The sequence below is a fragment of the Saccostrea echinata genome, unplaced genomic scaffold (assembly GCF_033153115.1).
Source record: "Saccostrea echinata isolate AGI-Se365-2 ecotype Australia unplaced genomic scaffold, CSIRO_AGI_Sech_v1 ptg000059l, whole genome shotgun sequence".
Taxonomy (NCBI): Eukaryota; Metazoa; Mollusca; class Bivalvia; order Ostreida; family Ostreidae; genus Saccostrea; species Saccostrea echinata.
In genome coordinates this window covers 975,107-1,112,313 of record NW_026889808.1, presented here as the reverse complement: position 1 = coordinate 1,112,313, position 137,207 = coordinate 975,107, and the positions used below count along the sequence as shown (strand labels likewise).

The 137,207-nt window shown below is 33.7% G+C and overlaps 8 protein-coding genes across 12 annotated transcripts; 2 read left to right on the top strand and 6 right to left on the bottom strand.

The window, feature by feature from the left end:
- Positions 1 to 3,792: 3,792 nt before the first annotated feature.
- On the top strand, positions 3,793 to 6,801 carry LOC133174744 (uncharacterized). Its single transcript, XM_061309832.1, has 2 exons — positions 3,793 to 3,920; positions 4,583 to 6,801. The coding sequence occupies exons 1-2, from the start codon at positions 3,875 to 3,877 to the stop codon at positions 5,434 to 5,436; spliced, it is 900 nt and encodes a 299-aa protein (XP_061165816.1). The 5' UTR covers positions 3,793 to 3,874; the 3' UTR covers positions 5,437 to 6,801.
- Positions 6,802 to 21,065: 14,264 nt separating this feature from the next.
- On the top strand, positions 21,066 to 34,892 carry LOC133174790 (uncharacterized). Its single transcript, XM_061309888.1, has 8 exons — positions 21,066 to 22,425; positions 26,964 to 26,990; positions 28,178 to 28,309; positions 28,957 to 29,039; positions 33,303 to 33,371; positions 33,932 to 34,079; positions 34,403 to 34,473; positions 34,675 to 34,892. The coding sequence occupies exons 1-7, from the start codon at positions 21,066 to 21,068 to the stop codon at positions 34,468 to 34,470; spliced, it is 1,887 nt and encodes a 628-aa protein (XP_061165872.1). The 3' UTR covers positions 34,471 to 34,473; positions 34,675 to 34,892.
- Positions 34,893 to 36,076: 1,184 nt separating this feature from the next.
- LOC133174756 (serine/threonine-protein kinase mig-15-like) lies at positions 36,077 to 83,169 on the bottom strand. 5 transcript variants are annotated; one of them, XM_061309848.1, is made up of 35 exons: positions 82,873 to 83,169; positions 82,444 to 82,509; positions 82,005 to 82,061; positions 81,838 to 81,882; positions 81,407 to 81,487; positions 81,038 to 81,086; positions 80,777 to 80,838; positions 80,315 to 80,405; positions 80,132 to 80,204; positions 79,886 to 79,943; positions 79,603 to 79,657; positions 79,318 to 79,396; positions 78,814 to 78,983; positions 78,044 to 78,122; positions 76,968 to 77,012; positions 75,197 to 75,417; positions 72,687 to 72,767; positions 69,648 to 69,682; positions 68,920 to 69,059; positions 68,180 to 68,194; positions 66,530 to 66,591; positions 66,112 to 66,209; positions 48,371 to 48,464; positions 47,338 to 47,465; positions 42,984 to 43,230; positions 42,657 to 42,722; positions 42,123 to 42,268; positions 41,467 to 41,530; positions 41,144 to 41,244; positions 40,609 to 40,758; positions 39,985 to 40,044; positions 38,912 to 38,990; positions 38,499 to 38,579; positions 38,254 to 38,393; positions 36,077 to 37,792 (listed from the first exon to the last, which is right to left on the bottom strand). In XM_061309848.1, exons 1-35 carry the CDS (start codon positions 82,921 to 82,923, stop codon positions 37,709 to 37,711), a joined length of 3,153 nt encoding a protein of 1,050 aa, XP_061165832.1. In that variant the 5' UTR covers positions 82,924 to 83,169; the 3' UTR covers positions 36,077 to 37,708. The 5 variants fall into 5 exon arrangements, with proteins under 5 accessions (XP_061165832.1, XP_061165835.1, XP_061165833.1 ...); XM_061309851.1 differs by lacking the exon at positions 39,985 to 40,044 and having other exon boundaries at positions 82,873 to 83,168; XM_061309849.1 differs by lacking the exon at positions 68,180 to 68,194 and having other exon boundaries at positions 82,873 to 83,168.
- A 4,075-nt stretch (positions 83,170 to 87,244) lies between these two features.
- Positions 87,245 to 88,183, bottom strand: LOC133174789 (uncharacterized). The gene has a single exon (XM_061309886.1). The coding sequence runs from the start codon at positions 88,181 to 88,183 to the stop codon at positions 87,245 to 87,247; it is 939 nt and encodes a 312-aa protein (XP_061165870.1).
- A 9,699-nt stretch (positions 88,184 to 97,882) lies between these two features.
- On the bottom strand, positions 97,883 to 98,329 carry LOC133174788 (uncharacterized). The gene has a single exon (XM_061309885.1). The coding sequence runs from the start codon at positions 98,327 to 98,329 to the stop codon at positions 97,883 to 97,885; it is 447 nt and encodes a 148-aa protein (XP_061165869.1).
- A 10,482-nt stretch (positions 98,330 to 108,811) lies between these two features.
- LOC133174787 (uncharacterized) lies at positions 108,812 to 109,383 on the bottom strand. The gene is made up of 2 exons (XM_061309884.1): positions 109,280 to 109,383; positions 108,812 to 109,193 (listed from the first exon to the last, which is right to left on the bottom strand). The coding sequence occupies exons 1-2, from the start codon at positions 109,381 to 109,383 to the stop codon at positions 108,812 to 108,814; spliced, it is 486 nt and encodes a 161-aa protein (XP_061165868.1).
- A 2,410-nt stretch (positions 109,384 to 111,793) lies between these two features.
- Positions 111,794 to 113,333, bottom strand: LOC133174807 (uncharacterized). Its single transcript, XM_061309903.1, has one exon. The coding sequence runs from the start codon at positions 113,242 to 113,244 to the stop codon at positions 112,036 to 112,038; it is 1,209 nt and encodes a 402-aa protein (XP_061165887.1). The 5' UTR covers positions 113,245 to 113,333; the 3' UTR covers positions 111,794 to 112,035.
- Positions 113,334 to 122,655: 9,322 nt separating this feature from the next.
- On the bottom strand, positions 122,656 to 124,857 carry LOC133174758 (uncharacterized). Its single transcript, XM_061309854.1, has 2 exons — positions 123,261 to 124,857; positions 122,656 to 122,917 (listed from the first exon to the last, which is right to left on the bottom strand). The coding sequence occupies exons 1-2, from the start codon at positions 124,474 to 124,476 to the stop codon at positions 122,871 to 122,873; spliced, it is 1,263 nt and encodes a 420-aa protein (XP_061165838.1). The 5' UTR covers positions 124,477 to 124,857; the 3' UTR covers positions 122,656 to 122,870.
- Between the last annotated feature and the right edge of the window lie 12,350 nt (positions 124,858 to 137,207).

Here is a 137,207-nt window from a genome sequence, read left to right as displayed (position 1 = left end):
ATTAACATCCCAGAGCTTGGCGCACACCTAAGGGTATGTTTCCTCTATGTCTGTCAAAAGAAGTCAAACTTTGATCTTGTTAATATTTATAGATATTTTTTTTTAAATACTCCTCATAAATTTTAAGTATAATTTTAAACCTGTATTTTAGTCATGCATTAGGACATATTTAATATTTGGAAATATTTCCATATTTGAAAAAAAAAATATATTTAAAAAAATGAAATAATAAAATTTGATACATGCACAGATAACTTATTTCATCCTAGAGAATACTAAATATTTATCTCATGCTATAACTTTATCTAACGATCAAAAGAAAACAAAATACAACTTTCCTTAATGACATTTCATACTATATTCTTATATTATAAATTCAGAAAAAAATGTATATATCTATCTTTGATAATCATATTTATATATAAAAATGGTGTAACTGAAACTGTACATTTGAAAATATAGACTAAAGTTAGTAACAATTTGATACCATTTTAACGATTCATTCATTCTTCTTTTAAATAGTCGACCGCGTGGTTCGACAGCTAATTCTTACGTCCCGGGATCGAATCCACAGAGTGACGTGGAGACCAGTCCTTTGATTAAGACCGTATAAATCGAGGTCCCGTGTCGCAGTAGGTGCAGCTGGCACCAAAAAGATTCCCCATTGCTCAAAAGCCGTAAGTTCCGAGTACAGGTCTAAATTTGCAGCCCTCCACCGGCAAGTAGTGTTGTCTCAATATGAATAAAGAATTCTGAAGGGACGTTAAACAGCAAACAAACAAGCAAACAAAACTTTCTTAAAATATATGTACAATCCTTCCAACTACATGTGGTGTGCTTGTATGCAAGTTAACATGTCTTAGATATGTCAAAATAAAAAAAAAAATCCTTAACTCAAGATATTTATACATATACCTGACATAATTAGCAGGTAAAAATATACTTTATGATGTATCTCCAGAGAAAAATACATCAAGTATGCTACAGGAATTTTAAGAGAAATCTTCACATCCTAAATTTTTATCAAGGTAATTAATTTATGACTGACTACTTTTCTCAAATTAAATATAAAGTACTTTAAAAAAGAGGACATTCTCTATTTATCATAATGGATTTTTTCCGAAGGTAAAACATATTCAACCAATGAGAACAAGCCTTACATCTGAGCCCACTTACGTCACTAAATGTTAACGGCCAGTAATTATCCAGCATTACAAATATCTGTTGTTCACTGGCAAAAGAACCCGTCATTTGGTGATCGATGAAGTGATGAAGATGGATGAGAAGATCGAACCGTCCTGGGGGAGGATGTGATATTTAAAAGTAATAAATAAGACAGTACCACCATTACAGTGACAGTTCTGGACAATGGTTAGATTATCACTCTTCATTCTTCTCTTAAACTTCCTATTACGTAAGTAAGAATCTAGAAAGAAGCATTAATTATTATTAATATTAATAATATTAATTACTATTAGCATTATTAAGAAGCATTCATTAAACATAGAATATTATATAAAGATAAAATCTTCTAAAGGTAAAATTTATATCTTTTATATTTATATACGTTTACTTGTGACATTTTTCAAAGGTAGTGTTTGAAGTAATTGATAAAAATTCAATATTTGCCTTAAAAATAATGTCAGACGCTTGATACAAATGTTTATTTGCATGAGAAATTTATATGCACGTATGATGCGATACATTGCAAATGATGCTATGGTTATGTCCGGATTGTGACGTGTCAAAGGAAAAGTCTGCTACTGTATAATAAAACACCTATGTACTGACTATTAGAACAATAGCTGGTTATAAATTTGCAATTGTCCCCGTAGCAAGTACATAGGTGTATAATATTAAACATTAAAATGCTATCAAATTCGTAAAACTTTGCAAGCACATTTATTCGCATAAAACCTTCAAAAATTTTATTCATTCCATTACTTGATTTAAATTTATAGTTTTCAATAAAACGAAGTTAAGAAATATATTTTGTATACGAAAATCACCTTATAAATTTATTTTTTTTTAATTTCATAGACATGTCTTGCATATTGTTTAAGTTATGTAATGAAATCTTTTTCTGGTCACCAGTTGTCTGCATTTATATTTGATAGAGGTCCAAGGGGTTCCAGTGGCTGGTGTCGGCTATAACCGTTGTTGTCAGCTAGCTGGTACAGAATATAGCCCTTGTTGTCAAAACTTGCAATGGTTTACAGAGGTAGGTCCTGATGGAGTACCACGTGAAGTCCAGCTAACGATGGAGGAAGTCCAAAGACGCCTCCGGGAACAGAAAGCTCAGGGAAACATCCACATAAATTATCACGGGGAATCAGGTCCCGTGGGAATAGAAGAGACGCCGGAAGAAGAGAAACAAAGACTAGAACTTGAGAGACTGGAAAAAGAAAAACTAGAGCAAGAAAAACGAATAAAGGAGCTGGAAAAAAAAATAGCAGAAGAGAAGAAAATAAAAAAGCCAACGGTAAAGACAAAAACAACACAGAGACGGCCAAACAGAATCAGACGGCCAAACAGAATCAGACGTCCAAACAGAAACAGAAATCCAAACAGAAGACTAACCCTGAGAAGAAATACTCGTCCACCTGTCTCGGAATTACAGCGTACACGTGATGCCAGACTTGCCAGAAATAGAGGACCTCCAAACGTTAAACCAGAAAAGAAACCAGAGAAAAAAGAAAAGTCGAAGAGGCCTAGGGGGTTAATTCCGCGATGGATTGAATCAAACCGGAAGTTGATAAATAGAGTAAGGGAGAAGGGCTTTTTTGGATAAACATTGAGGGATGGGAACATGATGTTTTGTTATTCAAGTACACAGTGGAAAAAATTGTTGATAATTATAATAAAACATTTAATATTATTTAATTATACTTTAGATAGAAGCAATTCTGCAGATGTTTATAGTTGTTGTTCTCGGATTTGTACAATACTTTAAACTTAAGTATTATCGATAAACCTAATGGGGCAGAGATTAAACGTTATAAAAACTATGACTGTGTTTCTTTAGTAATGTTTATTATTTAACCGATGATTAGAGAAGGAACAGGTTCGACATGAATTTCACATAATGATAACATTTTATCATTTATCCAGCTCGTTATGTGTTTCTATCCCCCAAAACCAAGAAAAAAACGATCAATAGAATTAGTAGAAATTGAAATACATATGTATTCAACTGTCGCAGTGACTGATGTTTGCACTTTTCTAAGGAAGTTAAATTGAAATATATGAAGATAACGAACAGTCTTCAAGCGACATTTAAGGTTTGGAAAGGATCGGAACAAAACCAGGTAAGAACAACACGAACAGCTACAAAATAAAAAAAAACAAAACAGAAAAAAAAAAAAATAAAAAAAAAAAGCAAACGAAAACAAATCCTAAATATCAAGTCAATGACATGATATGGATAGCATATTAAAAATGTACATGTATTTACTTTACTGTAAATTACAATAATAATAATGCTAAAAATAAAAATAAAATGAAAAAATAATAATGGTAATGATAATAGTAATAATAGTAAAATAAAATTGACAAACATATGTTAAGTTCTAATCAATTACTGTCAAATATGTTTGTAATAGTTTCATAACTGATTTTCTCTACCAATGATAATTGAAAATAGACTGTCAAATGCAATGAACCTTGAAACTTCTCTCAGCTTACGTCACAGGCAGTTGAGAACCTATGTTACTTCAGCATTAAGAATGTGTGTTGTTTATTGGTAACAGTACTTACTGCTGATGGATTGCGTGAAGATAGATGACTGTCTTAGAGGGCGGTACACACCTGTGGGGATTAAAAGTCATAAAGCCAAGACGACAGAAAATCTCAATATTTATAATAATTCAGGACAATGTTCACATCGATGTTTTTCTCATTACTTGTTTATTTCCTTTCAGGTAAGTGTGATGAATTTCTTGAATATTTCACTCTTTTTTGTCTTTCGTTTTCGTCATTAAGGGATTCCGATTAGTTTTTAGGCTTAACAATAACCTTAAATATAGCAAAATGAAATGAGAAGTTTTTCATAAAACCAGGATTTTAGAAAACAGCTGTCCGAAATGAAAGCAAAGAATTCAATTTTTGAACACTAAACGATTGTTTACGAGGATGGGGTACATTCATATTTCTTTGAATCTAAAATATATTCATTTATCAAATAGAGGGGATAAATTGCTTTCTTTTAAAAGAAAACCTTGATTTTGCATACTTTTCATGCATGAACTAGGTATTTAAGACATTATCGTTTGAGAAGGGGGAAAAGAGTTGTTGGCTGATAAGTTGGTAGAAATTCGTGTAAACTACGAAGGATTGATACATCGAATAATATTTTCAAATAACCAAAAATATTTTACACAATGTCAGAGAAACTTGATTCGTAGATGAATCTCAGGAAGAAAGCTGATCCGTTCAGGAGGTTGTATACTTGCAGAATTGATGTAAATATCTGTAAATTTTTGTCCTCCTTCTTAAGTAGAACAAAAACTAATGCAAATCTGGCTTCATATAAACGCTTCCCGATCATTTTCTTTTAAAACACATTTTAATTTTTTTTTAATAGGAACTCTCTGTTCTGCTCTCGTTGTTCATGGTGGACATGACCATAACCACGGTGGTCAAGATGTGCACGGACACGGTGGTCAAGATGTGCACGGACATGGCGCTCATGATACGCATGGACATGGTGGTCGGGAGGTGCATCGCCAAAGTGGATATGGCGGTCAAGAAGTGCAATGGTTCACGGAAGTCGGCCCTGATGGAATACCACGTGAAGTACAGTTAACCATGGACGAAGTCCAGCGACGTCTTCGAGACCAACAAGCTCGTGGAATCACTGACACAAAGTACTATGGAGAAAATGGTTTAGTGACGATAGACAGGGGGCATTTGAGGCCCGGGGAATTGCTTCCCGGTCCTGTCGATCCATGGGTCTCGGCAACCTTTGAGGAAGAGAAAAGAAGGTTGGAACTGGAAAGACTGAGAAAGGAAAGACTAGAACAGGAAAGACGAATAAAGGAGCTGGAAAAACGTCTGGCTAACGAGAGAAGACAGAACTCAAATAGGAGAAGGCCAACTATTAGGAGACCTAATCGAGTAAATAATCGAAATCGATTGAATATTCGCAGAACAACTGGAGGAAATACTCGCAGACGAACTGAGGGAAATACACGCAGACTAACTGGCGGAAATACTCGAGGAAGATCTTCCTCACGTGGACGAGGTACTATACGCGGGAGAGCACCAGGCAGAAGAAGAAATGTACAAGAAAAGAAGCCTGAAAAGAAAAAAGACAAAAAAGAAAGTAAGAGACCCGGGGGTTTAATTTCGCGCTGGATCGAATCCAACCGGAAGCTGATGGATAAAGTAACCGATAGAAAGCCAAGGGGTTTCTTATCGGGTTTATTGTTTGGATAAACAACAACAGAAAGGTCATAAAATGAAAACATTTGAGCAATGATTTTAAAAAAGGACACCAGGAAAGATATTATTTATTGTTATCCAAGTTGAATTTCCTAAATATCTTTCACTTTTTATGAATAAGGGATTGATTAGTAAATATTTTGGTAAATGAACGCATTTTTATTTAAGAACAATTGAATACAAAACAAATAACATGTAATTCAATTATTTATATTTTTTTGTATTTTATGAGCTAACTGTGAAAGACAAAATTGCATGGGAATTGTCGAGTTACAGACAATCAAAAGTGGAGATGTTCATGTTCATTGGTAAAATCTTCTTGTCAAAAGTACCTTTTAGAATGTTAGGAATCGTAGTGATTATTGTTAGTACAATGAACAAAAATTGATTCGGTAGGTCTCTGTTAAAAATATAAGACAAATGTTTATATACTAGAGGATCGAGAAATTCAAATGCCATTCTGCATAAAACATGTGATATAAAATAAAGAAATCATTCTAGATTCGTGTAGGTATGAAAAAAATTAGCAATGAAAATAACTCTTGATTCCTTCTAAAAATAACATTTTCCGTAGGAATTAAGTTACCGACATTGAATTTACGCGCCCTAGTGGAATGAAAGAAAAATCACGTCAGAATAGGCCAAAAAGAAACTGCAGTAAATAAGAGTTTTATTAGGACGCAAAAAGAGATGTAAAGACAATCAGAAATATCTTTGGTCCTGATCTTGTTCCAGATATACCCAAATTTTAAAAAAAAAACTTCCCATATCAACGACAAACTTTTCTATAGATAGAAAATTAACAAGATTGCTTTTTAAAAAAAACTTTGCCGTCTTTAGCAATAATCTTAAACAGTGAATTGACATACACCTCTCAGTCTGTATTATCCTTGAGCAGTTCTTGGCTTTGAATAATTTCTTTATCAGCTCTTTACAGACATAAGAGTAGTCACAAACACAAAGTAACAAGACTTTAAATGTTTGCACGCAATAAAGAACACATATCTGTTAACCTTGAAAATACAGAAACACTTTTTAACAATTGCTAAAAAAAAATTAAAAAGTCATAAATTGCAATTTCTTTTGTTCGTTTTATTTTAAAGGGATTTTAATTACATGGATTATATTTTGATCTGTAAAATGATTCCCTAAAATATTGATTATTCATTTCGAATATAGCAACATTGTGTCATGTGTACTTTTTCGCTTGAATACACATTTCCCTTTCTGTCAGGACTATTTGTCTTGGCGCTTCAAAGGTGAAAGATGAAAGTTTTTTTTTAAAATGTTTTGTTTATTATAATGTTTAAAGTTTGTTTATTCCCTTTTTGAATATTGAATAATAAAAAGTTTACAGATTTTTGTTCTTATTTATCGAAATTAAATTTCACTAATTACAACGAACTATTTTAAAAATCTTACTTGACAACCATCAAGCTATTCCATACATACCACTTATTCCTGAGGTGCGAAAAAACTTTGAATTTCTATATTTTAGGGGGAAAATCACATGTACTGTATACAGGGTAGTTTTCGCCCCGTGATATTTTCGCCCTCTCATACTTGCAAACAATTAATCCCCGTTTTCAATTCTCCCAATCACAGTTCTATTTCTAAATTATACTATGTTCTTTGAATTGGCCTCGTCGTAAATTCGCTCAGTTATCAATAGGGCGAAAGGGGCAGAAATAAAACAGGGGCAAAAATTTCCCTGTATATAGTAATATTGAGAAGAAAACGGTGAAATTATGGATATATGAACAATGGAGATTTAACGGCGCTACATATACACGATAACAATAAAAAAAACCCAAAACTTTAGTGTTTCAATTAATAGAGTGAAAAAGATCTATGACCGTGCAAAAAATTGCATATATTTCATACATAGTTGGTAGATTAACCTTCAAAACAAAAATTAGGACTTAAGACATGATTAATGAACATTCGCATTTCGGCGCCTGATTATTCCAAGTATAGCATTTTAAACACTTAATTTACATAAGCTTAGTGAAGGCAGTATGTGTATATAAGCACATCCAGTAATGTGATACCACAGTTATATTGCATTGACGATCATGGCCTGAGACCTGTAGCTCACTAGTCTTAAAACGACCAATTTTTTTTTAGACCAGCGATCTTCAAATCGTCAGCTATATTCAGTAGAATTTCATTCACTTCGTGTAATAAAATAAAAAATTGTAATAGTTTAAAATCTGAAAAAAAAAAAAATCAGAGTCTAATATTTTGGTAAATGGCGAATGGTGGTTGTGTCGCCCGCGTGGCGCAGTGGTTAGACGTCTGCTCTAGAGTCACGGAGTAAGGAGCTGGTCCTTACGTCGCAGGTTCGAATCCACTGCTGGACATGGAGACTGGTCATTCGGATGAGACAGTATAAACCGAGGTCCCCTGTTGCAGTAGGTGTTGACACAAAAAAAATCCTTCATTGCTCAATGGCCCTGAGTGCCGAGTATTGGAATAAATTTGCAGCCTTCCACCGGCAAGTGGTGGCGTCTCGATATGAGTGAAATATTCTTGAGAGAGACGATCAAACTACTTGAAAGAAAATTAAACATCTTCGCTGTTAATTGAATGTATATAATAACCTTTTCTTAAGTAGTTGAAAATAAAGGCCTAAAAACAATCATCGTAAAATATTAAGGTCCGAACCTTCATACAGGGAATCCAGATCTTTTATCTGAGACTTAACGTCGTTTCTATCGAGAATTCTTTCGAAGATTATGCCAAACGATGGGCTAAATAGAAAAAAATAGACCTGAACACTTTGTCAGGATGGATTAAATGTTTTTAAAAATATTGAAGAACAGTGTAAGAAAATTGAAAGACAAAATGCGAACCATCTTTCCTTAGCTTCCGTTTTCACAAAATCGGAGGTGATAAAAGAATTAGAATGACTACATGAACAGTATGTCATGGTTCCAGCAGACAAGGCAAGTAACAATTTCGTATTTGTTTGTAGAGCTCATCATTGTAATAGAATTTTGGATCAACTTGGTTTTAATTCTACGTCTGTAAATGCTACATATACTCGCAGTTCACTTCCCAAGAATGAATTCTTCAAAATCACATTTCAGTTTTTGTTTATATACTTTTACCACTCCAGTCAACAAACCCTATCCTACTTTTTTTTATTATACCTATATACTCTACCTATAATGGATTCCTAAACTTCATAAAAATCCGTACAAACAAAGATGTATAGACGGGATCCAGCAAATGCTCTAAAAAGCCTCTATCTTTACTCCTTGTCAAAATATTAAATGCCGTTTAGGAGAAACTTCAGACGTACTGTGCTACAGCATATTCTAAAAGTAGTGTAAATCAGATGTGGATCCTCAAAAACTATAACGTACTTTTAAAAAACTTGAAATCACAACTTTTTTCAAAATTCTACATCAAAACTTATGAATTTTCAACACTTTATAGAACCAATCCTCACGATGAATAAAAATTTTTGATTTTATAGACAACTGCTTCTTTCATTAAATAGGATTGTGGAAATTTTCACAGCAATTAATATTTTTGTAAGGTGTACAAATAGGGGCTTGGTAGAGCATTTATTGGACCCGGCAATATATCTTTGTTTGTAATAATCAGAGAAAGTGGAAGAAAGGGAAACGAGAACTAAAAAAATATATTAAGAACAGAGCTAAAAGTAATATGAGTGTAACTATACTGGTTTCAGATTATCAAATCCCCCAGATAAACATTTTCTATTTCATATTTAACTGCAGAACAAAATATCAACGTCAACATTAATGCCGCATGTTCCTTGATGTCACAAATTCTGCAGTAAAAGTAAAGCAAGAGTAACTACATGTCAAAATTAGTCCTGTCTGCAAAAAATACTGTCGATGAACAAGATACATTGCTAGTATTATTTAGATATGATATTAATTGAATGGAATATCAAATGAATAAGCATAACTTTGAAAATTCATCAGATTTTAGAACAAAATGGAGACTTTCCTTGATTATCAAATAAACTGTGTATCTGGTGCTAAAATACGAAATCAATAATTTTGACATGCCAATTTTGCCTATTAAAACATTTTGTTTCAAATTGAAAATAAATGATAGTTTTGAAAAAAAAAAATACACGTTCAAAACATTTTCTAACCTTTATCTGCGTGTGAGGTCACTTAAAATAAAATTTTAAAATCGTAACATTCAAGTGCGCTTGTTTGTAAAATAATATATTATGAGATAGGTAGGTTAGTTTGTAGGTTAGTTATACAACTTAAGTATCCACAGACTCTTCCAAAAAATACAACATTTTAATAATTTCTTTACTTTTTAAATATTTATTTAAGGAATACCTTTTAAGTTTTATGATGTGATTTGGCTTTCTTGATAATTTACATAAACGCCGAAGCGTTTATAAATAAAATTATCACGCAAGGCAAATACTTGATAATCATCATAAACTTCAAAAAATCTGACAGTTATTTCTTATATTTTAATGCTCTTAATTCCATAAATTCACATGTTCCAAGCCCTACATATCTCTCTCTCTCTCTCTCTCTCTCTCTCTCGTGATTTTTGTTAAAAACACCTATCGATGAAGAAGTCGCCTTATGTAGAAATCAAGTATTTTTATTATTTGAAGTTTTATCTCGGACAAAGAAATTTAGAAATGTAAATATATATGTATATTGTCTTATTTTTTTTAAAAAAACAAATGAATGCATATAAAATAAATAACTACAGGCACACGGATTCAGAATTGTAAAACAAAATTGAATGATGTTCAAGATTGTGTCTATATTCCAGTTCCAATTCCTCTAGTACATTAATAATTATACACTTTGGTGCTGTTCTTCAAATCTGCACTTTCCCCAAGCAACAGTTATGATCTGTCTATATTTCTCAATCTAAAATAAAACACAATTATCAAAAGTTGTTTAAAAATTAGTTCTATCTAATTCAAAATTAGATACAAATTTTACATACATTATGCATTTTAACAAAAAGTATCATCCTTATCGACTTAGATTCGATATGCCTTGAATTGAAATGAAAAAAAAAAAATTCTCTGCTTTACATTCCAAAACTGATATGTTACCATAACGTTGAATAGATGTTTCAGAGAATATCCGTCATCGGTTTAACAAAGTTTCTTTAAACGTATGAGCATTATTTTTGTAGTCAGTCATATTAACTTATTTTGATTAAGGTCGTCTCATTGTTGCAACAGTATTTTGTACTTTTAATGCAAATAAAAATCACCTAACTGAATGTATATTTTATTTACGACCTTCACTTATTTTGCACGATGTTCTAGTCATCAATATATTAAGCTTAATAATCAAAATCTTCAATTTCATCGGATGGAAGGAAAGACAATTTGCTACTATGTTATTCTAGTAATCCGTAAAGTAAACTTCAACATGTAACCATCATATGGAAAGAGCTAGGTCCACTAATTCTATAAAATGACCTTGTCCCTATACCAATTAACTGACAAAGTCCCAATGTTTTCCATTTTAAACATTACTATAAAGAAGAGACTTGGTGCTTTCATTTAACTTCCTATAAATGAAATTTCCTTTGAGAGTTCAGTTATTGCAAAATAGGTTTTACGAAATTGTAATATTCTTGAATTTCGAAGAAAATGGATGAATATGAGCATCTTCAGCTAATAATTAAAATATGAGCCCACTCCGCGATCCAAAAATGTTTTCATGGATAAGAATCTTCTGAAACTTCTTTCATTATATAATTAAAATTTTTAGATCAGAGGTTGAAGGCTATGCAAAATATTGAAAAACAGCTTAAATATTTGGCCATTTTTAAAGAAATTTTCAGGAATTAAGGAACATGACGCAATCCAAGACGTCATAAAACATGGACTATAGAGAAAATTACTTCATTTTTAATTGATATGCAGCCATCAACGGCCCAAGTAAAAATCAACATTTTTTCCACTAAAACTTAGCAGTTTTGATTGTTCAGAAATTCATAGGGCCAAAAAGGCCCTAAGTGAAATTTGTTCAAATTTCTTAGGAAAAAAGAAAAGGTCATCAAAATAACACGTTCGTGAATTTGACGCGCAATACAACATTTCGTCATGATTAAACACTATAGCCATTGTTTATCGTGAGATATGAGCTCATTTAGCAGGAAAGTATTTCACAATTACCTGAAACAGAACTCTTTCTGGTAATATATCTGTATATACGTAGACGCGATGTGTTTTTCTTGCGTCCGATTGACCATACCAGAGATGGTGAGTTTTGCGATCATATGCTAAACATGCTGGTCTAAAAAATCCTTGTTCCTCAGAAAATAGGTAAAACAGAAAGTGTCCATCTTTATCAATCAAATGAACAGTCTTGTATAAAACGTCACATACCAGAATGTTAAGCAGCGCATCTGTGCAGATTCCATACGCAGTAAATTTGTTTTCTGATACTGATGGATTTCCGGTGTATGCGTGAAACGGTGTCTTCCACTATAGTCTGTCACCTTTAAGAAACAAAAATCTGCCACTACAATATATTCGTTTCCATTCTCTGTGATGTAGGTGGGATTGTAATACAATTTCTCGCCTGAATCGCTGTATTGGATGGCGTGGACATGTTGTCCTTAGCTGTTATACCGAATTACTTTTGTGCTGATATATTTATAACTAGTACTCTCACAATACCCAGTTCCCATACCAACAAGCAAATCCCCTGTAGAAGGAGAACTGTAAATACACAGTGGTGTCCATATAAATTCTGGTTTTTAACCAATATACTTCTTTTGGTGTGGTCTGAAGATATCACAGAGATGTTATGATTTCTGTCTATATAAATCAGATCACCATTTTTGTTCACGCAGTGCACTCCAAATGCACTAGAAATTGTAACATCATTTAGATGATATAATGTGTCCCCTGCCGTGTTTATCAACAAGACATTGTTGAGGTGACTAACCCAGACTAGATCGGATGTTACATAGGAAATATGATAAGCGCTAGGTATATTTTTTGATGGGACATATTTTTGTAGTACCGGTTTTGACATCAACGTTAACATTTCCTCACTTCCTACCCTTCTCTTTCGTCTCTCCATGATTTCGAATTTTATCAAAAATTCAGTCACATCCCAAGTTTTTATTTCCTCGTTGAAAATAATGGCAAAGGTATCATAGTTATGCAATCTGTTTGAAATAGAGATTTTCTTAATGGATAAGAGAAATTGTATTGGTCTTTTAGGTCTTTTAGCCGAAAGTTCGTATGAGTGTTCATACTTCTGAATGATAGAAATGTCTTTTTATTGCTTGTTTCTTTTGTTCCATCATACATTTTAAATAATTGTTTATTGCAATAATGCTTTTTGAGAGGATTGCATCTATTTGATTTTTAAGTATATGAGCTTTTTCTGTAATACTTTGCTTGATATTTGCGACCTCTATTTGAAGAGTGTTTATATCTGTTTTGACATTTGTTTTGAGTCCGTCCATGATCACTGTATCATATAGAAGTATATCACTTCTGATATGAACAATCTTGTCTACACGTTTAATAGACTACCTGTATATCAATTATATTATGATTTCGATGTCCGCTGCATTTTACACATATTGGTTGTTCACAAGAATAGCACCAAATTTAATACATCTTGTTCGGATGTATCTCACATTTTTCTGGTATTATAAAGTCCCCAGCCTTTGCACGGTAAATTACTACATCATGGTATTTCGTGTCAAGATCTATCACATGTTTTCTTTCACAAGGAGCACAGAGGTTTTGTTTACATGTTTTGCAGTAAAATTCCGCCTTATCCTTACATATAGAACACTTCTGAACGTCACGATGTTTCGAGAGGCCTTTATTCATTATAGTTTTTATTGTTACCCCAAATGTTTACATCAGTCGATATGTTTTCTTCCGTTAAAAAGTTGTTGGGTGGAGCGATTTTGATCTGTAAAAGTAAAATTTTCAAGCATTTAATGTCTTTTCCTTTCTCCTACCAATATAATGGAATAAAATTAATGAACATTAAACAATTAAGTATTGACCAGCCTATGATACATGTTTGCAATTAAACGAATTTTACAAAATGTTGTCCGAAAATTTGCAGTATAAACATGCAGTACGAGGGTCATTCAAAAAATACGTAGACTATATCGTTCATCATTATATTACTTTTACAAGATTTATGATCAACACATTCTCAAGTGCAAAAACATTTATTTTATCGTTGTGTGAAGTTTCATTCGATTTGATTAAAAGGATTAAATTAGTTTCAAATTCAACATGTTTTGTCACACGGACTACTCTTAACTACATTGTACGTCAAAAACAACGTCGTGAAAGTTACAATTACTCTCCCTCGTCATTTCTCACACGGTTTGTAGCGCCTTATTAACCCATTAAAAGGTCTCCATGATACTTGACACATAGTTAGCAAACATTTGTTCGAGTTAGTTTGTCAGTGTTTTCATATTCTTTATTGCGTAGCTCTGCTTTTATAAGTTCCACAACAATGAAGCTGCTTATCACTTCCCATGACTTTACTAAGTCTTTTGACCAGATTTTTAAATTCAAATCTGTTTCCTCGAAGACTGTAAATCCTTCGATTCAAAGTCTCTACTTATATTTTACTATATTACTATGTTTTATTTTGTTTAAGCGCCATATGTTAGAGATATAACTATAAACATAATTAAGTGTATTGTTAGAGATTTACCCAATTTTGACCGTGTTACCCTATTTTCACAGTTTCAAATTTTAAAATAATTTATATATTTATCATGATATAGTTGATTTTTTTTATTCGAGTTACTTGGATTTATTGTTAAAGTATGTCTACCCAATTGGTTATAATATGACGCTAGATAAAAAAGTTATGACAAAAGTTTACGAACTTTTTGAATGACCCTCGTAGTTTACAAAATCATTGTAAATTTTAATTTTGAAATATTACGTTAATCGTTTAATTATTTCATGTTTGTTAAATATATTATTGTAGATATACAGAGATTCCAATATATAACATATGTAGATGATGCATAGTTATGTAATATAACTTTTTTGTATCACTGTTCGTCATCTTCATCTTTTTTCATTTGATGACTTCTGTTCTCAGTGATTCAAGAAAATCAAAGATTAAAAATGTTACATGATCAGTGTTTACTGGTTTCAGCTAATAAAGCAGGAAACAACAATTCTGTGTTTGTAAGGTCCAGTATTACCATTCCATGTCGCATTTTAAAAGAGATTGGCTTTATTCCAACAAATGGTAACCCACTTACAAAAAAAAAAAAAAAAAAAAAAAAAAAAAGACTGGATACGTAATTATCTACCTGCGCTGAAAATACAGGCACCTTTCTATCAATCGGCATATCTTTTTGAGATAGTTTTATTAACTGCCAAAAATCGTATTGATATCTTATGTCTCAAAAAAGTTATGTCAAAATATAATGATAAAAATATCAGAAGTGCAATACCTTTTTGTGACATTTGATCATTTGGTATTTTTTGAAGATATGTGGAATAAATGATAATGATTTATTTGGAAATAAAGACTTTCATTGTAAAAATTCAATGCAATGAGGTTAAATTTAAACAGTTGTATCTTTAGTTTGACCAAGTTATTGTCATGACTGATATTGTAAAAAAAATGTTATGCCATGTAGGAGTGCAACAGAAAAATATGTAATGTTGCCAGAAAAACATTGATTCTTAAAATTTGTATTTCTTTCTATTTGGCCAAAATGAATTTTCAAAGTGTAAACAATAACTGGTATACCATTTAAAAGTTAAAAATGAATTAAAAGCAGAATGAATGAGAGTCAAGTATCTGTGGATATCAATTAATGTCAGGAGTGCAACATTTGATGTTTTGCTCCCCAACATGGAAAATATTTTATCAGTATATAAATGTATGATTCTTTGCTTTCTACTTTAAAAAATAAAGGCACAAAGAATATTTGTACTAAATAGATCTATCAATTACAGGATCTGTCTGTGTTTCAGATATATATTTCTACAGTCAGGAGTGCAATACATTCTTTGAAAGCTCCAAGTTCAATGAAGAAATGACTTCTATTCGTAATAATGAGTTTTCTTTGATCAATAAGGATCTTCTTGAATAATTTAGTACTAAATTATTGCCAGTTTAATCACTGAAATCTGTTTGTTTTTCAATTTTATCAATCCAGATGATTGTTTTTTTTTTTAAATTCACTCTTTCAATGTTTTAATGAAATTAAAGAAATTCACCTTTTCACTTTGAATAAATGATATAAAATTCAAGTAATTCCACCACAACTTTACTGAAACAACAAAACACGTTCTGTTGTAATTGATGCTTCACAATTCTACTTTAAAGTCTTGCATTCTCTTGATAAGGAGTGCAACAAAAAGGTTAGATTTATCGATGATAAAATATGAATAAATATAAAGAAAAACTGAGGAGTGGAATGATTCTGGTTGACTTCCATTACTTACATTGTTTTGTCATATGAAACAAAATGTCCTGTTAAAAACACTTTTATCTTCTAAAATGCAAATGCTTGATCTATTATACTAGTATTCAAATAAATAGCTGGCAACATTTAAATTTATTTATATCTATATTGATGCTGTAGCAGGAGACACATTCCTTCCTTGGAATGGTTTGTACCATTAATAAGGAATACTGAAAAGGGTGAAGATTACAGACAGGGAGTAACTCCAAAAAATAATTTAAAGCCAAGTTTAAAAACCATTTAAATCATTTTAACAATATTGAGACTATAAATATTGCTAAATTTCATTACAACCTCATGTTGTCAAAACTTAATAAACTTTTGTGCTTTACGGTTGTAATTTTAAATCTTACTGCAGTAAGAGGTGCAACAAAACTGTTTTATAATTATCAATGAATTTCATCTGTCTTTACTAAACAATTAATTGCAGATAATGTTTGATACTATCATTATATCTATCAATAAATTACAGAATATTTGGACATTTTACAGTCAATTCACAGAAAAGATTTCATCACTAAATATATAATTTTAATCACATCTTGCATAAACAAATAATCATATTTTAACGCCAAGAAAATATGAAAAACTTGCTATACATGATAAAAAAAATATCAAAGCGATAAATTGCTTTACAAATTTATATGACATATTGTGTGCAAAAATGTTAATAAAAAAATATATCGGATTAAGGAGTGCATCAAAATAAGTTTGAATAGGATTACTTCTAAATCTAGTATTTTTTGTAAGAAAACAAATATAAAATATCCCTTTAGCCTAAATTTGAATAACAGATTACTGAATGATTAACAAAACCTTGTTTTGGGAGAAAGTTATTGTATATTTCATATTTTTTTTTCATGTTAATTTTTTTTCAAACCAGAATTGAGACAATTGATGTAAAAAAGAAAAATTAACAATCAAAGCATATTTTTTTTCACATAAACAAGAGAAGAAATCAATCAAGTTTTAGATCTAATCGTTATATTCCTGACAGAAGACAGAAGGATAAACAACTATAATTTCTTTTGATTATGCATATTAGAGAGTCTTTAAAGATGTAGATTTTTTTTTCAAATTAAGTTCTATTAATTATAATTCTGAAATATTTTATGCACTTGTCTATCCTATTGTCACTTCAGAAATTATAACTGGCCATATATACAATATCATGGTATAATAAAAAAAATGTTATTGTAAAGTGAATTTAAAAGAAAATTGTCGGTCATTATTTTTTAATTCACCCTTATGCTGAATATAAAAACTTCATACAGAAATTAACAACTATTTAATCAATGTAGATCGAAAACTGAGGTATAGTAATCAATGGGGTCTAGCTTCATACCTCTTAATGTGAAATTATTTGCCTATATGGTTGTAAACAAAACTATTGGTTCGGTCTAGACATAAGGATTTCGAAGCAATGGAAGACAACTACCACAAGAATACTATTAATTAGAGTCATAAAGAACTTCGTTTACATGTGTAAACACGACGTATTTGAATATATATTTTTTTTCCAGAAATTATTTTGAAAGCTTGGAACACCCTATGTGCTTAAAGTGTTTACTGTTGCTTTCTCATATTTAAATAAATTGTAAGATACTTACATGTAAATTATAAATGAACTTAAAAGAATTAAGATAACATTTGTCCTTCAAGACGGTGCTCTGTATGTTTGTTCCTCGACTTTTTGGCTCCGGTACATTTATATCAAAGTACCGAAAGTATTGAGAGAGATGATCTATCCTAAACAATTGGTTTTCTGTACCCACTTAAAGAATTTTTACATGAAAAATATTTAAGAAGTACCGAGAAAATTGTAAAATTCTTATATTTCGAAAGCATTTCATATTTAGAATTCTAGAATAGCCTGAAGTATTTCATATTCCAACATTTATGACCTACATTATCATATTTATTTACCTTCATAAACCGGCTTTACAGAATACGAAAAATTGAATTGAAATCATCATCTATGCCAATTTTTTTCACACACATCGGCGCAATGTAACAAAAATTGAAGGATAATATAAGCATTTGTGTCAAATTTTCAGAACTGATACTTTTACATAAATAGGACAGTCATCTCGAGTTCTATTTTCAAACACTAATGAGTGCTTTTGGAAATGTATCAACAGGTTTTTTTGTGTCAATAAAAACTCAAAGTACATCCACTATGCATAAATAAAACATGTATCAAAAGTGAAAATTGTCTGTATACATCAAATTACCTTTGACATCTCAGTATTTTTTGTTGAATTACAAATAATTAGGATTTAGCTATTTATTTACCATTCTAATGACCTAACAGATCTATAGTTAATCAAAGTATTTTTTACAATTAATTAAATTTCAAGATCGTTATATTATATACATTTATTTAATTCCTAGAGGAAATTTTCTCATATCAAAAAGATATATTACTATTTATGAAAATATAAAAATATTTAAAAAAAAAAAAAAAATACAACATTGATAAACATTTTAAGATACTGTGAGGCTCTAAATCTTAAAAAAAAGTTCTAGAGTAAAGTTTCAATGGGGTCTAGCTTCATACCTCTTAAAGTGAAAGTATTTGCCTATATGGTTAACAAAACTTTTGTTTTTAAGAGGTACTTTACAAGATAACTAAGAAACTATGTACTATGTAAAACCTTTTTATTGCTACAAATTTCTAAAAATCACAAAAAATTTTACACTATCTAATATACTGTGTTCTTTTTCTTGCTGAAAAAGTCAAGAAACTAAGAAGACTCTTACTGTGTAAAAAACCCTTTCAGCTTAAATTTTTAGAATTCACAACAATTTCCATGGTAAATATCTAGTACACTATATGCGCTACTAGCTTTTTCAGCAAGGAAAGGCATACAGTATATAAGAAATATACTTTAAAAAATTATGTGATTTCTAGAAATTTTAAGCTAACAAAGGGTTTTACATAGTATGTGTTTTCTAAGTTGTCTTATAAAGTACGAACTACATGTCTAAGAAACAAATATTCTACATAAATATTGTAAGCTATAGTATAAAATTGAACATTTTGTTATTTATTAATATACATGTACTCTGAAACTTTGACGCTATGAATTACTTTATTATGGAACTTTTTAAAGAATAAGAGTAATATTTTGTTTAAAAGTTGATATAAATGGTAAAGCGGTAAAAAAAAATGTATGACTGTAAGTACCTTAACTACAATATAAAATGAAAAACTGAATTTTAATGTTAAACTGAATACATGTAATTATCTAATTAACTAGTACAAAGAATTGGACTTAAATTACTACTACTACATAAATTTAGTTGAAAAATTTTGAAACTTGGATTTACCATGTAGAAAATTTTAAAGCTTTGATTCACTAGTATATAAACAATAAAACGACAATGAATACCTGCCTCTTCCCTGACTGTTATTCCATGTGCAAAAACACCCCAAAAATCAATACAGAATCATAAAGAACTAAGGGACCCAAACATCCTGAAGTGTTTGTCCTGTTCCGTGATCACGGAAACCTTAGAGATAACTGATGTGGAATTCAATAGAGGAGGTTTTGTTCAGATTCACATACTAACTGGTCTAGGGCCTGACATTGTTCTCTGGTGATAATGTTTTATCTGAGACGGAAGGCTTCTTAGTATCTTCATACTCAAGGTAATAAGTTTTTTCTTTGGTTACTTGCATGGATAATGCACATTTATGTATATACCAAAACCAAATAGACGTACTTTATTCAAATACACATGCAATGAAAATATTGAAGATAACGAGCATTGACCTATTTAAAAAATGCATTCAAGAATATGGATTGTGAACAGGCACAGACTCCTGAAAACATCATATAAGAAATATGTTTAAAAAGTTTGGAATCTTGAGTGCAGCGATAAGCTTAAGTGTGAAATGAAATTCAAGATATGTTTTATAACGTATTATTGGAAGCTATTTTTTAGCTTTCCATATCTTATAATAAAGTGCACCTGCTATAGCCTTACTGTTTTAAATGTGTCTAGATTTCTTCTAGGATTCCCTCCTGGAGCGTCTGGTGTGTTTTAAGAAAATAGTACATGTGTACAAGAAAATAAGAAGCTTCAAATTGAAATTTCAAATTTTGTGGAAGAGCATTATTTTGGGGGAAAAAAACAGAAAATGGATTTATGAACACAATTGTGACATGTACCGACTGGCCACAAAAGTGAGACGACAATCTGTAAATGCACATGCGTAACAGTGATAAGACGGTGCTTTCAAGAATGTTCCGTATTTCTGGTAGGTCTTGTTAATTTCACCAGAGGAAAAAGGGCATGCGTCATTTTTGCATCTGTCTTCATTTTTTAAAAAATAATATTTGACATATCTCCTTGGCTGAATTGTAATTTTTAACCCTGTCAGCAAATACAATTTATCATTGAGTCAAATGCTGACTGACGTTTTTCATACTAATTGTTAGGCCATTATTTACTTATTGAATTGTCCACGGATTTTTCCGTTATTTTCCGATCATGACAAGTAGCACACGGCGGGTGTGACCGGTCGGCAGGGGATGCTCACTCCTCCATGGCACCTGATCCCATCTCTGATGTTTTGGAGGTCCGTGTTTGTTGTGCACCTATTTTGTAATGTTTAATGGACTTTTAAGCTTGAATACTGTTCGTTATCTCCGTATATTTCACTTTAAAAAGAATTCATATTATCGTGTCTTGCTAAAGTTCATATTCAAGGTACGTTTACCATAGGGTAAACTCTTTTCTGAAGGGAAAACATCATATAGCAATATATTTATGTTAAACATAAGCTAGTAACATTCTGCTAATAATATCAATACGTTAAATTAACTGTAGATCTTCATACATGAAAGACAGATTAATTTGTCAAAAGTTTTTTTTTTTCATTGTCAGGATTCTTTATAAATACTGTGTAAAAAATGGAAAAGAGAGTGAAAACTACTGAGAAGGTATTTAAATGTACTCATCGGAAAAGGGAATATTACTGTAACACATGTGAACAAGGCCTCTGTTCCCGATGTAAAGAAAAACATGTCGTCGACTTGGATATGAAAATGCATGACGTCGAGATAAAGAGAGAAAGGTTTGGAGAAATTACAACACATGAAATTTGTAAAAGACATCCAGACAGAATTTATGAGATGTGGTGCGCATCCTGTGAGCTTCCTGTCTGTTTTAATTGTTCAGAACACAGAAAACATGAGGTCCTAGATATCAAATCAGCATATAAAAGGAACAGACAACTGTACAAAAGTAGAATTCTTCACTTTAGAAGTGAGATTCTTCCGATGAATAGAGCTTCTTTAGCCTCCATGAAAGCCGATTTCAAAACAGAAATGGAAACTCTTCAATTAGATATCGCCAGGATCGTCCCAAAGATAACAAACAAGGTTCAGAGGCTCAAACATCAAATAGATGTTATATTTCCTGAGCAATTAAGCCAAACCTCATTTAATTTGGTCTTTTGCTTGCAATCTATGAAGAAAAAATTACAAAGGCGTATTTCCATTTTTGAGAAATATGAAAATAGATGCGTTCTGTTATCAAAGAAACCCTTGCAATTCCTTCCATTTTTCAAGAAAACTAAAATAAAAAAAGAAAAGTCCGATATCTTTAAATTGTCAATTCTCCTCTTGAATGAGAAGATCAACAAAGACAAAGTAACCAAACTTTTGGGAGCCTTTCACATCACAGGTGAAGGAAAACGAGAAGTAGGAAATGAGTGGGTACTAAAACCAATGTCTTCACCTGTGTTAAAGAAATCAGTCGCTGTCACAGGTTTGCTTGCCTGTCGTCACATCTCCTATATGTCCTCAGACCAATTTTGGGTCAGTGATACTAATAATCTCATCAAGACAAACTCGGCAGGAGACACTCTCACTCAGCAAATAAACGTAATAAACAGTGATTATGGAGTTCATACAGCGACAAATTCGGGAGAGTTGATATTTATTGATGATAAATTCAACATCAACAAAATTTCCTTCGATTCAAAAACAACAAATCTGATAGGGAAAACAGGACTGGATTCTCCACTTTGTGTCTACTTCTCACCCTTTAACGGAGATCTGCTAGTAGGGATGGGTAGATATAATTCAGAAAAACGCAGATATTCACATAGCAAAGTGATCCGGTACAACAGCAGTTTGAAACTCGTCCAGACTATAAAGAATAAAACTTCAGATAAAACTCTTTATAGCTGTCCTATCTACATCACGGAAAATCATAATAGAGATATTCTTGTATCTGACACTCGGCACTATAACTGTGGTGCTGTAGTGGTTACAGATGGTCGGGGAAACCATCGCTTCTCCTACAAAAGACATCCATCTGGACTACCGTTGGATCCTCGTGGAATCTGTACAGATACTCTGTCACATATCCTCGTATGTGATGTTAACACACATACAATACACGTGCTTGACAAGGACGGCCAATTCCTCTTTATGCTACTGAGGAAACAACAGGAAATGTTTAGATCATACAGTCTGGCTTTTGATGGTAAAAATCACCTTCTCTGGATCGGGTCACGGTTTAGTAATATTTTCTGTATATACAGGTATATCAAGAGACAGGACTTTTTGACAGGTAATGGTAATTAGATTTTTAAAAAAAATTCTTTAAATTAGCTTTTGTTTATTGAATTACCGAAATATGCATAGACTCAAACAAAAAAGAGACAATACATTGCAATTGTCTTCATTTCTAATTGCTATTAATATAAAAAAAATTGCTCTCTTTTATACTTTTTTCCCATAACTAGTAATTTAAAAAAAAATAAGGATGACATAAAAATATAATCTTTATTGATAGTTACATTTATTTATTATGAATCGAGCTCTAAATATTCACTTTTCAATACTTATACAAGAATCTTGTACATCAAGCGTTTACAGAGGTTTTGGGAGCGTAGCGGAAGACAACTCTGGATAGAGAATGGCAAAAAACGACCTCAAGATGCATTTTAGCACGTAGTAAAGCTTATCGATAGTTTGAAACATTTTTGATCGGACTTGGGTTTACAAGAAATTTATTTGGATACATAGAAAAAATAATTCGTTATCCAGGTCCAATCAAAGGTGTATGGGGATTTATCCATTTATGCAAAGAGATCTGTCCTTCGATTAAAAATTGAATGAACAGAAATCTACCGTGAAGTTCGTGGTTTAAAATCAATTCCAAGTAGTTCATTTAAGATATTATATTAGACCATGATAAAGTAATTGAATTTTTAAGTATCATTTATTTTCCCTATTTAGGTGAATATGAGTAACAGTAATTTGTTTGTTCATCAATACTTTGTTGTTTTTGAACATTTTTTGCCTGCTGAAAATGACAGTTGGTATATGTTTAAAATAAAAAAAGTATTAAAAGATAAAAAAAAATATTTTCACCTTTGTTTCTATTTTCAACTACTGTCAGGAAATCGATACAGAGTCATAAACAACTAAAGAACGCAAATATCATGAGTGCTTTTTCCTGTTCCATAATCAAACCTTGAGAAAAATTATGTGGAATTCAACAGATGTTTTATTGATGCCTGTACTACTAATTCCTGAGTTTGGTCCCAGGCCTGACAATTTTTTTTCTGATGACAATGACTTCTCTAAAACGGAAGGTTTTTCATGTAAATCAATACTTAAGGTGGTAATTTTTTCTGATTTCATGCATGGACAAAGGCCAAATAGATTTAAAAAAAAACTGATAACAAATGTGAAATAACTGATCAATCCTATAAATCAATTAAGAAATACAAATCAACGTGAACAGGACAAAAAACACGGACCCCTGGAGACGCCAGATAAAAATAAACAGGAAAAAAGTTCAGACTCTCAAGCACAGCGTTAATATATAATGGAATGAAGATAAATTTTATTTTGTACTTATGACAAAGGTGTGTTTTTCGTATGCTTTTACTTGCTCCATCTTATCATCTAGCATACATCTGCTGCAGCCTAACTGTCTAATATATTTCAAGATTTTTTTTTTGTTTTCCTCCTAAGACATAGGATTCGTTGTAAGAAACAGTACTTGCGGACAAAAAAATAAAAAAGCAAAGAAATAATTGTAGAATATTTGTAAATGTTTGAAGGAAAAGGCATATTTTTTCAAAATCAGAAAGGGATTCTTTCATCAAGAAAAGACTGCCTGCACTACATGTAACTGGCCAGAAAACTGCGTCGACAAGCTTTAAATGAACATGTATAACAGCGTTAAGACAGTGCATTCAAGAATGTTTTCATATTTCTGTAAAGTCTTATTCATATCAAGAGAGAAAAGATATGATTTTTTTTGCTTATATCTTGTCTTTTGGTATGTAATAAATCTACCGGAGCCTTATTGAAATTCTGATTGAAATGAATTCATTTTACCATGTCTTCACTTCCTTAAGCTATATTCGAGCTGAGGTTCTATTGGGATAAACTTTTTTCTGAAGGAAAAACATAATTCCACAGTACCTATCCAACCTACTATACTGAAAAGCATAATAGAGATTCATTGTAACTGGAACTATAGGAAATATAACTGTAGTGCTGTAGTGGAAACAGATGGCCGGGAAAACCTTCGTTTCTCCTACATGAGACATCCATCTGGACTATCGATGCATTATCGTGGAATCTGTACAGATGCTCTGTCATATATCCTGATATGTTATGTTAACACACATACTTGACAAGGACGGTCACTTCCTCTCAATGCTTATGTGGAAAGAAAAGAAAACATTTGGACCATATCTGACTTACGACAGACCAAATCAGGTCAATGGTCGATACAATATATCATTAAGTCGAATGCTCACTCTCGTTTTTCATACCAATTGTTAGTTAGGCCATTATTTACACACTGAATTGTCTACGGATTTTTCCATTTGCCCGATCATGACAAGGAGCAAACGGCGGGGTGACCAGTTGACAGGGGATGCTTACTCCTCCATGGTACCTAATCCCATCTCTGATGCTTTTAGAGGTCGGTGTTTGCTCTGCTCCACACTTGTATTGTTTCAATGGACTTTTGAGCTTGAGTGCTGTACATTATCTTCATATAACAGTACACATCAACTTATCTGGATCAGATCACGGTTCACTATCCTTTTCTGCATATCAACAGAAGTCATGATTATGCTTTTTTGTAGGTTTACGTAAGTTCTTCGTCGATTTATTTGTGTATCTTTAATGATAATAAAATCCCAGTAAAACAAGAATACTTGAAAAATAGCACGTGATATGACACGTGGATTTATAGACAAAATCAACAAGTACCAGAAGAGATAATAGATTTATTCTAATATGTTTTAAGGACCCATTTTGTTGAAAAATCAAAACATGTTACTTATAAAAATTAATGAGAAAAAAAGCAATGTAAGATAAAACTGGTAAAATGAAACAAAGGTAACTTAAAAAAAGATGTGCAGATAGAAAACGTAGAAGGGAGGTTTGATAACTATTTCATTCGCAGCTTTATAGTCACATTTAAAATAAATACAAACAAATTATAGTAAATATTTTAAAATGCAAACGATAAAAATAATGTAGGATTTTTATGAGTATAGTACATAGCTCCATAAAGAGCTTTATATCAATGTATTCACACACACACACACCCTCACACACACACACACATGGAGAGAGAGAGAGAGAGAGAGAGAGAGAGAGAGAGAGAGATACCGTAGAGTTACATGTATACCCTAAAATATTTCTCTTTTTGATAAAGAAAAAGAACACTTTGGCGAAGGAATTATATCAGAGTTCCATATTATCGGTGTTTGACATGACACAACGGAATCTGTCATGAATTTGTCCTCGGAGATAAAACCTCGGGACTATACGTGCAAACCAGTAAGTAATCATCTTTGTAGGTATATGTCTGAAATAAGTTTTCAACTAAAATTATTTTTTCTAGGATATGACATGAATAATATTATTCATGAATATTCTACATATTATTGACAGTTGCTTTATTTGCAGTCTTAAATGATCAATTTTTGAAATTCATTTTTTTTACTTTGACCTTTCATTTGATCTTGACCTCTCTTTTCTTGAATTTGTGTATTCAAAAAAACTTTTCAAGATATCTTTTTTATCAAACTTCATATGCTGATACATATAATTGAGAGCTATTCAATTGCATCAACAATTCTGGCCTTGACCTTTACTTTGACCATAACCTTACTTTTCTCAATTTTATGTTTATCTCAGTTTCAAAGAAACTATTCAATATATTTTTATAAAACCTTATATGCTGATACATATTACCTGCATCAATTTTTTAACCTTGACCTTCCCTTTGACCTCACTTTTCTTTAATGAAATAAGGAGATAACGAACATCAACCAAGCTCAAAAGTCCACTGAAACTATACAAATCGGGACAGAGCAAACACGGACCTTTAAAATACATCAGAGGTGGGACCAGGTGCTATGAAGGAGCAAGCATCCCCCTTCGATCGGTCACACCCGCCGTGTGCTCATTGTCATGATCGGGTAAACGTAAAAAAAAATCCGTAGACAATTCAGTTTTTAAATAACCGCCTAACAATTAGTATGAAAAACGTCAGCTTCGTGTCATATATTATATATAACTTGATGAGAATTTATCAACTTTTTTTAAAACCTTGATCTTCCTACTGACCTTTGACCTAACTATTTGTTGTGTCTAAAACTGTTTTTAAGAGACCAATCAAGATATTTTCATCAAATTTCATACACTAATACAAATTTTTCATCTTCCATTACTAATTAAATGCTTGGGCGTGACATTCATGTCTCTATTGAATTATGTGTTATGTTGCTATACTAGGAATAAGTTCATAAGCTAATGTCACTGTAAAGGCTGCTTAAGGTATAAATAATTAAATGTTTTCCTTTAATTGAAAATATTATAAAAGAGTAAATCTATTATATAGGCATGAAAACATCATTATGTGAGTACAAGCTGATTTATTATTGAATGTATGATATCAATTCTTGTGTAATAATAAGTATAATTGTCATCTTGATTATTATTATTATTATTATTATTATTATTAATGCGCTCTTTCAGTTACAGTTTTCTGCATTTGTTTTTATGGTAAGTGATTTGTTTACCATTCTATGCTTCATAGATAATTTTTACAGAAAAAAAAATGTTTTTTTCTTGTAAATCCGATTTCTTTCTCCAATTTGATTTTTAAGGTATAAATGTACATAATAGAGTTTGATATAGACTGTAAAATCAAAACTTAATTACAATATACATATACAAAAATCATCGAACAGCGAGGCTCAACCAGAGCTTGCCAAAACATCTCTAATTTTTAATGGCATGGTGTTTTTCTGACAAATACTTAAAGATATATAACTTTATTCATATTTCCGAGAAAAATACTTTTAATTTCATATATCGACCTATATCATATTTTTATCTTTAATTTTCTCTTAAAAGAAATAATAGCCGGAATATGGAGAGTTTCACTCGTAAATATATTACCTTTTAGTTTTATCGAATGATGGCTTAGATGCAATATGTGGGAACACGAGGGGCAGAAGGACTTTTTCTTTTATTTCATGTCGGTCGGGAAACACTTTCATTTTGCATTTAAGGTAGTCAAACCTCAGGTTCTGAATATCAGCAGTTAAGTAAAATGAAAATGCTCACAAAAATGGCTCTTAAGCAATATATATATTTTACCCATGGTATTTTCTTCAAAGTTCATCATTATAGTTCATCATACAATGTAGGGAAATGATATATCAAATAGAGATATGAAATGATTTCAATTTCAAGCTTCATTTCTAGACATTTTTAATTAAATAATAATTTAAAGAGTTATCATTCCTTGGCTGAGAAGCTGATATTCTTAAACCATACATCCTCATTTGTAGAAACCGGAATCATTTCGTTTGAACTGTGACATAATGAGATTTCAAGTAAAGTTGAAATCATTGATTGAGGTTGAACATTATTTTCAAAATTCGTTAGTAGAGTGATTTTTCTAATAAAATTTGAACCAATGTTTGATTTTAAAAAAGAAAGAAAGAAACGTGCAAATATGTCCATGTATAGCTAAAATACCAGACAATGTATTTTAAAATTGTAAATTTCATGCTGAAATTTAGAGAAACAGAAATTCCCAACTGTATATGTTACTATTTAGAATTTGTACGCTTTATCATAAAGGCATGATTTAAATCATGGTTTATACTGATTAATACTGAACAGGATTTGAGAGAGATTCAAAAGGATCATTTAGGACTTTTCATGCTTTGTCCTTTTAGATTATGGTTCAACTAAGTCTGCTCCTTGTATCGATACAAGTCCCGAGGATTGTTCAGATCAGTTTGCCCTCCAAAATATCTGTAGCGACCCCAGCACTGCCATCTTTTGTAAGAAGTCTTGTGGGCTCTGCTGTAAGTACTTATATTGGAAAAAAATCCTGAATGTTTAGATGAAATATGAAGATAACGAACAGTAATCAAGCTCAAAAGTCCATTGGAACAATAAAAAAAAATTGGAGCAGAGCAAACACGGACCTCTAAAAACATCAGAGGTGGGATCAGGTGCCATGTAGTAAGCATCCGCTGTCAACTCGTCACACCCACCGTGTGCTCCTTGTCAGGATCGGGAAAACGGAAAAATTCGTAGACAATTCAGTGTGAAAATAATGGCCTAACAATTTGTATGAAAAACGTCAGTCAACATTCGACTTCGGGCCCGTTTTGCAAAAAACTTACGACTAAGATCCAAAAAATCAAAATATTGATGTATTGATACAAGTGACGTAGAGTACAAACATTCTTTTTATAAAGAAATATAAAGAATGCATTTCATTTAAATACGGAAATCATTTTTATCTGAATTGAATTAAAACACAAATACATTGATTTTTACTAAACTAATTAAGATTGTTTTACTAAAACCTTTCAATGTTTTGAAATCGAAAATACAAACTTGTAAATTGATATAAACTTACATAAAATGTTTTTAAGATTGCCAGATTAAATTGTATCTCCAAAAAATATGTAATATCACTTGCTTTTTTCGTTGATTTCCCTAGTTCGGTTGGACACCTGTTTAGCCTGTGATGGCGTTCATAATCCTCTTCAACCCTGTCCTGTCATTCCTTGTCATCCAAATGAGGTAAGGGAAGAGTACCATAGATGGAGTGACATTTAAAGCATCCAGTTATACATGTAAACATTAAAGTATTTGGATATGCCACTTTCTTTATGGAGGGTTTTTAAGTTAGTTATGTTTACTTTAATCTATATTTTCTAAACAGTTAATGCTGACTTGTTTTATACCAACTGTCAGGCCTTTGTTTTTTATACTGAATTTGACTACGGAATGTTCCGTCTACCTGATCAATACATAGGCTCACGGCGAGCGTGACAGGTCAACAGGAGATGCTTATTCCTCCTAGGCACCTGATCCCACCTCTGGAATTTCCAGTGGTCTATGTTTTATGACCTTTTCACATATTTGTATCGTTTATTGATTTTTTTGAGACCGATCACTTTTCGTTATCTTTACCTTTTATCTATACAGCATGTCTCCCAGTTGATTGGACATGCAAGAGCGTGTTCTATGTACGACTAATCGAGGCAAGCTATTGACAAATAAGTCGATGATACAAGGATATCAACAATCCAGTTTGTCAACATTTCGCAAATTCTATGGTCAATACAATGACCTTGTCAGCAAATATATTCTATCGTTAAGTGGAATGTTGACTGAAGTTTTTTCATACATATTGTTAGGCTATGGTGGTATATTTCTGCCCCTACATACAAGATAAATTATGTTAACATGCAACATAATTATTTATGTCAGCATGCAAAATAATTATGTTGGCATGCAAGTTACCAATCTCTTTAGAGAGTCTAATTTTATTGTTGGTAAACTTACTTACTAATGCCATTATATGACATCATACAAGCAAGATGCAACAGAATTATGTTGACATGCCACTTATTCATGTTAATTTGCGACTTATTTATGTCAACATGCAAGATAATCATGTAGACACGCAACTTATTTATGTCAACATGCAAGATATTTGTGTTAACATGCGAGTTAATTATGTCAACATGCGAGATATGTTTGTTGACAAGCAACTTATTATCCTGCATATTATCCTGACATAAATATCATGCATGTTAAAATATACCTCGCATGTTGACCTAAATAAGTCGCATGTTGACATAAATAAATTTCATGTTAACATAAAAAAAGTCGCATGTTGACATAAATAACTTGCATGTTAACATAATCATCTTGCATCTTAAAATATAACTTGCATGATGACATAAAAAGTCAGCGTATAGTTGATCGCACAATATTAATCATAATATAGTGAACCTATGGTGGCATATTTCTGCCCCATGTGTGCAAGTTATTTTTCTGTCAAATATGTCGACATGCAAGATAAATATGTTGACATGCAAGATAGTTATGTCAACATGCAACATAACTATGTTGACATGCAAGAAAATTGCAATCAAATAAGAATTATAAAAAATCTTTAATAAATCTCCAATATTGCCCAAATGTGACTTCCAATATGATAGATGCTACTTATTTATTTTGAAATGCAAGCTATTTGTGTTGACATGCGAAATAAATATGTTGGCATGCAAGTTATTTATGTCAACATCCAACTTAGGTATGTTAACATGCTACTTATTTATGTCAACATGCAACTTAGTTATGTTGACATGCGAGATAAATATGTTGACATGCAACTTAGTTTTGTTGAGTAGCAGATATATCTATACTTATAAATTAATAAATTTTGCATATAAACTCCGAAACGGATGCACCAGAGTTTTTACTTACTCCTCTAAGAATACACTAGATACAATATGATGTCCGTAAACTATATTTAGATTTCACTCGCATTGTAAATATCGTACATTAAATTAAAAGTCTACTTTTATTTTCTATAAACAGCCATGAAACAGCAAAAACCTGAGTACGGTGGCGTTTCCGGTTGGCGGATCTAAGTTACTGGCAATTTTCAATGAAACTGACAACAATCAATCGTTTATTTATTTCATAAAACGTCATCACTGAATTATTCAATCAAAACTTGATTTAAATTACATAACCGATTAAAAAGGGAAATTATGTGCAAATTATTTTTGTCATTCACCGATCTTAATATTGACGGAAGCTTCTAGAATATCAGATAGCATTAAGCCCGATGTTAAAAAGAAAAACGAGACAATTATAGACAATTATAGCTGTATAGGAACATAAGAAAAGCTTATGTGTGAATGGTCATTGAAATAATGGTAAATCATTGATAACACTATAAGTTGGGAATTATATATCGAAAGACTATTACATATATGTAGCAGGTTTTCCTAATAAATTTATCGGTAAAATGTGTATATATTCCTCACTGCTTAACATGAAAAGAGAAAATTAATGAATAAGATATTGTTCAAATACAATTAAAGCTGTAAAATTTTGTGCTTAAATCAATACATTTCAGTTTTATTTTATTTTTTTTTTTTTTTGGTGTTGTTTTGTTTTTGGTTTGGTTTTTTTTTTTGGGGGGGGGATACATTCTTTTGTATCAAATACTCGGCCTATCCATAGGGCGTTAAAAGCTTATTTTTACATAGATACTTGCGTCTTGGTTTATATATATGTATGAACCTTATTGATATGTGAAAAAAAGGTAAAGTACATTTTTTACATATCAATAAGACACATACATATTTATAAACCAAGACACACGTACCTGTGAATTTTAACCCCCCCCCCCCCCCCACAAAAAAAAAATCAATTTATCAGTAAATTGTGCATATTCGATTCGTTGCTTTTAATTTATCCTTGACGGAAATGAAATAAGAACATACAATATATCCATAACATAGTATAACAGGTTTCGCAATAAACATCAATTAATGAAATTGTTATTTTTTCAAGTTTTTACAAAAGGGGGTGGGGGGATGGAGACGCACATGCGGGATTTTGAACAAAGTATTTCTTCCTGCTATAACCCTGTGGGCTGCAATGTATTTTCTATCGGTAGTGGTATAAATTCAAAACCCCGCGCTTGCGCGGGATTTCATCTAGTATATATAATTTTAAAAAAGTAAATATCCAAAAATGAAATCACAAATCGATGTAAATGTCTGAAGACCCAGGAATGGCGAAAAATTTTACAGTGAATATGATCAATTTGTGATTTCATTTTGGATATATACTTTTTTAAATATGATCGATTTTCAAAATGATAAGATTTTGAATTAAATGATTAAATTTAAATGCAAAAGAAATTGTGATACACAATTTGAACATTTGTGCGAGCGTGCAGATTCGTTACTACATGTACCCAAGACACGTGCAATGAGGCACAGTTCTGTTTTTTTTTTTTTTTGTCGGTAAAATCGAAGTTGATTTTAATGATCGAAAATTTATTCAAGCAAATGTTGCAGTTTAAATTATTTTCTATAATATGAGGTGGACAACAAAGTATGAATTGAACTTCCTTGGATAAAATGTCCTGGCGATTCAGAAACGTGACCGTAGATTATTAAATGTTTTTAGGGCCCCTCTCTGCGGGCGACCTATAGTAATTAGTGTGTCCGTCCGTCCACCTGTTCGTCCGAGGTCTCTTTTAAAGGGTGTGTAGTGACCTTGAACTATGTTTCAAGGTCTAAGGTTAAGGTCATAGCAGAACTGTATCTGAAAAATGCATGTAAACATAAATAAGTTGCATGTCGACATAAATATGTTGCATGTCAACATATTTATCTCGCATGTAAACATAACCAAGTTGCATGTTGACATAAATAAGTTGCATGTTGACATAAATAAGTTGCATGTCGACATAAATAAGTTGCATATCAATATATTTATCTTGCATGTCAACATAACCAAATTGCATGTTGGCATAAATAACTTGAATATCAACATATTTATCTCGCATGTTAACATAAACAAAATGCATGTTCACATAAATAAGTAGCATCTAGCATGTTGGATGTCACATGTGGGCAATATTTGAGATTTTTGAAGATTTTTTATAATTTTTATTTGATTGCAATTTTCTTGAATGTCAACATAGTTACGTTGCATGTTGACATAACTATCTTGCATGTCAACATATTTATCTTGCATGTCGACATATTTGATAGAAAAATAACTTGCACACAAGGGGCAGAAATATGCCACCATATGAACCTTATAAAATACTAGTATAAACATAACGTACAGTTGATCCCAAAATAAATCCCAGTATATCAAACAGTGTTTCAAACTTGATAAAAACAACCGTTACATTTCGTACCAGAAATATGAATATTTACGTAGATAGTTAGAGCATATTGTAAATGTCTATTTGCCGACGTACTTTATTAAGAATTTCTGATCTTTATATTTTATCAGGTTTGCTACACTGGGATTCGTGTAGTGGGATCAACAGTACGTTATGTTTATGGTTGTCTGGAAGAAAGTGTAAGTACCTCATATTTTATTTCATTTAAATACTATTACCATATGGATGAAGAATTACGTGCGCTAATTAAAAAAAGGAAAAACAAAAAACAAAAAAAAAAAAACAAAAAAAACAAAACAAAACAAAACAAACAAAAGAAAAGAACAAACAAAAACCAAAAAACAAAACAACAACAAAAAAACAAAAAAAACAACAACAACAACAAAACAAACAAACAAACAAAACAGCAACAGCAAAGTTTATCTTCATCTTCCTCAAGATCATGCAGTACCCTTAAGATTAACTGATCCGTTGCTATAAGGGATAACTGGAATAAACTGACTAATATTTCCTTGAAAATATCAAGTTAAAAGGGATTATTATGAAATTTTGCACCGCAGAGTATCCTGAAATTCTTTGCATAATGATTTTAGTTATACTTTCTATTTATTTTCGGAAAATCATTATTATAAAAGCAAATTTTTATAAGAGAGTACATAGGGATAAAGAACCTTAATTTCACTCTTAATTCCTGGCCTCCTTACATACATATATCTACACTGTTTTACTTTTTTGTTAGATCTGTTATGCTTTCGCAGCTAATGACCATATAAAAGTTAGTGACCGGACTGATAGATATGTCCACGGTGACCAGGGCACTGCTATTTGTGATGCCTGCTGTAAAGGGGACAAATGTAACGCCGCAGACTGCTTCCTACTCAGAAAGAGTAAGTGTTGAATTTACACAGCATACATTTTAGACTAAATTATTATAATTTGGTTTTAATAAATTATTACTGAGACATATTCAAAAAAATCTTTTCAACCCGTTAATATATAAAGATTTCTAAGGCCTAAATTTTTTTTTGATCCATCGTGCCTTTACCAACTTGAAATAAACTTTGACTTCGAGTTTGCTCTGAATTTATGGGTTTAAGGATGATATACTAGTATCAGAAAGACATACGCACGTGTTTCATATACACGTTTGTTTTGTTTCTTGCATATATTTGAGGTTTTTTTTTTTTTTTTTTTTTTTTTTTTTTGACAGATATGACAATTTCTGACTTTATCGGAGGCAAAGCATCACCCACGATCCCAAGATATTCATTTGGTTAATCGGTACAACTGTGACTTTTACATGTATTAATTTATACTATATCATTTTATCTTGCCGCAACACAATGTGCCAATATGGTTCAATGTATCGATATGTTTCTTTCTTAACTTTTTTGTTTTTTAAATAATTAATGAATTTCAATTTGGAATTAAAAAAAAAAAGCATAATATGTTGAATTAAAAAAAGCATCAAATATATTTTAGGTTTACTCTGGATTATAGTTTGTGTCCAGTTGTCATTGGAAGACAGAAGATTGACACTTTCTCTAAAATTGTATTTGGTATTGATTGGCAAAATGCATGGTTACAACGCACTTTGTAAAATAACGCACTTTGAAAAAAAATTTCAAAGTGCGTAATTTTTTCGAAGTGCGTTGCCAAAGCATGCAATTTATGGAATAAAAATGGTGTTGTATTCAAGTTCATTGCAATCATAAATTTGATTATACACGTGCAAATATTTATAATTTTATTATTTTTTTTTAATTCTTGCATTTTATAAAAATAAATTTAAAAAAATGCTAAGTTCCAGTTCTGCATTAACTTACGTATATTCTATTTATATAACAATATTTATGTCGTTCAAGAAACTTAGGAGAAAGAAACATAAAATTATCAACTTACACTGAAATGTAATCAAAGTGATTAACTTTTTAAAGCTAAATTTGAAATTTCAGCAACACTTTGCAAGTACTAGTGGAAAATTCTTAAAAGTGCTTTTTTTAACACCTGAAATATACAAATTTTCAAATATTTTTTTTTTTTTTAAAAAGTGATATGATCTGTAATTTTGTATAATTCTAATGATTTAAATTTAAAATATGGAACTGTATCTTTAAATTACTTCCGCAAGATAATTCTTATTATTTTTGACACTATCAACATTTCGCGCATGACATGAGCATAATGGTTTCAGAAACCAAGAATTTCAGAAATAATCATTATCGAAAAACCTCAACTTAACTCATCGAGCCGCTGACTGCAAGTTACGTGTGAAATAAAATTCAATTTCGAATTCTCTTTATAAATTTTGTACATTTAAAAATGTTTTAATAATTCAAAAATCGGTAAGTTTTGAATTAATTAATGCGACTGAATGGTTTTGCGAACACATAATGTAATTTTGAGTAATTCTAAGTTTTTAATAAAGCCTTTTAGCAACCTCGGTCCCGTCAAGAGACCAGTGACATCTCTGCAATATCAAATACATTAGTCACCAGGAGCTTGCATCATGGTTGGAGCTAGCATGTGCATATCGTGATTTCTTTAGCACAAGTTTCCTTAAGACGTGCAGCTTATTGCAGCACGAGTTGTGTCATTAAAGCATGAAAACATCACTTTCTTCCTAACGAGACATTTGCTGTGGACAAATATTCTTTAACTGAACCAGGGATTGAGATACCGTGATACTGACGATTTTACCTGTCCATGGAGGAAGCTAAGAAACGATAAAATCAAGCATGTGTCAATAAAGCTGCCACAACAAAACTCCACACTGGTTTCATAACTTCAGGCTGTTTTTTGTCAAGAGGCATTTTATACCAAATGGTTCTTCATTCTAGACACTAGGTCCTGATTTATACACTACATAGATAAATAACACAAATTGAAATTGCAGATGCATTTATTATCAGTATCAAAATTGCACTTTTGTTTCTAAGCTTGACAAATGAATATACAATCTCACTGAGACACTTAATACTGATCGCACTCCCGACACAAATCCAAAACGGATACAAGGCATACACGATTTACAGAATTACTAGTAGTAATCTATGGAGTTGCTAGGCAACTGTCATTGACACAAAAATGAAAAACAAAATGTCAGATTTCCCCTCTTACAGATACAATTGATGCTAAGTTTGGATGTTTGGGATGAGTTTTCAATGTAAATGCTAAAATGAACACATTTTTTTTTATATTCTCTCCAAAACCCTAAAATAAGTAATTTCACATGAGACTTATTGTGCAATTTTTATCTGTGTTTTTTTTTAGTGTTAATCTATATCTTATCAATAAATTAAACAGATTGATAATTCAATTTTCTTAAATTCATAGGCTTTGAAAAAAACTGTCTGGGATACTTAATTCTGACATATTTTATTCTATTAACATGTAATAACTTTGGATTTCATTCGATTAACTTTTTTCAAATGAAAAATAAAATTCCACAAACAAAATAAATATTGTCACATTTAAAGACAATCTACATGTTTCTTGTAACATGATTTCTTTCTACACAATATTTACATTTTCTATACAGCCCACAGTATCACAGAATGGTAGTGATTCTTCAAAATAAAAAAAAGTAAAAATCATTCATCTGACATTTAAATCACCACATCTTTGTTTTTAAAATCATTGACTAGAATGAAATGTTTGACTTAAAAACCAGACATAAAAGTTTTCTTTCCATTGTTTCTCATGCTTAAAGGGACCTTTTTTTTTTTTTTAATTTAGTCTGGGATACTAAATCAAATGGCTAGTGGACACAAAACTAACGTACATTTAAGAAAACTGGCTGAAAAAAACAGCTCAGCCATTTAGGATTGACAGACAATTTCACCATTCATAAATGTCATGAAACTTTTTTTATGGTCACTTGAGGTACACATTCAATATGTTCTAATTGTCTTGAGACAGTTCCTCTGTAGATGAGGAAGAAAGATTGGAAAACCCAAAATCATGGTTTCCATCTATATATTTTGAAAAATTTGATTAGAAAAATAACCATCTTTCAGTATTAAAAATCATATCAGATTTAAAATAGATGAGAATAAACTTAGGTCAGATGAGTCCATATTAAGTCCCTGGCTCAGGTAAGCTACATACTGCTAAAGAATTCAGACTGTGCATTGTTCATTATAGGTATTTACAAAAGTAAGTATATATCTGTTGGAGATAGGAATAATTTAGCACTTGTTTGAGTATTATACTTCTTAAAATATTAAACACATTTTACATGAGAGACTTAAGGTAATTTGTCTTTGTTTCTGGAATGAAACGAAAAGAAAATCGAAAAAACACATTCGAAAGAAAGACAACGTGCAGTGAATTAGCTGCACATATCAGATCTAGACATAGCCTCTTCAATTTCCAAATTTCCTAATAGTCCATAATTACAATTGTGTAACTGTTACTCATAACATATTTATGTTGCCATGGTAACCCTAGCTCCTTTCCCATTGGTGTATTTCTCGATACCCTGAGAAATTTAAATATCTCCATGGTAACAGTTTCACCAGTTGGCCAGTCCTGGTTTGTTCAGAGTCATGAAATAAATCTGGCAGCTTGAGCCCGACCTCATTGATGAAAAAAAGACCTGGAAATTAAATGAATCAATGTAAATAAAACAGTTTTTAAAACAAGTCAAATTCTTTAAAAGACAAGCTAAATTTTTTTTCATGCCAATTAGTGGTTTGGCACAATCATCCAACAATTAAATATAATAAAAAAATAAGCAGGATCCAATGTAAAAAAAATTGTGGAGAGAATTTTCAAGTTCTGTTATGAATATTTTCTAAGTTAAGTAGATACAGACTCCCACACATGAAAAAGTATAGAACTAGTTGCTGGACAGTAAAAATCAAAGGCAATACTGCCACATGAGGACAACAAAAACAAATCTTTTTATTTTGAGTGTTTGCTAAATTGGCTGTCCAGATGTGTTATAGGTACATCTGTACTATACACTGTCAATCACTGAATCATTGCTCCTACAAAAGAACTCATGCTTCTGAGTTTTCACAAACATCTTTTAAAATGACTACAGAATACACTCACTTTATCATTTCTCTCACACAGGAACTTGAGTTTCTGAGCTTTCTTGTGCATAAACACTCCATCCAGGTGTCCAGTCTCGGCTGCTCGTATCTCGATGGCTTTGTTTCCCCACCCCATCAGCTGACCAGTGCTGATGTAGGCTAAAATAAAAACACAGATTAAAAAAAAAACCAATTCATGACTTTACAGTTTAAATTCTTAATTTTCCAAAAAAAAAGTGGCATTTCTAATACAGCGCCACCTACCAACAGATGTGGGCATTTCTCCCCATTGTACAATGACATTCTTAGTAACTCTGCCGCTGGAGTTCACATAAACTCCCTCATCTACAATAACAAGACAATGTAATCAATAGAACTGACAAGAATTAAGCTACATTTATTAGAAATTCATACAGGACACAAAATGAAATATCTTTCACCAAGAACACCAAAATTTAAGTGCCTTTTAGCAGTACACTGTAGTTCAGACTATTAGATTTTATCATTCTGTATGGTCATTCAACTTCATGCAATATATTTAATTTTCAATTCATGTTGTGCATCTCTCTCTCTCTCTCTGTATTTTTGTGTGTGTGTGAATGTAACTGACATGTATAGTCCATGTTTTAATTGTATCTTACCAAATAGAAAATATCACTGAAGATAAAACAACTTACTATCGTAACAGCAGAGGAGCTCCATTCCATTGGTGTCGGGTAAAATAACGATAGTGTGCGGCAGGATGGGGCCTTGAGTCTGCACAAAGAAAAAGAAACTGTTAATCGAATATTGAGATGAGGGGAGTAGGTTCAAATTATGAAACACTTTACTTTAGATTATGACTATATGTATCAGACTTTACAATAACATGAATGCTATCAATATAGTATTTATATCCATTGTCTGAGTTTCAATGCCATCAGCTTTCAGAATCAGAACATACTCTAAATTATAATTTTATCAAGGTCTGTTGAGATTTGTCAAATTCAACACAGCACAATTTGTGTTTGCATGATCTGAGAGGGAGGGTCTGCATTATGAGAACATGCCTGTACAATTTATGAGCATCAGTAATAAATCTGTCAGTCAAAAGAATAATGCGTCATTTACTGGAATTGGTAGGGGTACACCTGAAATTTTATTCCAGGCTTGTTTTAGCCTAGCATTTCTGGTAAATTTGCAGGTGTGTGTTCTGGATGATTCTGACATCAAAACATTGTCCAACAAAAACATTCAATTGTTTTCATTCTAATAAAAATAAAAATCTAACACAATGCAAAACAGAAAGAAAACATAATCACCTTCTAAGCACCAACATGCAAACATATATAAACCTGCATTAGTAAAATATAACAAAGTTATACATACTGATGTATTTATACTTCTTTAAGACCTAGTGTTGTCTTTATACAGTGAATAAGGTATATTTAGATAGTATTTTTGATATCTATTCTACATTTGAAGATCTGTCTAGCTTATGTATACTCTAACATGCAAAAAAACTTATAAATATTTTCATCTACCAGATTAAAACTTTTCTAGCCATCCCACAATAAATTTGATCTAACATTTAAGTTCTTGGTAAGTTCTTTATTGCTGTTATGTGTTGGGTATAGAACTAAACTGCAAAAACAAGCAATTCAAACAAATCCCAGAATTATGATCAGTAGCACTACTGCCGGTAAACAAGAGAACTAGTCAATTCAATCAAGTAAATCTGGCAGGCAAACTTAAAATACACTGTATTTACCTGGTGGGCGTAAAATGAGGAAATACCTGATTGGGGCGGGGACTGGGGGTGACTGCGAAACTAAAAAGTAACCAGTGGTACAAAATATAGGACTATTGTACTACAAAGTAACCAGTGGTACAAAATATAGGACTATTGTACTATAAAGTAACCAGTGGTACAAAATACAGGACTATTGTAACAGTACTGTAATCTGTTCTGTAAAGTACCCAGTTGTGCTAAGTATACAGGACAAGTATACTATAAATTGTACTAAAAGCAACTAATGGTACAAAATACAGGATTATTGAATCATAAAGTACTAAGAAGAACATTACAGGACTAATATACTTTAAGTACTACCAAGATCATTATAATTTACAAATATCTATCAGAGAACAAAAAAAATATAAAAGACAGGTTAGGTAAGAAAGGGAATATTAAAGAAAGCTATTGGAAAACATATAAATAGAAAATCTACACTCAATCTACTTTTGGAAAATTGATCTACTCAAATGAGACATATTCACATGACATACATGTACTACACTTACTCTGACACTTGTGTCACCAAACGTGTGTCACACACTGTACTTACATGTGTGGGAATGTACAGGTCATACTGGTGTCACACACTGTACTTACATGTGTGGGAATGTACAGGTCATACGCCAGCATTTCATCCACATCAATGCCATGGAAACCACTACGGGAACCATAAAGAACCTTTAACCTTTGACCTTCTTCTACTGTAAGGTCAACAATCAATGGTTTGTGGACTAGATCAGTGAAAGACTGAAAAAAAAAAATTCAATTAGAGAAATATCCAAGTGAAGGTCAAGGTCTTTATAATATGAGCAAGAGGTCACAGTATTTCCTAATTAGTAAGTATGAATATCTCAATACAGAAAACTACAAATCAATTAGCAAGCCACATTTTAATGATACAAAAAAGAATGCCCCAACAACAACTCCCCTCCCAAATAAAAATCTTATTTGATGACAGAGTTTCTATAAAGACAACCTACATGTACAGTACTTCAAACGTTCAGTAGAAGTAAAAGATTTTTCACTCTAAACACAATTTTCTCTTATGTTTTATTTTATTTAAAAGGCCATGAATTTGTGATAAGGTGATTTTTTAGTGAGGGCAGGAACTGCAACAGATCTCATGTCTTACCTTAAAAGCCATGAATTTGTGGTAAGGTTTGGGGGCCCAGGCATAGATCTCTATACTCTCCTGTAGGGCTATCACAAGGAACTTGATCTTCTCATACTTCACTGTACAAACAAAAATTGGCCATGTATTATATCTATCAATCAATCCATCCCTACCTACAAACAGTTCTCCAAATCAGAGATTAATTAAGGAAAATAAGAAATATATGGTTAGGTTGAATTTATATATTCCACAGCCTACTATTTTATCTTTATAACAAATATTTCAAAAAATTGAATGATAGAAAAGTTACATCCCTTTGCCACATTTTACAGGAAGCTTACCTATTTTGAAATGGACACATCCCTCCAGTTCTCCAACATTTACCCAGCCATTTCTTCTATCATTCTGTTCATAAAAGGAGATAAATTTCTCAGGATTAAGTGCTTAGATGTAAAAGAGTTAACAAACAGGAATGTATAATATAATGATTCAGTAAAATATTAACACTACCATTCAATGCTTATTTTTTCTGTAATTTAGTGAAGATCTTTACAGTACTATAGAACCTTATAATTTTCACACATCAATGTTCAATATACCCAGTGATATCCATACAGAATTTTACAAGTAAGGCTTCTCTTGAATTTTCTGAATGACTGGAGATTCCAAGTTTAATTACTAAATATTTATTCACTTTTGATTGTAAATTCATACCTTGCATAATGTAAGTTACTTTCTACAATATACAATAGATTAATTCTACAGTTACTGTACTTTAACCAAGGAATCAAAATTCCACAGAATCACAATTTCTGTTCAATTCGTGATTAGAAAAATTACATGAATTTCTTAGAATTCCACCATATGCCTTAAATTTGCTTTAAGTACGCTGGGTCAAATTTTCACAGAAAATTTATGACCACATACCGCAAATTAATACCATGTGGAAAAAGTACTTCTACAGTATTTTACATTATAATATGAGGAGTCTACTTACTGCTTCCTTTTTGAAGATTTTATTGTTCAGCCATGACAGGTAGTAGACTCGTATTTTATTTTTCTTGCCGGAGATCGTGACCAGAATGTTCTGTCCCTCCAACACTTCCATCTGCTGGAACCTCCGACGTGAGATCAATGTATAAACTAAAATAGGAATAGTGAATAAAGTAACCGACAAAACCTTATTAAGAGTAAAGGTGAAAAGTAAACCAGGGATAATGATAATAAAATGTAGCTTATTTGTGTAAATTAAACTGGAATGGGTAGTAAAATACTGTGGATTGGCAAATAATCATGATGGTTTCAATTTCACTATGTTCACGATTCATCATTTTTCCGCAAAATTAAACCCATAGGGTATGCTATCATTAGATTTTAAAAACGTTTAAATGCTTTTACAAAATTTATATTAATTTCTTGCAGTGTGAAATTAAATTCGTGATTTGTACTTGTTGAGGAACCGTGAAATTTTTACACCGTGGAATTAAATTGAAACTTATCTTTTTTAATGTAACCTTGATCTATGACCTACCTTTTCCCTGACCACTTCTGTCCAATAGCATTAAACCATTTTCTGTGCCAATGAGTAAGTTCACCCCTAAAAAATTCAGTTTGCACTCAGATTTAGAATGAAATACTTTTGTATCATTATATAATAACCTGCAATTAATTAATATAAGGAACTGTGTTAGATTCATTTCAAATTTTTTTTACAATGCCAGTCCTGTACAGATAAAGAGAGCAAACTTAATTCCAAAGAGCTTTTACAATTTTTTAAAATTTAAAATGCAAATTTACCGAGTTCCTGATTTTCAACTCACACAACACCTAAAGAAGCAGTTAATTATTAAACATGTACCCCATAATGCAGCACACAAGATGTCTGAGGAGAATTTTTTCTTGTATTTTCGGATTTCTGGAGTGTCACTCAGAGCTTCAGTCATGGGTTGTGATGGCGCCACATTGACATTAATCTGTGAGCCACGGCGAGATGACTGGGAGGTTAAGGTTGAACCCTCAGAAGCACCGAATCCAAAGGCCGAGAAAGACATAGGCTGGTGTCTTAATCCCCCACCCTCAGAAGTATTACTGACCGCCTGACGATACTGAAATATAAAGGAGAAAGACTTAGACTGGTGTCTCAATACGCCCCACCCTGATCACTTGTTGACACTGAAACATAAATTAACATTGGTCCTCAAGCATCATTTGATGACTTACATGCACTTTTTTCTGTAATAGAAGTGTGCCCCCCCCCCCCCCACCCCCTTAGTTCACTATAAGAGTAAACTTTTAATGCAGAAACAAGTGCTTGTGCTCACAAGGTAGAATAATTTCTTTTAATTTGAACTTTCTGAGTTCGAATCCCAATTAGTCAGGTGAGTTTTGGAACAGGTATAAAAGATTTAATTAGAAAAGAATGACGACCTTTCAAAAGTTATTACTTGCCACAACGAAAAACCCAGAGAACTTTTAAAGTTTCTAAACATTTACAAGAGAATGTTCCTGAATCTTAAATAACATTAACAGCTAACCCCAGCTGTGCACAGACATGGTATTATACTACGGTTCCTGAACACTTTGTTGTATAGTTTATTGCACACTATGTACAGTTAAACTTCGTTATCTCGAAGTTGACGGGACCGTTGATGAACTTCGAGATATCCGGGGGTTCGACATATCGAGGGTTATAGTTCAAATGAACTTCAAATAAACTTAGTGCAGTGAACATGTCCTCAATAGTAAAAACAAGTCAAATTCTTCTTGTTTGAAATTTTGTACATGATTTCTTTAATATACATATACATGTATTTAGCAATCAAAAATTTTACATCCTCTTTATAATTCACAAAACAAGAGGCCCATGGGCCACATCGCTCACCTGAGTAACTTTGGCCATGCTGTTCATTACCAGACTTCCCCCCTTGTAATACTTATTGTGGCCCCGCCCTACCCCCAGGGGCCATGATTTGAACAATTTAGAATCTACACTACCCCAGGATGCTTCCACATAAGTTTCAGTTTTTCTGGTCCAGTGGTTCTTGAGAAGATTTTTAAAGATTTTTCCTATATATTTCAATGTAAAACTTGGGATTCCCTATTGTGCCCCCCCCCCCATCCCCGGGGTCATGATTTGAACAATTTAGAGTGTACACTACTTGAGGATGCTTCCACATAAGTTTCAGCTTTTCTGGCTAAGTGGTTCTTGAAAAGAAGATTTTTAAAGATTTTTCCTTTATATTTCAATGTAAAACTTGTATTCCCTATTGTGGCCCCGCCCTACCCCCAGGGGCCATGATTTGAACAATTTAGAATCTACACTACCCCAGGATGCTTCCACATAAGTTTCAGTTTTTCTGGTCCAGTGGTTCTTGAGAAGATTTTTAAAGATTTTTCCTATATATTTCAATGTAAAACTTGGGATTCCCTATTGTGCCCCCCTCCCCCCTATCCCCGGGGTCATGATTTGAACAATTTAGAGTGTACACTACTTGAGGATGCTTCCACATAAGTTTCAGCTTTTCTGGCTCAGTGGTTCTTGAGAAGAAGATTTTTAAAGATTTTTCCTATATATTTCAATGTAAAACTTGGATTCCCTATTGTGGCCCCGCCCTACCCCCGGGGGTCATGATTTTAACAATTTAGAATCTACACTACCCCAGGATGCTTCCACATAAGTTTCAGCTTTTTTGGCTCAGTGGTTCTTGAGAAGAAGATTTTTAAAGATTTTTCCTATATATTTCAATGTAAAACTTGTATTCCCTACTGCGGCCCCGCCCTACCCCCGGGGGTCATGATTTTAACAATTTAGAATCTACACTACCCAAGGATACTTCCACATAAGTTTCAGCTTTTCTGGCCCAGTGGTTCTTGAGAAGAAGATTTTTAAAGATTTTTCCTATATATTTCAATGTAAAACTTGTATTCCCTACTGTGGCCCCGCCCTACCCCCGGGGGTCATGATTTTAACAATTTAGAATCTACATTACCCCAGGATGCTTCCACATAAGTTTCAGCTTTTCTGGCTAAGTGGTTCTTGAGAAGAAGATTTTTAAAGATTTTTCCTATATATTTCAATGTAAAACTTGGATTTCCTATTGTGGCCCCGCCCTATCCCCGGGGGTCATGATTTTAACAATTTAGAATCTACACTACCCCAGGATGCTTCCATATAAGTTTCGGCTTTACTGGCCCTGTGGTTCTTGAGAAGAAGATTTTTTAATGACCCCACCCTATTTTTGTCTTCTCTTGATTATCTCCCCTTGTGAGGGGACTTGGCCCTTCAATTTAACAATTTAAATTCCCCTTCACCCAAGGATGCTTTGTACCAAGTTTGGTCAAAATTGGCCCAGTGGTTCTTGAGAAGAAGTCAAAAATGTGAAAAGTTTACAGACGGACGGACAGACAGACAGACGGACGGACGGACGAAGGACAAAATGTGATCAGAAAAGCTCACTTGAGCCTTTGGCTCAGGTGAGCTAATAAAAGCCTTGTATAATATGCACAGAAGTATAATCTTTCTACCAACGCGGCAAGTCAACCGCTAGCATCGTTTCCCATGTACACATAACCGGATATCGTCTATGCATTGTAAATTTAAAACGGTCGCTGTCGAAAACAAAATATTCATTTTCTTTTATTGGAAAAACAATAAGTTCATACATGTAAAATCAGTTAAAAGAAAATTATTTTACTATAATAAAATCAAATGCAAAAGAAGAATCACGCACTTTTGTCTAACAACAGAACAACACTGAATCACAGGGCACTACAGCACAAGTTTTCACTGCGACACACGCTCACATGATAGTGTGTTCGGACGATTATAAATTCTGCACGCTCATAAAGGGAAAATAAATTCTAATTGCTTTAAATTACAGAATTTTGTTTTACTTCGATGTTTATTATTTTCACTTTCATATGCATAAACTATGTATGCGCGCATATTTCAGTCACTTAGCATTAAATATTGCGATTATCAAAATAAACGTACCCAAGCCACAAAACAATTATCGTGTCATCCACGCGTATGCATTAGACTAATACACACAACCTTTGGCTTGCATAATTACAATCAAGGTAAGCCATACATACACTTCGCATAATTATCGCGCTATTATCTGTTGATCACAGGAACACAGGTAACCCGAGCGTGACAGACAGGTGGGTGTTATCAATAGAGCATTCAGTTTACCTAACGGACTTGATCATCAGAGCGGAAAATTATCCTGACTTCGAGATAACGCATGTGATTTTAATGAATGGGTACACAATTTTACTTCGAGATAACCGGGGTATCCGACATTACTGTGTTCGACATAGAGGGGTTTATTTTAATCATTTATAAAGCAAATTTCGTCGGGACCGCGGCCTTACTTCGACATATCCGGGGTATTCGAGATATCCGTGTTCGAGATTTCGAAGTTTAGCTGTATATTTAATCACCGCATATCTCAGAATTCATCTCTCCATGTAGATGTTTTAATCTTATTATTAACCTAATGGTAATAATATAATAATATATTAGCATACACACACAAACAAGTAAGAGTCTTTATTAATTTATTAGTGACTGATATAATGCACCTTGATGCTTAAAAAAAATACATTATTCCCTGTAAGGCCTCTGAAAGCAGATCCTCTCCTCACAACTGGGTATATCAGTATATAGAACAGTTATTTTTACACCCACTCTAGCTCTCTCAAATGTACCATCATGTAACAATAACAGATTTTGTTGATTTTGCTGTACAGGAAAAAAAAAGTATATAGTGCCCGACCAAAAACCGTTATTGGTGAGTGGATGACTTCCTTTACAACAGCGAAGACTTTTATCTCTCCTTGGGCACTAAATCACACACTTGTTTTCATAAGTGCTGAAGCTTTTCATGGCTGCAATCACAGTACAACTAAACAGCTCTCCAGCCATCAAACCATGCTAGTCATTATAAATACATAATAGCTTTCCAACTGATGCTAACATGCACATTTATTGTTTTTCCTTGTTTTTAAGTATCTTTTAAAAAATCACCAAAAAGCAACAGAAACCCCTCTGTATAAAAACTTGTGTTTACATAAAAATACAGAACTTATATTAAAAGTAAAATGTTTTCTTGATGTACAATGCTAATTAATCTCTTTGAGACATTAAGTCTACAAAGCAAGAAATAATATTATTATGGAATATGCATGTCCAGGAAAGAGGAACTCACCTCATCTGATGTGGTCTTGTCCTGGGGCCTCTGGGGGGTGAGGCCTGAACGTGACTGGGGTGGGGTGTGTGGGGGAAGGAGATCTGGAAGTACTCCGCTACTTGCACTGTGTCGTGGTTGTGGAAGCACTGAAATATAAAAAATTATCAATTAAAGGACTCTGAACAGAGACCATTCACTAAATAAATGCCTGGGCTAAAAATGACATAAAATCTCCATATATTTGAAGTTAGATATTTTTTAACTGTTGAATAAAAAAGTAAAATATTTTTTATGGTTTGAACAATAACACTCCAAAAATGTTGAGTCTTCATTTTCATATTATGTAAGACTCGTAGACAACACTAAATACCTTATGAGTGAGAGAGATTTACCATTGATTGATTAGGGATTGAATGGATTTGTCACTTTTTGACCAATTTAAGTCCCCAAGAAAGATACCACATTGTAACTATGATTTATTTATCAAAGTGACTTTCCACTGTGTGACTAGTATGAGTTACACAAACTGACTTAGTGTGAAGTAACCTTGCATCAGACTTACCAGTGAGTTAGACTTACTATTGACATATTCTGAGTTAAGTCAGTATGAGATGGACTTACCACTTGGATGAAAAGTTTCCAACTGGGTTAGAGTTAGACTTACTATTAACTCAGTAAGAATTAGACTTGCCACTTGGATGACCTAAATTTCTCATTGGGTAAGGGTTGGGCTGACTTAATACTGACTCAGTATAAGTTAGACTTACCACTTCAATGACCTATATTTTCCACTGGATTGGAGTTACAGTTACCACTGACTTAATACTGACTCAGTATGAGTTAGACTTATCACTTGGATGACCTAAATTTCCCAACTGGTTAGAGTCAGACTTACAACTGACTTAATACTGACTCAGTATGAGTTAGACTTACCACAATGACCTACACTTCCCAATGGGTAAGAATCAGCCTTACCATTGACTTAATACTGACTCAGTATGAGTCAGACTTACCACTGACTTAATACCGACTCAGTATGAGTTAGACTTACCACTTGAATGACCTAGGTTTCCCACTGGGTTGGAGTTTGCCTTTCCAAGCTTGGGCCTCTGTGCTTTATCTCCAAGAACATTCTCTGATTTATTCTATAAAACAAGAATACACAAGACTTAATATTTTTCAGAGTATAATCAATAAAAATAACCAGGAAATCAACAGCACTTTATCATAGACATTTCATATATTTTTTTTTTACTGAAGCCTCTTGTTAACTAAGGTAATGAGCAGAAAACCATAATGAGGCTAATTCAATTCATTACACTCTTATGTAAAGTGATACATATTTCTGGTATTTGTTCTATAATGACACCTGTACATCTAAGAGATGTTTTCTGACAATCAATCATTCCAAATTCAAGCTTAGCAAGTTTAAAAGGAACCTAACAGGTCCTCATAATGAACCTTCAACTTCCCTTTATTTGAAAACACACAGTGGTAGTGGTAGAGTCATTCTTTATTTCACCTTAATTGTTAATTAGTGGTCCACAGATGTCCATGATCTGTGAATTTAATTTTGCTTCCAAAAATACCAATAATACCAACTATGACAACATGTGGATGGATTCAAATTTCACCAAATCTGGCTAAATTACAACCCAATATTTTAAAACTAATAAATTATTGAAAATAAAGCTAATTAATTGGAGATTCATTGACCTTTTCTTGTAAAAACACTGATATTCATAATAAAAATGTAACTGGAGTATATTTTAAAAAATATATTATTTTGAAATACACATCTCCAGTAAGCACATCAGTTTCACAGCCAGGCATTATTTACATAAATCCCTCACTGATTACCACATATAATAGTCAGATCTTTTTTCCCCATGATTTAGTGTGGACACCTTGTTGATTTTTCCCCAGAAATTATTGATTCTTGGTTAACAATGTGACAGAGAACCCCCGATAAGGCTTCCATTACACAGATAAGCCTAATTTGATCTCAACTCCACCAGTGTTCTTTGCTATAATCAGCACACCACGGCAATGAACATGCTTTATCAGGTATTCTACTGATGCAGGGTGTTGATTAACAGCAGTATTACTATCAATATTTATGATTTTATGGAGGACTTATCTCTGTATCTAATTGGCAATGCTTTAAGATCTATCATGTCTATGCTGTAGAGGCATCCATCAATAAATCTATAATTCATATTTCTGTAATCATAATGGGGGTTCTCACAGAGAGGACAGGGAGAGCAAGGAGGGAAAGAGATTAGAGGGGAGAAAAAGGACAGAAAATGGAGAGAGAGGAGAGAGAGAGAAAGACACCATGGGGATTTCTCACTTCATTGTAAATCCACTAACAACACAGTAGGGTCACAGACTCCTATTTAAAAGTAATCACAAGAATCTGGACTAAATGAAAATCACCTTTCACTAATTATCTCTTCATTATCCCCCCTGTTTTCACTCAAGCTTAGTTGACTTCACACGACTGCCCGTTCCTTTAGATGGGGCCACTTCAAAGTTCAGCTCCCCAATTTAAAGAACCTAACTTGAAGGTTAAATCAGAGACACAACTGTTCTATTTACTTTAACTTAATTCAATCCTCTAGACATTCATCAAGAGTAACTGGTTCAAAATGGCAGACAATGTTTAATTGCAATTGGAAACACAAGAAGCCAATTCTGAAACAGAAATTTTACATGAGCTTTAATAAGACGCCTGTTTGAAAAGGAGAAATTTCTGTTTTCATCTCCAGATCAAAGGGGTCCTGGTAAAAATTTAAAACTCAAAAATATCTTAGTATGAAAAATTTCACTTCACTTCCAGAGACTGTTTTCTTAAGCATCGGTCTCCAGATATCTGTAAGCATAAGAAAATGATGTTATGATGTTCTTTTCATACATGTACCCTCCCTCCCTTCCAAGAAAATGTGGGTGACAAGGCAAACCCCCCTCCCCCAGGGAATCCCCCCTCCCCCACCTTACACATATGATCAATATTTGTGCTGTACAATAGGAAAGATTTTCTGTATCATGTCATCATATATGGATTTCCTGTATTCAAATACCCTGCCATATTTCAATTCCATGCACTCCAGTATAAAAAAATTAATTACTATCAAAGAGTAATGTTGCATAAAATTCTGCCTGTCAGCCATCAACAATTGATGGGACGAGTGAATGTGTCAACATCTCTGTATCGATATGTCAGCCAGGGCTTTATAGCAGAATAATAGTTCCTCCTGGAAATCAATACTCCAAACTGTAATCATTGTATCCGGTCTTCACTTATCAGTTTCCCTTCCTACATATAATGTTCTAATGTTTTTTAGGAGTGGGTGTATTATGATTTGAGCCACAGAAGTTACCCATTATATGACAAAATTGTTTAAAAAAAGAAGAAGAAAAATTTAAAAAAAAATATATAAATGTAATGATGTGGTCTCTAAATTAAAAATCTTTGCGAGGGTGACTTCTTTTTTTTTTTTTAGGCTTGATGCCTGGTTCACAGATTTGATAATCATAGATCTATATGTACATCAATCTCCATCACCAATTTTCCTTTACCTTCAACTGTGTCAATGAAAAGAACAAAATTATTACCACACTGGAATTTACAACAGATTGTTATTGGCTGCCCCCCCCCCCCCCCCAAAAAAAAAAATCTTAACCAATTTAACAGTATTTAATGCCTGGATTTTTTTTATTGGCCAAGGAGAGGTTTGGGTGCAACTCTTTTTTAAGGGACAGAGTTTGAAACCTTGAAACAAAAGTAATAATTCAGAGAGCTTAAACTTTTAGTTCTGTCAGTAGACCCCTTCACAACCTCTCAACAGTTTGTTAGCTGTCTAATCTACTTGACTGGGACTTTCCCTTCACTGATGCCAAGCTGTAGGACCCTCATTAAACTCCAGTAAATGTTCCCCCCTTAATGACCACTCACCACTGGAATGTCCAGAATGACTCCTTCACCAAGTGGGTAGTTTATAAATCGCCCCCTGACCACAGTATTCAGAGGTTAATGAGATGCCAATGCTAATTATATGTAAGAGAAACAAATTCTGCTCATGCTACTTTGTAAATCATTGACTTGGGCCACAGAAAATTTAGGAAAAAGTTCTGTATTTGAATATTTCAATGTGCTTGAAGCTTTCAATAAATCTAAAACATTCCTTCTTTTAAACCATGAAGGTAGTTTTATTTTTAAAATAAGAAGCTACAAACTTTTATGTAATATGTGTCGAGAGGACAAAACAGGTCTTCCTCTATAAGTGCACATTGATATTTAAGTAATATTGGTAACAGTTCATAACATCGATGACAAATCTTAATGCCGGCCACCTGTTCAGGTAATACCCAGGTAACTACAGAGAAGCATGCAAAGGAAATGTGCATATCGCAGCTGACAGACATAGCCACGATTATTGTATTACCAACAGTCAATATAATAGCCATTATAGAGGACAAATACAGAGTATGGTCTATTGATGTCTCCAAATCAATCTCCTATTTATCATACTTTAGCATGCCTTACTGTGGAGGAAAAAAAAAACCAAAACACAAATGGCATCTGTCATTATTGACACAGAACAAAATGTTACCTGGGAATTTATAACAATCAAAATTAAAGTACCCCAGCATCCTGGCCGATTATTGATAAAAACAGGTCAATATCAAATGCTGACATTTCTCATGCTCTCTTCTATTCTGTATTGTGTCTCATGCTCTCCCCAAGTTCTTTTTTCAGAGATTTTTTTTTATTTCATTGTTTGCTCTTTTGATTATGAATGCCTTAGAAGTTTTTTTGGGAATCAAGAGGTGTTCCCTGTTACAAGGCAGTGTGTGGATAATGAAGTCCATCTGTGACTAACAGGGGGTAAAAAAATGGCAAACAGACAAGCTGGGGAGGGGACATCTCTGGGTTAAATAGTGGCACCTGGTCCCTGGTTGGGGAGGGGTATATTAAGAATAATTTCTAAGAGATATGGTACTGCTATCTGAAATGAAGGGGGTTATCAATAAAGGAAAAAAAAACCCTGTTGTATGACAATTGACTCATATTGGAGCCATTAAATGCCACTCATGTTTTTTTAAGAAGCATCACTCAAACTGATTTTTCATCCATTTTTCCCTCTTAAGAAAACAGTAGTCTGAATGCAAAAGGATCAATCCTAATGAACTTAAACATACCCTTCATCCCAATTTAATTTCAATGCAGTGTAGGTATACTTTAGTCTTTGATTCATTAAGGGATTTCTTTTTTTTATTACTGATATGTGGTCCCCGTGTTCATTATGCCAGACCAGTCTAGTATACATGATGCACTGTTTTATGACCTCGTATAGACTACTGTAACAGTACTGCACCCCGCACACTTCCTACCCTTATTGCGGAGAGCTGCACCTTCCCATTACCGTGATTTATACATAACATTTAACACCAAACTGCTATAGAATTAGCATCCGAAAATCCCAATAACTAGCAATTTAAAGTAGATAATCATATGGCTGTTATACCTGCGGAGAAACTCTGTTTGTTTAAGATCTTTATGAGAAATATAAATCTTTTAAAATGATTTCCTCTGCCATCATAAGTGTCTGGTACCATTTTTAAATTCTCCAGACACAAATTTTATGTCTGTTTGTGCATAGCTGTGTTTACAATAATTGCTACTCTACTGAGCATACTATAAATAAAATCTTCTTTCTTTTTTAAAACACTTACATTATGGTGGCGTCCTGACAAATTCAATGTGACAAATCCGTAATACCCAACCCTACACATATTTATAAATGAAATCTGCACGGAAGTTACAATATATAAACTTTTGAAATGCAAGACACTTCATAATGTCTGTGTCAAATGAAAATTTGTGTAATGCATGACACTTCCATATTTCTGTCAAATAGAAAACCTTTATTCACATTAATCTGTTTATCAACAATATTTTATTAACTTTAATTTGCACTCAAGTCAAAAATATGAAAATTACTGACAACATAAACAACCTCTAAAAAATTAATAAGAAATCTCACGCAAGAAAGAAACAAAGGTTTCTATGGCTTTTCTACCAGAATATTAGGAAGTATCCAGATGGATCATTGAATGTGGTCAGTTTAGGCAGCTGTGTCGATCATTCCTAGCAGTAATGAGGGCTTTATACCAGGCCTGTTTTTCCTCAATCTGACCACGATGTAACGTGTAATGACTAAAACACCTGTGAGAAATATTTCTGTTCTAGTTTTCCTATTTTTTTAAACTTTCTTCCTAAATTATCTACCACACCTGGATAAAGATCTTGAAACTTCACAAACTCGAGCAAAAGGAGTACAGATTGAAGACAAAAAACAAAGAAAATGCCTAGATTTTTTTTTTCTCAATGCCATGTTTTAACACATATGGATCCATGTCAAAGGTGATTACAGATAATTATTTTAGTAAAAAAGGAAAAAAAAAAGAAGAAGAGATGTTTCATTAAGGAGAATGGCTTAGACAGACACATGTATTTTCCATTAAAACTGAGCAGCAGATCAGATCATAAATCTATTTCACATGCAATAAAAAAGAATGGAACTCTGACAGGTGAAATGAGGGGTGGAGGGGGGGATGCATTGAGATGTCCATCAGCAGCAATCATCTCATCATCTCATTACCCAGCAATCAGGATCAATTGAGTATTTACTCACAACACAGGCCCAGACAATCAATGCTTGGACAATAGCCGGCTATTAACAGACCCAGACTCAGGGTAATAGAGGGGTCTGATTGGAACGATGCTGGGGAAAATCCATCATCTGCAGGTTTGTTCCCCCGCAGCTGGAGGAACTCAGGCACATGGTACAATATTGGATACGTTGATTGAAATTTCACCCTAATGAGAGCTTAATTCCAGGGTTTGAAGATGGCTTGGAACTGGTGTGTGTAGAAACATTATTGTTCAGTGCTAACAAAGCTGCACTGGTTCACATCCAAAACCTTCTAATTGAGACTGAGTTTTTCAATTGAACTATTATGTAAGGTTTTTTTTTTTTTTTTTTTTTTTTTTTTTTGCAGTACTCAAGTTTTTATGTAATGTATGGAGGTGTCCATCAGACGAATACATATAACAGCTGTCACATTCATATCCAAATATTAATAAGATTGAAGGAATACATATAAACACAAAATCCTTAACCTTTACTCATATTCAAACATAGAAAAAAGTGAAATAACTTAGCGCCAATAAATTTTGCATGTCTCTTTCTAGTCGATGACTGTACAAGATATTTCGTGAACTTTGTACCCTATTCCCAGTCTCGAGACTCCAATCTGACAAAGTCATTCAGATAATGAATGTGTCTATATAAGAACCCAATTATTGTCCAGTCCTAGAGCCAGATTTCACCTTCCTTTACATAACAAACAAATGATAAGAAAAGCCAGTAATCTTTGTAAGAAATGCCTTCAAACAAATTATACCCCCCTCATGACAGCACTTCACCACAATGACCTCAAAAAATCAATACACAATTTGGCAAAATTTGGAAAATTCAAACTTTGAGAAGACAAGGATCACGATTCGTAGATAAGACAAATTATATCGAGATGGGGGGAAAAGAACCCAGATTTCACCTGACAAAACCCGGCCCCCGTTACCAAACAGTACAGTGCATATACTATGGATCCTTTTATATTGCGATCATTTTTTAAAATATTTTCAAAAGTTACAATTCTCTTTAAAAAGGATTGTGTATTTTGCTTCAATTCTTCAAGCTGAAGGTTAATCCTTCCATTAAAAATTGTATCAGGAACAGAAACTATTGTAATATTGCCTCTGTTTTAGTGTCTTACCTCTACCAATACAAAATAATATTTATCCACAATGCCTTACCTCTACCAATATGTAATAGTATTTATCCACAATCCGATAAAACTGAAAGTTGTCATCTTCCTCATCCGCCATGACCACCATAGTGGAAGTGAATTCAATCAGCTCCCCAAGGACACGAGAAAAAATACCAGTCCAATTGATTATTTATGTCATTAATAGAGCTCTAGGAATGCACCGTTAATACAAGTCAATACAATATACAGGAATTCAAGCAGTCTATTTAACGGATACTATTTCTCACACCTTCATCAATATTTGTTGATCGATGATATATTGCTGTTTGATGACAGAGGGACCGGTCATTATCTTGTGGTCACTCTAAAGCTCACCTGGAAACAATTCCCTTTTTTTTGTACACTTGGTTCTCCAGAGCTCCTTATTATAGCTTCCTTTCACTAAGAATCCCTTCTTTTTTTTAGAGCTTCAGCTCTGAGTATCGATTCATTTCCATTTGGGGGAAAAAAAAAACTTAATGCAATCTTTTAATTTTTTTTTCCAGACTGTTTTTTTAAAGTAGTAGCATGCCCTCAGACTCTATTTATGATGCTACAAAAAAATCACAGAAAAAAAGAGTCTTCTACAGGCTTAAATCTTCACACTTCAGTTTCCACAAAGCTAATAATCCAATCAACATGACTTCACAAGCTTGTAAAAAAAAAAAATTGGTGTTTAGCTACTCATGTGTAAAATTGATGTGCGCGTGTCTGGCACCAGGCAGGTTCTCTAGTGGGAGACAGCGTACTACAAATTCCCATACAATTCCTTCCTTCCCTAACTATTCATTGACTAATGCCGACAGCGTAAAATCAGGAAATTCCTCTACATTATCCACAGATTTTCCTCTGCAGCTGCTAAAACACAGTTCTTTTATTACACTACAGTCCCTTGTTTTCAAAACTTTCTTTTTTTAAGAAGTGTGTCATTCGATTTAAAACCCAAAACAGCAAAACAGAGGGTACGATTAGCCCCCGTCACAGAGCCCACACTAAATCAGCATAAAGACACAAAGCACTCCGATCTCCTGCATTGAGAGATAATTCAATACCCTGGATTCAAGTGGAAGTCTTAATCTCTCCAACAAGGACAGATCTAAGCTTTAATTCTCTAGTCAGATTAATCAATGGTCAGTGTCTGCCGGTCAGTGTAGGTCAATACTCTGGGATCCCCCCTGTTGAAGATTGGATCCTCCCAGCTCAATAAAACATGTACTTTAGAACTCCACTAGAACAAAGGTCAAGCAATATTGGATCCTCCCCACTTCACTATCTATAATAACTTCTAAATTAGTGATTTTATCCTTCTCAGTCAAACACTAATTAATAATTAAATCTTCCTTGACTGATAGCTCAATGCTCCTCCCTAATTCTGGACAAGATAAAGTGGACAAAAAAACTAATCTTTCACACTATAAGGAGTGAACAGGAAACTCGATTTCCTTTTTTTTAAAATCACACTTATAAACACATTACAGAGCTTTATCTGTTTTATCTCCTTTATGACTGTTTTATAAAAATGAAAACAAGATAGATATCTCTTCCCTCTCAAGTACAAAGAACAGAGGATGCTAGAATTACCCTCGCAGGTGTAAAGCCCAAAATCCCAGGTGAGATATTGATTGGCACAAAGGCCCTGTAGATAATTAAGCCCTCCCTCTCTCCTCCCCACTGTCTTAAACAGAACTCAGATAATGGGTGTGTATAGTGCCTTCAGATTTTATTACTTCAATATTACAGACAACATTCATCCACAGTTCACAGTTTCCTTATTGTCTCCATTTGCTGAAATCACCTGCTCATCTCCATGCTCCTATTGACCAGCCAATACAGAACAGTCCCTCCAAATTTTTTTTTGACAAATTCAGTCCTAGGAAACCAAATCTAAAATATTCACACTAATCGGCAAGTGACCACTTGCTCTGCATGAACCAACGTCTTTTAAATATCCAGAATTTTTCATGCACCACCTGTCCATACACATTAAACCACTCACCCAACAACCCCCTTTTCTGGAATGTCCAGAGAGAATTTCTACACCATCTGCCACCGTGTAGAGTCTTTAATCTCCCTGACCCCTTTCCAGATCTACACAGCCAGGAGCATTATCCAGTGATCATTTCCCCTCTCTCTGTCCTCACCAGATCCCCCAATGTTATTGTTCCAGACACTGATCCCCCTCCTTTAAAAATAAACACTACATCAGAGTCTCCACTTCAAAGATCCCTGCTAATTGGTTTATAATACCTGACATCCTTTTGTTTAAGTTAATGCTCTCCTACACTAGCCTCGTTAATTTGGTGTTTACTGAAACCTTGAAATCTGCTCTTATTTTAAATCAGGATGGTACACTGAAAGTACCATAGCAGATTGTTTTTTACTGTGCAATTCTAAAACTTAATAAATAGAGGTTGGGGGTGGGGTGGGGTTTTAATATATTACCATCTGATGACATCAGGTAATGAGGACACAGGATCTATCTTAATACACCAAGGGGTGCTTTTTGAGGATGCCAGCATGTGCTATTTCAGAGAACAGCAGGCATATGAGGACAGTAGCAGGTGCTGAAGGCAGAAGCAGGTGCTTTCTATGGACACCAGCAGGTGCTTTCAGAGGACATCCTGAGCATATGTTTTCATAGGACACCAGCAGGTGCTGAGGACGCCAGAAAGTTCAGTATGGAGACAGAATCTCTGATGATGCTAAATACACAGAACTGACATTAATGCCCCCCCCCCCCCCCCAAACATATAACCTCTAATCAGAGAGCAATATGAACAATATACCAGATAGCATGTCTAGTACCCATTATATCAGGACCCCCTTACTTTCTTTAGATCAGCACTGTATACACATTCTGTTTTGTTCAGTCCTCCATGCCATATCATTCATCAGCCCTGTAATTGCTGGTAATTAACTAATTAAAGTTTTCCTTTTTTTCCTTATCAGGCATAGAATTGTTACCCTCTACTGATCAATGTCAAATAATTGTAAATGTCAAGCACTCTCTTACACAGAATAAATATGTTAAACAAACATATTATTAAATTCTCCCTTCTACAATAGAAATCTGAAAGGGGACTAATGATGCCTCAAGTGAAGGCAATTCTATAAAAGGACCAAAATGCATAATTTATCAACATTTCTTCTTTTTTTTTTTTCAAAATAACCTACATGTACTAACACATAACTGTAGATGACAAATTATGGGAGCAACACAGGTGTTCTAAAGATCCTGGCTTTGTTGTTAAAAATTCAGCACAATAAATGACGATCACTTGATACCTAGAACATTTCTTGCAATTAATTATGTGTGAACTGAGTTATCTATATCTACGTATCTTGTCTGTTAAATCATCTCCTGGTTTACTGTGATCTAATAGATTATAATATGTGATGAGTAAACATTATTCTGGATAATGACAGAGATTCGGTCATCTTCTTGGATACTAACTAAATATCAGGCAACTCCCTGATTCCTTTGGAATTTATTTCAATGGTGTCTCATGCTTTCCCAGTCCTTGCTGAATACAGTGAGAAACTATATATAAAAGTTAATACTGCTGTTTAAAATGAGAGAGAGAGACTGTGAGAAGGGGGGAGAGGGGGTGTTCATTTGAGCATTAATATATGTACGAGATGTACCCTCTCAGTTTTGCCTCCCAAACCAAGAGTTCATTTCTGACACAGATGAACATGTTGAGAGCGAAAATAAATCTGGCATTTTTGGACACACCTGTATAGATTTTTTTTTCTAAGATATGAGTTTGGTTCAACAGACACAGAGTTCCATTACTTCAATAGACTGTTGCAGAGGTCATTCGAAATAATTTTTTTTTAAAATAAAAATGAGATTTAATCTATTCAGGACAACTTTGATACATCAAAATGACCTCTTTGTAACTTTTTTTTGTTTTTGTTTTGTTTTTTGTCTAAACACAAAAATATCGTGGAATTAAATTGTCTGAATTATTTTCCAAGGGTGATTTGCAAGGTATTATTCCTTGTAAAACATTCTCTCACTTGCTCTCACTTGATTGCTCTCTCTTACACACACTCTTTAACTGCCCAATGAGCTTTACTCTATGCAGAAATCAGAAAAAGCTTGAGTAAACTTTAGTAATCATTTCAAAATCATTTTTTTTTTTAAACTTAAAATGAAAATCTCTTTGCCATCATTACCATGTGTATTTCCAACATATAACAAACAGAATGATACCAGAGGAATCCAATCACTGGGGGGAAGTAACCAAATTTATCACAGGGGGGATACCTCAAAACTGAAACAATAACATGTGACCACAGAGCTCCCATAATAGCATCTTAATAAATTAAGCAGACCTCCTTCATCACTGCAGAGAGAGCTCTCATCTGGTTATAATGGATTTTAATGAAATCTGCTTAGTTTGATTATCCACAAAGTGCAGTCGAGCAGAAACCAGAGATGTGCACCAGATGTGTTGTCAGACATTACTTCACACACAAACTATCTACCTATAATAAACATGGCATGCCCGTAATCGGCTCTTTTTTTATTGGTCTATGATGAATCTACACATTTGCTAAACAAGACCTGACATAACAAAGATTTGGCATGCCTTCCGACACTTTGTTTATAATTTTACAGGCACGTGAAACAGGATATCTCCTATTTCTCCCAAGCTTTCTTTAGCTCCAGATGATTGATCAGTACTTGTTGAAATACCATGGATATTGAGTATCTTTATTTGAACTAAACATTCTGAAGCATTTTTAAAATCAGTTTTCATTTACTTCTATTCTCTAAGTCTTAAATCTTTTATTTATTTACAAAGAATCAATTCTGCTAAGCCATGTTCCCTTAATGTTATAAACAAAAGAGCAACAAGACAATGCCTTGCTCTGAAATCTGGCTGGGTCCTGTCTCATAGTAAAATGAACTCAGAAAATTCTTGTACAGGTTCAAAAGCAGTGCTCAGTGAAGTGAGGTGGAATGAATTATGATCAATTTAAGCATCAAGTGAAGCTGAAGGAAGTGTTTAAGGAGCCATTGACAGCTTAATAGAAGCTCCTCACTGGAACACAGGACTACTCATCCCTGATGCCACAGCACAGCATAATACAACTACAGAAAATTTCAGTTTTTTCGCTTAGCACTAAAAAAGATGTGACTTTCAGCGCTTCTTATAAATGTGCAAGAAAACTTCTGTTTTAAAGCACTTCATGAATAGATTAGTATCTTTCAAGACAGAAAGTTTTTTTTTGCTCACATGAACATTAGAACCCAGAACAAGAGATGCAACACACAAAGACAACACTGTGTCATTATTATAAGTGTGATGAAACAAAGAGATCTTCTTACTAGACATAAAAAGACAACTCTGTTACTAGACTAAAACACAAAGACAAATTCTTATTGTCACAGCTTCCACAGACAAACAAACAACATTTGTGTCCACGGCCCACAAGATATATAGATAAACAACATTCTCAGTCATAAAACATCAAAATTACTAGGAGAAAGTTAAAACTTTTCTATAATTTCTGGCTCATTTTAGTTTTGATTCCTTAATTCCACTTTTTCTTGCTTTTTTTTTTTCAATTTTTGGCAAAAATAACATATGGTATACTATAAGCCAGTGTATGATTTTAATCTCCAAGTTACATCTTGAAGAAAAGAAAAAAAAAATACGCAAGCTTTCAAAATTAGTGTCAAAATACAACAATAATATTTTGTTAACTAATTAAACCAAACTCAAACTAAATTTAAAACATCAAAATGTTTATTTTTGTAGTCTGAATTCAATAGAAGCCCTTACACTATTTTGACTTCTAAGTCCTTATCAGTTAGATTTTAAGTACACAATGTCTAAAATTACATTTCCTGCCATTCATTGTGTTGTGTGTATTTATATAATCTTGTTCAGCCGCAATCAATCCAAACACCCTTATCCCACCCTAAGTCACCTAACACAGTCCAAAATCACTCAATCTAAACAATTAAGTTTTATCTTTACATCCTGACAGAAAAGTCCCATTTTTCAAGATATCTCAAATATATCTTTGAGTTTTTTCCATAAATAAAATGGGCTTTAGTTTAAAGTTTATTTATAATGCCCCTGGAATTTGCAGAGTTACTAAAAGTATATACTGAAGCAAATAAAAATTACTTTGGACCCCTCCCTCCCCGTTTAGAAAACGTGGACCCCACCGCTACCACTTATAAATAGATTCTTTTCACGTTTGGGAATGGATTTTACAGTTTTTGTTGTTTGTTTTTTTTTTCTTTTTTCCTTGTCAAGAAATTTCTGGGTTGGAAATTTTTTGACTGGGGTGGACCCCCGGGAAAAAATTCCTGGATCCGCGCCTGTGTGTTCTTATTTCTTTACTGACACCAAAATCCTACCAAAAAAAAAAATCATCCAATGAACATCTAAAGCAAACTACTTGTACGATTAAAGGAAAAAAATCCTCCGTTATTTATTAGCCAGTTGGACTCTCCTGGGGAAGTGAGTTGGTATCGGGGTTCACATGCCAGTAATTTGTTTCCCCGGCATTAGGCTCTACTCCATGATAATACTTTCCATCTCTCAAGATCTCCAGATCGATGGTGGAGGTCCTGATAATCAGCTGAAGAGTCAGCAGGCAACTCACACACGGCCATTTATTCCATTTTTGATCAAAGTCCTGGATTGACTTTACAGCAAAGGGAAGAATGATCCAAATTTTCTAGTCCCTGACCAATAAAACTAACTGGATATTGTAAATAATGAATAATTCAGTGTCTCCCTGCTGATTACATTTCTACACTTCCTAAAGTCAGAGGAAGTGAAGGGTCCAATATTAATCAAAATCTCCCCAATCTCTTAAAAAGAAAGATAAAAATAGAGAAAATCAGTGGGACCTAATCTCCCTCCCTACAAATTACACTTTGTCAGTCCCAGCTGGGTATCTTTCTTTTGGCCTTTTGTTAAAAAATGCCTGATCTGTGTTGGAAAACAGTTTATGTTCAAAGAAAAGTCCTTTAGTACAATAATTTTCCCTAAATTCAAATAAAATAATAATTAACATTCAATATAATAAAAGTACTCAATAGCCTGATGACTATCAATTTTATCTCCAACAACCACCCCACCCCCCCAACCCTGTCTTTAGATTTCCCACTCCCCCAATGTCAAGTTTCCATGTCTCTGTCAACCCATCCCCAATATACATATATTATAAAAACAATTATCCCAACATAGTGGGACAAACTTGATCTATTTACCCAATATCTGCCATATAAGAGTGACATAGTGTTTTCTCTTCTTTGTTGTACCTGAGTCGTCAGGTACAGTACAGGTGTTAATTTACCTCAAACGACACGAAGATTCAATAACTTCTGAACAATGATGGCACAGCTTTTCAAATATTTATCACCACAGTGTGGCCTTTATCCATTTTATAAAAATAAGGTCAAAAAAAGGTGTATTATAGAGGATAGTATATCCCTACTGAGAAGATTAAAGCCGTGTACAGACACACGGGTAGTGTTACGTACTGTATAAAGTCGTTAATGTGTAACAGTGATATTAATTATCTAATGATTCTTATACATCAAGTAATGTGTTATTTATTACAGATATCGTGATGGGGACACATTGTCTGTGTCACCTCTACGTTTGATCCTATGTATCAGTAGCAGAAGTCAGCAATAAACTGAAGATGACTAATCACAAAGAACTCTTAGGAATAAAACAGAAATATAACACAACAAAACTTAATAGTACATAAAGATCTGCTTTCACTTAACTTTTGACTTTGATTCAAGATCAATGAACACCCAATACCCAAGAATACTTTATGGGTGAAGTATGTTAAAGAAAATTAATCCAAGGGAGTGAATACGATATTGGGACAAGTGATATCAGACTGTCAGATAAAAGTGATATTACACAGGTAAAACTCAGTAAAAGATATACAAGTGATATCAATCTGACAGGTACACAGCTTCAGATCACTACAAGGGGTCCACAAAACAAGGTCAGGATAAAGTTAGTAAAAAATTATCTTATTGATGTTTAATAAGATATCAAAATTATATTGACTAAAAATGATCCTAATTACTTTCATTCATTTACATCTGCTTTTTAATAACTTTCTTTATAATGATTATGTAAGTCATAAATTCACACATTCAGTCTTTGTCTTAACAAAGTTTTATGGAGGCATTGACTCACTCTTCTCCTACCATACTACATCCCCCCAATCAATTTTATAAAACTCACCCCCCCCCCCCCCACACACACACATCAATTTAAGAAATCTATGAAAGTTACACAGATGGTATATTATCAGTTGTGACCATTACTTTTCCAACCCCAGTACTAGCTCAGTGTTCAGTTAGGACTGTAAGATTTCCACCCCCAGTACTAACTCAGTGTTCAGTTAGGACTGTAAGATTTCCACCCCCAGTACTAACTCAGTGTTCAGTTAGGACTGTTAGATTTCCAACCCCAGTACTAAGCTCAGTGTTCAGTTGGGACTGTTAGATTTCCAACCCCAGTACTAAGCTCAGTGTTCAGTTAGGACTGTTAGATTTCCACCCCCAGTACTAAGCTCAGTGTTCAGTTGGGACTGTTAGATTTCCAACCCCAGTACTAACTCAGTGTTCAGTTAGGACTGTTAGATTTCCACCCCCAGTACTAAGCTCAGTGTTCAGTTAGGACTGTTAGATTTCCAACCCCAGTACTAGCTCAGTGTTCAGTTAGGACTGTTAGATTTCCACCCCCAGTACTAACTCAGTGTTCAGTTAGGACTGTTAGATTTCCACCCCCAGTACTAAGCTCAGTGTTCAGTTAGGACTGTTAGATTTCCAACCCCAGTACTAGCTCAGTGTTCAGTTAGGACTGTTAGATTTCCAACCCCAGTACTAAGCTCAGTGTTCAGTTAGGACTGTTAGATTTCCACCCCCAGTACTAAGCTCAGTGTTCAGTTAGGACTGTAAGATTTCCACCCCCAGTACTAAGCTCAGTGTTCAGTTAGGACTGTTAGATTTCCAACCCCAGTACTAGCTCAGTGTTCAGTTAGGACTGTTAGATTTCCAACCCCAGTACTAAGCTCAGTGTTCAGTTAGGACTGTTAGATTTCCACCCCCAGTACTAACTCAGTGTTCAGTTAGGACTGTTAGATTTCCAACCCCAGTACTAGCTCAGTGTTCAGTTAGGACTGTTAGATTTCCAACCCCAGTACTAAGCTCAGTGTTCAGTTAGGACTGTTAGATTTCCACCCCCAGTACTAAGCTCAGTGTTCAGTTAGGACTGTTAGATTTCCAACCCCAGTACTAGCTCAGTGTTCAGTTGGGACTGTTAGATTTCCACCAGGTACTAGTTGTGCCTATTTTAACCAGCCTCTTTATTTTCCAGTTTGACACTTTACACTATGTGCTTTCAAATGGTGCTTTACTTAATTAAGATCACATTTATTCATTCACGCAAAAGAAGTTCTAATTTCCATTATCCCAGTATCTTCATGTAATTTGTGTTATTCATAATTTCATCAGGTTTATTATTAATAGAGGATCTCTCTCCATCACCAAACACAACCATGGGAGGGGTGGGGTAAAATTTAATCTGGGCTTCCCTTCCTTTACTCCAGCATGCTAGAGGTTTATGGTGAGATACTTTTGTCTGGACTCCGAGGTATAAGGGTAGGGGGACCTTAACAAAGGCTCTTGTAGGAATACCCCTCTTCTTGATCTCGCAGTAAAGCAAGGCTTTCAGTTAAACAACTCTCTACACCCCCCTTCTTCCCAGTCTCCCAGCTGTAACATGCCTTTAATTCCCTGTTATCCCCTGATCCTCTGACCAGCTGGGTATAAATAAATTAAACAGGACCCCTCCCCTACTGATAATTAATAAAGTGTAAACTCATGATAAAGTCTTCTTTCTCCCTTTTCTCAACCTTAAACCTTACCAACCCAGAAATTGAAAAAAAATTCTAATCTTACATTCACAACTAGGAATTAATTTGGAGAACACCCACTGTTCCTATACACAATCAGGGGGGTCCTGACTTCATACAGAATGCCCCTCCCCCCTGACCTCCCAATGGTAACAGTTTGTTATCACAACCACCATCAAATGCCCTGTAATCCCCCTAATCCTGTGCCCAGCTGGGTCTGAATGAATCCAACAGGTACCCCCCCTTCCACACCATCTGAATCCCCCCTGTTTTATTGACTCAGTATTAACTTTATGATAAAGTCTTCAGACTTGCCTTCAATAAATAAACATATCATGGAATTAATGATAATACTTCAACATACATGTATATCTTACTAGAAATGTGTCTTGTATGCATGCATTATGACATATACACAACTCCAACTGATACTGACCCATACAGAAGCTTTATAACTTTACACTTCACAGTTTACCATGAAACTAAACTTTTCCCTTAAAATCCTGTTACCCCCAAACCTCTCCCTCTATCTTAAAACCCTTCTAACTTCATGACCAGCTTCAGTGACACAGGTCCACTCATAAAGAACAACTATCACCAGTAACATCTAAGATGGAGATACATGCAGACATACACGCATGTATAACATTAGTCTCATCCTACAGATGACTATGGTCCAGTCATCATCATCACGGTTACGTGACAGCTAAGACAGAAAGACAAACACGCGTACAAGGTTGTCCATAAGAACTGAAATAGAAAGGGATAAGAAGGGAGTCTTTGGTTCCTTCCCTAGTGGGGGTTGAGGGGCAATGCCAGAATAACCGGGGGATTATGTCATTATAAAAGGGGAACTTCCCTGGCCCCCCGGGTTTATGCACAAATCTGATGTAACGTTAGATTTACCCTTCGGATGACCAGGGTTCCGTCAACATTGTTACAGTTACGTGACAGCTAGGTCAGAGAGACAAACATGTGGAATGTTAGACTTACCCTTCGGACGACCAGGGTTCCGTCATCATTGTCACGGTTACGCGAGTTCTCACTGACTTTGTTGGCAGGGCTTTGGTTGGAGTGTGATGGTGAAATGTCTACAAATACAGACAGCTCAAAATGATACAACAGTCATAACAACAATGCAATAAATTAATAAAGAATACATATTATGATAACGTGAAAATGTGATGAGACACAGTGCAAATATGTTCTGTGATAAACTTGTAATAGAATTCAAAAAAGTCACCATCTTCAATGACTGAAATACCATGTACACATACAAACATGTATACAAACATATACAAAGATACACAGACAGACAGGCACTTATTGGTGTGGATGACAATGGAAGACAGGGTTTCTGATGTGTCATGGTTAAATATAAACACAGACAGACAGACAGACAAACACTTACCTGTGTGAATGACCATGGAAGACAGGGTTTCTAATGTGTCATGGTTAAAACCTCCAGTAGGTCTGGAAAAAAAACCCACAAATATACAGATCTCACATCATCAATATTTGCCTAAACTATCAGAGAAAAAAAAGATCAAATAATATAATCAGAAGAATCAACTAAAAATAATTTGATTATTTCAATTTACCATTTTGAAGTCATATCTAGAATAGACAGAGTTAATTCTTTAATCCTGAAAATCACACATAAGCTCAGATACATGTATATTTACAATATGGCAATTGCTATCACGGATTTCTCTAATCATTTAATTTTTTTCTCTTTATCTATTGAACTTTTTTTTATTTATTGATGTTTTCCCATCTCTGCTTTTATTTACTTTTCCCATTTTTGCTTTTATTTACATGACTAACTGGCAGTGTAAACATATCCAAGAAAACAAAAGCATTAGTTTGTTCAAAATTACTGCCAGAGTTATCTACCCGTTAAATTGTGTAAAACACCACCACTTCATTTCATATCCAGCACAACATAAAAACCCCACAGGTCATTCAATTATTACATGAAATACATAGCTAAATAAAACATAAGTGAGATTAAAATTTGAGGTATACCGATTAAATGCAAAAGTAATTCAAACCCAGTATACTATAGAGGGTATACAGTACAGAAAGTTATTAAAGTAATAAACATGACGATTGCTTACAAATGTAAATTTAGAAAATCTGATTAGTAAAAAAATTAACAGAAAGAGATTTCATACAAAATATTACATTGAATAATTAACAACCAAGTAATAATCATCAAATCATATATATATATGGAAAGATACATTTAAAAATCTCCGATATTCATTCGATTAACAAGCAATTAATATATAATTAAAACACACTCCAGCATGGTCAATGTATGGAGGTTTCAACAGGTTCTGGGAAAATCAAAGCTGTGTGGAGAAATTTATCTAAAGCAAGGGAATATTTAAATCCAAGGGTGTCTCATTATATCTCTTAGATTATCACTCACAATACCGTACAGCAGGTAATTTTAGCAGGATGCTAATTTTGGTTTATTTTAGCGTTATGGTAGTAACCCGCTAAAATTTTAATCGTTAAAATTATCAATATTCTTCATAGTTTTCTTTTGCAACGTGTAAAAACCATTTGTCTGCTAAAATAAATTATTGGCATACCTTTGAGCAAGCATAACGCCAAATTTAACACCCGCCAAGAAAATCCGCTATACAGTATTAAATCTCTACTACCTTATTATTTTATAAATTTTAATTTTTTTTCACAGAAAAGTTATTTTAAATAGTTGATCATAGTACAAAGATAACTAGTCATGACTGCTAGATAAAAAACAAAGTGTTCTTCCAGCTCACTTTCCTTTATGACTTATTTCAATCTGTTCTTTAAAACTTTCGTTAGTTTTTCTGGCTATAAATATTCATTACTCCGAAACTACCATGTATTCAATGGGACATAAATGAAGTTGGTTGTAACTGATTATACACAGGCTTTGGGGAGGGCAGCTGTATAGGTATGTAATTATATATATGTGTTTACTATATCATGTATATATACAGAACTCTGGTATATAATGCATTCGATAAATTGTATTAAATAAAATCTTACAAACATCACATACATAGCAGTTCTTTTTCTACAACAAACAGTCAAGGTTTCACAATCTTACTAAGGCTTCAGGGAATAATTTAGTTACATTTTAAACATCTGCTTTCTAAATCTGTGAAAATACTAGAGTTACTCTGAGCACTGTGCTCAAAAAATGATACCCTCAGCTCCCATATGAGTATAATAGCAAAGTTCATTTATTTCTATGGAAAACCCCAAATATCTGTCTAATCGAAATGTAAAATAGGAGGTACACGATGGCACTATGTAATAAAAATTTTATGAAAGTCTTGTTTTATTCAGTGACATAGGAGGAGTTGCAGATAAGAGATGGATTCCCCCCAAGTATTATGGATATATGTAAGAACCTACACAGGGATAGAGACACCCCAATCACTATATACCACCAGCTTTTTTTTGGTGGTGGGGGGGGGGGGGGGGGGGGAAGCAAATTCTCATCCTCTCAAAAATATGGATCAAAAAGGTAAAAAAAAAATAAAAATAAATGTACATATATTTTTAAGGACAGATGCACTAAACAAAGTTTTCAAAAAGTTATTATCAGTTCAGTCTAAGTCATATTTTATGTATATGGACTAAAAGACGTTAAATTTTTTAAGAACTTCAATGAAAATTCTTTCTAAGTTTATCTGTTATTGTTTATTAACTTGAGAGCTTTATCTACTGATCTCCTAATATGAAAACTACTCTATAATGAAAATTAAAAAACAAAAACTAAAACCTAAAACGTACAGAGGTCTGGCCGGTTCTGAGGCAAGAAGAGTTCCGTCCCTTGTCACCTCCTCTTCCACTTCTTCCTCCTCCTCATCTGAGGAGCCCTTCTCCTCCTCAGGAAACATGTCTATCAGCTGTTTGGCATACTTATCGAGGTCCTACAATATACAATGAAAACGTACAGGGATCGGTCTCAAAAAACCAACAAACAATATACATTTGTGAACAGGCCATAAAATAAGGACCCTTGGAATTCCAGAGGTGAGATCAGGTGCCTAGGGGGAACATACATTCCCTGTCAACCGGTCATACCTGCCATACACCCTATATATTGATCAGGTAGATGGAATAATGTGTAGTCAAATTTAATTAAAAAACAATAACCTAAAAATTGGTATGAAGTATGTCAGTCAAAATACAACCCACTGATAGTTTGTCTTTGCAAATAAGGTCATTATAGCAACCATAAAATTACCAAAATGCTGACTTAAAATGAGGTTGTTGAAATCCCTGTAACATCATCTTATTTGTCAGTAGCCTGTCTTGGTTTAAAATTGATTGTACTCAGATCATGCTCTAAAGTATCGAGTAAATTGGGAGACATTAACATCATAAACAGGTGAACATATACATATAACAAATTATTCTTTGGAATCAGGAATCATGATTTGTAATACAAAAGCACCAGGGCATATCCTATGAGACCCATATGGAGATAAGCTTTTGTAAAATCAATGAAGACATACCTCTGGTTTTTGGGCTTTACTTGAGGGTCTTTGCTCTGAAAGAGAAAAAACAAAATACTGATATTACATAAGAATCATTATTACACTTCTATAAAAGAGAGGTTCTTATAAGAGCAGCACAGGAAAAGATATATTTTAAAATGTTTAGAGTGATTTGTCCACCCATGAATGTCTAGATATATTTCTCACTCTGCTCCTCCATTTCTAAAATATAAATCCTCTGTAAACATTGCTGCTTTTAAAGACATGTAGCAAACCAAAATCTCAGTAAAATATAAATGTAAAAATTTCTTTTGATCAGACTTTTATTCCTGAATCTCTTGTTGCTGTCAGTATTAATTGGTAAGCTTCCTGCCATAAGTGGCCCTGTTATTTTCCCCCCATGCTGCTTATGAATGAGTCTGACAAGCTGAAGGGTAACACAAAATGGCTCTACTCAAAGGACACCACAAACTTACCTTCCTCTTACAGGGAAAAACAAAACTAACTAAAAGCATGCACGATCACATCAATATTTCAAGAAACTCATACTTAACTATTACAGACTTTAAACTGAAATCTTTATGCATCAACAATACTCATACATCTTATCTTATTGTGTTATTTTACATTCAGTGAAACCAAACCCAGAACCTTATCTGATATAACGATGTACCGGTACTGAGTGGTGAATTAGCAGTGCTATATGTTTCAATTTAAAAGATACTTATAAATCTGATAGACAAATATAAAATTTTAGATACAGTATATATTACATGTTAAGACATGTGCTTTGTGCTGTGGTGGGGAAATGAAAGGGGTGGGGGAGAAAGAGGGAGGTTGAAAATCTTTCACTCTGGGATAAAGCACTTTGTAGGAGAAAACTTCATTAGCTACAGTTTCTCTACAAGGAAAGTTTTACAAAAGAAAAACATACCATCAAATTTTCTTTATGCATTATAAACAAATTGAATAGTGTAATTTATTTCTTTAAAAAAAGTTATTTGTTCTGTATTTCATGTCTAGAAATCCGCTGATCTTCTCTTGCCACCTTTTGTAAAACTTTCTAATTTTAATAATGGGATTTTTTTGTTGTTGCTTCTAAAACCAACAAAACACTAGGAACAATCCAATTTTTAAAAAAACAAGATTTTTCACCTGGTACAAGTAAATTGTACAATGCCAATTTTTATACAAAATTTTTAAAAAAAAATTTGTCGTCTTTACTTTATAGATAAAATCCAATTGTCATGAAAAGTTCCTGGTATAAAAAGCAGGTAAAGTTGGGCGGGGGAGGGGGTGTGTTGCGTGGGAAAAGTCCAGAGTAACTATGACAATGGAGACTGAGGATCGCAACAGCTGAACAATTGAATTGAGTATCATTTATTTATTTATGTTCAATTTGTCATAATTTTATTACCTTCAGTTTTATAGACTGCACTAATAGACATGATGACTACAGTTAAACTTCATTATCTCGAAGTTGACGGGACCGTTGATGAACTTTGAGATATCCAGGGGTTCGACATATCGAGGGTTATAATTTTAATGTAATTCAAATAAACTTAGTGCAGTGAATATGCACTTAACAGCAAAAACATATCAAATTTCTTCTTGTTTGAAATTATGTATACGATTACTTTAATATACATGTAGTTAGCATTAAAAAGATTTTTACATTCTCTTTATAATTCACAAAATAAAAACTTTGTATAATATGCACAGAAGTAAAATCCATCTTCCAACCCGGCAAGTCAACCGCTAGCATCGTTTCCCATGTATACATAACAGGATATCATCTACGCATTGTAAATCTAAAACCGGTTGCTGTCAGAATAACGCAAACAAAATATACAAAAAAAATTATTGGAGAAACATGTTCAAACATGTATAATCAGTTAAAAGAAATTATTTTACCAATAATAAAATCAAATGCAAAAGAAGAAACACGCACTTTTGTCTAACAATAGAACAACACTGAATTACAGGGCACTAGCACAAGTTTTCACTGCGACACACGCTCACATGATGGTGTGTATGGACGATATAGGAAAAATAAATTCTAATTGCATTAAATTACAGAATTTTGTTTCACTTTAATGTTTATAATTTTCGCTTTCATATGTATAAACTATGCAAGCGTGCAGTATTGAACATATCTCTAAATACCGATTATCAGGACAAACGTACCCCAGCCACAAAACAATCAATGTGTCATCCAACCGTATGGATAAGACTAATACATACAACTTTTGGCTTGCATAATTAAAATCAATGTAAGCCATACATACACCTTGTATAATTATCGCGCTATTATCTGTTGATCACAGGAACACAGGTTACCCGTGCGTGACAGACAGGTGGCTGTTATCAATAGAGCGTTCAGTTTACATAACGGACTTGATCATCAGAGCGGAAAATCACCCTGACTTCGAGATAACGCATGTGATTTTAATGAATGGGTACACAGTTTTAGTTCGAGATAACCGGGGTATTCGACATTACCGTGTTCGACATAGAGGGGTTTATTTTAATCATTTATAAAGCAAATTTCGTCGGGACCGCGGCCGTACTTCGACATATCCGTGGTATTCGAGATATCCGTGTTCGAGATATCGAAGTTTAGCTGTATTTTGCATAAAGCACATGAAAGGAGGCTGCAGTTGCAGAAAAAAAATTGCAGGTAAAAGAAAGAAATGGTTCATGAATTAATGAGAAACTGACTAAATGCTTATATTGTATATTGTTCACTTTAAGATATGGAGTTATAAGAAAATGGGCATTACTAATTTATTTTCTTAACCACCCTAAATTAAACTTTTAAAAGAAGACTGATATTATAGATCAAAAAACTTTGTAAAGACAAAGAAAAAGTAAATGATCTGAGGCAGCAGAATTCTAAACCACCATATCTGGGTTATCTTAGAGCACTGAAAAGCAAATAAAGAAGCCTGTCATGCAAGTTAACGCTGGACTCTCCCCATCTCTGGGTTCAATTCAAATTCTTGCTCATGTGATAAAAGCCCTGAGTAAATAGCAAAAGAACATTGTCTGTGTGACCTGAGTTTTCATCCTCTGACCCGGACTCACTATTGTCCTCGGCCTCCGGGTCTCGGTTCACGTCCTCGGATTCTTCCTCCACTGGAAACACAATGCATCAAAACCATGCAATTTCACAACCGAAATTTACCATGCATGACTATAAATACCTGTTGTATGAAGATATCAAAGAGCTAAATTGTCCCTACTTTACTGTTTTTATAACACTTTAAATAACATTTATAATCTTTGGGGTGAAATATCAGAAAACTAACAAAATAGTCTTGAAATGAAGAGAATGTATTCTGAGTTAATTTCTTTGCTTCTCTACACTAATTCAACAGGTGTATGAATTCATCCTCATTTTTAAAATATACAAGTAGTAGTGTTATATCTCATATTGACCTATGGTTTGCTCTTATACTGACATAGGCTGTAGTGGTCTCATTTCATATTGACTTATGGGCTGTAGGGTCTGATATTATACTAACCACTTGACTGTAGTGGTCTATATATGGACTTATGGGCTGTGGTGGTCTGGTGTTATACTGACCTATGGGCTGTGGTGGTCTAGTGTTATACTGACCTATGGGCTGTGGTGGTCCGGTGTTATACTGATCTATGGGCTGTGGTGATCTGGTGTTATACTGACCAATAGGCTGTGGTGGTCCGGTGTTATACTGATCTATGGGCTGTGGTGATTTGGTGTTATACTGACCTATAGGCTGTGGTGGTCCAGTGTTATACTGACCTATGGGCTGTGGTAGTCTGGTGTTATACTGACCTATAGGCTGTGGTGGTCCGGTGTTATACTGACCTATGGGCTGTGGTAGTCTGGTGTCAGGGTTCGACACTAACGTTAGTCCGTTAGTCTCAGACTAATACATTTTCATTCGGACTAATAAAATCTGTGACTAATTAGTCCGAGCGGACCAATAAAAATTTCTGGAAAACAATATGAATAAATTACCGATGTCGATTCTCGACAACTTTTACTAGAAAACCCCGCATTTATTTTTAGATTTCTAGCTTTTGGCGGGTAGTTACGCAATTCTGAGTCAATTCAGCGCTTTATTTTTCGACTGATTGATATGAAGTAAAAGGTTTTAGCGACCATGATTTAGTATGACACTTAAAAGAAAGATGTTGGACGTTTTGGATGTAATGTAAAGACCAAAAAAAAAAGAAAAAAAGAATGAGATCGCTTATACGATCGAACTTGCTGATTGCGAGATTTCAATGAATCTGTGGAATAATATATTTCACGTAAATGCTTTGTTTATTTCAAAAAAATAGTATAAAATGTATATTAATTATCACGTTAAATTAATGTTTAAAAACTTTTTTTTTGACGGACTCATAAAATCGCGTGCGGACTTGTAAAAGTAAAGAAGCACTAGTCCGGCCGGACTAAAGCCTTAAAAAGTTAGTGTCGAACCCTGGGTGTTTTACTGATCTATGGGCTGTGGTGGTCTGGTGTTATACTGATCTATGGGCTGTGGTGGTCTGGTGTTATACTGATCTATGGGCTGTGGTAGTCTGGTGTTATACTGATCTATGGGCTGTGGTGGTCTGGTATTATACTGACCTATGGGCTGTGGTGGTCTGGTTTAATACTGACATATGGGCTGTGGTGGTCTGGTGTTATACTGATCTATGGGCTGTGGTGGTCTGGTGTTATACTGATCTATGGGCTTTGGTGGTCTGGTGTTATACTGACTTATGGGCTGTGGTGGTCTGGTGTTATACTGACTTATGGGCTGTGGTGGTCTGGTGTTATACTGACCTATGGGCTGTGGTGGTCTAGTGTTATACTGACCTACGGGCTGTGGTGGTTTGGTGTTATACTGACTTATGGGCTGTGGTGGTCTGGTGTTATACTGACCTATGGGTTGTGGTGGTCTGGTTTAATACTGACCTATGGGCTGTGGTAGTCTGGTGTAATACTGACCTTTGGGCTGTGGTAGTCTGGTGTTACACTGACCTATGGGCTGTGGCAATCTGGTATTATACTGACCTATGGGCTGTGGTGGTCTTGTGTTATACTGACCTTTGGGCTGTGGTGGTCTGGTATTATACTTACCTATGGGCAGTGGTGGTCTGGTGGTATACTGACATATGGGCTGTAGTGGTATGGTTTAATACTGACCTATGGGCTGTAGTGGTATGGTTTAATACTGACCTATGGGCTGCAGTGGTCTGGTGTTATACTGACCTATGGGCTGTGGTGGTCTGGTGTTTTATTGACATGGGCTGTGGTGGTCTGGTTTAATACTGACCTATGGGCTGTGGTGGTCTGGTGTTATACTGACCTATGGGCTGTGGTGGTCTGGTGTTATACTGACCTATGGGCTGAGGTGGTCTGGTGTTTTATTGACATATGGGCTAAGGTGGTCTGGTGTTTTATTGACATATGGGCTGTGGTGGTCTGGTGTTTTATTGACATATGGGCTGTGGTGGTCTGGTGTCATATTGTTCCATGGGCTGTGGTGGTCTGATTTTATACTGACTTAGTCTGGTTTTATACTGACCTATGGACTGTGGTGGTCTGGATATCTGCTGCTGTCTCCCTGGACCTTGTGGAGGTTGGTAGGGACCAGGCCATCCCTGTTTAGAACTTGATGGCCTTTGACCCTGTCGACCTTGCTGCTGGACGGGTACGGGGCGGGAGTTCTGGGGGTGACCTTCACGCTGTTGAATCAACTGAAAGTTTCTTTTCAGTGTGGATTCCCCTGGGATCTGGAGGATGGAGCTAAAAGAAACAGTCAGACCTTACATATACTGTATACAGGGTTATTTTCGCCCCGTGTTATTTTCGCCCTTTCACACTTGCAAACAAGTTTGCCCCATTTTAAATTCGCCCAGTCATCGTTTTGTTTAAGAAATAATACTGTATTCCTTTAATTCGCCCCGTTTTAAAATCGCCCAAATGAGGGTAGGGCGAAAGGGGCCAAAAAATAAAACGGGGGCGAAAATTTCCCTGTATACAGTAGTTACAGCTCTTTTTTATATGTAAGATTTAGTTTTAAAAAATCTTTAAAAACGATGTTTCTTTTTCAGAGATCTTGATTTCAATGTATAGGGGACAGACTTTCATAAATAAGGATTTCAAAAGCATATGCACTTTATTCATTTGTGTTCCAAAGAGAAGTCTTAAAAAGCATGTTTTTTAAAAAAAAGAAAAGAAAATAAAGAAACAGCATAACAGAGAGATTGTACTTAGGATCAATTGATTTAATTATTCTGTAAAAAGAAAGTCATATAAAATGTTTGAACTCAAAAGTTGTTACATTTGGGAATTAAGAGAGAAGATATCTGATTCTTAAAATTTATAATCTGGCAGTGTCTGCCAAAGTGAAAAATATTCATAAAAACATAGTGTGAATAAAATTTACAAAATATCTGAAATCAAGAGGTTAACCAGGATCAGAGATTGCCAACAAGCTCTCCTGGAATATACATTCTTAAGCTAGCCATTTTATAAAGATATTGCATGCACTTGATCATACAGGTTTGTCAGTGAGGTATATTCATACATAATTATCACTGTGAAAGTGAAAACATATGGTTTAATCTCTCATCAGCTTGTCACTGAAAAATTTAATATCTTTAAAATAAAAAAGAAGTTAAGATTCATTGTCCTTCTGTTCACTTATATAAAATTTCGCTTAATTGATAATAATTTTCCAAAAGAAATCTACATAAAATTTGTAATGCAAACAATTTCCACATACCTCGTGGTGCAAAAGTTGACATAAATTGACTTTAAAATTGAAAATATTTTAAATGGATTTTTCAATCAAGTAAGAGTTATCTCAGACTCTTTTTAGAGGGTTGATGAACCTTAAGACACATGCAAGTTAACATGCAAGATGTGTACACCTGGCCAGGTTTCTAGGTTTGACATCAGGTCATAATCTGTAGCCTCAATGCATTATCATACATGTATGTTTTGTTTAAATTATAAAATTAGTAATACAGATACTGGGACTTCGACATTATGAGAACAAACATAAAATTGGTTTTGATGTGCTTTACAGATTATTTAATAAGTAATTAAAATGATCAAAAGTTGCTTCATTCTGCCTCTTCGTACTTACATTCAAAGAAAAAAATTAACACTATCTCCTGAAAACCCTACAGATTTGGAAAATTCTTTTTGAATAAACACAAAGTAATTCTATGATCTTATAGCCTACAATTCTTTGATCTTATTCTTATAACCTACAATTCTGCAGTCTTACAACCCTGAAACCTGGTCAGATATTCACACAGAGAAGGAATAAGAACAGGTAATGTTACACTGGTCTGTTAGGATCCGGCTTGCTATCTCTACGTCTCGCCGTGCTGGGAAAGGGAAGGTCAAAAGTTATAAATAACATACATAAAACAGCTATACAGATACACTGTGCAAACACTATCAGTTTGGGGTTTCTTTTGGTACTTAGTATCTATTGTGGGGTAGAAATGTCCAATAGTCTGTACATTCATTCCCAGTGCAGCTATATTTTTGAATTTTACTAAAGAGTGGGGTGAAATTGCTAAGCTGATTCAAGGATATAAGAGACATATAAAGAGTCCCAAAAACATGTACTTTTTAGGTGACAATGTACCCTCTCATAAGAAGACTTACAGTCTATACCAAATACTCCTCACAAATGTATTCCAGAAGTTTTAATTGTTTATGAGCCATTAGGATCAGTCAGACTTATTTAAACATATTACTCCCCCCACTCCGAGTGGTTTGTTTCATGATAAATGAGAAATTTAGGTGAAGGTCATTTATTATTACAATGCATGTCTCCCCAAATTCGAGGGACAGTTTGGAAAATGGTTACCTACTCCTCTGATATTAAATCATGTCTGGGTAATTACTATAATTCTCTGAATGGAATAGATTCTAACTTTAGTATACTATTGCCCTTGAATTAGACATGTGTCGAGAAGTTGAATGAATAGACCAGACTTAATGCCTATTTTATGTAGTATTTCTTCCATATTCTGTGAAAAACACAATGTTTTACATTCACAACATATAATCATGGTACCACATTAATCTCCATGCATTCTTAATTAACTACTGAAGTTCTTCAACAAATTCATATAAAATCAAGTCAAATATACAGCAAATAATGGGTGAGCATCACCTTTTTTTTTTTTTTTACTAGTAAACAAATGAAACAAATGCACACTTCATACAGCAAAAAAATTTAAACTATATAAATTTTCCTTACAATACATTCAAACCTACATGTACATGTATATATAAGCCACACCCCAACCAATAAGATCTTGCTTGCCTACATTCAGCAGCAACTCCCACACAAGTACAACCCATGGCCACAGTAACCCTCTCTGATCATCCCCCCCTTGTTTACCTTGGTTCACCGGCCATGTTTGTTTCCTCCTCCTCCTCCACATCACTGGGTACCCACTCCGTCATGTTGTCCTCGTCATCTGAAATCAAGTACACCTCAAAATAAAATCAAGTACACCTCAAATTAAAATCAAGTAAACCTCAAATTAAAATCAAGTACACCTCAATTTAAAATTCTAGTAAAATCAAGTAAACCTGAATTTTAAATTACACCTCAACTTCAACTTTTGGAAAGATCATGAACACCTAATCAATTTCTAGTAAAATCAATTTAATTTTCTCAAAAAATCCAGTTCACCTCCACTTCAACTTCCTTAGTAAAATCTAGTACATCTCAATTTCATTTCAACTTTGGTATTTCAATCTTCTGAAGTTAATTCAAAAGCAGTTCAACTTTATTTCAAAGCAGAATTTATACTGCATTAAAAATTCAAGGCATTTTTAATTTCAATGTTGTTGTAAACATTTACAGTATTATGTGATTTAGAGCATATATGTCTTTGGATATTTGAACATTGCATAAATTTTGAAGAAGCCGTAAATCAGTTCAACTTTATTACAGAACCACTTCTCAAAGATGTTTATATAAACAAAATGTTTCTTAGTTTAGTCACACTTATTACTTTTTTTGTGGTGTTTTTTAATTAGTGAAACTAACTGGGTGCTATTTGTATGGTGGTTCTCATTTGGGTCTTTTTTAGTGGTGTTATTAATATTGTGGTACTAATTTGGGTCTCTTTGAGTGGTGCTATTTATATGGTAGTTACTGACCCGGTCTCTTTTTGCGGTGCCTGTCTATGTGGTCCTTTAGCTGAATTCGGACCTGTCGCTCCGTGGGTTGGTCCTTTATGAATGGATGTTTAAGTAATGTTTCTGTATTTGGCCGATGCATGTAATCCTTCAGTAAACAAGTCTCAACAAAATTTGAGAATCTTGAGGACCTTAAAAGAAAAAAAAACAGGTCTGTGATGTTAAACAGGTGGACCATGAAAATCTTAAAGGAGAAAAGATATATGTGCAAACAAATAAAATCTAACCATTATCAGTAAGACACTCAGCTATTTGTCACATAATTCTGGGCTGTGTTTAAGATTTTAGCTGCTATGTAGCTCTAATTAAAGCTACTATTTTGAACAGTAAGTCTAGCCATAACAAGTATTAATTCATACTTTTTTTAATAGATATTTTATCTAGCCTATGAGCAAGGCTACCTGCGATCTTGAACATTATCATAGCCCATTACTTTTCTTAATTTCAATCCTGGCTGTTACATACCATTTGTTTGATTTTAATCTCGGTGGAGCGTTCCTGGGAATGAGGAAGAGAGCCCTCATGGGATGCATATCACACAGCGCTGAAAACAGAAAATATTGCAAAACCTAATTCTGATTTATCTGTACAAAATCAAATCTTAATACATGTGTAACAAAAGTCACTTGAAAGTATATGTTAGCACATGGCAACAAAAGGATAATTAAATGACCATACATTTTAAAGTGTTATCTTATGTGCCTCTCAATCAAATAAATCATCTTAATGCTTTAATTCCAGAATACTTACGTGGTTTTCCCTCTGCCATTTCTATTGCTGTTATACCTAGAGACCAAAGGTCACTCTGAAACGATAAATAAAACAGAGTTATCTCCCTTTTTGCATATTTAGGAAAACTCCATTCTTGCATCTAGTTGCAAGAAACTGAAACTGTGAAAATCATGCATGAAAAACACACAGGGGAAAATAATTTAAATTCTACAAGACATTTCTATATTTCAGTGACTGATGTTTCCATCTCCCAAACTACAATTAAATTCAGCCCCAGTACTTTTATTCTGTGTACACTCACCCTGTTGTCATACGTAGCATCTGGGTTCTCATCACAAGCAATCACCTCGGGGGCCATCCTATCAAAATAAGAATTCAAAGTTCTCAGACCAAGCAGATTACATTCACAAATGCAAAATTCACTAACAAGTAAATTAACACAAATGACATCAGATTGCCTTGGTACGTAAATTTCGTCAATTAATCCAAAATCAATAAAAAATTAAGATTGAAGAACACATCAAACTGTAAAATCACTGAGACTTACCAGTAGGGTGTCCCTATAAAGGTGTTCCTTCTGCCAATGGTTTTATCTAACTGGGCACTGACTCCAAAATCAACTAAAAACAGATCAGAATATCTATAAACATTTACATATCTGTCTGGATGTTTTTGTAGGTATTCATTTACCAAATATCTAATAAATAGAGCAAATATGCTTCTCACTGACCTAGTTTGACTTCAGCATTGTCAGTCAGTAAAACGTTTTGTCCTTTGATGTCTCTGTGTATTACTTTATTGCTGTGTAAATGTGCAAGACCCTGGAAGAAGTACACAAACTTGAGCACTACTCAGCATAATCAGAAATGGAGAAATTCTAAATTTAGTTCTTTAATTAACAGTAATAAACCGTCTAAGGCCTACCTAATCAGTTTGATTACAAAATTTACTCTAAAATTACTGTGCAATATGCATGAAACTAAGAAAGAAAATCTAAACAAAACATTGCAATCTGTTTTTGAACATGTTCAACAACTTTTTTTCCCTTGATCATAAGCAGATTAAGGCTGGTAGATGAAACACTGTTGTATTAAAGAAAGGGATCAACAGTCTCAAATGCAAGTATAAAGGTTTTTCAAACCTTCCATTAACATTACACAAAGCTTATACTCTGACAAACAAGAAGTCTTACCCGTAACATCTCTCTGCCAATATACGCAATCCATTCTTCCTTTAAACTGCTTCCTTTTGTGGCTAAAATATAAAAGTTTAACATTTTAATACTAAAATTGCTGAACAATAACTTGTGAATGCAGAGAAGTTTTTAAGTTTCCATTCTTGTTTTCCTAATGTAAGACATTGCACATCATGCATATTTTATCTATGCATTATGCATACATGTATATATTTTACCTCTCCATTTTTAAATAATTTTTTGACCTTTGACCCTTACCTTTGACCAGATCTGTCACTGAACCCGCTCCACAGAACTCCATAACCAGCTACAACAAAATATACAAAATTAAATTTAAGAAAGGTGTTGTTGTTACTTCTGCAGACCTATACACACATGTAATGTATTATTATCATACTTGTTCTTGATTCATTTCTTGAGACAAATCTAGAACTTTCAAACAAGAAAATTATTGAGCAGTTGCATGGTTATTTACTAAGATGTTCACTTAATGCATTTTAAAATTATTTCATCATATTTGTCAATAATTGTCTTTCTGAGACTGATCAAAATAATCAGTTTTAAAATCAAATTCCAAAAATTTACCAACACTTAAATTCTACATTAAATTCAGATTAAATTCCTTGCCCATAATTGATCATCTTTTCCTGGAGGACTTTTCTTGATAAATGCTCCATAATACGTGGCAATGTTTCTGTGGTTAGAAAACTGCAACATAAAAATATTATAGAAATCACATGTCTGTTAAAATTGAGAATGGAGGGTGGGCACTTGTAATGTTTCATAATAAACATGTAATTAGTGTTTTCCCTTTATTTCAAAGTAAAGGGTTAGAGATCAATTGTAACAGGCTTTGGGATGAGGTTTATGACAAATCTCTGTGGACCTTACAAGTAATACAACAATTAAATTTTGATGTTTCTATTTCAAAGCGGCATTTTTAGCAATTGAAGCGGTTAATTTGGCCGGTAGCCATTTCTTTGGGAAAACACTGTGTAATGTACACATTTTTTTCAACACATTGATTTGTCACATGTTACATTATTGTACCCACTAACCTTCTTGAGGACATTTATTTCTAGTTTAATTTCCTCTTCTTCATCCTTCAAAATAAAATTCAACGAAAAAATAAATCAAGCACTTAATATCAATACAATCAAGAAAAAATAATGTTTACTCTCGTGGATACTGTCCTTGTTTACACCTTTAACAAAAGACTCCTCACCTCGGTGACATTCATCACTTTAATGGCTGCCAGCTGTCCCGTCTTTGTGTGCCTCCCCTAAAAAAGAAAAAAAAAGCTACATTTAATGGAAGCATTGATCATGTTCCCCACATGTATTTCTGAAGTAGAGTAAAATAAGGCTTCATTATTATCCATAAAGTTAACAATATATCTTAAAGCCATGGGGAGTGAATTCACTTTGCTGTAAATGTCAATTCATTATAGGCATCTTTGCTATATGTATATGCTTGTTTTATTGTATTTTACTGTAGGTTACACATGTTCTTCTGAACATGTAAAACACTTCATCATATGAGGAAAACTTGCTGACTGTAAACATGGTAAAATGTATGTTTACAGTTCATCTTCCACAGATATGCCTTGCCATAAATTAAAAATTTGGCTTTTTAAATATCCAAACCATTGGTGGACTCCATACCTTGTATACTTGGCCATAAGTTCCATTTCCAACAACTTCAATCAGATCAAATATTCCTGCTGGGTCCTGCAAAGTATGAAGAAAAATATAAAGTTTCTGCTTCTTCTGGAAGTTGGGGTACCCCACTGGTTCATTTCTATAGTATTCTTACAAAAAATGATATATAAAGATATTGAAATGGGTAGGAATAATCCCCTGGGATTAAATGATAATGCAGAACATAAAATTTGCCTTATGTAAGAGGATCAATGTTTTTTAGAGAGTCTGACAGATATTCTTCTTTGTTCACTGTTATTATGTTGTTACTTAATCAGCTGATTTGATAGGGGAATAGAAAACAATCCCGTTCTTTGTAAAATGATTGTAAATATATATTCCGCGAGTGTAAAATATGTATTATTCTAATTGAATTTATAATCCCTTTCTTACCCTCAAACTCGACAAGTCTATGTCGTCCAAACTAACGTTAGTGGAAGCCATCTTGGATTTGATTCATTGAAAAACTTCACTTCCTCTTCAACTTTGCGCCCACGAGAACCACACCACGGGTCAATACCGATTTTTTAACAATAAATAATCGTCGTTTGGAGACTGTTTTCTGTTTTAAATTGAGAGATCATCATGCAAATGGCTGCATGCATCAGAAAAAGTTTCCAAACTTGGAACTGTTCCGCTATATTTACACATGCGAGTGACAGATCAGTGCATTGTGGGATATCAGTCTAAGGGCGATAACTCTCACACAATGACATCATCCGGAACCAGGTGCGGTGCATGACGCACAATGATATTTTATTTTGTTGTTGTTGAAAAAGAAAGAGGATATGTTTTTTTTTTAAACTTCACTTGGTGAAGATACCAGGTATTTTATGAACTGACCATGTTCCCCGTGAGAGACAAAATAGTTGTCTAAACTGAAAAAAACAATACCTAAAAATCACTCACTTTAAAGAATAATATTCTATTTCTGTAAATCATTGCCCATTAAAAAAAAAAAAAAGAGTCGTATACTTTTAAAAAATTATGAAATTAAAGTAGGTTGACATATTTCGAAAATAATTTTTTTCCTCTTGCATTGTTTCTTAGTACAACCCCCTTCCTTTCTTATTTTTAAAGGGGAAAACACAGTTTATAATTATGAGTAATTATTTACAACATCAAAAACTAAAAAAATAGTTTTTTTTAAAAGAAAAATACCAGGCCTATATTTTCACAATCTTGGATTATGTTTAACATTATGTGTTTCCGAATCTTGTTAAAAATGACAGGTGTTATATACATATCGAGATTATTGAATTATTCATAAATATAAAATTTTAAACTATTTAAACAGGCTCAAACAACAACCCAGATCATTACCTTCTGTTGTCTTGGAAAGTCTATTTAAAACAATACAAGCAATAGGCAGTCTTGCATTTTGGATTTCTTTTCTTTCTTTTTTTTTTTTTTTTTTTTTTTTTTTTTTTGATGAAGATAAAGACATTTGACCAATTTTGACCTTCGCTAGCTAATGTAATGGTTTTTGGTCCACTCTGCTCCTCATATATGGGGACACTCTCTACCATCGGCTCATACATTCACCTCTGTCATTGGCTCGCGTATATCACAGTGATAAGCACGATAAATAGTGCGTTTCTTTTAATTCATTATAATTAAATGTCTGGGGGTAATGATAGTCCTTAAAGATAGATATTTACTAAATAGATATAAAACTATAAGTTTAATTTGAAATAATACTTGAAATGTTATGTTTTTAACGTTATGTCAAAAATCTTGACGTGAGCCCATTGCAGAGGTGTCTGAGAGAGGAACGAACGACAACTCTGCATAGGAGATTGATATGGAGATTGAGTGGACCGAAAACCCTTGGCTGCGAAGATTCTAGAATTCCTGATGGATGTCCTTCAGTTTCAGAAATGGCGTTCCTCCACGTTCAGTAATGTGTCCTCAAATCATAACGTTACATACATCAAAAGACTGGCGTGTCATAGCGGGCGTTGGGAGGATGTATATTGAATGAATCAAAAGGACTGGAAACAGGTTCTTTCAACTTCCTGGTTCCTCTTCTTAAATAGTTATACAACAATATGTCATGCAATTAATATAATACATAGAAATATTTTAACAAGTGATATAAGTGAAAATTCTGTTCAATAACATAGCAAATTAAAATCTACACCTTTCATCAATAAATTCATGGACAGCAGCAAAAATTTTGTTATTAGTTTTTAAAGGCAATTGTGTCAACAATATAGAATCCGGATAGGGCCACGTAGTTCACTATCGCACCATCGAGCATGACTAAAGGGTTGATGGCGCGATAATGCGATGGCGCGATAACGATAAAGCGATGGCGCGATGACGAGGACGCGACGGTGCGATAGCGCTAACGATGATGCGATAGCGCGACAATGCGATGACGATGGTGCGATAGCATGATGGAGCGATAGTGAACATAGCTTCATCGTCATCGTATCATTGCGCCATCGTCATCGCACCACCATGTCCTCGCACCATCGCTTCATCGTGCTACAGCCTCATCGTCATCGTCATAGCCCTTTCCGGATTTCATACATAACATTTTTAGTTCGACATTTTCGGTTGGGTGAACTTCTACAGCTATTAGCGACTATGGATAATGAAATAACTAATACAAATAAAATTAATATCAACCAAATTGGCTACTGGATACATTAGATACTGCATTTTTTAATGGTTCAAAACAGAAAGTATTCCTTTAAAAGTATCATGTTTATAATATATTTTAGCAAAAACCGTATGATAATGTTCATAGTACTAAATCATATATGTTCTGCATATGAACCACAGTATTTCTGATTAATGACCCTCTTGCCAGTGGAAGGAAGTCTCAGACTGGTTAATAAACACGAATCTAGGACAAATAAAACATTTGACCTGGTGTAAACAGAAGAGGATCGTAAAACGTAATCTCCCTGATCTGCCTCTTGCATAAATTTCATTTGAAATGGTGATCGAATTAAGGTTGAAAATCTCCCTCGAAACATGGCTCCCTGATTGTTTATAAGATTTTATTTCTTACCTTTAGTATTTTTATGTATCATAGAGGGACAACCTCTAAAACTTAACAAAAAACATATCGAAATGAAGGTATGCTATGTAAGAAATTCATGTATTTTTGATAAATTAGTAAGTCTGATAAAATTATCAGAAGAAAGGGGGAGGAGGGGGCAGCATTCATTCGTCAGGAATGCCTTCATAAACTTTGGAACTTGTTTTGCAATGGAGGCAAATGCGACAAGTTTGTCTTAATTGCCATCTGCAGTGGCTGCTATAGATTGATTTTATTTTGAAATTTATAAACCCAGAATAGAGCCATAAGGACTGTATTGTTCTGGTTTTACACATTATTACACTATTTACGCAAAGATTATCGGGGATAGCACATTAGGTGAAATATATACTATAGTATTCCCAGGGCATGCCCATTGTAATTGATATTTCTGGAGGAGAACTATCTTCTCCTGATGACTATATTAATATGCATACATTCACAATGTTTCAATTTATGCTTGCTAAATTTGGAGATTCCACAAATCACCTGAAATAAAATATATAAAAAAAACGTGTTAGGAGTGAAAAGGTTTGCTTGTTTTTGCATGGTTGATCTTAAATTAGGTCGTTATCCGATACTTATATACATATGAAAGTAAAAATAGTGAAATTGGTGTAAAGTTCTTCCTACAAATAACTGTATTCTTGTATCTTATTTTGTATGTCTTTTTTTATGATGCTGAAATTGAATAACATTCTAAATTAATCGAGCAAGTGATGTTAGAAATTAAGTACAGTTCTTTGTAAAAATCATGCAAAATAGGCATGTAGGTGATATATGAGGGTTCTCAGAATTTGATGATTTTTCACACATAGTTTCCTTTTGCCCTATAAACCATGTATGCAAAAGGAAAAATGTTCTGATTCACGATTACAATGGAAACATGGGTAAAGAAATTTCCCTAGCAACCAGCCGATTTTCAGCTTCAATGGACTAAAAAATCTCTTATCTTTCAGGCTCAAATTAAATGTAAATACTAAAAGAATTTCTTTTTCATTGCTGTTATTCTCAAGATAATGATCTTAACAGTTTTCACAATCAAAAATATAGAATAAGATTTAAAGATATATCTGTGATAGATGTGGGAATATATGCATGTTTTTCATTTTTTGCTGACTCAGCATTTTCCTTGATTTTGGAATTATTCAATGCCTAATTTTGGAATTATTTGGAAAATCATATTTATTTGAAATATTTGAAAACTTTAATCCCATATTATTTATTTAACTTACATTTAAAAATGTTCTTCAAGTCTTTGATTGTGTAATAATTATAACTAAATTCATTGTTCTATAATTATTTTGAGATGCAGAAAAGAAGATATTTTCATACGCCGGCATTCCGCCAAAAATATAGTCCGTGCTAGATTTCAAACTCAGTTTACCATTTCTATTTATAGTTGTACAATTGTGATGAGGAAAGAAAAATATCATCTTTTAAATCTCTTACATCTAAATATATAAAACATATAAGCAAATATACTTTGAATATTTCATCTAGTCAGAAACCAGACAAGAATCCCTCCTTAAGAACAATGATGTCATAAAGATTTATTGTTTTTCCGCTCCATCGGACTTTGGAGTGTCAAATAATCGGGGTTTGGTGCAGACCGTCGGACGTTGGAGTCCCATCGCACTTTGGAGTCCCACATACATATTTTACTTCCAGGTCAATATCACTATTCAGCTACATGAAATATTTTTTTTCTTAAATGAGATGATTTCTCTGGTATATGTATCTGTAAACACATAATGTACTGTCAGAATCCGATGTTCCAGCCCAGAGAAGGTGACTTCTGTTGTCATAGCCCAAAGCCTGAGTTGCATTTATCCTGCATTGTATGTTGAACAACATCATTAGAAAGTTACCCTCTTTGTCAATCATCTGAACTGTGTTCCTTATAGCATCAGACACCAGAATGTGTGATAGCCCATCCACACAGATTCCTTGAGGTGATAGTTGTGATTTTGGTGTTGGTCCTGTGTAGTAGAAGCGATGTCTCCCCCCACGATCTGTCACTACTACAGCATGGTGGTATAAATCTAACACTATTATATCTCCATTAAGGTTCTCTGTGATATATTTGGGAAATTTAAATAGTTTATGACACGTGTTATCGTGATGTATGGCCTGGATTTGTTGTCCTGTGCTGTTATACCGCATCACTTTGGCATCCGTATAAGTAGGGTTATCTCTTTCATATCTCCTCATCCCAATCAAGAGATCTGCATTGAAGGGAGAGCAGTAGACACACCTTGCTCCCCATGGTTCTGTGCTCTTCACAAGTGTATTTAGTGTTTTGTTGTCTGTAGATAATTTGTTGATGTTATAATACTTGTATATATAAATTAGATTCCCCTCAGGAGTCACAGAGTGTCCTCCAGTACGACCAACTGTATCTGTCAAAATGTGCATACGGGTACCTTTTCTGTTTTTTAATATTATCTGTCCATTTCGATCACTAATCCATACCATGTCATTTGTCACACAGGAAATGTGAAAAACCTCTCCTACACCTTCTACTATTAAATATTTCTGAAAAACACCGGGTGATAACTTCATTGTCAATAGGTGCTCATTTCGTACTTTTCTTTTTCCTGTGGCTATGGACTGGATCTCTACTAGTAACTTCATTTCATCTACCATGTTGATTTCACTATTCACTGAGAAGGAAAAATATCAGAAATGTTCTTAACCCTCGGGATCGGGGTTTTCTTTAGATATAAAAGGAGTTGTACCGGCTTGTCAAACAATTGTTCTAATTTGTGTATAAACGTTTCTGTTTTGGTAGTGTTTCTTTTTGGTTCTTGTAAACTATATTTCAATGAGAGTTTTAATATACTGATATCATTCATTACTGAATCTGTCAGATTCTTCAACCTCCTACTTCTTTTTGTAATTCTTTGCTTGAGGTCAGCTAATTTTGACTGCACACCTTTTTTGAAATCAGATTTTATACTTTCAAGAATAGCTTGATTGTTTGGGATAAGTCAGATCTGATCTGAATGATTTTGTCTTTGTGTTTTTGTCTGCATATTTTATAAGCTGAGAAAATATCCAGAATTTCGTGTTTTCTGTGTTTATCACACTCGACACAGAATGGAAATTCACATAAGAAACACCAGCTTTCTAAACACTTGTTTTGGTGCCTGTCACAAGACTCTGGTATCATGGAATCGTCATACTTTAAACGGCCATTCACTACATCGTGGTATTTGGTGTCAAGGTCTATTACATGTGTCTCTTTGCAACGAACATAGAGATCATAGAGAGGTTTTACAGTGGAATTCGAATTTTGCCCTGCAATAAGAACACTCTGTATATCGGAAAGCTTTTCTATTTATGATTTACTGTAAAATGTGCTCCTGTTTTATTGAGTTAAGGAATTTTTCTGTTGAATTAAGTTGCAATCTGAAAATATATAAAAATCAGAATTTAATTTTTTTTACCTTAAGTTTTCCTGGCTAGTTTTACAGACAAGTACTTTGAAGTTGATATTAAAAAGATGCTGGAGTTCCTTATTGACAACATTTATGTAGTTTTTGGAGACAAATCTTCTAACAAACTTCGGAGACCAAGTTTTCCAACAAACTGTTATAATCTCGCTGGACACTCATTGCACTACTTTTTAGCGATCTGTTTTTATATTCCTATAAAGCAGAATTTATTCAAAAACTTTTACATGAGAAGAAGAAAACACTTGCCGTAGCCTTCAACTCGACGACGTTTTATCAATTAACAATAGATTTTTCCATTTATACTCAATTCATCATAGTGAGCTTGAAATATAAGACGCTACAGAGTCTGCCACTTCTGTTTCAAATTTTGATATTTTACTGATTATAGACGATAAAGGCAAACTTCAACTAAATTGTATGACAAACGAGATTATATGACTTTTCCATAGTCAACTCTCCTTATTTATATAAGAAATAAGGTATCATTTTTAAACATCTATCGGGATATAAATACGGGTTGGTCACGAGATCAAATTCCATAAAGCCCGAAGGGCTTTATGGTAAATTTGATCTCGTACCAACCCGTATTTATATCCGATAGATGTTTAAAAATGATACATTATTACTTATATTTACATTTATGACTTATTCATATTTTATATTTTCCTGATTATAATCTTTAACGCGTGAAATGTTTTATTTTTCAAACTCAACGGCACGCATTTGACCCATTGTTTGCGCGTCGACCCTTTATGACGTCACTGAGAAATTACGTCGAACGTTTATGACGCGAGGAACCTGTGTTTATACGGCTATAGATACGCGTTGCTTTCAATAGCGTTATATAAAAACATTTGCAAATGTAAAATATAGTAATATTTCCCTGTCACCTGGATATGGTGTCTCTGTTTTCCAACTTATTCGCTGCTCAAGAACATGCTTTGATTTTCAAATTTTTAATTTATGAACCAGGGCAGGTTATAGCTACTCAAAGATAAGTTCATGTTATAGTGGTTTCAACAAAAAGTCAGCATTTCAATCGTAAATTCTAAGGTCCTTATAATGACCTTATTAGCAAATATAACCTATCTCTGGGTCGACTTGTTTCATACCAATTGTTAGACCTTTGTTTTTTAACTAAATGTGACTACGGAATGTTCCTCCTACTTGATCAATGCACAATATGACGGGTCATCAGGGGATGCTTACTTCTTCAAGGCATCTGATCCCACCTCTGGAATTTCCAAGGGTCCGTGTTTATGCTATTTTCGCAAATTTGTATTGTTTGAAGTTTTTATGAGATCACTTTCCGTTATTTAATCTCAAGTATATTATGCAATTATTTATAACATCATGATGAAACTTTTGAAAAACAATCATCCACTTGATTAAACTCATGAAAATAATGTAATATACACTGGTCCAAATACCGTTTCGGACTTTATTACCAAAATAACCAAATTTAATTATTTCAGATTCAGACACACATCCTATCGATAATATTTACAATCATATATACATTTACATTCACACACTGGTCAAATTGCCACCAAGCATACTTCATCGTATATAATATGATAATACAGTAGTTTTTAAGTAATTCATATATTACTTAAAAACGATGTTTTTGTGGCATTAGCTAAGTACAAACATATACCTAAAGTTCATTCAACATTCTGGATTCGGTTGTATCAACGGTTTAAATGGGATATTAAACCTAATCAAAGAAACACATGGAGACAACGAACAGTATTCAAGCTCAAAAGTCCATTCAAACAATAAAAATCAGGAGCAGAGCAAACACTGATCTCTAACACTAACCCTCCCGGACCTCTAAAATATCAGAGGTGGGATCAGGTGTCAAATTTAAATTCCTAATGATTCAATAGTTAATAAATGTATAAAAACGTGTTGTACAAAGCATTTATTAGGGTCATTAGATAATGTATCATTAAAGATTTACGAATTCCTTAGATCTTCTTTATCCTTTAAGAATCTCCAATAATTGCTTTTTAGCTCACCTGAGCTGAAAGCTCAAGTGAGTTTTTCTGATCACCCGTTGTCCGTCCGTCCGTCTGTAAACTTTCACATTTTCAACTTCTCAAGAACCACTGGCCAATTTTAAAAAACTTGGTACAAAGTGCCCTTGGGTGAAGGGGAGTTTAAATTCTTAAAATAAAGGGCCAAGTCTCCTTACAAGGGGAGATAATCAAGAAAAGACAAAAATAGAGTGGGGTCATTAAAAAATCTTCTCAAGAACCACTGGGCCAAAAAAGCTGAAACTTATGTGGAAGCATCCCGGGATAGTGTAGATTCTAAATTGTTCAAATCATGACCCCCGGGGATAGGGCGGGGCCATAATAGGAAATCCAAGTTTTACATTGAAATATATAGGAAAAATCTTTAAAAATCTTCTTAAGAACAACTAGGCCAGAAAAGCTGAAACTTATATGGAAGCATCCTGGGGTAGTAAAGATTCTAAATTGTTCAGAAAAGCTGAAACTTATAAGGAAGCATCCTGGGGTAGTGTAGATTCTAAATTGTTCAAATCATGACCCCCGGGGGTAAAGCGGGGCCACAATAGGGAATCCAAGTTTTACATTGACATATATAAAAAACATCTTTAAAAATCTTCTTCTCAAGAGCCACTGGGCCAGAAAAGCTGAAACTTATATGGAAGCATCCTGGGGTAATGTAGATTCTTTATTGTTCAAAAAAGGACCCGGGGGGGGGGGGGGTAGGATGGGGTCACAATAGGGAATCCAAGATTTACATTGAAATATATAGGAAAAATCTTTAAAAATCTTCTTCTCAAGAACAACTAGGCCAGAAAAGCTGAAACTTATATGGAAGCATTCTCAAGTAGTGTAGATTCTAAATTGTTCAAATCATGACCCCCGGGGGTAGGGCGGAGCCACAATAGGAAATCCAAGTTTTACATTGAAATATATAGGAAAAATCTTTTAAAATCTTCTTCTCAAGAACCACTGGGCCAGAAAAGCTGAAACTTATGTGGAAGCATCCTTGGGAAATGTAGATTCTAAATTGTTCAAATCATGACCCCTGGGGGTAGTGCAGGGCCACAATAGGTATTACAAGGGGAAATCTGGTAAAGGACATGTCCAAAGTTACTCAGGTGAGCGATGTGGCCCATGGGCCTCTTGTTATACTTCCAGGGCGTTTGTTTTTATGCTTGCATTAGAATTGTCATGACATGAATAGAAAAATGAGAATCACCTAAACTATGGGCCTAGATGTATCCATGACTAAATTAAATAACAATTAGCAAAGCTTAATCAAATGTTTTTTTAAAAAGCATGCAAAATTATGTATATAAGATAAGCCAATTTTTTGATCTACATTTTTCATCACTTTTGTTTTCTAACCAGTTTCTGTGTATGCAAAGGAATTGAGAGCATAATAAAATATCTCCAGATGAGGTAATTTTTCATGAACTGGAAAACATATAGGCGGCCATTAGGGAATGTTTACTTCTCCATGAAACATGATCCCATCTCTGATGTTTTAGAGGCCCGTGCTTGCTCTGCACCTGATTTTTATTGTTTGAATGGACATATGAGTTTGAATACATAGAGGATATTCATTTTTCGTAGTTAAAGATGGAATTCATTTCACGAGTGGGACAGGATGATTTGATATTTTTACGAGTGCGAAACACGAGTGAAAATATATAAAAAAAATCCTGTCTCACGAAACATTAAATTTTCTGTTTATTATATTTTCTTTTATTTTCCCTTTCCCTCTGTCTTTTTCTTCACATAGTGTCATAGGCTGTGGGGTCATAATTGAGCTGTTGAGACATGAATAGCTTAGCGGTTGTGAGATCGAAAACATTGTAACATGGATTTTGGAAAGATATTTGGTAAAAAAATTTTGCAGTTTTAATCTCTATCAAGAGAGTTTAGCTACTATCGGTATCTCTATCTTATGGCAGGCCAGAAATTATTTTTTACTTACTTTGATATCCTTTCACACTGTGACAGAATATCACTTTGGTATCCTTTTACACTGTGACAGAATATCACTTTGGTATCCTTTCACACTTTGACAGAATATCACAGAAAATCACAGTATTTCACTGTTGAAAATGTAATAATGTACAATTATGGACTGTTTAGAAGGGAGACATCACCAATTATCATATCTGAGTAGGATGGCAACCCTACTTAGACCTGATAATTGGTGATATGACCCTTTTAAACAGTCCATAATAGTTTTATTATTCTGAAGAATCTAAATTATTTTTTTTCAAAGATCGATATATCATGTTACGTAATGAAATTTTTCCTCACATTCAATTTATTTACCGGTCCCGCATATATATGTTATGTAATTATATGATTTATCTCGCTTAAGACACTTTATTTTTCATCTAAAGGGAGATAACACAGTTGTCACCATGCATGCTCGCTTGCACTATTTCTTCGTCATCTGCAGGGAGACAATACAGTTGTCACCCTGCGAGTGAGGGAGAATCACGAATTGTCTCCCGCACATGACCTGCTCTAAACCAATCAGATTGACTGAATGTATAATTTTGAAGGATAATAATGTTCGTCATCTCCATACTTTATTAGATTCTCAATGTAGCTTCCCTCATATCTCTCATATTTAAGTTTACACTTTCGCATTTTTCTCTTATAGGCTAATTTGTATTCTGTTTTCATCAGATTTACACAAATTAAATTGAAGTCAAACTGACTTGTACTCCGAGTACTTAACTTTACAACTATCACTGACTGAATCATTGTTTGTTGTTTTCTTACCTTTCAGCATTGTGACTTTCATATGAACATGCCTCTAATTATACAACATAAACTTTGGGAGGTATTAAATTCATTTCTTAAATTAATTATTCTCTTAGGAAAGAAGTGTATAAATGAAAATATTTACTTCCTTTTAAATTAACATCTAGCATAGCTGTCTGTCACCATATTTATGTGAAGCAATTGTTCGATAGATTCTTCAGTAAGAAAAAAAATGTATAACACGCAGTGAGTACCTGAAAAATCGACAGTTTGACATAGTTATCTGACAAGACACATGACTGACAAAACTATGGCCCTTCCCCCAGTAATTGATATTTAGAATAAATAATTTGATGTCAAAGAAAAATTAATAAGAAGAGACTTGAAGTCTTAGATATTCTATGTTTTTGATTCCTCCCTTGTATATTGTATAGCGTAGGGTGGTCAAAATGTAAGACAACAGAGAGATCGTGATAAACTTTAAAAATCACATGAAAAAAGAATAAATAAAAAAATATTTAAATTCATTGTTTTATAAGTATATGCCATATATTTAACTAAATATATACGCACGATTAGCTGTCAAAAAATTACTAAAAAGTCATCAAAATCTGACAGACGTCCCTGATTTGCATGGGTTCTTCTATTTAGCTGTTTTAATATCTCGAAGACAATCATTGATGTAGCTATTACCGACAGAAGCAGGGTAATTGTCCGCTCACTGAATGAACTCAAGCTTTTTAAATCAACTAGTGTCTTGCTTTGTGTTTGTTTTAATTTAAACTATCTTGACTTGCATTCACCATTGAAAATATTTCAAAGTGGCAAATATCAAATTTCCATGTATGAAGAGCAGTACGGAATTTAAATGTACATTACAACCAGGTCTATTTTATGCCCTACTCCGATTCTAAATGCTGGGTTATAGATATACCATCGTTCGTCCGTTCGTTTTTTTTTTTTTTTTTTTTTTTTTTTTTTTGGTTAATTTTTGTGTATTTCCACACGCTTGTCTTTGTTCGATTTTGTTCGATAGCTGTCATAAACTTACAAAATAAAGTCAACAAAGTAATTTCATACCAATAGTTTGGCCTTTGTTTTTATATTGAATTTGACTACGGAATGCTTTGTGTACCTGATCAATACATAAGGCTCACGGCGGGTGTCACCGGTCGACAGGGGATGCTTACACCTCCTGGGCACCTGATCCCACCTCTGGCGTTCTGCGTTTTCTTAAGTCCTGTCCACAGATTTGTATTGTGTGTAATTTTTTTTATATCGATCGATATCTTCACTTTTTCATTTTATATATTTTGTACGATTCTTAATGGGGATTGACTTGATTTGCGAAAAGCTTACTTTTAACGAGGAACGAGTTGGATGACATCCATGCATATCAACTTATTTGTTAGTAGCTTGCCTTGAATTAAAAATTGATCGTGCTCAGAGCATGTTCTTGGGTATCGAATCAGTTGGGAGACAAACACCATGTACATTATTGTAGATGTTGGAAAATTGCAAATAATTGTTTGTCATACAGTTTAGTTTTTAGTTGGCCATTATCCTCTATATTTAGTGAAATGCATGGAATTTGAAACAGTGTTGTAAATTTGCAACCTAAATTCAATTTTATAGCAAAATGTCCCAAAGTTCCCTTAGTAGGCTGAGAATAAAATCAACCTATTTCGTGGGAGCTACCCTCTTCTTGTCTGTATAAATTAAGTTACTCTGAAAATCACAAGGCAGATATGGACACCCCATCCCTTCATGACTCTTCATTATTTTCATATTTCCTTATAGATCATGGTTTGAATATTGTGATTTTGAATTTTTTTTTCTAGTGCTTACCAAAGCACTGAAGTGCTTTGAGAAAAAAGTAGTAAAATATTGTCGAAGTTAACTTTACCTTTTCTAGACGTACAACAAAAATCCTTAGCTGACTCTAGGTTTGGAAAGTCTTTGAGTCTTACCTCACGACTTTAGCAGCACTTTCCAGATATTATACAATGCAAGCTTTCGATCTGTACAAATATATTTCGTTTTAAAGTATTCGGCTTAGTGTTGTTCTTTTGTATTACTGTTGTGAAGAATGATAGAGAAAAAGGTTGATGGGGATATATAATAGCTGACTGTCTTCAATAAAAGATATAATTGGTGAAAATAGATCAGCATACCAGTTTAACAAAGTTTAAATCCATATGAAGCACAAACATTATTCAAGGTATTTACTTCTTAACCCACCCCCCCCCCACCTTTTACGTATCTTTTTACATGCCGTCTTATCCAATTATTGTTACATAACATGATCAATTCTCAAGTTATTTGTTAACAGTTATTACGTCATCGGTCAAAGATTTTAATACAATGAAATATATGGAGATAACGAACAGAATTCAAACTCAGAAGTCCGTTCAAACAATACAAATCAGAAGCAGGGCAAACACGGACCTCTAAAACATCAAAGGTGGGATCAGGTGCCATGGAGGAGTTAGCACCCCCTGCCGACCGGTCATACCCGCCGTGTGCTCCTTGTCCTGATCGGTAAATAACGGAAAAACCCGTCGACAATTCAGTGTATATATAATGGCCTAACTATTAGTATAAAAGACGTCAGTATGTATTTGACTCAGTGATAGATTGTATTTGCTGACAAGGTCATTGTATCGACCATAGAAAAGTGGCAGATACCGCATAACAAAATAGAAACATTTTATTTCTGTTAATATTTGCATGTTTCAATTCATTTTCAAAAGTTTGATTACATCTCTAAATACCAATATTAAGAAAATTTGTGTTCTAAAATTCACGTCATTTCGCCTACTATGACGTCATATTGTATAACTGACTTAGTCAAGTCAGAATATCTGAGCGTTCCCTTCAGGTCAATATCTAGTAAATGAAAGGATCCTACAGATTTCTCTAATTTGAGAAATAAATTCCTTTTATGATGCTTTATAACTATAGCTTGGTCAAATAAGGTGTATTGGGGCATAATTTGTAGGAAACAAGACGAAAAAATCATATTTTAAATTGTCATTTTCAATGAAAAATTAAGAAAGGTCAGTCATGAACAGGGGAGTTTTTTTCCATATCAGACATAGGAAATGTATCCAGATTGTTTGCAGTCTCTCAGAAAACGGTAATTGTATGTTCTTAACCTCTTCTTTAGAATAATGTAAAATTGAATATTGGTATCAGGATTATTTTTCAGTTGATTTCAAATTGAATGTCAGGAAAATATTTTTCTACATAATGTTACTAAAACCGTAAAGTACATGGAAAAAGAAAGTTTAAATTGGTTATGACGTAATTTTTGATTTAGCACCAAAAAGTCTAAAGACATTTACTAGATCTTGACCTTAACACACCTGTCTACCACGGTCCTATAAAAGCGGGAGCATTTCAAAGTCTTGTTTTTTCAATATCGTACTGAATACAATTACTTTCATTCCAGAGAAATTAAACAAAGTAACGTTTTAATTCAATTATTCAAGAATAATTACACATTTTTAGGCTTAAAATCACAGTAATACCACATAAATTTTACAAAAAAGTTCTTATAATTTGCATGTGGTATGAAATAAGAGACTTTATTGTGGCACTTTCCCCGTCATGACACCTTGAGTTTGCAGTGACTTGACGTCATTTTCCATTATGACGTCACATATTGTAATTAAGTGAAACCACAATGTGCACTGACTTTGATACTCTTTGGGAAGCCTTAACTTACCGGCCTACTTTCAGATTATTTTCACTTGTCATTGACCGTTCACGGTAGCTCAGTCGGTAGAGCGTTAGCTCCGTGGTCGGGAGGTCGTGAGTTCGAATCTCGGCCGCGACTGACCTAAGTCAATAAAAAATGGGTTCCTTCGCCATGCGATCGGCATTTTAAAGTGAAAGTTGTGGGTCCTTCGGATGAGACATTAAAAACCGAGGTCCCGTTCACGACAGGCGTTGGCACGATAAAGATCCCTCACTGCTCAATGGCCCCGAGTGCCGAGTAAAGGTCAAAATTTGAAGCCCTTCACCGGTAAATGGTGACACCTCTATATGAGTGAAAAATTGTCGAATGGGACGTAAAACAACATACAATCAATCAATCACTTGTCATTGAGTAATTAATAATCCTTTTTCTGTATGTATCTGTGATTTCTGTTATCATAGCCCAGCCCCCGTGATGTTGTTATCCTGTTTTGTCTAGTTAAAATCAGTGCTAAGAAATGACCATCTTTGTCAAACATCTGAACTATTTTGCTTATATCATCAGTTACCAGGATGTGAGACAACACGTCTACACAGATTCCTTGTGGTGATATTCGTGATCCCGATGAATGACATGTGTACGAGAATCGATATCCTCCTCCACGCTCTGTCACCACTACACCATTCTGCAAGTCAGACACAATAATATCTCCATTATGGTTCTCAGTGATGTACGCAAGAAATTTATACAGTTTCTTTCCCGTATTATTGTGTTGAATGACCTGAATTTCTTGTCCTGTACTGCTAAACCGCATTACCTTGGCCTCTGTGTACCCATGTTTACCCTTTTTATACCTCAACATTCCGACAAATATATCTGCACTGAGGGGAGAGCGGTAGACACACTCTGCTTTCCATGCCTCTGTTTTCTTTATTTTATTTTTTCTGTCCTTTTTTACTTGTAGAATTTGTTGATGTTATGATCCCCATCTATATAAATCAGATTCCCATCTCTAGACACGGAGTGTCTTCCAGTGCAACTTATTGTATTTGTCACAATGTAAATAGGGTCACATGCTCTGTTTGTCAAGATTATTTGTCCACTTTGATCACTGATCCATACGATGTCTGTTGTCTCACAGGAAATGTGACGAACCTCATTAACTTCTTCCACTGAAAATGATTTCTTCAATACAGGTGTATGCATCAATTCCAGCAACTGCTCCTCTTTTACTTTCCTTTTTTCTGTCGCAGTGGTTTGGATTTCACCTAGTAACTTCACTACATCCTTCATGTTGATTTCACTATTCAGGGAGAATGAAAATGTGTCAGGAATGTCCTTAATCCTTGGAATAGGGGTTTTCTTTACATATAAAAGGAATGGTACCGGCTTGTCTAAACACTGTTCTAATTTGTATATAAACATTTCTGTGTGGTAAATGTTTCTTTTTAGTTCTTGTAATCTGTTTATCAGCCTCAACTTTAATCCACTTATATAATTCATTTCTAAACTAGACAGATCCTTCAATCTACAAGTTCTTTTTATAATGCTTTGCTGGAGGCCAGATATTCCTGATCGAAAAATGTTTTTGACATCGGATTTGATTATTGCTAGGATAGCCTGGTTTTTGTGGAGAACATTAGATCTGATCTATACAATTTTATCTTTGTGTAGTTGTCTGCGTATATTATAGATGTTGACAATATCCAAAATATTATGACTCCGATGTTCACCACACTCAGCGCAGGTTGGAAAGTCACAGGACAAACACCATTTATTTAGGTCCCTGCCTTCATGCACGTTACAGGGCTCTGGTATCACGAAGTCGCCATACTTTAAACGGTCAATGATTACATCGTGGTTTTTTGTGTCGAGGTCTATCACTTGCTTCTCCTTACTAAGAACACATAGGTCTCGTTTATATATTCTGCAGTAGAATTCTAGGTGCCCCCTACACTGAGAGCACCGTGGAACCTTTAAATGTGTGTAAACATCTGTATCCAGGATTTACTGCAAAATATGCTCCTGGTTTATGGAGTTTCTATTTTTTCTCTTTAATTAAGTTGTAATCTAGATATGAAAATTAAGATTAGTTTTTCTTCATTACGAACAGATGATACAATTTTTTTATTAAAAAATTCACAATAATGCCCGATAAAGTGATAATAAATTGTATAGATTTTTATGGATAATTGCAGAAAAGTAGAAATTCTAACTTCATAGAAAGTTTACGAATTCTTTACAAAATATTTGTATTTTCATCATTTACAACCAAACAAGGTCCAAAAATATATACCAATCCAGGCATTCATTTTTGTTTGTATTATTTGTCCTTAAAAGGTTTCATATCAGATTGTAGGTGAAATATTTTGGTAAAAATCAAATATGTTATGTGAATATCAATCATATTATCATAAAACAATGATTCATACTTTTAAAAAAAGGAATGATGTAATAGGCACTGGTCAGAATATTAAATATTAGTACATGGAAATAAAATATCTTGAAAATTAAAAAAAAAAAAATAAAGGTACATGGGCTCAAATGGAATCACTTTTGGATTATTTTATAGACTGCTTAAATTCATGCATACTAATTGATCTATGTATGACCAGATACTCTATTGAGAGAGTGTTTGTTTAAAAATTAAGAAGACCGAGATTTGCTTGAAAGGTCCGTCTAAGTTTTAGCTCACCTGTACAAAAGATTTAAAAAAAAACTTCTTTGATCGGAATTGTTATCTGTTGTCGTTGGCGTTCTAAACTTTGCAATTATTTTATCTTGCGTGTGTACAGGGAAAAAATATCAAAAACAGCACTAAGCTATGTTAAAGACCGAAGTGGAAAAAGTGATCTTTGAACCTTATTAATATGTATTATTTTTAAGACTCTTTATAACAAAGTAGCTGTATACATGTAGGAAAGGTAATATAGATATCCATAATGGATAGGTCTGTGCCGTATATCGCATTTATCAGCTGCGTGTCACGTGACTGGTATAAAAATAAATTGTAAAGTTAAGGGAGCCGACTGGGGTTTTATTGTGTGAAAACTACTGTAGAAAAACTCTTGAATTTTTTTACCATATGTTACCTTACATTGACCTCAGTATACATGCCAAGTTTAGTAAAAATCTACCGTCTGGTTATTTCTTAGTGACCATCTCAAAATACAGGTACATTTACTATATAGGATTCTATAGGGAAATACCACTTTTTCGCACTTCTGAGCAAATTATACAAATGCTACTATAGACTTTTGCTCAAATTATATTATTCATGAGTAATACTATATTGTACATTTTATGCAAGAAACACTAAATTCTACGGTCTGGTTTCCAGAGGGGGCATCTCAAAATGTCATATTTCATGATATTTTCCTGTTTTTATGGAGTACTACAAAACATATGTATGTAAAGAAACAGCGTTCATTGAAATAAATCCAATGCATAATCTCTTATAAACCTAGGATCATAAAACAGATGAAGACTAAAGTCAAACTTCCATCATCTCTATAGTGCCTTTAAAACTGGGATCTAAAACTAAAAGTTTGTAGATAAAAAGTACTCTAATAAAGCCATCTGTAATAAAATAATTTTTTTCTAGACTATCTGACCTCTACATCATTTTAGGGCAATTGATAGCTTTTGACTTAAGGTATGTCACTCGTCAGCTTTTTAGAAAAGTTCAGTCAGAACCTCTAACTTCAAAACTTTTAATAACAATTCAATTTTTATAACACATTTAAATTAAACAATGTAAATTATTCAACATTCAATTACAAAACTGCTCACAAAAATAAAGAAGAAAGATTTATGAGGGACTATTTCTTTTGGCGGGAGGATATTTAGAAGAAAATTCTTCAAATCTACACATTTGTTAAATTTAATATCTTGGAACTTTAGTCCCTTTTACTCAGAGAATATTTTCCGTTATGATATGCTAGGAATATCAAGTCAAGATAAAATCTATACCGTTTTTTCCAGAATATCGCATATTTTGACCAATCAAAATTAATCATCAGTAAGTAATTTCAAAAGGACAAGGTATGGTAACGGCCGAATCTGGCCCCTTATTTGATGTAAAAATCAGAACAGTTAAAATTGTGATAGTTTGTAGTTAGAAACTTAAAGTGAGGCTTGTTTTAAAACCAGCATTTATTGTGATTTAAAGCTTACATGGAGTCCACAAGAGGGTACAGAAGTAAAACATTTTCCCGAATTTCCTCCAGTCTGTTGAAATTTGTCAAATTTGAGATACTTTCCACTTCGGGAAGCATAGAGCACGAGCTTGACTATCAAAGATTTTTATACATAAGATGCATCTGATACTAGTCTATGAAATATATAAATTTGGTAGAAAGGTAAGCTTGTGCTTTATGTTTTCTGAAACAAAATATGCTGTAAAACCGATAACAATTTGCATAAAATGAGAAAATCCGGAAAATAACATATTTTCTGACCTTCCTGTGACCTCTGTGTATCCAATAACTTAGAACCAATACTCATTTTGTGGCAGGGGTGACAACAGGTTTTTATTGATAAACTATTGCATCATTCTAAAAGACAATCCAAAACAGGAGCCAAATATGGTCTTAGCCTGTCTTGTCCTTTACATCACTGACCACAACTTTTTATATGAGTATGAGATGTGAGATGAGATGTTATATGAGATGTTATATGAGTACTTATCTAAAATATACTTTTTAAAAAATCCTTGATATAACTAATTTCACCAGTGACAAACCTTAAATGATCCTGATATCTCAGACCAGTGGAGTTTAAAATCCACCTCTGAGCTGAACGTGATTGTATCGTGCACGGCAGAGATTCTCCTACTTTTATAAAATCAGTAACTATTCACCAACGCTGGAAAAATCACACAATTCTCGCAAAGAAAACGATTATCATTGCAAATTCATGTTGTTTTTTTTTTACGAGCAGGCAGCATATTAAATATTAAAGGCTGTCATACGCTTCCAAAATAAAGTCAGTAAGATCAGGAAGTCAACGTAATTACGAGCATAGAGGACTCTGTAAAGTTGTTTTACACTTCTATGGCAGAATTAACAGTCAAGTGATTGTAGCCATTATCAGACAAAAAAAGGATACTGAATGGATGATCAATCACCCAGTTTATTGATTTTTGTTTATTTCTTTTTTATCCAATCTCTACCTGTATTCATATTTCATATTGACAAACATCAAATTTCCGCGTACGAAGCACAGTATTGGATTCAAATATACAATAATTGCAAGCTTTTACCTGGATCATCAACGAACGAATCAGGGTTATGTCTTAATCTTCAAGATAGCTAAAAGAGGAACATTTTATCTACAAGTAAAGTATGAGGAATGAATTTTTAATATAATTTAATGTAAGGAGCAATGACTACAGACTACGGAATTGTGAACATCGGGAGTGTGAAAAAAGAACATATTATCATGCAGTTGTCTTCCTAAAAAATATAAAAACTTTTCAAGTTAGTTGTATTTCCAAAGATGGTGTATCAAGGACTTCATTCTAAAACAGTGAAGATAACGAAATGTGTTCGATCTCAAACATTCTACAAACAATACAAATCTTTGTATAGGACATCACACACGGTCCACCGGATATTCCAAGAGGTGGGATCAGGACGAGTAAGCATCCCCTGTTGACCCAGTCACACCCGCCTGAGCACTTTGCATTGATCAGGTAGACGGAATATTCAGATTATGTATTAAAATAAAGGCCTAACAATTGGTACGAAAAACATCAGTCAAAATACGACCCAATGATAGGATAAATTTAACAAGGTCTTTATGACGACCATAGAATTTACGAAATGCTAAATTTAAACGAGATTTTTGGAATCCCTGTAACATAAAATTTTCTGTCAGTAGCCTGCCTTTGCAGCACACTTAAGGCTACAAAAAGGGAGTGGAGCCTAATTTGTACTGGAAAAATTAACTATGACATCATACAAAACTTAAAATTCTTAAAATACCACAAAATGAAATTATTTGCCATTTTAAGCTGTAGGAGACCATCAAACTACATCAAATCTTACTACAACATTCGGTTTTGTCATAAGTTAAATCCCAAATAACAAGGTATAAACGAGTCAGTGATCGCAATGCACTTGTAGATGTGACGTCATTTCGTAAACCTTGACGCAGTTTGTATGCAGTGATAGGCGGATCAAGTAATATTTTCTCAACGCAAAATGTATTCTATAATTAAATAAAGTATTATTTACAGATATTTCATAGGCACTAACGTGGATTCGATGTCTTCTTTACAATTTTATTAATATATTTTCCGTACATTTCCTATTTAATTGATACTGCAGTATATTTGTATGCAAGTACATCGGAGGGTAATGTAAGAGTTTTAATAAATCGATCTAGTGCAAGGGCAGACACACAATGGATCATAGTAAGCTTTTACAAATCAACTGTAGAAGTATTAAGGTATCTGAAAAGTGCTGCGATTCTGATGAAATCTTGAAAATAATTTAATTATATCTATATTCAATGCCGTTTACCAGCAAAAAATACAGCATGCCGTCATACAAATACGATTTTAACAATGAAATAGCAGAATCTATATAGGACCGTAGCACTTTTCAGAAACTACAATGCGTGTTAAAAATATATATATACTAAACTTAGAATTTTAACTTGGTTATGCCCTTGCACTAGTGAAATTCATAGGTGAACTCAATACGGCAAGTAAATGTGCTAAAATCACTTGACTGTCTCATCACGTGACAAGTCTAAATATAAAATCTATTCGTCCTCAATATGTAGTTATTATCCATAATTGCATTTGTCCTATATAAATAATGTACTAAAAATAATCGCCATCCTGATTATGAATACATTTTTAATCACAAAAATTTGTCGATATTTCCATTGCGCACCTTAACTGTACTGCGTTGGTTTAAAAATTGATGGTTCTCAAAGGATGCTGTTAAATATCAAATAACTTGGGAAACACCATACGCAGATGATGAGGGAATATTACTGCATAAAGAAGGAAAGTTGACGATGGAAAAGCTGAATGCAACTCGTTTGTTAAACAAAGTAGTTGTTAATTGGCCTTTGTCGTCTATAGTTAGTCAGTAAAACATCCAAATATGATACATTATGTGGTAGACTTTGTGTTGTCTTTTATTTCAAATTCACTAAGATATACAGAGTCGCCTTTTGAATGGAAATAACTATTGTTAATTAAAAAACCGCCGTCGATATATCTCAATGTCGAGTTGAAAGCCAAAACATGTAGAACTTTATGAATAAATTTTGCTTCATAGGAATATAAAACAGGTCGTCTTAAAAACGAGCATAATTAGTGCCCATCGTAATTCCAACAATTTGTTGGAAGACCTGGTCACCGAAGACTATATAAATGTTGTCAATGAGAAACCCCAGAATCCTTTTAACTTTAGGGTACTTGTGTATAGATTCATGGTGATTTTGAACAAAGTAATTATGTTGATGACCAATCATAACAATCGAAAATTTCTAAGCTCCTTTGTTTGTAGGGATTTTTCTGAAGTTAAGGAATACAGTATAGGTAGGGAAGATTAAACTCGTCTTGTTTGAATGTTAAAAGTATTAATAAGATTTGATTTTGAAGTTAGAAAGTGTACTGTGAGTATAAGTTGGATTTCCAGACGTAGAATTAAAACCAAATTCTTCTAAAGTACAGTTATAACAATGAGCAAACAAACAAAGACGATAGTCTCACGAGCCTTGTCTGCTTAAATGAATTCATATTGATCATGTAGTTTTTGTAACTTTTTTCAACACCTCCGATTTAGTGAAAAACGAAAGGGCAGATTAACGACGAAGGACCTAATTAATTTCTGCAATAGATTTTTTTATTCAAATCTTAATATGAGGTAAAGTGACTTTTGGTGAGTTAAAATCAATAAAAAAAAATCATATGGTCATCGAAGTAGATTTTCAATAGGGAACGTTTCAAAAGTTGGCGATGGAAATCGATAATTACTATAGGAAGTTATGGGAAACTGCCATTGAAAAAAATTCTGCAATAGAATTTTTATTCATATTAAAGGAAAATGTTAAGTAGACAATTTACCAGCAAATTATGCCAAAAAATAAATGGGTCATCGGTTTAGATTTTTCAGGGGGGGGGGGGGGAGCATGTCAAACGCAGGTATAGGGCACATTTTGGGGGAAATTTTCAATGAAAAAACCTTGGCCAAATAAATAATTTATTTATAAAATTAACAAATGAATATAAATCGAAATATTTACAATATTTTTGAATTGAGAGGAAACGTTTGAATATCTTTAAAAGAATTAAAAATGTATATTTTTTATCTTTTGAAATACATAATTAAGTCAATTTGATTCAAGGCATATGCGCGGTTTTCTGCGCAGAGGCTCGAAATTTCGAATTAGGTTCATCGTAAGTTATTACAGCAGTTGAGATGAAACTTTTGTCTACAATGTTAGCAACGACCGAGAAAATCTGTCTTGACTACTATTCAGATCTTAAAATCAAGAGTACTGTAGCTTGAGTCTGGTCCATGTGTGAAGCCAAACGAGTTACACGTTTAGTCTATTTAAAGTCAGCAATTCCACATAACAAAATCCTCCAACATGTTCATGTTCTTCTTCACCCTACAACTATAGCCCTGCTGGCCACGTCATTACCGGTGACGTAAATAAAGTTAATAATGAGAAACCTAAATCACTTATTTTATAATGGACAAAATTAAGGGAACCCCGTCATATTTTCATAAGTATTATGAATTCTGTGGAAGATTACGCCAGGCAATGTGTCAAATATGAAAGAGAAGATCTTGTCATTTCGTCAGAATAAATTAAAAGTATCAGGTGGATGTTAAAATCTCACATTAAGTAATTAAATGGCAATCTATCCTTCTGTCTTCAATAATTCAGAAGTGAAAAAAGAAATAGACAGCTTACACGATAAGTATGTACTGGTCCCAGCAAACAAAGCAGGAAACAACATTGTCTTTGTTTGTAAGGCTCATTGTTTTAATTGTAGTTTAGAGGAACTGGGATTTAATTCTGCAAGTGGTAATCCATCTTATACCCATAGTTCCCTTTCTAAGGAAGTTCTTCAAAATCATATGTCAGTTTTAATTATTTTTTGATATCCCCAACAATCAAAATGAATTTTAACTTTTTTTTCAATATATAAAATAGTACTAGTAGATTTACTTACCTTGTCACTGGTCATTTGCAAAATTATTTTGTTTAAAACACTTTGATTGTACACACAAGTACTCTGAAGTTGCTATTAAATAGATGCTTGAGTTTCTGATTGACAATATCTATGTAGTGTTTGGAGATCTGATCTTCCAACAATTTATTGGAATTCCCATGGTACCAATTGCGCCCCCTTATCAGCAGACCTATTTTTGTATTCATATGAAGTGGAATTTATTCAAAATCTTAAACATGAGAAGAAGAAAACACTTGCTATGGCCTTCAACTCGACATTGAGATTTATGTACGACGTACTATCAATAAACAATAGTTACATCCAATCATATGTCGACTCAATATATCCCGGTGAACTTGAAATAAAAGATACAAGAGAGTCTGACACATTTGTTTCATATTGGAATATTTTATAAGAAAAGTACGTTAATGGTTACCTATAAACAAAATTTTATGATGAACGTGATGACTTCAACTTTTCTATCGTCATCTTCCCTTACTTTTGTAGCAATATACCCTTATTATCTGCATATGGGGTTTATGTCTCCCAGTTGATTCGATATGCAAGAGTATGCTATTTCTAAAACGAACTATTTCTAAAACGAGGTAAGCTATTGACAAACAAGTTGATAAAACAATAATATCAACAGTCTTGTTTAAAGTCATCATTTCGCAAGGTTCTATGGTTGATACAAGGACCTTGTCAGCAAATACAATCTATCATTAAGTCAAATGCTGAATGATGTTTTTCATACTGATTGTAAGGCCATTATTTATTATTTACATATTGAATTAATAAAGGTTTTTTCAGTTTTTCCTGATCATGATAATGAACTCACAGCGGGTGTGCAGGAGATGCTTACTCCTCCATGGCACCTGATCCCACCTCTGATGTTTAAGGGATCTGTGTTTGCTCTGCTCCTAATTTGTATTGATTAAATGGACTTTTTTGCTTGATTACTGTTAGATATATCAGAAAATTTCATCAAAACTATAAACGTTAGGCCTATATAAAATACATGTATATACGTTATTTCACGCTCGCTCAGGCTATATAAAGTATATTGGCCACTTTACTCATTGCACGTTTGCGCACCTTTGACCTTTGTTCTGCAAATCTAAACAACATGCCTATAAACCCTAAAAAGATTTCACCTCAATCAGATGAGTAGTTTTCAAAATCACTCGTGGACAAAACATAACCAAGAAGAAGAAGAAACATAACTAGAAACCTTGTTCCAGTCATGGCAACAAGGTAAAAACTCAATCTAATAACTCCGCTAAAATGCGTGAACTTGAAACTTGTTTGCACATCTGCAACCTAAACTTAAATTTATAACAAAATCAATATTGAAATACCCTGATGATCCATTACAAGGCTGAGATAAAAATCATGCCAATGGGACTAAAATTGGAATTTCGAAATTTCATGTATCATGTATAAGGCTTGCCTAGTAACAAGAAATATAATTCTTGGCTAAAAGGTTTTATAAGATCCAATGGTAATGAGGCAAGACAAAAGGATACACTAACAGACATTCCAATATAAACAGACTTTAGGTGTAGTAAAAGTCCTCAATCCAATCATAAATGCGCGTTGCAAGAGTTATAGCATTATGTAAATTGAAATTTAAAAAAAGCCACCATATCTTTGTAGATCTGCACGTCTATTGATTTATATACATTAAGCGTACCAAAACTAAGATATAATGAATTAATTAAGTTTTCTGTTTTTTTTTTTGGGGGGGGGGGGAGGGCGGGGGGGGGGGCACATATGATTATTTTTTGTTTTGCTTTCAGTCCCTTCTAGATTTTTTTTCACTCATATTTCACTCATTTTTCACTCACTTGCCGTTGGAGGGCTACAAATTTAGAACTGTACTCGGCACTTACGGCCTTTGAGCAGTGGGGGATCTTTTTTCTTGCCAGCACCTATTGCAACACAGGATCTCGATTTATACGGTCTCGTCCCAAGAACAGGTCTCCACCTCCCGCAAAAGGATTCGAATCTTACTATATATGACACTTCAAAGTTAAATCATCATTATTAAAAATGGACCAGTGAAATTATTTATTAGTTTTTATATCTAGATATATCTGTACATCATCTACTACCAGATCATAATCACTTAATGAGTTAGTCATGTTGTTTGACTGTGAGATAGTCCTTTCTCTTTATGTATCTATATACATCCACTCTTTTGTTATAATCTCTTATTCCAACCAAGAGAAGCTGATTTTTGTTGTCATAAGCCAGACTTCCTAATACATTTTTCTTGTTTATTTTTGGAAGAGTGATAAGAAGTGACCGACCGTCTTTGTCAATTATTTGAACTGTTTTGCTTTTAGTATCAGACACCAGGATGTGTGACAGTGCGTCTACACAGATTCCTAGTGGTGATAGTCGTGATCCTGATGTAGGTCCTGTGTAGGAGAAGTGATGACTTCCTCCACGTTCTGTCACCACAATACCACTGATCAAGTCAGAAACAATAACATCTTTATTAGCTTTAGGTTCTCTGTAATATATTGAGGATATGTATATAGTTTCTAACCCGTGTTATTTCGTTCAATGGCCTGAATGTGTTTCCCTATACTATTATACCGCATTACCATGGCCTTTTTGTATAACTCTTTATCAATATCACCTCCTATCGGCGCTGCAACACTAACTAATGTGATTCTGGATGCATTGGTAAGGATGAACATTTCCTTTAGCAAGTGCCTTGGACAGTGCTACGATGGAGCCAGCAATATGTCCGGAGCCAAAAAGGGTGTGGCTGCTACATCATCAGTAAAGAGACTAGAACTATCTACACGCACTGTTATGGACATGCGCTCAAGCTGGCAGTTGATGATAGAGTGGAAAGGTCAGAGGTGATGCGTAATTCCTTATATACTGTGTTTGAAATGTCCAAACTCGTAAAGTATTCGCCTAGGAGGGATACCATATTGCAACAGCTAAAGCGTGAGATGCACCTGATACGCCGGGATTCCGTGTGTTATGCCCCACTCGATGGACTGTTGGAGCTGCCAGTTTGAACAGCGTTCTAGAAAACTACTTTATCCTTCAGTCCTTGTGGGAGACCTGAGTGCACAAAGGATTCTGAAACCTGTTTCATGATCATTGGAGTGAAAACTCAAATGCAAAGTTTTTATTTTCTCTTTGGTGTGTCCCTTGGATATGAGATTCTCTGTCACACAGACAATCTAAGCCGAACGCTACAGAAGAAAGACCTATCAGCTGCTGAGGGCCAACACATGACAGAACTTTCCTTGACATCACTCGGTGAAATCACATGACAGAACTTTCATTGACATCACTCGGTGAAATGCGTAAGGAAGAGTCCTTCAACGCATAATGGGAATCACTCAACAAAAAACTTGATGATTTGGAGGTCAAAGAGACAACATTGCCACGACAAAGAAAAATGCCTAAGCGATTTGAAACTGGAAAGGCCCCTCCATAATTCGCAATATCAGAGAAAGACCTCTACAGACAGCACTATTTCTAAGCTCTAGATCTTGTGGTGAACTGTGTCAAGGGTCGTTTTGATCAGCCAGGTTATCAAGTGTATCGCCATCTAGAGGACGTTCTTCTGAAGTCTGTGCGTGGCGACAAGACATACAAAGAAAATGTAGACTTTGTCTTAGAGTTCTATGGTGATGATCTGGATAGGACTTCTCTCTTCACATTTTACTGGATACTTTCACGAAACAACTTAAATGATTCATCCACTGTGTCCTTTTCCTTTTTGGTGACCTTAGTGTCTCAGATGTCCCCAGCTTCCAGATGCCTATTCTCCGAGATTGTGACTCTACTGAGACTTATTTTAGTGATGCCAGCCACTAATGATACAAGTGAGCGAACATTTTCTGCTCTGCGCCAAGTAAAGACTTATCTTCGTTCTACTATGTCACAGGAAAGGCTGAATCATTTGATGATCCTGCACACGCACAGGGAGGCTACGGATGCATTGAACATTTTGGCAGTTGCCAATGACTTTGTATCAGCAGGGGATGGACGGAGATTCATTTTTGGACGCTTCTAAAGTACAGTATCATTGTGTATTATTTAATGAACAGAGTTTTATTTGTCTCATTTGCATAGCTTGTTTATAAGTGCTTTTTAAATGATTAAATTAAAGATAAGTATACATGTATATCACACTGAAATTTATACAACTACGTGCTCCTCAAATGTACTTATGACATAAAATGTAAATGAAATCACATAGAACTATTTTTTTCATCAGGCAGAGTCTTTAAGACATTGACAGAATGGAAAAATATCAATCATGAATGAATATCAATATTCTGATAGAAATTTGGATTTAAGTAAACACACGTTAATTACCCCCCCCCCCTTTTCGACCCAGTTCTCCTCCCCAATTTCAAATATTTGCCAATGCCCCTGCTCCTCTCATACCAACCAGTAGATCTTCATTAGAAGGAGAAAAATACACACACTTTGATTTCCATGGTTCTGTTTTCTTTATGAGCGTATTTAGTGTTTAGTGAACATGACCCAAAACCAATTACTTACTTACCAGGAACATTGCTTATTTTATGAATCCAATCTCATTACATTTACTCCAATAATAAATTTGAATTTGACACAGTGTTGCAAATCGGCAATCTTAATTCAAGCTCAAAAAAATTCTTTTCTTTTTTTTAAATATCCAAACCTTCCATTGCAAGACAGAGATAAATCATGCTAATGGGACCCAAAATTGGAATTCAATTTTAAAATAACATCTATTATCTACTATGCTTGCCCATTGACATGAAAGATGATACTTTGCTTTTAGTAAGAATGTAGAATATCCAACGACAGAGAGACAGACAGAAAGGATACACTCACAGAAATTACAATAGAATCAGTCATTATTTAGAAAGTACAGGTATAACATTTTCTTGCATCTATGAAATAAAAAAAAAAAACGCCAAGGTAAAAACTTTTTGAAGCTTAATGGAGTTTCTTTTTATTTTCTTTAATGTTTTTTAATCTTTTATGATGATAACGAGTTTATTTCATAAACTATATTCACAACATCCTAAATATAATCAGGGTTGTAACATAGATATAAAACAAAAATATCAATAAAAACAACCCACCATAACCCTGTTGATCTGTTTGTCTGTATTTCAATATATCTGTAACATTTAAAAAATACTTTAATTTTCTCACTTTAATGATTTTGATTTTTTAAAGTTAAATCTACATTATTGTTTACAATGACCAATGAAATAATATTTGTCTAAATGTATCTGTACATCCACTACCAAATCATATACACTTGTGAGCTAGTCAGTAACATTTTCTGTGGATCGTCCTTTCTCTGTATACACATTTGTGAACTAGTCATGTTGATCGTGTGTGAGATAGTCCTTTCTCTGTATGTATCTGTATACACATACTCTGCTGTTATGGTCTGTTGCTCCTACCAAGAGAAGGTGATTTCTGCTGTCATAGTCCAGACCCCCTGATACATGTATCTTGTTTATTTTGGTGAAGAGTGATAAGAAGTGACCGTCTTTGTCAATCATTTGAACTGTTTTGCTTTTTGCATCAGACACCAAGATGTGTGACAGTGCGTCTACACAGATTCCTAGTGGTGATAGTCGTGATCCTGAAGGAGGTCCTGTGTAGGAGAAGCGATGTTTTCCTCCACGCTCTGTCACCACAATACCACTGAACAAGTCAGACACAATAACATCTCCATTATGGTTCTCCGTGATGTATTTAGGAAATTTGTACAGTTTCTGACCTGTGTTATCGTGTTCAATGACCTGAATGTGTTGTCCTTTACTATTATACCGCATTACCTTGGAATCTGTATATATATTTTTATCATTATCATAACTCATTATCGCAACTAGTAGATCTCCATTAGACGGAGAAGAGTACACACACTCTGCTTTCCATGGGTCTGTGTTCTTTATAACAGTATTTACCATTGTGTTGTCTGTAGACAATTTGTTGATGTTATTGGATCTGTCAATATAAATAAGATTCCCCTCACGAGTTACGGAGTGTCCTCCAGTATAACTTATTGTATTTGTAACACTATGTAGAGGGGCACCTGTTGTGTTTGTCAAGATGATACGTCCATAGGCGTCACTGATCCATGCCAGGTCTCTTGTAACACAGGAAATGTGACGAACCACCATAGCACCTATCACTGTGTAAGATTTCTGTAACACAGGTGTATGCATCAGTTCCAGCAGCTGTTCATTGCTTACGTGTCTTTTACTTGTCTCTGTGATTTGGATTACTCCTATTGACTTAATTATATCCACCATGTTGATTCTACTATTTATGGAGAAGGAAAAGGTATCAGGAATGATCGTGACCCTTGGGATAGGAGTTTTCTTTAGACATATAAGGAATTGTACAGGCTTGTCTAATAACTGTTCTAATTTGTATAAAAACATTTCTTTTCTGGTAATGTTTTTCTTTGGTTTTTGTAATCTAGATTTCAGTAACAGTTTACACTTTTTTAATTCATTCATATCATTCACTACTAAATCAACCAGATTCTTCAGTTTCAAAGTTCTTTTTGTCATGCTTCGCTGTAGGCCAGATAATTTTGACTGACAAATTTCCCCACCCCTTTTAATATCGGATTTAATTCTTGTAAGAATAGAAAGATTATTCAAGATAATATCAGTTCTTATGTGAACGATTCTGTCTCTGTGTTGGTGTCTGTATATTTCATAAACTGGAACAATATCAAAGATGCCATGATATCCGTGTTCATCACAGTCAGGGCAGATTGGAAATTCACATGAAAAACACCAGTTGTCTAAGTACATGTCTTGGTGGCTTTCACAAAACTCTGATATCTTGAAGTCGCCATACTTTAAACGGTCAATTACTACATCGTGGTATCTGGTGTCTAGGTCTATCAAATGTTTCTCCTTACAAAGAACACATAGATCTTCTTTACATGTTTTGCAGTAGTATTCTACGTCCCCTTTACACCGAGAACACTGGGGAATTTTCAGCTCCGTGTAGACATGTGTGTCCATTATTACCATAATATGTGCTTCTGGTTTATTGCGTTTTTGAATTTTTTCTCTTTAATTTGTATTGTTCTTACAGTGCAATCTAGATAAATATAAAAATCAAAAATTAGTTTTTGTTAATTTTTTTTAATAGATTGTAGATAAAATTATGCTGATAATATTAAATTTATTGTTTGATTATCAACATGACAGAACTTTTGACAATGATTCATAGACTATATATGTTTTACAAGAAAATAAGTAGGCAACACTATGTCGTCGGATACGTACATAAATGAATTTATCATTTTTCTATATTGTTGCCAGCTATCTGATTGGCTCAAACTAGATCACATGATCAAGCATAAAAAGTCTTATAAATTGGGTGTTTCTATTTTAAGCTTCAAAATTTTTTTCATAAACCAGTTGTTTCTAAAATTGAAAACGTTCTTCTGTGAAGCTACAATAGTGCTGACATCACAATAGTCTTTATAAACTGAATGTTTCTAAATACAGATACTGCAGCTACTATTCGTAACTGTGACGTCATGATGGAATGACATAACAATGCCTTATATGAGAAAGTATTGAGTATTAGAAGCATGGAATTTAACACATTTCTTATTAAGTGATAAAAAAAATAAAACTATTAAAGCCTTTTGATTTTGTATTTCGTGCTCGGTCGATATGTTTTCTTTAAGGTCTATATATCTAGGGATTGGCCTCATCAAAATGCTATAATAGTATATTGCTAATTACTGAAATTAAGTGTTCTTAGTGATATATATGCATGTGCAAAAAATAAAGAATAGTGTATGTTTTAATATAGTCTACATTTTTCCAAAGAAGGATTGAAACACCATAACCTCTATTTTGGATCTTTTTGCGATTCTTTTATCAATGCAAGTTGTAAAGAAAAGACTCCAAAATATTTTACAAGCAATAGCAAGATGTACATTATTATACATTGTTATATTAGGTAGAATATTTCTACAAAAGCAATGCCTTGCTCTCCTTAATCAAAACTGAAGCAACGATACATTAGTGTCATCGTCCGGAATTTGACATCTACCCGGAGTGGTTTTAGGTTACAAACCGGTCATCAATATAAATAGGAAGCAGGGATATCAATAAGTCTCTCTCTCTTTCTCTCTTTAAAAAAATTGAAAATGTGAATAATATCAGTTTAGCATTATCATGCGTTGAAAAAGCGTGATTCTGGCTATTTAAGAAATCTTCGAATCCAGGATTTTTAGAAGATTTACCTTGAAAACAAAATTAATTCAAATATCTATCGAGAACATGACGTTAAGATATTGGTGATTTATATTATGGAAATTAAAGAAATATACATTTTAAATACAGTGGACCTTCAGATATTCGGATGCCAGATATCCGGAAGTTCAGATTCCGGACGATTTTTCTTGGAAACGGAATTCTTTAACGTGATTTTGTCTCGTTTATCCGAAATTCCGTGTTCCGTATCCGGAGGTCTTTTTTCACCACAAAATGAATTTTTACGTTATATTTTGGTTCATTTATCCGGACGGTATTTTTTTAATTTTCTGTCAACTCTGCTCTAATTTCTTGAGCTGGGTGTAAATTGTTGTAAAACCACTGGCCTGGCTGTTTGTTTTAAAAGATGATCACCGTCGACCTGATATCAATGGCTCGGGGCAAGGTCAATTATAGGTCGATAGGTACGCACGAGACTCGCTTCTCCAACATGTATTTGATAATTAACGGAAATAATTTTATGTCTATAATTTTTCCGTAGTCGGCAAATATATTTCTTTTACTGTTAGAGTTCAGTCGTAACATGGTTTTATGTATTGCATTTGCTACTTACAGACATGACATCGGAGTTGTTTATGTATAGTGTTTAATACGCAAAACGGATTCTGTAATTTGATGACATTTATTTTATAAAATCACTTTCAAAATTACACAATGGTTATGCGATCTCGCTTGGGATGATTATGATAAGCTTACAATAACATGTGCAGTTAATTTCACATTTAGCATTGATTGGCGTTCATATTAAATAAGACTCTACCGACAGTACGTTTTCTTTCTCTGTCAGTTCTATAGGCACTTGGCTAGGAGAAGTTGATTTATTAGACACTGGGAAGTAGAAATAATTAATGTTACCATATAAACAACGTTTCATCCAATGAAAATGTACTTTTATTTTATTTAAACAAGTATTGAGTAGTACTAACGTTACAATATACATTTATTGACTGGGTGAGAGATCAACATGCGTTTTGTCGGACCCAAGAATCTTTTTGCCTGAGGCCGTTAGGCCAAAGGCAAACAGTTTTGTTCGAGGGGTCGACAAAACGCATTTTGCTTGAGAACACAGTCAATAAATGTTCTTTTTTTACACCTTTTATTTATTTATTTTGTTATTATTTTTTTGACATACATGTATGTCGAACATACATACATGTATGTCGAACACCAACGAATGCAAATGAGATTTAGCTGACCTCGCCCATTATGTGACGTAAGCGGTCCAACATCTCATCGACAGGTCCAATATCTTACTCCGCGGTCAAACATCGATTTTTTTTATGCCCGCTCAGTAAAACAGTTGAAATGTTTGACTTTTATTAGTATTGAATTATATAGGAACACAGTTTTAAAGGTATAACAATATCAAAGTATTTACACAATAAAACATATTGATATAAAGCAGCATTCTTCACTATTGCCAATCATATGAAAGGCCATATAACTAAAATCAAGGCAATTCAGATATCCGGACGCTCCATTTATGAGGACGATTTGACTGGGAACCAAAGCGTCCGTATAAATGAGGTTCCACTACATACATTTTAAACTTAAATTTACGGCTTCTTTTGGAACTCTTCAGTCCACTTTTTTTTTTGGGGGGGGGGGGGGACTGAACAATCCTGTAGGAAGAATAGCGTTTATAAAATTTTACATCTCATTTTCATTTGATAATCGAAGACAACACCGTCCATCAAAATAAAGATTATATGGCCTCTTTACCATTAAACAGACTAAGAAAACTTCGAAATGAAACTCAAAATGCTTAGAAAAAGGCACTCTGGTGATACAGTCTATGGTTGTATAGATCTGCCATAACTTGCACTGAGAGATATTTATGTCAATTTGTCATTTATGTATGTCGTGTTGTTATATATTTCTCGGTTTGTCAGATTTTGTCTCCTATTGACATGCCAAAAAATTCAACATGTCTATGGCCAGTGTGTGTCATCCATATGACAAGTCGACATATTAAACATCTGAAAATTGAACATAATTATCTGAAAAATTGAAATCATTTCTAGCAAATCGTCACCATTATCTGACAAATCAACATAAATATCTGTCAAATATAGGCATCTGATAAGACGAAAATACATCCGACAGGTTAACCTTAGTTTCTGAAAAGTCGTTATAACATTTTGTTAGTCGACAAAAGAAATAATGTCGAGCTTTCAGATAAATATTTCGACTTGTCAAATAATTATCAGGTAAGTCATTTTTTCAGATAGTTACATGTATTTTGACTTTTCATATAACAGCAATTTCCAAGATAATTATATCAACTTGTTAAAAATTTTGCTTATTTATCAGATATAATCATGACAAGTTGTTATCAGTTAGTGGGATTTAAACACCTTATATTTCTAATCATGATAATTATTATTATTTGACAAAGTGATATAAACATCTGACAAGTTGACATTAATATCTGCCAGGTCAACATAAGTATGCAGGTAGCTGAGAAATCCACTGAAACATCTGAAAAATTGACATAAACATTTGACAAGTCGACATAAACATCTGACAGAATACGCCACGACAGCCATTTAAAAAAATACTTCATACTGCTAACCTGGTTTTTTTTAATTTTGGCCGATATCCAGATTTTACTAAAGTATTGAATGTTCCGTGTGAAGAACAGGAAATAGGGGTTCAACCCACCAATCCTTGCTGTAAGGAAATATACGGAATCCCTCACCACCTTTCCCTTGCATTGAATTATACAGAAGATATCCCCTCACACTATATATAGAGAGTAATGAAGGATAACCGATAAGTAGGTCACATGGGTCACTGGTCATTTAAATTACTTGCGTGCGATCGCTAAGGTGGAATATTCAGCTGTAGGTATGGGGTCACAGCAGACTTCACACTGACCAACGATCTATTGTACAAAGCCTTTTCAAATCCGGAATTTAAAGTTTGCATTCTACATGTTCTATTTAAAGATATTTGATTAGTAAGGATCTATTTGTTACCTACACACTAAAACATGATCAAGGAGTTTGTTACAAAGTTATTAATAATAAATATAAAAATTATCGTTTGGTTTCATTCTTCAAATGAAGAAGGAACTGGAAGGGACACTAAAAAGTATCTATCTTGATGTGAAAAATTCTCATCAGCTACTCAGGTCCAGCAAAAAAAAATTCATTACTTGAGGAAGGAAGGGAAATGTAAAGAAGATTGGATACTTTGTTATTAAACAATGGCTATACGAAATATATATGTCTACAGCTTTTATAAATTTAAGACGATCGAACTAGGTTATTTCCCAAGATATAGATTTCCCTTGGGATGTAGATTCAGCCGACGTGTCTGCACTCTCAGAAAACAATGATGATTAAAATATATTTACTCATCGCCATTGACGTGTTCTCGATATAGATATATTTGGGTTAGACCCTTATAAATAAACTCCATGACAGTTTAAAGAATGATTTGATGAGCATGTTTGAAACATGATTTAAGGCATTGGAGCTGAGAACAGACAAAAGAAGGAAATTCAGCAACCTACATGTACATTAAAGTCTTTCCAAGAAGAAGAGGAGTTGATCATTTCGTCACAAAGAACGTCACTCGTGTCAATAGGGCCGTTCATTCGGACTCTCTTAAAGTCATGAGAAATCGATATTGTAACAATAATAGAACATAGAGATATATAGAGTACGTTCTACAAGACATGGTCCGAAATTAAAACAGTCGCGGCCATACAGATCATTCAATTGTCTCTCACCTAGAGACACAGATAAATGAAATGATTCAATCAAGCGATTTAAAAAATTACATATAATGAGAGCGATCCCATTGAGGAAATTTTTATAAATCCGAGTTTAATAGAGTTAATAAAATTAGAAACGATATGTGGAAGTTGAGAAAGCCTTAAAATGACATAATCGCTGAGGGAAGGTAGAAGTTTAAGTGAAATGACAATGATATTCAAAGAAATTTAATTCTTAAATAACACTTCAACTTGTTAAACTGCAGGATATAATAAGGACTAATTTTATTACCAATCTTCGTGTAACATTAGGCAGTCTTGAGATTGACATCATGCTTTTACTGCCGGAGGGAATTTCTCTCCCTGATAATTTGAGGAGACATATTCAAATTTCTCTTGGGGGCAATCAATTATATCCCCAAAGTGATAAAGATGATACTCAAATTACTTAAACGTATCCCCCTCCTTCTCATAGTCATGTTGTATCTATTTAAGTTCTACAATACATCGATTGAAATTGTAACAGACGGCCACAGATCATTAAACGATTTATTACCTAGAGACATAGATAAATCAAATGTAGACTTTGGAGAAATAATACGAATAAGATTTAAAATTCAAGTGTTTTCAAAAAGAAAGCGCACAAGCCACGTAAGAATTGTAAATTTTAAATGAGGCAGGCTATTGACAAACATGTTAATGAAACAATAATATCAACAGTCTCGTTTGAAGTCATCAAGTTTATGGTCGATACAATGACCTTGTCATCAAAAGCAACCTAACATTAAGTCAAATGCTGACTGACGTTTTTTCATACTAATTGTTAGACAATTTTTTACAGTGAATTGTTTGCGGATTTTTCCTTTTTTTTCCAGATCATGACAAGGAGCACACAATCGACAGTGAATGCTTACTTCTCCATGGCACCTGATCCCACCTGTGATGTTTTTAAAGGCCGTGTTTGCTCTGCTCCCCGTTTGTGTCGTAAAATGGCTTTTGAGCTTGAATACTGTTCGTTATCTCCATATTTCAGTACGATAAAAATATTTCCCAGCGTGACTTAGAACACAATTTGACAGGAAATCCTTAGTTATAACATACAGGAGATTCTTTCGGCAAAATATACAAAAGAACAGATTATGACAATGAACTCATCAAGGGAACTTTTTTCTAATCCGAGCTTTATACATGCAGTAAATAAAAGCAGATACGAAATGTGAAAGGTTGTGAAAGTCTTTAAATGACAAACGACACATGCGCAGAAGGAAGGTAGAAGTTTTAATGAAATGGCAGGAGTATGCAAAGAAAGTTCTTGGATAAGAAAGCAACATGCAATACTGCAATGGACTATCATCATTTAACATTAAGTAGCCATGCGGTCGACACCATGCTTTTACTGCCAGAGGGAATTTACTCGCTCCAGTAAACTGAGCAGACATATGCAAATTTCTCACGGAGGAAGTTAACAATATCCTGCTGATTAAAAGATGATCCTCAAATCACTGAACTTTATCCTCTTCCTCAGGACTTCACTGCCCCTTCTCCTCCCGTAATGGACAAGGCATTAAGGATAAGGTTTAGTTTGTACATCCCTTCGTCACGATCGGTGCGGAACCAACGATGTAAGGAAAAGCTACGTGGATCGAAAACTTAATAATAAGCATAAACTATACATTGATGATTATTTAAACAAATTGATGACACTGATAATTGATAATAAATCAATAAATTAAAACATTACTGATAATGAAGGTTGTGATGAAGAATCTGATAATAAAGATGAAAAGTCTGATGAAAAAGCTAATGATGAGGAAGAATCAGATGATTTAACCTAAGTGACATTCTCGTTAACTTTAATAACAATGATCAATATCAAGTTCCAAATTCATTATTGATAAATAGCAATGTACATTGTAGATAATTTTCAAATATATATGTCCATAAATATGATAGCAAATTGTAACACAATATGCTCGTGTTCATATGATAAATATTAGATAATGAGAAATATTTTATAATGAGAAAAATGTTTCAAAAGTAATATTTACAAAAAATAATGATAAAAAAGTATCAAATGATTTACATTCTGATTTTATAATGATCATGAACCAGCATGTGAGTGCCTGTGACCAGTACATAACGTTTATCAACATGGGACTTAAGTATTTTTTATGCCCCGCCATGAATATGGCCGGGGCATATAGTGTTTGTCATGTCCGTCTTCCGTCCTTCCGTCCTTCTGTCCTTCCGTCCTTCCGTCTGTCCTTCCGTCACACTTTGCGTTTAGCTCTGTTCAAAGCTCAGTTTCAAAGAAACTATCCAAGATATTTTTATCAAACTTCATATGCTGATAGATATTGATGAGGGCTATGCAACTGCATCAACATTTTTTGACCTTGACCTTTCCTTTGACCTTGACCTCACTTTTCTTAAATTAGTGTTTAGCTCAGTTTTAAAGATACCATTCAAGATAGTGTAATCAAACTTCATATGTTGATACATACTGATGTAAGCTATTCAATTGCATCAACGTTTTTTTGACCTTGACCTTTATTTTGACCTTGACCGCACTTTTCTTAAATTAATGTTTAGCTCTGTTTTAATGAAACCATTTAAAATATTTTTAACAAACTTAATATGCTGATACATACTGATGAGAGCTATTCAACTGCATCAATATTTTTTACCTTGACCTTTCCTTTGACCTTGACCTCACTTTTCTTAAATAAGTTTTTAGCTCAGTTTTAAAGATACCATTCAAGATAGTGTTATCAAACTTCATATGCTGATACATACTGATGAGAGCTATTCAACTGCATCAATATTTTTTGACCTTGACCTTTCCTTTGACCTTGACCTCACTTTTCTTAAATTAGTGTTTAGCTCAGTTTTAAAGAAACCATTCATAATATTTTCATCAAACTTCATATGCTAATACATACTGATGTAACCTTTTCAACTGCATCAACATTTTTTGACCTTGACCTTTCCTTTGACCTTGACCTCACTTTTCTTAAATTAGTGTCAAACTTCATATGCTGATACATACTGATGTAAGCTATTCAACTGCATCAATATTTTTTGACCATGACCTTTCCTTTGACCTTGACCTCACTTTTCTTAAATTAGTGTTTAGCTCAGTTTTAAAGAAACCATTCATAATATTTTCATCAAACTTCATATGCTAATACATACTGATGTAACCTTTTCAACTGCATCAACATTTTTTTGACCTTGACCTTTCCTTTGACCTTGACCTCACTTTTCTTAAATTAGTGTCAAACTTCATATGCTGATACATACTGATGAGAGCTATTCAACTGCATCAATATTTTTTGACCTTGACCTTTCCTTTGACCTTGACCTCACTTTTCTTAAATTAGTGTTTAGCTCAGTTTTAAAGAAACCATTCATAATATTTTCATTAAACTTCATATGCTAATGCATACTGATGTAACCTTTTCAACTGCATCAACGTTTTTTGACCTTGACCTTTCCTTTGACCTTGACCTCACTTTTCTTAAATTAGTGTCAAACTTCATATGCTGATACATACTGATGAGAGCTATTCAACTGCATCAATATTTTTTGACCTTGACTTTTCCTTTGACCTTGACCTCACTTTTCTTAAATTAGTGTTTAGCTCAGTTTTAAAGAAACCATTCATAATATTTTCATCAAACTTCATATGCTAATACATACTGATGTAACCTTTTCAACTACATCAACACTTTTTGATCTTGACCTTACCTTTGATCTTGACCTCACTTTTCTTAAATTAGTTTCTGAATCAAACGTCATATGCTGATACATACTGATGTAAGCTATTCAACTGCATCAATATTTTTTGACCTTGACCTTTCCTTTGACCTTGACCTCACTTTTCTCAATTTGTGTTAAAATGTTGCATTACTAATATACCCTTGGCGGGGCATTCATGTCCTATGGACATATTTCTAGTTAATTATTGGACAGAATAAGACATCACTAAGATCAACAGGATCCAAAACGATACTTCTACTTTGTCATATATCGTACTAGGCATTTTTATCTTAGTGCAATGGTATTGTGATATTATATTCATGTTATCATAGATATTTAATAGGAAAAATTCAATAGTCATATACAAGAATCTACATCTCTGTTCATTCTCATCGAATCCATATCAATCTTTCGAGAAAACGCCTGGTAAAGGAGTGCAGTTAAACATATCTGAAATGACATCAAAATATGATAAGAGACGGAAACATGAAAAACAAATTTAAAAGATATATATCTTAATTCTTTTATACATCTACCTTATATTATTTTAGATTAAACATTTGAACAAAAGAATAAACATATGAAAAGAAGAGGAAAAGTAAGTTGTGCATATGGATTTAATATATAGTGCACGATATGTCCTTAAATTTACATTTTATGCCAAAAATAACTGAAATATGTTATGGTATTGCGTAGAAAAACGTGTTGAATTCACAATTATAGAATATTATATATAATATCATGTTTATTTGTTTTAAACAAAATGCATATCAAAATTATTCTGAAAGATTACCTATGCAATTGTCTGGCCACTTTAGGAGCCTACAAGCATATATTCTGTTTTTGCTGTATGACCCAATCAATAGAATTTGAGTTTTATCATCATAACTCAGGCTCCGGGACTCTTTAATTCTTTGTTGGTGCGCGTGTGCATCTGGCAGTGAAAGGATATGACCATCCTTGTCAATCATGTGAACTATGTCAAGGCCGGTATCACAAACTAAGATATTAGAATTCGCGTCTGTACAGATCCCACGTGGTATAAAGAGTGGCCAGGATGGAGGTCCTCTGTATGAGAAGCGATATTTTCCTCGACGGTCTGTCACTACAACACCAAGGTAATAGTCAGAAACAATGACATCGCCATTTTTGTTTTCTGTGATGTACATTGGAAAGGCGTATAAGTCCTCCCCTGTTTTGCTGTGTTTGATGTTCTGGACTAACTGACCGTCGCTATTGTACCTTGTTACCTTGGCCTCTGTGTATTTACCAGAATTTTTATCATATTTTCCCATCCCAACCAGAAGATCTCCATTGAGGCGGGAACAATATACGCAGACTGGATCCCATGGTTCTGTTTTCGATATTAGTCTAATTTTTATTCTTTTGTCCGTAGAGAGCTTGTTTATGTTATAATCCTTGTCTATATATATGAGCTCTCCTGTAATATTCACTGAATGCACTCCCCACACACTGTTTATTTCTCTGAGGCGATGTAAAGTGCCGCCTGTTTGATCTGTCAAAATGAGATTTTGTTTATCACTGACCCAGACCATTTGTGGTGTTACTCTAGAAATGTGATTACACTCAACGACACCTGTAACTGTTATGTATAGCTTGATTTCAGCTGTGGATACCATTTTCCGCAGTTGTTCAATTCTCATTACTCCTTTTCTTTTAGTCTCATTAATTTCAATGTCTCCAACTAACCCTGTCACATTATCTAGATTGATGTCTTCAGTAGGGTAAGATATCACAGTGTCAAAGACGTTCCTTTTTGGGGGAACGGGCGTTCTCTTTATAAATAATAGGAACTGAACTGGTCTTTTTGTTAAGTGCTCAAATTTATGTTCATACTTCTGTACTGCAGAAATATGTCTTTTGAGGATTTCCTTTTGTTCATGTAGTTTGGGGATCAAATACGATATACATTTACATATTTCCTCATGATGAACTAAATCCATTTTGTACTTCAATTTCTGAACTTTGTACTTCATGCTTATCATCATATTTAACTCAATGCCTAGAGTTTCTCTTCGGCAAATTCCAACATCAGAATTGATTGTTTCCAGGATAGTGCAACTGCTGGGGATTAACTTTTTTTTAACATTTGCAAATATTTCTCTGCTTTGTTGTCTTCGAGTTTTAAAAATTGATTTGATACTTTTGGTGTCATGTCGCCTATGTTTCAAACAAGCTGAACAGAAAGGGAGATCACATGTCACACACCAGTGTACATACTTCTTATCTGGGTGTTTTTCACATATGTCAGGCCTATTTAATGCATTGTTATTTAAACCCCATAAGTCCAGGTTGTCGAAGTGCAGTTGTGTACAATGGACATTGTGACATCGACTGGTGAAGTGGTTGTTATTTTTGAAAAATTTTATTTCTTTTTGATGTGCTGTCAAAGTATTCCCCATGATGAAATTACTCTACAATACAAAATGAACTACAATCGTTTGTAGAAAAAAAAAAACATTTCCGTATAAGTTAACAAGAAAGTTAAGTTATATGCTATTAACTTTTTCACTGATGTGTCAATTTTTATTGGTGATTGTGCATTATATTTTCTAGCCTTGTCACATGCGGCGAGTATTATCTTTTTTTTTTTTATCTACAATTGTCCTTTAAGTCCAATTCCGTCAAGAGAAATTGGATACTTTTTGATTTTAAAAGTTTCATGCATAACATCTATATGGCTTTTATGAAATATAATTTACCAAAAGAATTTAATGTAGCAATTATTTTTTTGTGCTTTGAGTTGGTATTCTTCCTATCACACGAGGTTTCACAGCAGGATATGGAAAGTAATTCTTAGTATAAATGAATTTTGCTGCTTTCATAATTGTACGTATACTCAAAAAGCACTTCAGATCAAATCAGAACGAATAATTTTTTAAGTAATTCTGAAAACAAGATTTATGATAAACAGTTTTCATCCCTAGATGCAACATGTATGCAATTTTGGTCTGATAGAGCTTGCAGTTACTTGGGAATGGACTTATCTAAAAATTTTAAACTAGTAGCTTATTCAGAGAAGAACGAGGGCGCTTTTGATTGGCATACGGCAGGAATATGGGCTCACTTGAAAAGTGAAAATTTCATTATCTGTCACATGAAATTTTAGCATTCTTTTGATATATCGGGTTCCTGTAAAATAGGAAAGGGAAATATTTTCCCGATATTGTATTTTGATTTCCTAAAAAAGAACTTGAAAATTAGCTAGATGGATCATTTGGTAGAAAATGTTACATTTTGAACATTTTTCTAAAAAATTGCTATCTCTCCATGATTTTGAAACGTTGTTTGTTTGCATTTTAATTCAAAGAACATTTGTAAAAAATGGAGAGAAGACCCAGAGACAATAAAAAATGTACTTTTTCCAAAACAAAATCCAATGTGTAAATGCGGTGCTTCATTGTCGCTTTAAAAACCACAAAGTGTGTGGAGCGGTGATAGCTCAGTAGTATGCGTTACCCGTCCAGTGCACTATTAATATCAAAGAACTATTTTTCCTTTGATCCTCGCATGGAGCGTTAATATGTTTTTAGTACAAACAATCAATTCTTTTGTCAGTTTAATGTTATGCACTGATTTATTTTCAAATAGATAAATTCTGGTTCTGTTGCACCAAAAGCTAAAGTAATTCTTCCAATCTACTTATACTTTAATATATACATGTAATTGCATTTAACTATACCCTATAGGTGTTTATTGTTTATGTGAAGCGTTATTAAATTTTACATGTAGTATTTATTAAGATAAGCGGACTGATATATTAAATTCGACAAAGTATTTCAAACTAAATCTAACATTTTTCCCATGTGCATAACTTTGTAAAGAGTGCTCAGCTGTGGTCAGTCGACCAAATCGTAGACATTTAAACTATAAATGTTTCGTACGCCTTATTCCTGCAGATCACATGCCAAACACGCCCATCTTCTTTTAGTCAAATCTAGCTGATTGAGGAGAGTTATTTTATATCTCATATTTAGCTAAGTTTTAAAACAAAAACATTTTTGTACACATGGAAATAAATCTTTATCGTTTATCAGACAGATTTACAACCTCTGACAATATGAAAATAATAGCAATGGAATTGATAAATCTTGTACCTGAATATTTTGCCAATTTTCATAAACTTGATAAATATTTGACTATGTTTTGTTATAAAATACACGTTCACCTTATCTTGTTGTTAAAAATATACTATAGAATCGTCATAATTATACAAAAATACTACGCGTATTAACAATTAAACCTTGCACCAGATAAAAAGCATTCTGATTTTTTTTTTCAGAATAATTTATAATATTGTTTTTGAATCAAATTCTTTTAAAACATGAACAACAATGTTAAAATATTTTTAAATTCAAAACATTTAAAGACAATTGTGTTACATATTCAAGATGGGCCTCGGAATAGGCCTCGGATAATTTTTAAAAGTCATTCTTGAAAAAAGATATATGATAAACAGTTGATTCTGGAGGGTTATTTTGGCATTTGCAATTAAATAAATAATCGTAATTTAGAATTCGATAAGATTAATATTCTATTTAATTATGGAAGGGATACACGTCCTTTTCCACTCCTTGTATCTTCCATCCTCTCATTTTCTTTCTTCCTCTCCCTTCTTCCCTCCCCTTCCTACATATACAAAACCCTTTTCCTCCCCAGTTCAATTATCCCCCTCTACCTCCTTAACCCTTTTCCCTTTATTTCTATACAACAACATTGTTTGATCAGTAATATATCAATCAGTAATATATCAATCAGTAATATATCAATCAGTAATATATTTAAGATAATCATTCAACAATATGAGGAAACCAAACTGTTATCGGTATACATGAACTATCAAACAAATGTGTCACTGTCAAAATATTTCTAATCAAAAGAAAACGATGCATATTTAGCAGCTATTATTACATATTACCATTAATATAGAGGTTTAAAATCAAATATAAATGACATGCTACATACAAAGATAATATTCTTCATTTTCTACACCTTTTTAAAATTACAAAAAGAAACTTACCAAGCCTTCTTGTGTGAATTTGCTGATGTTTGCATGACTAACGCCTGGGAGAAGATGGCGTCGGCTGCAAGCAAATTCCAAGGGGTAATTTGTTACTAAAATTAGGATTGGTGAATTCCCAATTTATTTTTCTTACATGGCTTAGATTCTCATTTATAAACACTTGAGAGGCGCATTCTTGTATGCTTATCTTTTTAAAAAATCTTTTCAACGCTCGAAAAAAAAAATATACTCGTGTCTGCAATCCTATTAATCTGAAAAATACATGTTCGTATAAATACATTTTTTCATATATTGTTTATGAAATAGCACCAATACTTCATGTTTCCATTTCAAACTAGTGGATTTCCTTTCCATCCCAAATCACACACTGGATTACAATTACAATTGATTACAATTACAATTGATTACAATTACTTATATTGAAAACAACAGATACAATGTCATTATCCTTGAAATCATTTGTAACTTTTAGGGCCTGGGGGAAAAAATTTGAAGTTAATATTTTCTAAAATTTTCAGTATAATAACATGACTCATATGTTGCTAGAGCATTTCACGCCGAAATATAATACAAGCGTGTTTAGACACTTCCTTTATTTGGAGATTATTGCGAATTACGAATATTGGGAAGCGTTTGGTTAATACATACTCTAGCACGTTCACGAAGTAAACTTTATCCTTAATGCTTAAGAAAAACAATCTGTCTGAATTCCAATGAATACCAATTGTGCCCCGGTATTAGCAGACCTATTTTTGTATTCATTTTAACAATTTAAACTCCCCTTAACCTAAGGATGCTTTGTACCAATTTTGGTTAAAATCGATCCTGTGGTTCTTGAGAAGTTGAAAATGTGAAAAGTTTACAGACGGACGGACGGACGACGGACAACGGGTGATCAGAAAAGCTCACTTAGGTTATTAGCTCAGGTGAGCTAAAAAAAACGTCAGTCGGCATTTGACTCAAGAAATGAGATAATTCAGCAGATTTTTTTTAAAACTGCAGTACAAAATATTGACATCTGGTAAAGCTTAATTCACGAAGCTACTGTAAACCAACTATTATTCGCGTCATCTTTTATTCGCGATTAGTCCGTTTAAAATCAATCTGCGACGATTAATTTCTGCGACTGAGAAAACATTCTCCGCAAAATAAATGGTTCGCGGCCATTAAAATTTGCGAGTTAAAGTAGGTCGCGAAACTCGCGACCATTTCTCGCACGCGAATAAAAGTTGGTTTACAGTATTATTTATATGATATTTGGAGAGAACAAAAATCATGAAAAGAATGGACGTTTGTTATATAAAGGGAATGTTTGATGTTTTGGAGATGAAAAATTAAGATTGGTTGTGCATACAATAATAAGTTGATTTTGAATTACGTACTATGTCATTTATCTGTCCATTTTAAGAGCAAACCAACCTTGGTTCACTAAGAGGATAATTATGATGGTTTTCTAACAATGTGTTAATTGGAGTTAGATACCGGCAAATGTACTTGTATTTTGTCATGCGGGACAATATTTCGGAAATTATTTGTTGAGTATCCACACATATCAAAGTTATCTGTTTAACATAACAAATTGGCATTCATCCTCGTTTACTTTTTTTTTTAAATCGTACGTTTCTGTTGGGTCAGATTTTCGAGGATTGAAAAAAAAAAACCTGTTTGTTTGTGATGATGTGATTTCGTGGTAAGCGAAGTGTTGAACAGTGATATAAAGAAATTAAACGTGTCTTTAAAATACATGTCTTACATACGTAATTTTTACCACAATGTATAGGCTTTTGAGCTACCATAATTAATTCACATGTCAAAGTACTGTGAATATTAAAGAATCCCACCCCCACCCCCAATCCTGAGTAAACTAGATGTTTCTTTAATTGGAACATTTGGACAAATATTGTTGAATATCAATATTTCTTAGCAAAAACAATAGATTAATCACAAAGTAGTCTCTCAGATTAATCTTTACGTTTTTCTCCTATTTAATAGATCGCTGTCCTGAAGATCTTCTTTTAAGAAAGAAAATACCTATATATATAGCAATAAGGAGTTTTATTTCTCGATATGACCAGTAAATTATTAATGCATAAGCCATCCAGAAAATGATGAACGCGCACGGTTGTTACTGAAAATAGATCCACTTACAGGCTCCTGTGTGCGCACGAATACATGATCACCTGCATTAGCGTGAGTGACGACCTACTCACTTCCTGTGCCGTGGCCACAAATCCGTAGTGTCTCAGAGGTCGCGCATCCAATCGAACGTCCATTTACAATTATTTCGACACTTGCCTATGAATGGACATCTACTTTCAATGACCAATGAAATGCATAAATTCCATTCATGGGCACAATGAAAACTCCATCGTGTTAATTATATCCATTTCCTTCGTTTAGTATCACTGTGTCGAATGTTAGGGTCACGTGGGCGGGGATATTAGGTTGGGAAAAGGAATTCATGTAGGCATAGAATGCAACAGGCTTTGTAGCTGAAACTGATGTTGGGGGAACTGAAATATATTTCAAAAATATCAAATTGATTTTAAAACAATGTGAAATATGCTATCATAAATTTTAAAATATATATTTGTTGAACGCTACGGTTTTATTTTAAAAAAAAATTTTTAATTTTAATGCTCATATATATATTTTTACTGAAAATGATATCATGCATGGATTTATAAAATTAAAAATACTACCATACTTACTGATTCTGGACACAACATTTTTCCTTGTTTCGATCATGAATGTATCCTTTATTCTATTTTCATTTTTCATTGTCCCATTCCTGCTGGTTTCCTCTACTCTATCGTTTTCATTGCTTTGAGTCTGTTCAGAGGAAGGTTACTGATATCCGATATTCAATACATCTGTTTCGGTCATTCTGGAGTTCAACTTTAAGACAATATTTTTCTTTTTAATTTTTTTCAATAACCTTTTAATTTCCTTAATTTCTCCTTCGAGATTGGAGTTTTCATTCTTTAGTTTCTTGTTGGCTTCTTCTAAAACGTGCAAGCGGTTTCCAATTCCTTCCATCCAGTTTTGGTCAACGTTACCTTAGATATGGTTAAATGGTAAAAGAAAACACAGAATTAAGAGGAGTCCCTTTGCTGTCATTTTCATTAGCTTTAATCTTCATGTCAAGTTCGGAACTTTATAGACAGGCAGTCCCTAACTGTTACATATAATGTGTCAGTTTACAGAGAAATGTAAATTTCAAAGATAAGGACAAAATGTGCCGTATTTGTGCAGTATAATTGATTACCTCAAGACCTTATCTTTCTGATATCTATTTAAGGCGAGTGCACTTTGTCAAACCCTGAATACTTTTTCGGCATAGTATTTCCAATAATAACACTATATTATACCGTATAAGCAAAATTTTTAGCGAGGATTGAATTTTGGCATTATTAGCGAGGCTGTTGAGGTCGCTAAAATTGAATATCGCTAAGAATTCATTCCGAATCAATAAGAGTTATCTTTCTTCGCATATTGATTAAGAAACTCGTAAAGAAGAATAACTCCGTAACACTTTACATCATTAAAGAAGTTAATAAATATGAATGAAAGTTGTGAGAAATTTTAACTTAGAAAACTTACAAGCCAGGAAACGAAAGAGCTTTGAGAGTGGAGATATTGAATCTTGTCGTGATGAGGAAGCTGAAGGTTTAGAACTTACACCGAAAAAAGAGGCAGAAAATTATTGTTAGGCGATGAACTGGACGCCAAATTTCAAAAAATGGTTACTGAATTAAAAAAAATTCAGGTGCAGTTGTAAACACATCTATTGTAAGGGCTTCCACCAAGGGTATCGTCTTGTCAAAGGACAAGAGTTTGTTGAACGAGAGTGGGGGTCACATAGATTTATCTAAAAGTTGGGCAAAATCGCTGCTATTGAAAATGGGCATGGTCAAAAGAAAAGGGACAACGTCGAAGAAAATTCTTGACGTTGCTTATGAAGAAGAAAAAAATAAGTTTCTTAAACGAATACAGGCAAAAGTGGAGACCTATAAAATCCCAGCGGAACTTATCCTGAACTGGGACCAGACAGGTGTCAATATCGTCCCTATAGCAGGTTGGACAATGGCACGCGAGAGATCGAAGATCGAAGAGATCGAGATTAAAGGGATCGAAGCTTGTGGAGATTAAAGGGATCGAAGACAAACAGGGAATAGCAGGTATCTTTATTTAAATAATTGTTCGCTTGGGTGTTGATAGGATATTTTTGCTCTAAAATGAATTAAATAATTAATTTTTGTGTCTTTTAATGCAAATTGAACTTATCAGCTGATTGGCATGAAATAAATCGTTGAAATTTACATGTAAAAGATTAAAAAAAAATGCAAAGAAAAACAATCATTTATTTACAAATATTTTTATCAAATATTGTTGCTAATTTGATTTTAAAAAAAATATTCATTTTTTAAAGCTACATTTGCTAGGACCTTGTCGGGATATTTTCTACCCATGCAACTCATCCACGGGGGGGGGGGGGGGACCTATCAATGCCAACCAAAATTCACTTTTCCGAAAACTTTCAATATCACTCATTCAGAAAACCACTGGGCGAATGAAGAAACCATTAAAGACTACATCACAGAGATCGTTGTTCCATATATCAATAATATAAGAGACGAAGGCGATTTTCCCGTTACGCAGCAAGCACTCGTTATTTTCGACTGCTTCCGTGGACAAATTACAGAACCCTTTCTCGAATTTTTGAAGAAACACCGCATTCAGTACGTAACTGTCCCCCCAAACTGCACAGACAAGCTCCAACCTTGAGCTGGACTAAAGCGTAAACAAATACGCTAAAGATTTTTTAAAGAAGGAATTTCTTGAGTGGTATGCGGGGGAGGTAGCTGCCTGTATTTCCGATGGGAACGACTGTGTAAAAGTGGATTTAAGCCTTAGCAGAATGAAGCCATTAGGTGCGAAATGGCTTTTAAAACTCTACGATTATTTATGCAGCAAACCAGACATCATTAAAAAAAGGATTTAAGGAGAGTGGAGTTGATGATGTTGTAAATAAATCAGTGCTAACGTGACTGGGACACATGCCGATATAATATGATTTTCTGTTCTATCTATATTGCAGTGATTCGCTATAGATAAATAGTGATGTATAACCCTGTATAAATAAAATTATATCATTTATATCTTTCTGTTCAGAATGTTATTAATTTATATTTTGTAAATAAATAAAAATCGTAATTAACGGTGTATGTCTGTACTAACGGTTAGAATAAATTTCAGGAACAGTTATATTTTCCTGTTTGGAATCAATAAATCGATCTCTAAAATTACTTCTGGCTAAAACATGTAAAATTATATACCGAATTTTAGGGAGAAATTGCTAAATTTGCGTCTCGCTTAAAATTCCACTTATACGGTAATTATTATACTGGCTTTTGTTTTGATAAATTGTCAATTCAATACCTGTCTGCAGACAAAAGACCTAATTGAAAATTTTCTTGAACATGAATAAATCTTTTACAAGAAATAAAATATTCTACTTATGACTTTTTTTTTTTTTATTGATTTGTGCCTTTAAGGGAAACCTGACTGATTTTCAACAATCATTACGTATACATATATCTTAGCTGCAGTCTTTATTTTCAGATCATTCAAATTCTGTGTCAATGAAATATTCTTTCAATGATTGTTTTCAACACCTCTTCATTGTCGTTATTCTCCCCTTTAAAATTCGAGTTTTAATTCATAAAAACTTAATCTTATTCTTGAGGTTTTTTTTTTAAAAAAACATTGAAGATATTTTCAGTTTTTTAATAATGCTGAGATGTATGATATCTTTTTTTTTATTTTTTTCTTTAATTTTTTTTATTTTTATTTTTTATTTTTTTTTTTATTTTTTTTTTTTACATCTCTTTTATCTACATACCGAGGTAAGGACTTTATATAAATCTTACAAAGAAATATATGGAGATAACGAACAGTATTCAAGCAAGCTCAAAAGACCTGTCTTACCATTAAACAATACAAATCAGAAGCAGAGCAAGTACGGACCTCTAAAACATCAGAGTGGGATCAGGTGCCATGGAGGAGTGAGCATCCCCTTCCAACTGATCACACCAGCCGTGTGCTCATTGCCATGATCGGGAAATAACGGAAAAGTCCGTCGACAATTCAGTGTGTAAATAATGGCCTGACGATTAGTATGAAATACTATTTGACTTAATGATCGATTGTATTTGCTAACAAGGTCATTATATTGACCATAGAATTTAAGAAATGATGACTTTAAATGAGGCTGCTGATATTCTTGTTTCATCGACTTGTTTGTCAATAACTTACTTCGTTTTAGAAATTGTTCATACGTATAGCATGCTCTTGCGTATCGAATCAGCTGAGAGATATAAACCCCGTATCCATGTGATAAGGATATATTGCTGCATAAGTAAGGGAAGTTGACGATTGAAAAGTTAAAGTTATCACGTTTATCATAAAGCGTTGTTGTTAGATTACCATTAACGTCTTTTTCTAGTGAAATATCCAAATATGAAACAGATTTGTCAGACTTTGTGGTACCTTTTATTTCAAGCCCACCGAGATATATCGTGTCTACATAAGAATGGAAATAACCATTGTTCATTGACAATACGTCGTCGATATATCTAAATGTCGAGTTGAAGGCCACAGCAAGTGTTTTCTTCTTTTCACGTATCATATTTTGAACAAATCCTGCTTCATATGAATACAAAAATAGGTTTGCTATCCATGCCCCACTAGTACATATTATGTGGCAGTACAGAACATAGAAAGGTTCAGAGATAAGATCATAACAAATCATGCTGATATAAAAACCTACATTATATCTTGACCCTTTGTCTTACATGTATGCCTCTTTGCATTTTACATATTCCTTCTACATTTTATAAACCAATAAAACATGCACTTAATTGCAAGCCAGTGCCAATTAATCAAACTTGAAGATATTTTTAGTTTTTGGCATCTTTTCTCATAGATTATGTGCGCAAAGCTAACGAACATATTGAAGATATTCATTCCTTTCTTAAAGATAGAAAGCCTTCTTAAATAGAATGCCACATAGTAAATACATGTAACTACAATATTAAATTATTTTCCTTTGCAAGGGCAAGTACCCTTAAAAAATCGCCGAAACACTCTTTACTATATTACTATATATACAATTATGTATCAAAAAGGAAATAATGTCAAAAGTTTGGTTTAGAGTGTCGGGTCTTAATAAATTTAATGGACGAGTTTGGCTGATTGATGTCCTTTTTTCACATCTTGCATCAGATCACCAACGAAATCCTAAACAAATTTCCGGGGAAAACAAGAATAACATATCACGGTCGCTATCGCGACGATGGATTTATCATTTTTCATGAAAATGAAAATGAGATTCATGATCTTTTCTCTATAGACAATATTCATCACCCATTATTGACATTCACATATGAAATTTGGCAAAGTATGAATTTCCTAGACATGATTTGACAGAAATCTATCTAATCCTGGATTTTAAAAAGTTCATTGTGTATATTAAACCCACCAATACGTTCCAATATTTGGATCCTAGTAGTGCTCATAATCCTTCTGTTTTTAAAGGATTCATTAAAGGCGAAACCATTCGTCATTTAAGAAATACAAGTGACACTACTGCACTTAACGAAATTTTAGGCGAATTTAAAGTGAATCTCAAAAAGAGTGGCTATAGTGAAAATGAAAGCAATCAAAATATACAAAACGTCCTTGACAATTATAATAGGGACACCGCTCTCACGGTGAAAAATAATACCAAAAAACGAGAGATCCCCCTTGTTTTCGTAACCAAATACAATCCTGGACTCCGGAAAATAAAACGGAAATTAATAAAATACTGGCATATTCTTAGTAAAAATAAAGACTGCAATGCGATTTTCTCTGAATTGCCTATTGTGTCATATAAACGCAATAAAAGTTTGGGTGATATGATTACCTCCTCACTAATTAAATAATCTGTACAACAGATGTGCAAATAGGCTCCTGATGAGGGCGAATTTGCAGCTAAGTAATAAACTGTAAGAAATTAAAAATCATAAACCTCGAGCTCGTATCACACCGCCGAAACATTAAATTAGTGTCGAGTCAAGTGATTTGAGGTACGTGGCTGATGGGAGCCACTTTCTTTGAAAATGCTATGGTCCTACATGTATATCTGTACTTAGATTATTTAATTTAATAATGCTTAATTTGTTGCAAGTTTTGTCGACATTTGCTTTATGGTTCTAGTTAGAGGAAAATGTTTATATTCTATATTTAAGAACTTCAAAACAGATAGACAGATACTGGAAAAAGGATGATTAGAAAAAAAATAACATTGAACAAGCCGTTTAATGCTTTATAAGATCTTTTTCGTTGCCATTTAAGCATTGGATTATTGGTTTTGAAAGATGTAGGTTTCATAACTGCCACAAATTGAGTAACGCGCGTTAACGCACTGCCTTATCCGCTAATGTGATGGAAGAGCCATTCCAAAAGCTACAACCTTTAGACTTGGGTTTTCTCTTTTAAGGGCAACTCTGTAGCTGCCACTAAATTCCTGAGTAAGTATGAAGATGATATCAAACATCTATAGGCATGCAGCTCCACAAGTTTGAGGTGTACGTACCGTCATTCAAGGAGAAGTATCCTTTCTGGCAACAAGTGAAGTGCAATGTATTTTGAAGACAAGTGTTGAAAGAGACAATCTATATGAAATCAGATCTTTATTATGCTCCGAAATTCTGGTAGTCACTGTACTCAGCGACTTTTTGGTAGAGCAAAATCTGAATTAAGGTCGAAAATATCACATTCTTAATTTTGTTAATCTGCATTGTCCCAAACGCATAAGTGTGACACTGGACGTTCTTTAAACATATTCTGAATTTCATTTTAATAATAGTTATTAACTATATCATGATGTTATGAATTAGATAATTCAGCTGAAAATATATAAATGTAGTACACAAATGCCATTTGCTAAACCTTAAGTTTAACGAAGCTATTGTTTGTACGAAGTTTGGAGAGAACAAAAATCATTAAATGAATGGATGTTTGTTATATAAAGGGAATGTTTAATGTTTTGGAGATGCAAAATTAAGATTGGTTGTGCATACAATAATAATAAGGGAATATAAAAGTAGAAAGACCCTGCTGCTATCTTGGTTTCATTGACAGTTAATTCTAAATAGGTTTAATTTACACACTGAATTGTCGACGGATTTTTCCCGATCATGACAAGGAGCACACGGCGGGTGTGACCGGTCGGCAGGGGATGCTTACTCTTCCATGGCACCTGATCCCACCTCTGATGTTTTGGAGGTCCGTGTTTTCTCTGCTCCTATTTTGTATTGTTTAATGGACTTTTGAGCTTGAATACTGTTCCTTATCCTCATATATTTCATGTTTGATATTTTGGTGATGCAAAATTTAGATTGGTTGTGCATACAATATATAAACTATTTTGAGCTACTTTATGTCATGTGTCTGTTGACTTTAAGAGCAAACCACCCTTGTTTCACTCAGAGGATGATTATCAAACTTTTCTAACAATGTATAAATTAATGTAAGATACAAGCGAATATTCTTGTATTTTTTTCCACACGGACCTGTATTTCGGACAATATCTCTTGAATATCAGCAAAGTGACCGATCCGTTTTAATGAAGGTTATTTCTCTTACATA

What these genes read in the sequence shown, in the direction of transcription:
- LOC133174790 (XM_061309888.1), top strand. Translation starts at nt 21,066, where the DNA reads ATGTGGTGCGCATCCTGTGAGCTTCCTGTCTGTTTTAATTGTTCAGAA. An exon ending in TTTCTGCATTTGTTTTTATG is followed by an intron (nt 26,991 to 28,177) that starts GTAAGTGATTTG and finishes TTGTCCTTTTAG; the next exon opens with ATTATGGTTCAACTAAGTCT. An exon ending in GAAGTCTTGTGGGCTCTGCT is followed by an intron (nt 28,310 to 28,956) that starts GTAAGTACTTAT and finishes TGATTTCCCTAG; the next exon opens with TTCGGTTGGACACCTGTTTA.
- LOC133174787 (XM_061309884.1), bottom strand. Translation starts at nt 109,383, where the DNA reads ATGTTCATCCTTACCAATGCATCCAGAATCACATTAGTTAGTGTTGCA. An exon ending in AAAAAGGCCATGGTAATGCG is followed by an intron (nt 109,194 to 109,279) that starts GTATAATAGTAT and finishes AATATATTACAG; the next exon opens with AGAACCTAAAGCTAATAAAG.
- LOC133174807 (XM_061309903.1), bottom strand. Translation starts at nt 113,244, where the DNA reads ATGACAAAAAGAACTTTGAAACTGAAGAATCTGGTTGATTTAGTAGTG.
- LOC133174756 (XM_061309848.1), bottom strand. Translation starts at nt 82,923, where the DNA reads ATGGCTTCCACTAACGTTAGTTTGGACGACATAGACTTGTCGAGTTTG. An exon ending in CTTATGGCCAAGTATACAAG is followed by an intron (nt 82,062 to 82,443) that starts GTATGGAGTCCA and finishes TTTCTTTTTTAG; the next exon opens with GGGAGGCACACAAAGACGGG. An exon ending in CAATGCTGAAGTCAAACTAG is followed by an intron (nt 80,205 to 80,314) that starts GTCAGTGAGAAG and finishes ATCTGTTTTTAG; the next exon opens with TTGATTTTGGAGTCAGTGCC.
- LOC133174758 (XM_061309854.1), bottom strand. Translation starts at nt 124,476, where the DNA reads ATGATGATAAGCATGAAGTACAAAGTTCAGAAATTGAAGTACAAAATG. An exon ending in GTGGCCAGACAATTGCATAG is followed by an intron (nt 122,918 to 123,260) that starts GTAATCTTTCAG and finishes ATGTCATTTCAG; the next exon opens with ATATGTTTAACTGCACTCCT.
- LOC133174744 (XM_061309832.1), top strand. Translation starts at nt 3,875, where the DNA reads ATGTTCACATCGATGTTTTTCTCATTACTTGTTTATTTCCTTTCAG. An exon ending in ACTTGTTTATTTCCTTTCAG is followed by an intron (nt 3,921 to 4,582) that starts GTAAGTGTGATG and finishes TTTTTTTAATAG; the next exon opens with GAACTCTCTGTTCTGCTCTC.
- LOC133174788 (XM_061309885.1), bottom strand. Translation starts at nt 98,329, where the DNA reads ATGTTGAGGTATAAAAAGGGTAAACATGGGTACACAGAGGCCAAGGTA.
- LOC133174789 (XM_061309886.1), bottom strand. Translation starts at nt 88,183, where the DNA reads ATGGTAGATGAAATGAAGTTACTAGTAGAGATCCAGTCCATAGCCACA.